General features: G+C 42.8%; 1 protein-coding gene across 1 annotated transcript; it reads right to left on the bottom strand.

The window, feature by feature from the left end:
- Positions 1-31,512: 31,512 nt before the first annotated feature.
- On the bottom strand, positions 31,513-133,727 carry LOC141139566 (claudin-19-like). The gene is made up of 6 exons (XM_073625829.1): positions 133,575-133,727; positions 129,873-130,115; positions 53,183-53,347; positions 34,452-34,533; positions 32,530-32,640; positions 31,513-32,222 (listed from the first exon to the last, which is right to left on the bottom strand). Exons 2-6 carry the CDS (start codon positions 130,090-130,092, stop codon positions 32,114-32,116), a joined length of 687 nt encoding a protein of 228 aa, XP_073481930.1. The 5' UTR covers positions 130,093-130,115; positions 133,575-133,727; the 3' UTR covers positions 31,513-32,113.
- Between the last annotated feature and the right edge of the window lie 5,278 nt (positions 133,728-139,005).

The raw sequence follows: 139,005 nt of genomic DNA, 5'->3' as shown, positions 1-139,005 counted from the left end.
ACGTCACATACACAGCCCATCCCCTAGTAATCACTCCCAGTACTGATATAACCCCTCCCTAGTGGTTAACCCCTTCACTGCCAGTGTCATTTATACAGGAATCAATGTATTTTTATAGCACTGATTGCTGTATAAATGACAATGGTCCCAAAAATGTGTCAAAAATGTCCGACATGTCCGCCATAACGTCGCAGTCACCATAAAAATCGCTGATCGCCACCATTACTAGTAAAAAAAAAATTTTTAATAAAAATGCCATAAAACTATCCCCTATTTTGTAAACGCTATAACTTTTGCGCAAACAAATCAATAAACGCTTATTGCGATTTTTTTTTTTTTTTTACCAAAAATATGTAGAAGAATACGTATCGGCCTAAACTGAGGGAAAAAAATGTTTTTTTATATATTTTTTGGGGGATATTTATTATAGCAAAATGTAAAAAATAATGCGATTTTTCTTTCTTGTGAAAAAAAAAAATAATGCGATTTTTTCAAAATTGTCACTATTTTTTTGTTTATAGAGCAAAAAATAAAAATCGCAGAGATTATCAAATACCACCAAAAGAAAGCTCTATTTGTGGGAAAAAAAGGACGTCAATTTTGTTTTGGAGCCATGTCACACGACCGCGCAATTGTCAGTTAAAGCGATGCAGTGCCGAATCGCAAAAAGTGCTCTAGTCAGGAAGGGGGTAAATCCTTTCCGGGGCTGAAGTGGTTAAATAACCTTTCTTCCCCATTCTGATGCTCAATTTGAACTTCAGTAAGTCGTCTTCACCACATCTAGATGCCTAAATGCATTGAGTTGTTGCCATGTGATTGGCTGATTAGCAATTTGTGTTACCAAGCAATTGAACAGGTGTACCTAATAAAATGGCCGGTGAGTGTATACACGCCCCTTGTATCTGTACAGCTGCAGTAGGGCATGCCTCAGCCACTTATGATTGGCAGTCCACATTTCAAAACATGTTTCCAGGAACACTTTTTTTTCCCCTGTGCTTTTGACAAGCCATTGAACTCAGAGAATGTACTGTACACCCCCCCCCTCCCCCTGTCACACTGACACCAAGCAGTTTTTTTTTTTTCTGATTACTGCATTGGTGTCAGTTTGTGACAGTTAGTGTGGTAGGGCAGTTAGTGTTAGCCCCCTTTAGGTCTAGGATACCCCCCTAGCCCCCCTAATAAAGTTTTAACCCCTTGATCACCCCCCCGTCACCAGTGTCGCTAAGCGATAATTTTTCTGATCGCTGTATTAGTGTCACTGGTGACGCTAGTTAGGGAGGTAAATATTTAGGTTCGCCATCAGCGTTTTATAGCGTCAGGGACCCCCATATACTACCTAATAAAAGTTTTAACCCCTTGATGCCCCCTAGTTAACCCCTTCACCAGTGATCACCGTATAAGTGTTACGGGTGACGCTAGTTAGTTTATTTTTTATAGTGTCAGGGCACCCACCGTTTATTACCGAATAAAGGGTTACCCCCCTGATCGCCCGGCGGTGATATAAGTTAGGTTTTAGGGTCAGATAGGGTCTGCGTCGCCCCAGGCAGCGTCAGGTTAGCGCCAGTACCGCTAACACCCACGCACGCACCGTACACCTCTCTTAGTGGTATAGTATCTGAACGGATCAATATCTGATCCGATCAGATCTATACTAGCGTCCCCAGCAGTTTAGGGTTCCCAAAAACGCAGTGTTAGCGGGATCAGCCCAGATACCTGGTAGCACCTGCGTTTTGCCCCTCCGCCCAGCCCAGCCCACCCAAGTGCAGTGTCAATCGATCACTGTCACTTACAAAACACTAAACGCATAACTGCAGCGTTCGAGTCAGGCCTGATCCCTGCGATCGCTAACAGGTTTTTTTGGTAGCGTTTTGGTGAACTGGCAAGCACCAGCGGAACCGGTTACAGTTACAACAAAAAGTGTAAAAAAAAAAAAAAAACACAAAAAAAATATAAAATAAAAAAAAAATAGTTGTTGTTTTATTGTTCTCTCTCTCTCTCTATTCTCTCTCTATTGTTCTGCTCTTTTTTACTGTATTCTATTCTGTAATGTTTTATTGTTATCATGTTTTATCATGTTTGCTTTTCAGGTATGCAATTTTTTATACTTTACTGTTTACTGTGTTTTATTGTTAACCATTTTTTTGTCTTCAGGTACGCCATTCAGCTGCAGCGCTGATTTATTTATCTTGACAGCAACAGCGTTTGCTCCCACGATATATAAAGCTGTGACTCCAGCGCTGTCAGAGGTGATATATGCCGAAGCATGGGGCAGCAGGGGAGGAGGAGCGATTTGCTCCTAACTTTTGGGGCGGATGCCCCCATGCTTCGGCATATATAAATGGTGCATGTATGCCCATCATTAGAAGTGGGTGGATGAAGGGAGGTATTCTAATGGTGGGCATACCCACCGATCAATCTCTTTTTTTCGTTCAGCCCACAGGCTGCATGAAAAAAAAAAGATTACAATATATGCCCAACAAGGACCAGCAATGTACTGGTATGTTGCTGGACTTTGAGTGGTTATACCAGAATGATGCCTGCAGGTTTAGGTATCATCTTGGTATCATTCTTTTCAGCCAGCGGTCGGCTTTCATGTAAAAGCAATCCTAGCGGCTAATTAGCCTCTTGACTGCTTTTATAAGCAGTGGGAGGGAATGTCCCCCCCCCCCCACCGTCTTCCATGTTTTTCTCTGGCTCTCCTGTCCCAACAGGGAACCTGAGAATGCAGCCGGTGATTCAGCCAGCTGACCATAGAGCTGATCAGAGACCAGAGTGGCTCCAAACATCTCTATGGCCTAAGAAACCGGAAGCTACGAGCATTTCATGACTTAGATTTCGCCGGATGTAAACAGCGCCATTGGGAAATTGGGAAAGCATTTTATCACACTAATCTTGGTGTGGTCAGATGCTTTGAGGGCAGAGAAGAGATCTAGGGTCTAATAGACCCCATTTTTTTCAAAAAAGAGTACCTGTCACTACCTATTGCTATCATAGGGGATATTTACATTCCCTGAGATAACAATAAAAATGATTAAAAAAAAATGAAAGGAACAGTTTAAAAATAAGATAAAAAAGCAAAAAAATAATAAAGAAAAAAAAAAAGCACCCCTGTCCCCCCCCCTGCTCTCGCGCAAAGGCGAGCGCAAGCGTCGGTCTGGCGTCAAATGTAAACAGCAATTGCACCATGCATGTGAGGTGTCACCGTGAAGGTCAGATAGAGGGCAGTAATTTTAGCAGTAGACCTTCTCTGTAAATCTAAAGTGGTAACCTGTAAAGGCTTTTAAAGGCTTTTAAAAATGGATTTAGTTTGTCGCCACTGCACGTTTGTGTGCAATTTTAAAGCATGTCATGTTTGGTATCCATGTACTCGGCCTAAGATCATCTTTTTTATTTCATCAAACATTTGGGCAATATAGTGTGTTTTAATGCATTAAAATTTTAAAAAGTGTGTTTTTTCCCCAAAAAATGCGTTTGAAAAATCGCTGCGCAAATACTGTGTGAAAAAAAAAAATGAAACACCCACCATTTTAATCTGTAGGGCATTTGGTTTAAACATATATATAATGTTTGGGGGTTCAAAGTCATTTTCTTGCAAAAAAAAATAATTTTTTCATGTAAACAAAAAGTGTTAGAAAGGGCTTTGTCTTCTAGTGGTTAGAAGAGTGGGTGATGTGTGATATAAGCTTCTAAATGTTGTGCATAAAATGCCAGGACAGTTCAAACCCCCCCCAAATTACCCCATTTTGGAAAGTAGACACCCCAAGCTATTTGCTGAGAGGCATGTCGAGTCCATGGAATATTTTATATTGTGACACAAGTTGCGGGAAAAAGACAAATTTTTTCTTTTTTTTTTTTTCACAAAGTTGTCACTAAATTATATATTGCTCAAACATGCCATTGGAGTATGTGACATTACACCCCAAAATACATTCTGTTGCTTCTTCTGAGTATGGGGATACCACATGTGTGAGACTTTTTGGGAGCCTAGCCGCGTACGGGATCCCGAAAACCAATCACCGCCTTCAGGATTTCTAAGGGCGTAAATTTTTGATTTCACTCTTCACTGCCTATCACAGTTTCGGAGGCCATGGAATGCCCAGGTGGCACAAAACCCCCCCAAATGACCCTATTTTGGAAAGTAGACACCCCAAGCTATTTGCTGAGAGGTGTAGTGAGTATTTTGCAGACCTCACTTTTTGTCACAAAGTTTTGAAAATTGAAAAAAGAAAAAAAAAAAAAAAAAAAAAAAATTTTCTTGTCTTTCTTCATTTTCAAAAACAAATGAGAGCTGCAAAATACTCACCATGCCTCTCAGCAAATAGCTTGGGGTGTCTACTTTACAAAATGGGGTCATTTGGGGGGGGGGGTTGTGCCATCTGGGCATTCCATGGCCTCTGAAACTGTGATAGGCAGTGAGGAGGGAAATCAAAAATTTACGCCCTTAGAAATCCTGAAGGCAGTGATTGGTTTTCGGAGCCCCGTACGCGGCTAAGCTCCCAAAAAGTCCCACACATGTGGTATCCCCTTACTCAGGAGAAGCGGCTAAATGTATTTTGGGATGCAATTCCACATATGCCCATGGCCTGTGTGAGCAATATATCATTTAGTGACAACTTTGGGAAAAAAAAATTTGTCACTTTCCTGAAAAGAAAATTTTCGGTCTTTTTCCGTTTATAGCGCAAAAAATAAAAACGGCAGAGGTGATCAAATACCATCAAAAGAAAGCTCTATTTGTGGGAAGAAAAGGATGCAAATTTCGTTTAGGTACAGCATTGCATGACTGCGCAATTAGCAGTTAAAGCGACGCAGTGCCAAATTGTAAAAAGTGCTCTGGTCAGGAAGGGGGTAAATCCTTCCGGGGCTGAAGTGGTTAGCCACTCCAGCCCCAGAAGGATTTTCCCCCTTAATAACCAGGCCATTTTTTGCGATATGGAACTGCGTCGCTTTAACTGACCATTGCGCAGTCGTGCAACATTGTACCCAAACAAAATTGACGTTCTTTTTTCCCCCACAAATAGAGTTTTCTATTGGTGGTATTTGATCACCTCTGCGATTTTTATTTTTTGTGCTATAAACAAAAAAAGATTGACAATTTTGAAAAATTAAAAATATTTTTTACTTTCTGCTATAATACATACCCAAAAAATATTAAAAATAAAACAAATGTATTCATCAGTTTAGGCCAATATGTATTCTGCTACATATTTTTGGTAAAAAAATTGCAAAGTGTATATTGATTGGTTTGCGCAAAAGTTATCGTGTCTACAACAAACTATGGAAAAGATTTATGGACTTTTATTTTTAATTTTTTTTTACTGGTAATGGTGACAATCTGCGATTTTTAGCGGGATTGCGGCAGACATATCTGACTCTAAGTGACACTTTTTGGGGACCAGTGATATTATTACATCGATCAGTGCTAAAAAAAATGCACTGATCAATGTATAAATGACACTGGCAGGGAAGGGGTTAACACTAGGGGGCGATCAAGGGGTTAACTGTGTTCCCTGGTTGTGTTCTAACTGTGTGGGGGCTTGGTTTACTGGAACACCACAGAGATCGCTGTTCCCGATCACTGGGAACAGCAGATCTCCATGATGTCTCCTGTCAGAACGGGGATCCGCCTTATTTACATAGGCAGATCCCTGTTCTGCTTCTGTGTACCGCGATCGTGGATCGCCAGCAGACCCGCGGGCGAGTTACTGTGTTGTGCAGCAGGCGCGCGCCCACAGTGTCACATGCACAGACCGCCGTAGGGGTATGGAGGCTTGTGCAGTTGAGCCGACCTGCCGCCATATATATACAGTGGCTGTTCGGCAAGTGGTTAAAGCGAAACTTTATCCATAGTAATTTGATCAAAAATAATGTTCTTTAGCAAGGAACATACATTCCACATTAATAATGATGCTACAAAAATTAGTGTGTGCTGTAAATTGCCTCCAGCATTGCTCCTGGAACTAAACCCATTGATTTAACAGTTTAAAAAACTTTCATTCCTGGAATCCTGGGGTTTCTACCATTTACTTGTGTCCTCAAACAAACTGTCAAACCATTAAATGGCCGGTGTCATAACTGAACACGTGGGCAGCACCATGGCAGTTGCAGATCAAACCGAAGCAGCTTCCTGGGCTGTAAAGGATAGGAGGGTTTAATTCTGCTTTAAGACTGTCAGCAGATCGGCCTCTACAAATTCAGCAGTGCCTAAAAGTGCCTAAAATTGAAGAGCAACTGAGCATGTGCAGAGCTGGGTGAAACAGTGTATTGCTGAATTTGAAACAGTATAGGCACTTACTTTTAATGTTTTACATAGCTATACCTGCAAAAGGGGCCAGCCTGAAGTCAGGACTTCATTTTCTGACTAAAGCTCCACTTTAAAATTGAATTTAACCCTCCTATCCTTTACAGCCAGGGAAACTGCTTCTGTTTGATCTGCAACTGCCATGAAGCTGCACATATGATCAGTTATGACATCAGACACATAGTTGCCAACATCTGAAAAAAAAATTTCGGGACACTTTTTTTGGCTGTAGGCGGAGTCAGCCTATAATTAGGGCGGCGGGGGCATGCGTTAGTAGGCGTGACATAAAATAGGAAAAAATGCAGTGCGCAAAGTGCAAAGTGCGCCGCGCAAACAATGGGCATGGTTTACGTGAAATAGTGGTCGTGGCTTACATGGGCGTGGCTAAAATGGGGTGTGGTTAGAGTCTGAGATGAATGAGGTATGCAGAGGGAAAGGGGGGTAGAGGGAGAGGGATGGAGGGACAGCAGACCCAGATCCTACGCCACAATAGCAATGTGTATTCCAGAGTTTAACCATCAGCAGATAAATATACTCCAAACACCTGGTGTTGGCGCTTTAATCATCCTGGCACCATGGTTGTTATGGTTTTATCAGGATGATTGAAGCGCATTATTTCTATTATTACATTGTAATATAAAATGAAATCATTCAACTCACCATAATGCAGAATCAGTGGGACCACTAAGTGTGTCACCTGCTACGTCGCCTGCCACCAGATGCCATCAGGGGTTCCCCCAGCAGAGTCTGTCTTTACATCAGGTGCCCCCAGCAGAGTTCATCCTTACATCAGGTGCCCCCAGCAGAGTCTGTCCTTGCATTAGGTGCCCCAGCAGAGTGCCTCCTTCCATCAGGCATTCCCAGTGGAGTACCTCTTACATCAGGTGTCCCCAGTACAGTACCTCTTACATCAGGTGTCCCCAGCAGAGTGCATCTTACATCAGGTGTCCCCAGTGGAGTGTTGGCTGCAGATGGAGTGTTGGCTACAGTCTAGCTACATCTCTTCAAGAGTGGTGACAAGGGGAGAGAGTTGTGTGGGTGGAGGCATGGTGACTTGGGGTGTTACAGGCTGACTTGGGAAAGGGTGGAGACAGGGTGGTGATTTGGGGGTGCAGGCATGATGGTGACCAGGGGGGTGCAGGCATGGTGGTGACTAGGCCGGAGGGGGTGCAGGCATGGTGGTGACTAGGCCGGAGGGGGTGCAGGCATGGTGGTGACTAGGCCGGAGGGGGTGCAGGCATGGGGGGAGGGGGGTGCAGGCATGGTGTTGTCATGGGGGGAGGCGGGTGCAGGCATGGTGTTGACATGGGGGAGAGGGTGCACGTATGGTGGTGACATGAGGGGGAACAGGTATGGTGATGACATGCGGGGAGGGAGGCAGGTATAGTGGTGACATGGGGGGAGGGGGCTGCAGGTATGGTGGTGATATGGGGGGAGGGGGCGCAGGTATAGTGGCGACATGGGGGGAACAGGTATGGTGATAACATGGGGGAGGGGGGCAGGTATGGTGGTGATATGGGGGGAGGGGGCCAGGGCTGGACTGGGACAAAAATGTGGCCCTCGACTTCATCCAGACCGGCCCAGGGCACAACACATCAGGGTACGGTACATCAGGGCACAGCACATCAGGCTACATCAGGGCACAAGGCACATCAGAATACAAGGCACATCAGTGCACAGCATATCAGGGTACAGCACACCAGGCCACATCAGGGTACAGGGCACAACACATCAGGGTACAGAGTCCAGCACATCAGCGTATAGGGCACATCAGGGCACAACACATCAGGGTACAGAGCCCAGCACATCAGCGTACAGGGCACAGCACATCAGGACACAGCACATCAGGTTACAGCCAGTGGCGGAATTACCGCACTTGCGACGGGGCCCGGCATTCCGCCACTGTGGGGGGGGCCCAGCGGGGTTGCTCTTCACAGCGCCCTGAGCGTGTCTCTCATCTAACAGCAGCAGAGACACCGGCATCATTTGTTTTATTTCCCTCTCCGTGTGTCCTCTCTCGCACGGCATGACAGAGGACACACAGCTGATCTTCTCCCCCCTCCCCTCTCCTGTGTGCTCCATGGGAAATGTGAGCTCCTTAGCTTCACACTTGACTGCCCGTGGAGCACACAGGAGAGGGGAGAAGATCAGCTGTGTGTCCTCTGTCATGCCATGCGAGAGGGGACACACGGAGAGGGAAATAAAACAAACGATGCCGGTGTCTGCATTGATGGAGGGAGGGGGGTCTGCACTGAGTGGGGTCTGCATTGATGGAGGGAGGGGGTCTGCACTGAGGGGGGTCTGCATTGATGGAGGGAGGGGAGTCTGCACTGAGTGGGGTCTGCATTGATGGGGGGGTCTGCACCATGGGGGGTCTGCACTGAGGGGGGGTGTGCTGATGGAGGGGGACGGTCTGCAATGAGGGGGGTCTGCACTGATGGAGGGGGGGTGGTCAGCATTGTGGGGTGGTCTGCACTGAGTGGGGTCTGCATTGATGGAGGGAGGGGGGTCTGCACTGAGGGGGGGTCTGCATTGATGGAGGGAGGGGGGTCTGCACTGAGTGGGGTCTGCATTGATGGAGGGAGGGGGTCTGCACTGAGGGGGGTCTGCATTGATGGAGGGAGGGGGGTCTGCACTGAGTGGGGTCTGCATTGATGGAGGGAGGGGGGTCTGCACTGAGTGGGGTCTGCATTGATGGAGGGAGGGGTGTCTGCACTGAGTGGGGTCTGCATTGATGGAGGGAGGGAGGTCTGCACTGAGTGGGGTCTGCATTGATGGGGGTCTGCACCATGGGGGGTCTGCACTGAGGGGGGGTGTGCTGATGGAGGGGGATGGTCTGCAATGAGGGGGGTCTGCACTGATGGAGGGGGGGTGGTCTGCATTGTGAGCAGGCCTGCACTGATGGGGGGGTCTGAACTGAGGGGGTGTGAACTGATGGAGGGGGGTCTGCAATGAGGGAGGGGAGGTCTGCACTGATGGAGGGGGGTCTGTACTGAGGGGGGGTGTGAACTGATGGAGGGGTGGTCTGCAATGATGGAGGGGAGGTCTGCACTGATCGAGGGGGGTCTACACTGGGGTCTATAGTGATAGAGGGGGGTCTATACTGATAGATGAGGGTCTGCACTGAGGGGGGTCTATACTGATAGATGGGGGTCTGCACTAAGGGGGTCTACACTGATAGATGTGAGTCTATGCTGATAGAGGGGGGCTATACTGATAGATGGGGGGTCTACAATGAGGGGGGCTATAATGATGGATGGGGTCTGTGCTTAGGAGGATCTATACTGCGAGAGGGGGGTCTGTACTTAGTGGGGGGTCTATACTGAGAGGGGGTCTGCAGTTAGTGGGGGGGGGGGGTCTGTACTGAGGGGGGCTATAGTTGGTGGAGGGGGGTGACACCAATTTTTTCCTCACCGGGTGACACCAACCCTGGTAATGCCACTGGAGAGACACGCTCTGCGCTCAGAGCCGTGCTGTCCTGAGAAGACAGAGGACTCTGATAGAGGACACTGATGGGCACTGATAGGGGGCACTGATAAGATTTACTGATGAGCACTGAAGGGGAGGCACTGATAGGAGACACCAATGGGAGGCGCTGATAGGGGACACTGATGGGAGGCACTGATAGGGGACACCGATAAGAGGCGCCGATAGGATTTACTGATGGGCACTGAAGGGAGGCACTGATAGGGGGCACTGATAGGGGGCACTGATGGGAGGCAGTGGTGGGCAATGATAGGAGGCACTGATGGGGGGCACTGATAGGGGGCAACGATGGGAGGCACTGATAGGGGGCACCGATGGGAGGCACAAATGGGATTTGCTGATGAGCACTGAAGGGAGGCACTGATAGGGGGCACTGAGAATGCACTAGGGGGCACTGATAGGGGGCACTAAGAAGGCACTGATAGGGGCACTGATAGGAGGCACTGATGAGCACTGAAAGGGGGCACTGATAGGCTGCACTGATAGGAGGCATTGATGGGCATTGATGAGCACTGATAGGCAGAACTCATAGGCTGCATGGATGGGCACTGAGGAACATTGATAGGCAGAACTAAGGCAGTATTGATGGGCACTGATGGGCAGTATTGAAGAGTACCGATAGGTGGCACGGATGGACGCTGCAATAATGAGCATTGATAGGTGGTGCTGATAGGCAGATTTGATGGGCACTAATAGGCAGCATTAATGAGCACTGATAGTTAACACTTGTAGGCGGCATTGATGGGCACTGATAGGCGGCATTGATGGACACTGATTATCAGTGTAAACAATTTACGGACATTCTTGACAGTTAATGGCAGTCCTTTCCTCACACAGACACAGCGCTGGAGGAAAGGGCTGCGGATAACCGGCAAGTCTGTTTACATGTGATCAGCTGACATCACATGGTAAAGGGCCACTGTGATTGCGCTGGATGCACGTCCCAGGGGGCATGTGGGAAGCACGGTTTTGGGAGGATGTCCATGGATACCCTCCCAAAATTGGAAGCTCGGAGCTCGGATGGAAGGGGGGGGGCACATCAGGGCACATGGCACGTCAGGGCACATGGCACGTCAGGGCACGGGGGACGTCAGGGCACAGGGGATGTCAGGGCACATTATGGGGCACATCAGGGCACATTATGGGGCACTTTGGGGCACATAGCACATCAGGGCATGGGGCACATCAGGGCACATAGCACATCAGGGCACATTATGGCACATTATGGGGCTCATCGGGGCACATGCCACATCAGGGCACATAGCACATTGCACATGGCACATTAGGGCACAGGGCACATCAGGGCACATAGCACATCAGGGCACAGGGCACATTAGGGCATGGGGCACCTCAGGGGGCACATGATCGGGGCACATTATAGGGCACATCAGGGACACATCACCAGCATCTTACTAGCCAGTATGCAGAGTAGCGCAGGAAGCGTGTGTAGTAAGTTCTCTCTCTCATGTCACGCAGCGCTGTTCACTCCCCGGCGGCCCCTCCTCTCTTCTCGTCTATCCCAGATGATCTTACAAGCCAATGGGGATAGACGAGAAGAAAGGAGGGGCCGCCGGGGAGCGAACAGCGATGCATGACATGAGAGAGAGAACTTACTACACACGCTTCCTGCGCTACTCTGCATACTGGCTTACGATCTACCCGTCAGGCGACAGCTGTCGGCGGTTGACGGGTAGATCGCCGCGCACCGCAGATGCGGCAGAGACTGGCCCACACTGAGCCATTGGCCCACCGGGAATCTCCCGGTAGTCCCGATGGCCAGTCCATCCCTGGAGGGGGCTGCAGGTATGGTGGTGATATGAGGGGAGGGGGCTGCAGGTATGGTGGTGATATGAGGGGAGGGGGCTGCAGGTATGGTGGTGATATGGGGGGGTGCAGGTATGGTGGTGACACAGGGGGGAGGGGGAAGCAGGTATGATGGTGACACGGGGGGAGGGGGGAAGCAGGTATGGTGGTGACACGGGGGGAGGGGGGAAACAGGTATGGTGGTGACACGGGGGAAACAGGTATGGTGGTGACACGGGGGAGAGGGGGGTGCAGGTATGGTGGTGACAGGGGGGGAGGGGGAAGCAGGTATGGTGGTGACACGGGGGGAGGGGGAAGCAGGTATGGTGGTGACAGGGGGGAGAGGGGGGTGCAGGTATGGTGGTGACACAGGGGGGAGAGGAGGGTGCAGGTATGGTAGTGACACAGGGGGTGAGGGGGGTGCAGGTATGGTGGTGACACAGGGGGAGAGGGGGTGCAGGTATGGTGGTGACACGGGGGGGAGAGGGGGGTGCAGGCATGGTGGTGACACAGGGGGGAGAGGGGGGTGCAGGTATGGTGGTGACACGGGGGGAGAGGGGGGTGCAGGTATGGTGGTGACAAGGGGGGGAGAGGGGGGTGCAGGTATGGTGGTGACAAAGGGGGAGGGGGGAATCAGGTAAGGTGGTAACATGGGGGGAGGGGGGTGCAGGTATGGAGGTGACACAGGGGGAGGGGGGAATCAGGTATGGTGGTGACACAGGGTGAGGGGGGAATCAGGTAGGGGGGTGACACAGGGGAAGAGGGGAATCAGGTAGGGGGGTGCAGGTATGGTGGTGACACAGGGGGAGGGGGGAATCAGGTATGGTGGTAACACGGGGGGGGGGTATCAGGTAGGGGGGTGCAGGTATGGTGGTGACACAGGGGGAGGGGGGAATCAGGTATGGTGATGACATGGGGGGACAGGGTGCAAGGGGGAGCCAGGACCATCAGTGCACTGTCCCCAGCCAGCGGAGCCCCAGTCCTTCCATCAGTGACTGTATGCCTTGTCATTGTCAGAGGGGAGCCAGGACCATTAGTGTACTGTCCTTAGCCAGCGAGCCCCGCTCCTTCCATCAGTGCCGCTCTGTCACATTAATAGATAGGTTTAGTTCCGCTTTATAATTTACTGCTGGGGCTCTGGGCTTCAGCAAAATGGCAACCTCCAGCAAGAAGAAAAAGGAACAATGTTGGAGGCATTTTACAGCACACACTAAGCAGCTGCTCCTGTAGACAACTGATTGGCTGGGGGAAACGCGTTGGATGGGACTTCCAGTGATGTCACTTCCAGCCGGTGGAGCGCACGCAGCATGGTGCTTCAGGGTTTACATGTGATTCTTTGCAATACCTATGTAAGTGTGATTGCAAATTTATTTTTTAATTAATAAAAGATACTATGCTGTGGTGGTTCCCCCTTTGTTCCCCTGTTGTCTATTTGAGAGGTATAAAGCTCCTAGGAGGATTGATCGCACTGTGGTGGCTGGAGCAGAGGAGTAGAGTGAGTGACATTTGGTGACCAGCACAGGCCATTACCCAGGAGGGTGAAATTTACAAGTGCAGTTTAACTGATTGCTGTACAGCATAGGGTCAATTGCTTTCTGGTGAGCGTGGAAAAAAGGGCATGTTGTTTTTCATGGAGCACAAAAAAGATTGAATGTAATATCACACAGCACTTATGAACTATTTTGGCAAGAGCACTTTGCATCTGATTAATGGTACTTGTTATTCACCAGAGGACTGAGTTGTATTATTTTGAGCACTTTCTTTAAGTTACTAATGAGATTGAACACATTTTTTATTAGAGATATTGTACATATGAGGTGACATCTCTGTGTATTAGTAATAGTCAGCAGATTTCAATACCGAATACAGATGATTGATGCAGAAATGGACGAAGTGATCTGGATAGCCGCACACTGGACAAGATAACGTGCCTTTATTGATAAAAAACTGGATCATAGAATGTACAAGACACTACAGCAGGAACGTACAGGAATCAACTGACGCGTTTCGCACTCATGACGAGTGCTTACTCATCACAGGTGATTGATGAACAGCAGCAGTCACAGATACACACTGAGAATATTTAGAAATTGAAGTAAAAGATACACACAGTGCCTAAAAATGCCTAAAGATGGAGAGCAACTGAGCATGTATGTGCAGGATGAGACAGTGGGGTTGATTTACTAAATCTGGGGAGTGCAAAATCTGCTGCAGCTCTGCATGGTAGCCAATCGGCTTCTATCTTCAGCTTGTTCAATTAATCTTTGACAATAAAACCTGGAAGCTGCTTGGTTTCTATGCAGAGCTGCACCAGATTTTACACTCTCCAGTTATAGTAAATCAACCCCAATGTATTACTGGATTTTAAACAGTATAGGCACTTATTTTTAATGTTTTACATGGCTATACCTGCAAAAGGGGCGAGTCTGTGATCTACCAGGACTAAATTTTATGACTTTAATCACTTGCCGACCTGCTCATGCCGATATAAGTCAGCAGAATGGCTCTGCTGGGCGAAACTCAGAATGGGTATGTTGTCCCCTTTAAGCGCTGCCAGGGGGTGCGTGCGCGTGCCGGCTGCACAGTGGAGGACCCAATGTACATGGCTGGCCGGCTGCTTGCAATTGTGTGCACGAGAGCCAGCACGTGGATTTGTATGTGTAAACACACAAATCCCTGTTCTGTCAGGGGAGAGGAGACATATAATTTGTTCATACTAAGTAGGAAACCAGGGCTGGTGCAAGGATTTTTGACACCCTATCAAAACCTCATTTTGCCGCCCCCCCTGACTCCACCCCCTTTGCCCTGCCCATGTGTACACCACCTTTTTAATGAAGCGCCCATCAAATGCAGCCTCATCAGCGCCCATCAATGCAGCCTACCAGTGCCCATCAATAAATGTTTTCTTGCTTTCATTAATTCGGGAGTTGGGACACAGACACAGTGCTCCGCCACCGCTGCGCCTCTGACACTATGTGCGAACGGAGCGGCGGCTGCCTGCTGATGCTGACACATTTGTGGGGAAAAAAAGGACGCAAATTTCGTTTGGGTACAGTATTGCATGACCACGCAATTGTCAGTTAAAGCGACGCAGTGCCAAATTGTAAAAAATGCTCTGGTCAGGAAGGGGGTAAAATCTTCTGGGGCTGAAGTGGTTAATTCACCAATTTGAAACACCAGGATAAAGATCCTTATTTTGAAATAGTGACAGTTCTTTTCATCTGAGTTCAAAAGGATTTGAAAATTCGAGTCACATTATCTTGTGTAAAGCTTTGTGACTTGAGCCTATGACTATTTTTATAGCTAACAAGGAATGCTTTCCTCGCAGCAGGGATATCTTGTCAGAGGCTCGGATCTTAAAATAACCATGAAAGATCTGGCCAGGACAGAGCTCCGGCTTCTAGGACAACCTAGCTGAAGGTGTCAGGAAGGGATGAATTTCATGTTGGAAGTTCCCGTGCTGCCCCATGCAATTAACTTGTTACTTGTAGAGTGTAGGTGATATGTCTAAACTGTATACAATTACAGATTCCTTATTGATAAGCAATGCTAGAGCTGCCTGCAAAAAGGAGCTTCTCATATCAGAGGGAGTGACGTGTTGCATCAACATTTCCAGGAAGCAGCCATTCCCAGACTATAATCTTCATACTCTTCGGATTCCTGTGTTTGATCACCCACTGCAAAACCTGTCTGAACATTTTGACCAATGTGTGGATCTGATAGACAGCACTGTTCGCAGTGGGGGGAAGTGCCTGGTCTATTGTAAGCACGGACGTAGTCGATCAGCTACAATCTGTATTGCGTACCTGATGAGATGTAAAAACATGACCCTGTTGGAAGCCTTCCAGGTATAACAGTCTCATGTATTTGTCTTTAGTTTGTATGTATTTCCATCATTTGTAGTCAATTAACTATGCAGCCTGTGTTTGCAGTCATTTCAGTATATATGTTAGTCCTCCGGTTGTATACACGTTGTCTTTTGGAATGACAGGGACACTTTTTGGATCCAAATCCCTCTATCGCATTTCCCTCTCAGTTATTCCCCTTTTAGATCTGATGTATAAATTGCTATAACTAAGCATACTTTAAAATACTAAAAGTGTACAGTGCCTTGAAAAAGTATTCACACCCCTTGAAATTTTCCACATTTTGTCATGTTATAACCAAAAACGTAAATTTATTTTATTGGGATTTTATGTGATAGACCAACACAAAGTGGCACATAATTGTGAAGTTGAAGGAAAATGATAAATTGTTTTCATTTTTTTTACAAAAAAAAATATGTGAAAAGTGTGGGTGCATTTGTATTCAGCCTCCCTGAGGCAATACTTTGTAGAACCACCTTACACTGCAATTACAGCTACAAGTCTTTTTGGGGATGTCTCTACCAGCTTTGCACATCTAAAGAGTGACATTTTTGCCCTTTTTTTTAATGCAAAATAGCTCAAGCTCTGTCAGATTGGATGGAGAGTGTCTGTGAACAGCAATTTTCAAGTCTTGCCACAGATTCTCAATAGGATTTAGGTCTGGACTGGGCCATTCTAACACATGTTTGATATAAACCATTCCATTGTAGCTCTGGCTGTATGTTTAGGGTCGTTGTCCTGCTAGAAGGTGCACCTCCGCCCCAGTCTCAAGTCTTTTACAGACTCTAACAGGTTTGTATTTGCCCATCCATCTTCCCATCAACACTGACCAGCTTCCTTGCCCCTGCTGAAGAAAAACATCCCCACAACATGATGCTGCCACCACCATGTTTCACGATGGGGATGGAGTGTTTAGGGTGATGTGCAGTGTTAATTTTCCACCACACATTGGGGTTGGTTTACTAAACCTGGAGAGTGCAAAATCTGGTGCAGCTCTGTATAGAAACCAATCAGCTTCCAGGTTTTTTTGTGACAGCTTAATTGAACAAGCTGAAGTTAAAAGCGGATTGGCTACCATGTGCAGTTGCACCAGATTTTGCACTCTTCCGTTTTAGTAAATCAACCCCATAGCGTTTTGCTTTTAGGCCAAAAGTTCAATTTTGGTTTCATCTGACCAGAGCACCTTCTTTTCTTCTTCCACATGTTTGCTGTGTCCCCCACATGGCTTCTCGCAAACTGCAAACGGGACCTCTTATGGCTTTTCTTCTTGCCACTCTTCTATAAAGGCTAGGTTTGTGGAGTGCACAACTAATAGTTGTCCTGTGGACAGATTCTCCCACCTGAGCTGTGAATCTCTGCAGCTCCTCCAGAGATACCATGGGCCTCTTGGCTGCTTCTCTGATTAATGCGTTCCTCGCCCAGCCCGTCAGTTTAGGTGGCTGGTCATGTCTTGGTAGGTTTGCAGTTGTGCCATACTCTTTGTATTTTCAAATGATGGATTGAACAGTGCTCCATGAGATGTTCAAAGCTTGGGATATTTTTTTATAACCTAACCCTGCTTTAAACTTCTCCACAACTTTATCCCTGACCTGTCTGGTGTGTTCCTTGGCCTTAATTTTCTGTTTGTTCACTAAGGTTCTCTAACAAACCTCTGAGGGCTTCACAAAACATCTGTATTTATACTGAGATTAAATTACACACAGGTGGACTCAATTTACTAATTAGGTGATTTCTGAAGGCAGTTGGTTCCACTAGGTTTTAGTTAGGGGTATCGGAGTAAAGGGTGTATTGGACACGCAATTATACAGTTATGGAAAATTGTTGCATATGCAGCATTAAGGCTAATCCTTGTTTAACTTACTACTGGCCATTAGTTAATTAAATCTTTTATCTTTATAGGGAATGTGACCCATAAAGCTTGTGGACTTATTTTGCAACTCCATTGTACTATTTTACATTTGAAGTAAATGTGTACTTGAGCTTTATGACTGGACTTAAGTTAAAGTGGTAGTAAAGTCCATTTTTTGAACTTGTACCTACAGGTAAGATTATAATAAGGCTTACCTGTAGGTACAGTGAATATCCATTAAACCTGCACTGTTTAGGAGATATTCACACGAGATGCAGCCTGTGATATCACTGGCACATGCGCTCTGAAGGGATGGCATACCTGTGCCGTACCTTCAGAGCTCCATGCCGGGGCCAAGACTCCCACGTGCAGGAGTGACGTCACCGCGACTCAGCCATTCATACAGCCGGAGCCAGGTGACAACGCGCCACTGAAGGCTTCATTCTATGGTAAGTATTTCATAATGTGCTAGCATGCGATGCATGCTAGCACATTACGTATTTGCCTTGCAGGGGAGTTTTTTTTTTAAATGCCCAAGTTTACTACCGCTTTAAAACGTAAGCTCAATATAAATAAATATGGTAAGAATCTTCTACACAAAATGTGTTTTCGTATTAAAGTAGTGCTACCGTAAAGTAAACTTTTTTTGGTATTTCCAAGACCAATGATAAGTCCCTTGAATAGCACTGGATATAGGGAGCATTGGGAGAATTTTGTGAAATAAGTCTCATGTGAATAAATATGTTCTTTTTTTCAGATGGTTAAAACAATAAGACCATCGGTAGAGCCCAATGCTGGATTCTGGTCCCAGTTGGAATCATATGAAAAATCTCTTCAAAAGAACAAGTGAATGCAGAATTACTGTGTGGGCCAAGCTGCCATATTGTGTATTAATATGCTTTAGAATCTCACTTTCAACACAGTAATACTCCCATGCTACCGAGTGATTAAAGATATCACATGTAGGTCTCCTCTTGAACATCATGTCTCCTGAACAGACAAGTACTGGGATGGGAGCTCCTGAGATTACAGGATGTTTTTTTATAAGTTTGGTCAACCAAGAGTTCCATCTGAGATGTAAAAATAATTTCACAATTTTCTGTATTAAGTAAGATGTAAACCTAACCGGATGACATTTAGTTTGCTGAATCATTGAGCATAGTAAACAATGTCATGTTCTTTCTTTTCAAATATACTTAAATTTTTTCATTTATTAGCATCTCAATGCTGCTGGTCTACTTCTCTTCTTTTGCCAATTCCTATTTACATGCATGTGCTTCAATGAGAGCAGCATGTAATTATTCAGAGCAGGTTTCGCATTGGTGGCAATGACATGGCAATATGTGTCAGCATAGCATTAACAGTCTCCACCAGTTCTTGGCTTTTTCATCAAAGGTGCATATGACAAAGTGACAACACAGGAGAACAATTGGAAGATAGGGACATTGTCATCCTGTAACAGAAAATGGCTAACCTAGGACCTTCACAGCAGTATTTGCAGGCAATATTTTATTAAAATCTGTAGATTTTAAAGATTTCAAGAGATTAAAAACTATTTTTGAAAGGTAACTCAAGAAGCCAAGAACAAAGCGGATAGCAGGGGCTCTGGCGAGGACTACAGTTGAAATGGCATCCACAACAGAAAGCCCCTGTCACTAAGACACCAGCCAAATCTGAGAGTAACCAAGAAGACAACTTATCCCTCGACCAAGCCCAGATCTTTGCTTCACAAAGCTCTGCAGACCACATCTAAACAGACAACAAGTAGACTCCTGTGTGAAAATAGGGAGCTGGGGCAACAGACATCATTACTGTGGTTGATGGCCATGAGAAAGACCTGGAATCCCTCCACAATGAAAATGCCCTGCTCCACTCTAAGATAGAAGTTGGTGAGCTCAAATCTGTTGCCCACTTTGTCAGTCCTCCTCCAGGAGCTTGCTCATAATATCCCAGTCAAGCACATAGAGATCAAAAGAGTCCATAGAATTCCCACCAAAAAGCAGCCAGTGAAATCTTAGAGTATTGTTTTAGTTAATTTACTATTATACCACTCGAAGGACTACCTCCTGCTAGCCACTAGAAAGACTGATCAGCTCTTATTTCAAGATCATCAGTATCAGCTTTTTACAGATATCGAAACTTTCACAATCACCAAGAGGAGAGCCATAACACTCTCTCTGGAAACATAGAATAAATTATATCTCGTGGTTTTCATTTAGGCTCCTTTTCACTGTTAATGGCAGACAACAGTATGCCTGCACTATCCCAAAAGATGTACAAGTCCGCCTGACAAGTTCATAACCTACACACCCTAACATTTAGGGACCAGGAGCCCCACTGTGAAGACTTCACCTCCTAAGCCACAACAGGAACTCCAAGAAGAGTGCAGATCATGGCACCTTCATCAGTCCAAACCCAAAGCCACCATTTTTTAGATCTCATTCAGCTGGATGATCTGTGCCTCTTCAGTCCTGCCGGCTTCTCCAGTTTCTCCTCTGCACCTGTGATCCTGCGTTCAGCAAAATATTTGCCTCATTGACATGTTAGACTACTAGTTTTGGAGAAACATGTTCTTGGACACTGATTTTCAACGTGCCACTGCTAAGGTTCTGCATTTTTAACAGCCCTGGCTTACCAAGCATTTCAGTTCATGTACCTGTGGCTGCATTGCAAAAAGCCTACCTTTGATTTCATGAAACTGGTGGACATCCCCACCCCCTATTCCACTGGGCCCCCATTTGGTCTGCCTGGTAACTCCTTTGTGATACCCAACTCTCCCTTAGAATAATAGACTGTGTAATTTGTCTCTGCTCTGCGCCACCTAATCCTATGTTCATCCTGCTCTGCTTAGGTCATTTGCATTGTTAGGTAATTGTACTATATCTCTATACCTCTTGGGTATTCTGGAAAGTGAAGTTTTGCCTGGCAGTGTTTGCAGGGAGGAAAATGTGTTCGGGATTTGTAGCTTTTTATCTTTACCTCCTCCTGGTGTCTCTCCCAGTCTTGATTCCTGGTGGTCATCCCATGTATGCTTTTTTGCCCTCTCCCCCTGCCAGGAGATCCAGCTGTCAACTTTTTTCTGATAACAGAGCTGATGTTATTGTTGGCAATATAAGCATTCAGACCTAGACATGTATCCAGTAAACTTTTGATATTTGAAGTATAATGCTATTTCAAATAACACATAATATAATTTTGTTTGTGCTTGTTACTGCATAGCCTTCTGTAATTGAAGTGTGTTTCCATTAATATGAAGTATGAAGTATACATTTTCTCATCAATCTATGTATTGCTTCTTATATGAAATAAAGCAGGAACTGATGTCTTGAGGAAGCGGATATGACCATGAAATGCATTAATAAGGGTTTCTGTATAGTAATGTTGTATTTGTACATGTTACTGTTCAATTTACTGCAAAACATTGACTACAATATAGGACAACGTTTGATACTGATTTTACTGTTCTAGTTGGGTTAACAATCTTTTCTCTGTACCACACACATTCTCAGCTGGACTTCCTTCACAAACGGTACTGTCAATCCATCCTTATTTTTTCCAATTTCCAATACTTCTTTTTACCTCCTTAGCTATTACATGTTCTATCCACACTTCTGTGTCTTACACCTAACTGTCTGCTCCCTTTTTCTCAGATGGCTGGGGTTCCATAGTGCACCATTTCTTACTTATACTCTTGAGGAGCCTTACATATATAATTAAGTTATATATCAATGATGCTAAACATTCTAAAAACTGCAAAGCCTAAATTAGACCAACAAGAGCACTTAAACTTTCTTTTAGTTTTGATCTTTGCGGGCAGATAGTAAATGTTTACTTTAGGGCCTCCTATACTCAAGTCTTTACATCCTCTGATCTCACCAAAAGAAGAGGGGACTTGATTAGATTCAAATGATTAGCACCATTTGTTTGCCTATCAGAAATCAATGCCTCCGCAGGCCAATATATGCTGCTAATGGGACTCCTTCAAGACCAGGAAATAGCTATAATTTCATACTATACACCCAATATGGACCAAATCCCTTTCTCTCATATTTCCTCCTGATGATCACTGCCCATCAATGGGAAACACTTACAGTCTTATGAAAAAATACACCCATGGAAATTGAACACATTTTTTTTTTTTTTTTTCGTACCCCTGCTCAACTGGAACCACTCTGAGCACTGACCGTTAATTTTAACCTTGGCCCTCGGGCAATTATTTAATAAACTTAACCATTGGACAAACCCAGAGCCAAACTAATATTCCGCTAGCACCTTCCACATATAATGCCATTCCAGGGAGTCGAAGGCCCTGGCTGCGTCCAATGAAAGAGCCGCTCTCTTACCACTATTTTCTACAGGTATTTGCATGTTCAGGTACACTCGTGTTATGTTCGTGCTTGTAGATCTGTCCAGGATGAACCCGGTCTGATCCGTATGTATTAGTTTGGAAATGATCTTGTTCAGCCTTGCGGCCAACACTTTTGCCAAGATCTTCACGTCCGAACACAAAAGCGAGATGGGCCTATATGAGGTCATGTCTATTGGGTTCTTCCCTTCTTTCAACAAAGTTATTACAATAGCTTCTGACATAGACGAAGGCAGGACCTTATCCTCCCTGGCTCCATTAAACACCTCCAAGAGTAGGGGTAGTAGTACCTCCCCGTATTTTTTAAATATTTCTATGGGCAGACCATCGGGGCCCGGTGACTTTTGGCCCGCCATGTCTCCCACTGCCCTCTGCAATTCTGTGAGAGTCAATGGGGCGTCCAACATTTCCCTGTCCTCATTTGTTAATGGAGTTATCCTCAACCCCTCAAAGAAACCCTGCATTTCCCCCTCCACATTTGTTTTAGAAGAACTGTATAACTTCTCAAAGTATGTCCTAAATTCACCTAATATATCGGGGGTGGTTTTTTTAATTACTCCCTCCCTCCCCTTAATTGCTGGTACAGTACTCGAGGGACCATTTGCCTTGATTATCAGAGACAGAGCCTTCCCAACTCGCTCTCCTTCTCCAAAAAAGCTCCGCCTCTGAAATAATCTCTTCTTTTCCAACCTCTCCCGGAGTACCCTACTGTACTCATCCTGCCTCCCCACCCAGAACTCATAGCTAGCTTGGGATGGTGTCTCTACGTACTGCGCCTCCGCCATTCTTGCACTCTCTTTGGCTCCTAGTTCTTCTGCTTGCGACTGTTTTTTAGTAAATGCAATTTTCTGAATTAGTACTCCCCGAAGATATGCCTTCAGGGAGTCCCATACTACCCCCACTGAGGCCGATTCTAGGGTTATTTTGATAAACTCCGACAGGCCCTCCATCATTTTCTCCTCTTCTCCTATAAGTTCGAGCCAGAAGGGATTAACCCTCCAACCCCCCCTATTACAGTGCTCCCCTACCTTCACAACAGTGATAACTGGCGTGTGATCCGAAATACCCCTTGGCTCATAAACTATTTCCTCCACTGCGTTTAATGCTTCCTCGTTTCCCAAAACAAGATCGATTCTGGATAAGGTGGCATGAGTCCTGGAGTGGCATGAATATTGCCTCTCCCCAGGGTGCCTCCTCCTCCAGATATCCACCAGCCCTATTTCGTCGCAATATTGCAAGAGGGGGCTCTTGGGGGCCCCTCCAGTTCTATTTTTCGGGGGGAACCTATCTATGCTATTATTCATCGTCATGTTAAAATCGCCCACCACTATAACTGGGGTCCCGGGGAAGTCCATTATAAAACTAGCTAAGTCATCCAGTATTGCCATGCTAAATGGGGGAGGGATATAAACGTTGGCCAGAACGAATCTTTTATTTCTATTAAGCAGGAGAGAAAAATATACCGCCCATATTCGTCCACCTTACTCTGACTGCAGGAGAAGGCCAGGCCTGTACTTATCAATACACTCACCCCTCTTGAGTAGGAGGAGTGAGTAGAGTGATACTGTACCTGGAATTGCATGTTATCTAGAGTTTTAATTGTATCATTTACCAGATGAGTCTCCTGCAGGCAGAGTATTTTAACTTTCTTCTTCTCGGCTATTGAAAAAATTACCTGTTTTTTAAGATTGTCCCCTATCCCCTTTACATTCCATGAGCATATATTAACCTTTTTTTTCAGGTCCGGGGTTTTATTACACCTTCTTTCAATGCTCATGAGCCTTTGGGCCTAATGTCTTTGCAACACTCTGGTCTCCTATTAATCCAAGCCACCTCCTTTTGTGAATATTATATATCACCCTACCTTTTATTGAATCCCTTTGCTGTAACAGGCTGAACCAACACACATCCTTCTGTATCCACACTTCCCACCTTTCTACCCTCAATGTGCACCCCCACATCCCAAATCGCCCTCCCACCCCCCCCCTCCCTCCACCCCCCCCCCCCAATCTACTCAGTGCCCCTGTGCCCAATTTTGGGCCTACCCCTCGAGCTTCTATTGTGACCTTCAAAACCATTTAAGGCTAAGAAAAAAGCCGTGCGCCAAACCTAGTAGGAGGGGAGCTATCCCCTAAGTATTGTGCTTATTAATGTGCAAGTGATTTATGCTAATACCTCTACTGGTATATTTATATTTATATTTGATCCCCTCCATCCCCCTCCCCCCCGCTCCACTCCCAAATTACATCATATAAACAGCAAATAGGAAAATGAGGAAAAAAAAAAAAAAAAGGGAAAATGAGAAGAACGCAAAAAAGAAGAAAGAAGACCCAGCAAACAAAAAGTCCCAAAGTGCCTAAATTCCTTCTCCCCGTTTTAGTCTCTCTTCATTCTTCTCTAGCCAGGTTGACACTTCATTAGGGGTGGAAAAAAACCTGACCTCCCCCAGAGCTGAGATACGCAGCCGTGCCGGATACACTAGCGCATAATTAATTCTTAATTGTTGAAGCTTTCGTTTACACTCTCCAAATTTAGCTCTTTGTCTCTGCAGCTCGGGGGAGTAGTCTGGATATATTGAAATCCTGGCACCATTGTGTTGAATGTTTTTTAACTCTCTTGCCTTCTGCAGGATAGTAACCTTGTCCCGGAAACATAAAAGTTTAAAAATAAGGGGCCTGGGATGACCCCCTAGAGCTGGAGTCCTGGGGGCTATCCTATGTGCGCGCTCTATAACGAAAGTGTTTGAGAATGAGTCCTTGCCAAATTTCTCCCTCAGCCAGTCTTCCATAAATTGAATGGGGTTGTTACCCTCACAGCCCTCTGGGAGCCCGAGCACCCTCAAATTTTCCCTGAGCAACCTGTTTTCCATACTGTCCATTTTCTGCAAACAGTCCTTCAATTGGATTTTCATGAGTGCTACTTCTTGTTTTAATGGATACACATCATCTTCTATTTGACTAAACCTTTCCTCCAGAGCTGTTGTCCGGGTACAAACTGCGCGCACCTCCCCCTTGACGGCAAGCAATTCATCCCTAATGCCCTTGAGTTGCTCGGACAGTTCATTGATTGATTGTTTGCAATTATTGACAGCCAGGAAAATGTCATTCAGGGATGGCTCCTTCTCATTTACCAGGCCACACTGACCTCCCCCTACTGCCCTCTCCGCGCCCAAGACCTGTTGTTTTTCCGGGCCTCCTCCTACTGCCGGGCCCGCTGATGGTATAGCTGCCAAAGCCCCATTTTCTTGGGTCTGACTTCTCCTCCCAGGGTGGCCAATTTGATGCTGACCTCCACCTGTGCTGCTGGCCTTTTTAGGGGTTTGATTTGGGGTATGCGCAAAGCACTCCAACTTGGCTGCCACTTGGTTCCCCTTCTCCTTGGTGCCGCGAGATCCGGAGGCCCCTAACCCCTCCTGAGCTGGCCCGTCCTCCATCCCCTTCCTCCTCGTCATGCCGACAGGGTACTGTTGTTCTCAACACAGTGCTAGATTCCGCTCTGTCCTGGATCTGTATGCCTTTTTCCCCCACCGGTTTATCAGCTGTGACTGCTTTTTCCTAATGGACCTTTGCGCTATGGTGTACTGCGGGTGAGTATGCAAACAACCGCCTACTCACCCCTCCAGCGCTGCGGACAGAATCCTCTGCTGCCTAGTTCTGCCAGGGGCTCTCCAGCACCGCTGCTCAATCCCAGGAGTCGGCACCCCCCTCTCTCACTGGGCTAGGCGCCGCTGATGCCACTCTCGGGAGAGCTCCGTACGAGTAGCCCAACCCAGCTCTGTGTAAGGCGGCGTATCACAACCGCGGCGGCTTCCAGGCACTCCGGGCGTTCCCCCTCTTCAGCGTCTCCTTCGGGCCGCGCTGTATCCTCATGTCAGGAGCGGGAATAGGAGCGAGGGGCGAAGGCTAGGTCCGGCTACAGCGCCCTCCCTCACCTCAGCATCAAAAATTGAACACATTTAAACATAGTTTAACATATTTGAACAAGCAAATATTAGACCTTCATTCAAAAAGTGCTTACAGATATAAATGATCACTTCTCTATGCAAAGTTTCTTCAGTGGCACAATGCTTGTGGGTTTCCTTGCATGTACTGCCCCTTTCAATACCCCCCAAATAATTTCAATAGTATTCAAATCAGGGCTTTGACTAGGCCAGTCCATAACCTCTTGTTTTTTTTTTTAGCCATTTCTTATGAGGATTTTCTAGTGTGCTTCATATTAATATTGTGTTAAAAGATCAGTTTTTGGTTTAACCTCAACTTTCTGATAAATATCCTCATATACTCATTAAGCACACTTTGATATGATATAGAGTTAATAGTTGACTTGATGACTGCAAGCTTCCCAAGCCCTGAGTCAGCAAAGTATCACTAAGCCACAGTTGGCAGAAAGTATGAGAAAACACTGCTCTTAAAGTGATTGTAAAGTCTTGTTTTTTTTTTTTTTTTTAAAAAGAAAAAATAACAAATATGTCATACTTACCTGCGCTGTGCAGTGAATTTGCACAGGGCAGCCTGGATCATCCTTTTCTCGGGTCCCGCTTTGGCTCTCTAGGCCTCTCCCTCCTGACGAGTGCCCCCACAGCAAGCAGCTGGCTTTAGAGCCACCCGAGCTGAGCTGCAGCTGTGTATGTCCATTCAGACATGGAGCTGTGGTTTGGCCACACCCCCTCTCTCTCCTGATTGGCTAACTGACTTTGATTGACAGCAGTGGGAGCCAATGGCACCGCTTCTGTGTCTCAGTCAATCAGGAGAGAGAGTCCCAGATGTCCGAGGGACTCGTGGACATCGCTGGATAGAGATAGAGCTCAGATAAGTATTAGCGGGGCTGCTGCACACAGAAGGCTTTTCATCTTATTGCATAGAATGCATTAAGATAAAAAAACCTTCTACATTTACAACCCCTTTAAGTGCACACATCCTCCCCACGGTGCTAAGACCAAGCTCCAGGTGCTTAGCCACAAGCGCGCCCCTGATTCATGCACTGAACCTCCTAAGGATATTACTTTGCGCTTTCACTCCAAAAGGGGCTTTATCGTAGAGAGTCTACCCAATATTCAGAGCTTTTAATTATCAAGAACTCATTACAAATTCAGCATTGTTGCTGATAATGCCCTACATTTTATCACCCATCCCATGACATCTATACCTCACTTTCTAGATTTATTGCCACAAATTAGGTAAGATATCTGGACTCATATTATTGTCTAATCAAAATCCCATAATCTTACTTTACCCTGTGATACAGTCCATCCCATACTTCAATGGTAAAAATACCCTTATCTACTGTAGGCATTCACTTTACAAACTCACATGACACCTTATTTACAGATAATTTTCCCTCCTTTATTCAGAAGTTGAAAACACTCCTATCAACCTTGAATAATTTCCACTTATGCTGATTCGGTCAAGTGGCAGCAATGAAAATGTCCCTACTCCCTAAGCTACTATATTTTTTTAGAGTTCTCCCAGTCCAGATCTCTTGCATATCCTACAAAGCACTTGGATGTACAACCAAAGACCAAGACTACCTTGCCATACCATGTTCCTAAATTATTTGGGGGCCCCAAGCATAATAAATCACTACCCCCCCCCCCCCCCCCGCTGCACAATTCAAAATATAATGCCACTACAGAGACGCCTCTCTGAGTAGGGTTTTAATATAAATGTTACAGTGTATTATCTAAGAAACAATGCTTTACAAAATATTGTATATTGGCTGCACAGCATGTAGGCAGCTTGGTTAGGCTGCAATTTAAGAGGGAGAAATGGGGTACATTTTATCTTGAACTACAAATTAGAGTGCATCATCTGAGAGACATTAACCAAAAATATTTCATAGTATCTGGAAAGCAAGTGAGCAGTTTGGTTAGGCCACAATTTAAGAAGGATGGATGAGGCAGTTTGCATTATGAAATAAACATTAGGGTTTATTATCTAAAAGACAATAGCCATGAATATTGTATAGTGGCTGGACAGTATGTAAGCAGGTTGATAAGGCCACAATTTAAGAGGAAGAGATACGGCAGGTTTTATTTTGAAATAAAACTTAGAGTGTATTTTCTAAAAGATAATAGGTACAAATATTTTATAGTTGCTAGAAAGTATGTAAACATCTTGGTCCATCTCTGTCATCATGATCTGGCTAAGTCTTCTGGGTTCAGGCAGCTGGAGCATGCCAATTCGACCCACTGTCTGGAGAGGTTTAATTATGGAGAAACAAATCCACCTAACCCCTTACAGTGTTGACTGGCTCACTCTTATTAAAATGTCATGATTTACCAATCACTACTAAACTCCTACTGCTGATGCCACAGATTAAACTTTTAAATGTCACTCAGCCAACCCCCACACACACACACACAAAAGAAAACAAATTGATGCTTGCCATCACATACTTGCTTACCTGTGTTGTGCCTCAGATGCACCGTAAACCCTTTGTGTGGCAAACCAGAACCCCATCCCTACTGGTAGCTACACAGCTACCCAAGGGAACACAATTTGTGGAGTTTAGTAGGCAATGTGTGTTATCGCATGATTAACTCTTATTGATAAATATACCAAAAGGAGTATTGTTTTAAATTTGCATACAGATATGGCTGCAGTAAAGTTTGTTCTCTGTATAGATTAAATTGTGCAAAATTTCCTTATCTGAAAAATTTTAGGCTTTGATAGTTACGGAAGTCCAGGAAGATAAATGAACCATGAGAGTGCTCGCGAATGCCCTCGCAGTTAATTGAGAACTACAAGCCATCTGTTGTGGTGGAAGACAGTACTTGTAGTTTATTCATTCACAGAACTATGTGGGCCGAGCCCCGCACAGCCGTGTTGTTTCTGAATTCTGACAGCAGGTGCGGGCGGAAGATCCCCTGTCCACTGTCACAATAGGGGATCAGGTCTGGGTGCGGGCAGGTAATTTAGTAACATGTTACATATTACACCCTGAATTTGGCTGTAACATGTAACATGTTATTAAAGGTAAACTTATCCTTTAAAGTGTAACTAAAGTTAAAACTTTATTTTTTAGTTTTGGATAGAGTGGAGATGGATTAAAATCTGTCAGGTTTAATTTTTTCCTGTGCCCTGTTGGGGAGAATCACCCTCTCTATTTGTTCTGTTTACCGTTATCATTGAAAGTGAAAGTAAAAGAAAATCCCAAATTTTTAGTTGACATAAGAACACTAATAGAGGGGGAAATTTTCCATTAGTTAGTTCTGATGACTCTTGTGACACAAACACCGGAATTCCTTCACTTTGGAGGTATTTTCTCTCCCTTCTTGTTTTGACTATGGGACAGGAAGTGAAGGGAGATCTCCTCACTTGGACACAGATGGCAAAAATCAAAACTGACGTGGGCTTTAACTCTCCCTTAAAGTGGATGTAAACCCAATGTCATCTTTTCTAAACTACTGCCATAGGGGTTATCTATAAGGATATACATGCCCCCTGCATGTATCCTTACCTGTCAAATGTCTCCCCTCTGTCTGTTATTAGACCCGAAAAACTGCATATTCTGTGGGTGGGTCTGTTGTCTGGAGCTCGGTGGGTGGAGTCGTGATGTCAGTAGACTCCCCGCCCACCTCTACACTCCCCTGTGTATTTCTAACACTGAACTTCTGCTATGATCTCTAACATCCAGCGAAAAGACAGGAAAGTAAACCATGCTGAGGTGTGGAACAGCCAATCCTTGCAGAGCTGCTGAAGAAAGCAGTGGGGGAGGGAATTAAAAAATACTGCATGTGTCTTAGGCTGTCACTCACAGCAAGGGGGAGTATTTGACAAAGTTTTTCTCAGTTTGTCAAGAATTATCTCACTGAACAATAAAAGAGGATTGCTCAGAGATGGATTAACTCTGTGTGGCAAGACTGGGCTCAAATGATAGGGAATCTTATACTCTACAGTATGATATCAAAAAAAAAAAATTTTTTTTTTTTTTGGGTTTACATCCACTTTAAGCCCCGTATTTACAGGCTGAATGTCAGGAGATATCAGGTGGTTCAAAAAACACCGTCCGACATTCGGCCAATGTGTATGCCACCCTGTCGACAGAAGCCAGTCATTTGGCCAGCTTCTGTCAGACGAGCATGCTGGAAAACCAGCAGTCGACTTACTCCCAATCAGCGCTCTCAGCCAATGTCAGAGAGCACTAATCAGAGTGTTCTGAAGGGGGGCTTTCCCCCTGTCAGAACACAACAGCTCAACAGGATAGATCTGACCGGAGCTGACAGTTTTTTTCGTTCAGCCTGCTGGGTTGAACGAAAAAAACTCATAATGTGTACCAGGCTTTACTCTATCCAAAATGAGAAAAAAAGTTTTGCCTTTAGCTACACATTTTGTGTTCCTTTGTCCCTTAACACCACACCTTTAGCATAAAAGAAAATATAGGACAGGTCCTGGAACATGCTATGTGTGTATATTTCTTAATAATAAACCATTGTTCAAGGACTCACTCTATCGGTAGTTATATACCAATTTACTGCAATAAAATAAACTGTAAGATGTAACAGATAAATCCTTTGGGACAGTTTCTATATTACACAATAGTGCTGTGTTGTAATATAGTTCTGAACAGCATTCAGGGTGTTCCGGTAAAAGGAAAATTTCTAGTTACTTGCAAAGTAGCATTTGCAGGATAGAATTTTTCTATTTTCTTTCTAACCTCTTCAAGTAAACCTTTCACTATAAAAGGCAACATCAACTTAACCAAAATTGGGCCTCCGATGTAAATGTAAAATATGTATTTTACTAGATTGGGGATGCAGTCATAAGTAGTATAGGATGTGTTTTATAAATGTAAATCATAAAATTTCTTCTTCTATCCATATAATTATCTTGTTTTGCCTAGGTAAGAGGTACAGAGGTAGTTTATTAGCATATAATAAAAAGTTTAGGAGCCATTGAGCTCCTTACAGAGGTCTTGAAACATAATTTCCATTGTCAACTGTAGGAAAAACTAAAATAGCTAAGCACCAGTTGAAATTGTGTTACCTCATAGACTACTTAGCTTCTAGGATTTGGCTAGCCCTGGCACAATGTAATAGCACAGTCATGTTTCACTCACAACTCCATTATATCAGAGATAAAGGAAATGACTTACTACATCATATGGGTGGTAAGCTACCACACATTGAATTTTTATTTTTGTATTTTGGCATGTATTACATTTTGAACTTAAGCTAGCCATACACTAGTAGAATTTAATTTGAAATTTATCATTTTCAAAACACTTGTTCAACTTTCTAATTTTAAGTGGAGTCAAAACGAAGTTTGGTTTTGACTTTGTTGACAAAAATTAGAAGGCGGAGGATGTAAAATTTTTCTTGATCAAGCAAATTTTTATCAATGTAAGTTATTTTCATTCAGGAAAGTCCGGTCATTTTTTTGTTAAAAGCAAAACAAATTTTTGAAATACTTTTAAACAGCATTTGTCAAATTATTGAAAGTACTGAGAACTTTCGTATAAATGATCATGTGAATAAACATTTGTTTGACAATCTACTAGTATATGGTCAGCTGCAGGATAATAAATAGTGTTAGATTTTTAGAGGTGAAAATTGTATTTTCTGTTTGTGATCAATTCGATATTTGTGTGTGATTAAATATTTTTGGGTAAATCAAATAGTAATATTGTGCCCAAAACTACCACTTTATTACTGAATGTGAAGTGTCTTCCAGTTTTCCTATCAAACTAAGGGTTTTTTTTTGGTCTCTAAATACACATCCATAAAAGGCTATCAACTTCCTCAACACCTCATGGAGGGAGGTCCTGAGCATGGCTGGGGGCAGCTACACACATTAAGCCCAAAGAGGTTATAATGCTGTTCTTGGTTATCTCTCAATTGAACATATACATTTTAAAGAAAATTTATTAGGAACGAATATTCTTAAAACAATATCATTCATTTTCACCAATGCTTTTAGTGGTCCCAAATATGTTACATTGTACTAAACACAAAAGGGCTGGTTCACAGACAAGACAATTTGCTTTATGTCTAATTGCTTCAGTTTACACCAATGCACTGCATTGGTGTGTGCTGAAAAAAAGTAAGGCATGTTGAATTTTTGCACAGCTTGTTAAGACATGCTATAACACATCACAATGGTCTGCTGAGTATAGATTTGAACTGTCACATTTAATAAAGTTTTTTTAAAAATGGAAAAAAAAGCAAGCATTGTGATACATTGCACACCAGTGAGTGCGCATTAATGCACACCTTAATGTGCCCCATTGTTGTTAAAGAGCCCTTAAGTCAGCAAAGACAATTTATACAAAAGCCTAATTGTAGTATATACTGCATTCCTTGTCAATGCTTCTTATTTCTGCCTATTTTATGTACACAGAACAAATTCTAATATCCATGGTGCTTAACAAATAGAACCATACAATAAAAAGTGTGAACTACATATAAAATTATGAAACTGAACACAATTTTGAGTCTGGTTAGCAGGTTAAACATAAGCTCTGTCCATTGAAGCAACTTCTTTCCTCTCTTTCCTCTCTTTGAATTGGGTAAATTCAGTGTCTGGTGCTCCTCCTGGATAGTTGTATTTGTAGATTCTGAACAAAGAAAGCAATGAAATAGTTATAATGTTCAAGTAAAACATAACCATCATCACTAAAGTGATAACTTCCTGCTGGTGATTTTGTAACAAGGACTGCTACTATGTACAGTTCTCTGAAGTCTGACAACCCTCATAGTCAGTACCCCCAGTCTCGACCAAAAAACTGCAATCAGGCCCACAGTTCTGGGCATCTCTGTTTGGACCTTCTGAGTGCTACCAAATGTTTGCTTAATTTATACACTGTTCTAGATTTCTAACCACTGAGATCCCCTCCATACGTATCCATGATAAATGATACATACCCTTTTTTGGCAGTTTCTTTCTTCTTGCATGAGCAGCACAGGAAAGAACCTCCAAGAATTGACAGAAGAGATCCAGCCCATCCAATATACAGAGCAGAGCCAAGCTCATACCTGAGATGGTAGAATATACATACAGTGGTGAATATATCAGACTTGTTAGAAATTGGCATTGATTAGTGTAATGCAAGCAATATATGTTAACAGTTTATGTACCTGCATATGTATTGCCAAAACATTCTAAGCCCCTGTCATTGTTTTTTTTTATTTGTTTTTGCTGTCTGTTTCCATTGTTGATTGGGTAGATTTCCCTTCACTTTCACTTTTTATTAAAAATTTTAAAAGGGTTATAAAACAAATCAAGTTTACATTTCAGTAATGAATTGCAAACAATATAAAGAAATCAGATCAAGATCTCGTTAGTTGCTCCCCAGAGTCTGAGCTTGTTAAGGCCGTATTGCCTATAAAATGGAAACAAATATATGGAGGAGCTAAGCGCCAAGCTAGATTGACAGAGTAATAGATATTTTGAATCATGAATACCATTAAAGTGTGATTTTCCTTCACTTTCTGGCTTGGAGACACTAAGGAAAGACTTTACGAAGTGAAAGGAATTTTTTGCTTAAATAGGTGTCCTCATTGGAAGACTTCCCCTCTATTCCTGTTACAGTGACAACTGTAAAATTTTGGATATACCATCTGTACCTGAGATAATGATCATCAGGACAAATAGAGAGGATAAATCTCTCCATTGGAGACACAGATGCGCTAACTGAAACAAGAAAACAAAGCCTTTTCTTTAGCTATACCTTCAATAGGAATTTCATGTATTGATTAGAATAGTCTACCAACCTAATAAAATGCTGATCTGTTGTGGATTAATGTAAAGTTGTCATGGGAGAGACAGGAAGGCTGCATTGCTGGTCCCTCTTTCAAAAAATGTTATATGCTGACTGCTTTGTTGACTTCCATGCTTCAGTACTTTTGGGCACTGACCAATGTTCGCTCTTGAAGCTCTCTCATTTACTTTGAAATATATGTAAATGCATTTTTCTTTTATTTTAATATTGACAAGAATAGGGAAGGGCTAGATCCTTTATCAGGTTTTAATTGATGACTATATCCCAGATGAAAGTACCCCCCCCCCCCCCCTCACCTATTTGTCCTGGTGACAAAATGATTAGAAATCCAAAAATGTTGAGTTGGCATCAGAGCAGTGAGGGAAAATTTGGGGGCACCTGTTCTTGTGATAATAATTTAAGGTGAAAATTCTCTTCACTTTGGAAAAATCTCCTCTCATTTCCTGTGGTGTTTCTAGGACAGGAAGTGAGTTGAAATCTACCAAATGGGACATAGATGAAAAAAAAAAAGATTGAGAAAGGTTTTTACCCTTCCCTACTCTATTAAAAACTAAAAAAAAAAAGTTTTGGCTGGATATAAACATTTAAATGTGCATCAGTGATATATGATAACTCATCAGGGATATATTATAACCCACATAAGTATATATGGGGCAGCATAGATTGTAAGTCCTTGCTAGCAGTGCCTTTGTCCTTTTTTTGACAGACATGTAGTGTATTGTGTCCCTGTATTGTAATGTGATTACCAGTTCAATGTATAACAGTGCTTTACGTATTAGATAATGAATAACACATGGGAACTTCCTAGGTGATAAACCAGCATAGGTTTTTAATTGATTTCTGTATACAGTAGGTAGTGCCCTATATCTCTTTCCTGACATATACATTGACCGTTCATTTATTCCCACCCCTGAAGGAGTGTAATAATCCAATGTCTGTCACTTTAGAAAAATTCTATTTTTTGCAACACATGCAATATATCTTTTTTACCCAATGCAAATTGGATAATCACTTGGTATATTTCTAGAGAGAGGATAAATATAATGTAAAATAGAAATCACTTACTTCATTCCAATGTAGCGAGGATCAAAGAACTCTTGGGTGATATTGGCTGCATACCAAGACACTGCCACTAAGCAGGAGAGCCCTATGTGTGCAAAAACATATTGTTACATATCTGGATTTAATATATGCACAGATTTATAACTATTTTATCTGTACTATACTGTATATAATGTAATACTGTAAATCTATATGTATAATATCCAGCTGTGAGACCAATGTCCACTAAACATCTATTTTTAGCCTTGCCCTTCAATCATAAATGAGCTGAACTTGCTGCCGCGATCTGATTTAAAAGAGACATGTGCCTAGTGACTTGATCAGTTGGTTCTAGGAATCTAAAAGCAAGGAGTTTTACCTCATTTTACTGTACAGCTTGTAATTATATATGTACAAATACTCAGCCATATTATACAGCTCCTGGCAGATCCTACTTTGAAGGCAACGTAGGTAGAGCGGACAGCCAGATAGTCCGAGACTCTGTAAGAGCAGTCACGGTCTGTGTAGCAACCTCTGGTGTCCAACTCTCAAAGCACAGGCACACCCGGAGCTCTAGGCAAGGTCCTACTCACAATGTCCAGTGACAGCTTCCCAACCAGCTACCCTGTGACATTCTTGAGTGAAAAGAGTCCTTCCCCAGCCCAGCTGTCTAAGGTAGTGTCCTCCAGCAAATTCTCTTTAATCCAGGCTTCTTTAGGCCCTCAGCCAAGAATATGCTGAGGTCTAACAGCAACAGTTCTTTAGTAACACAGACTGCCACCCAGGGGGAGACTCCTGGAGAGAAAGACTCTGATCAGGCCTTCCCAAACATTTATCTTCTCCCCAGCCACACCTTCTGAGGCTACCTCCCAGGGATTTTCTACAATCTGATAAAAGTTCATAACCCAGGAACTAATCTCCCCACACTATTTCTGGAAGCTTCTATCAGAAACAGGCAGGAGCAATCAACCCCCAGGCTTAGCGAGAGCTTGAACAGACCTCAGCTGGTCAGCTGGGTACAGCAGAGCCAAAAACAGAATTTATCCAGCTTATGGCAGGGGCTCTACATACATATGAAGAATGACTGTGAATATATCATAGACATGTGTTCTGTCCTAAATGTTGGTGGTAAGTGCTGTCTTAAAAAGTTGGAAGGTACATTGGCTCATGAAATATGCAGGTCAGGCTTCTTTCTTAGTTGTTATGCATAGTGATTGTGTTTTATCATTCCTGTCTCTCGCTGAAAGCCTACTAGTCTGGTCACACTGTAGACCAGCCAATCTATACCAAGGTTCTGTGCAATCTCTAATGCCTCGTACACATGATCGGATTGTTGGCCAACAAATCCGTGGAATTTTGTCAGAAGGGCGTTGGCTCAAACTTGTCTTGCATACACACGGTCACACAAATGTTGGCCAACAATTACTAACGTAATGACGTCCTAGACGTACTACATTGTTTTTCAGCTCTTTGCGCCACCCTTTGGGCCCCTTCTGCTAATTTTGTGTTAGTAGAAGTTTGGTGAGTGTTGATTCTCACTTTTCTTTTCCTGTTTTTCATTTAGCGCTTTTCAGTTCGCGCTTTTCATCTCGTGCTTTTCAGTTCCTTTCTGAACGGCCGCTCGTCAACGAGGCATGTTGCGGAATCGGAGGAGATAACGTGTTATTTATTATTGGCCTTGGAGCTATTGTTTTGACATTATTTTTTTGGTTGAATAATGATTTGGTATATTTTCTATCTTTTTGGATGCAAAGAATGCACTTTTTGGTTAAATTATATTGACAGATCGCATGTCTAATTTTATTTGTTTTCCTTTTTTAATGCACAATAAAAAAAATTGTGTAGAATAATACTTGGCTATGTGTTTTACTGGTAGTTGGCAGTAGGCAGTTACATTTAAAAAAATACGATGTAAAATTGACAAGGGACACCAACATAGTTGTATCTTTGATCTTAAAAACTATGGGATAATGGTGTTGTGGTAACTTGCCCAAATAAAAAAAAAACATAATAATATTATTCTTGATATCACTAAAATAAAAAAGGCATTTGAAAATTAGTTTGCAATAACTCCATCAGTATCACCAGCAAAGCAGCTTCATTATTATCCCAATAAAGAAGAAGAGAATGGTGCGCTGCATTTGGAGATTTCATAATTTGCCACGTCACGAATGTTAATTCTCCATTACAAACGCTAGTTTACAAGACTGACCACTTCTGCTTCTGAGCATGCGTGTTTGTACTGTGGACTTTTGTCCAACGGACTTGTGTACACACACTCGGAAAACCCAACAACCCAACCCGCAGAAAATCTGAAAACCTGCTAGCCAACATTTGTTGGCGGAAAGTCTGACAACAATTGTCCGATGGAGCATACACACGGTCGGATTTACCGACAACAGCCTGTCATCGAACATTTCCCATCGGAAAGTCCGATTGTGTGTACGGGGCTTTAGGTTCCATCAGAGGTTGCCAGGGGTTCCTTAAATTGTGGCTGATTGACCTTCCATCTGCATAGTTCTGTGTCCACTGGCACTTGGCAGATCAAGCAACATGACACCAATTATCTTTTTAGCTGTTAGGAAGGGTAATATTCTAATCACCAATGTAAGGGGGACATCCTTCCTGTTGACCCCAGTAGAGTTTACTTCAGCAGGAGTTCCCTGAGATCTAAAAAATATTTTAAGGTTTCCTCAGTGGTAGAAAGGTTGAGAAAGGCTTCTGTAGACATTATCTCAGTAATCCTTCAGTAGGCATGCTACTCACATCTCTTTAATCAAATAGCCATTAGAGGGAACATCTTTCAGGGATACCTATCACAATTTGTCCTTTTTCTGTTGATTGTAATTGCCTTCCATTTTTTTAAGCCAACATCACTGGCACAATCATACACTGAAACGGCAAGTAGCATGTAAGAGTAACATAACTGCACTGATTCTGTATGCAGCAACTCTAATCAGCTAAGCACACACTACAAAGAAAAAAGTAGGTTTTAGCAGATAAGATTATACTGAACTGGGGGAGACTGGGGGTGGGGGAATCTAGAGTGCCCTGTACCTTGAAGTACCATTTTTTTTCTTGGTGCTTGGGTGGTGGATCTGGCCAAGGAGGGAGTGTGGTAAATAAAAGGGCAAACACATTAAGGTTAGCACCAATCTTTTTTGACCAAAATAATTGCACAATAAGTTGCAATGTAAGAGAAATTTATTCTCTTACAAGTCTACAAATCTTCATGTCAAAGCGGATTTCCACCCACTTTTGAAAGGTGGTCTTAAACTAAATTCTCCCCCCCCCCTGCCTTTTTCCTGCGGCCTGCCAGGTTGCATGCTCGGATAAGGGTCTGGTATGGATTTTGGGCGGACCCCCACGCCATTTAAAAAAAAAATTTGGCTTGGAGTTCCCCTTACTATCCATACCAGACCCAAAGGGCCTGGTAATGGACTGGGGGGGAACCCATGCTATTTTTTCAATGATTTTTTATGTATATTGCCAGGATCCAACAATAAATTACAGCCACCAGCAATTTTAAATGACATTACTTTTCTTTCGAAATGTCATTTTGCTGCAGTACTGTTATAAACATGGGAAAGATGCGCTATTTTACAGGCAGAATAAGGGGACACCCCCCCCCCGGCACGATATTTAAAGGAATATTTCATTTTTATTGTTTCACTTTAAGCATTAATTAAATGACTGCTCCTGAAAAAACTGACGTTTTAAAAACTTTTTTTTTGCATTGATACATGTTCCCTGGAGCAGTACCCAACTCCCCAAACACTTTTTATGGCAATAGCTTGCATATAAGTCTTTAAAATAAACACTTTTGATTTTTCATGTTCGTGTCCCATAGACTTTAACGGTGTTTGCATGTTCGCACAAATTTTTTGTCTGATCGTGTGTTCTGTTGCGAACTGAACCGGGGGGGTGTTCAGCTCATCCCTACTGGAAAAATCATTCCTGGTGTAGCACCTGGTGTAGCACTTTAATCTCAGATTCATTCAGACCCAAGTCAAAGAAAGTCAAAGAAAATGTGAAGATCTTTTGGCATAAAAAAGCTGCCAATTCCCAAATCTAGCAATATTGTTTTGTTGGATTTGGGAATTCAGGAAGATTGGCACTGGAAGCCTAGGGTTATTCTACATATATGGGAATGTGAAGTGGTGTTCAGACAGAGTATTTGGATTCTCAGTAGCTTTTTTGCTGGACAGAATGTTTAGCTGAAAAAGTAATCCAGCTATTTCTGTGGACCCTTCCTCCAGTTAGTGTTATAGGTGATATCTAAAAATATGGGGTGGATTAACTAAAGGCAAATATTCTGTGCACTTTGCACTAATTTTCCCCAGAGCTTAGAATACCCAAATGAGTGCAAGGAGAGTTAAAAAAAAACAGCATTTTTGCTTGCACATGATTGGATCATGGAAACTAGCAGAACTTTACCACATTTACTAAGCTCTGGGGAAAAATCTGTGCAACTGCACTTGCAAAGTAGGAAGACTAGTAAATCTACCCCTATGTCTTACAGTCCCAGACAAACGGAGGTTAGGAGATACACAGAGCCCAAGGAAAATTCTGAGATACTGACCAAGTTAAAACAACATAGAAATTCTCAGTTTTAGTAACCATATGGACAAGAAAACTTTAGACTGGGGCCCTGTGGGTCATACCGGTCTCTCTACATATATATATATATATATATATATATATATATATATATACTCCAAAAAGTGAGTACACCCCTCACATTTTTGTAAATATTTTATCTTTTCATGTAACACTGAAGAAATGGCACTTTGCTACAGTGCAAAGTAGTGAGTGCACAACTTGTATAACAGTGTAAATTTGCTATCCCCTCAAAATAACTCAACACACAGCCATTAATGTCTAAACAGCTGGCAACAAAAGTGAGTACACCCCTAAGTGAAAATGTCCAAATTGGGCCCAAAGTGTCAATATTTTTTGTGGCCACCATTATTTTCCAGCACTGTCTTAACCGTCTTGGGCATGGAGTTCACCAGAGCTTCACAGGTTGCCACTGGAGTTCTCTTCCACTTCTCAATGACAACATCACGGAGCAGGTGGATGTTACCACCTTCCGTAGGAGGATGCCCGACAGATGCTCAACAGGGTTTAGGTCTGGAGACATGCTTGGCCAGTCCATCAATTTTACCCTCAGCTTCTTTAGCAAGGCAGTGGTCATCTTGGAGGTGTGTTTGGGGTCGTTATCATGTTGGAATACTGCCCTGCGGCCCAGTCTCCGAAGGCATTCATGGTTCTCTCAGTGAACTGTAGCTCCCTAGTGCCGGCAGCACTCATGCAGCCTTAGACCATGACACTCCCACCCCAATGCTTGACTGTAGGAAAAACACACTTGTCTTTGTACTTCTCACATGGTTGCCGCCACACACGCTTGACACCATCTGAACCAAATAAGTTTATCTTGGTCTCGTCAGACCACAGGACATGGTTCCAGTAATCCATGTCCTTAGTCTGCTTGTCTTCAGCAAACTGTTTGCAGGCTTTCTTGTTCCCAAAGACAAGCTTTGGATATGATGCTGAGCATGTGCACTCAACTTCTTTGGTTGACCATGGTGAGGCCTGTTCTGAGTGGAACTTGTCCTGTTAAACTTCTGTACGGTCTTGGCCACCATGCTGCAGCTTAGTTTTAGGGTCTTGGCAATCTTCTCAGAGCCTAGGCCATCTCTATATAGAGCAACAATTCTTTTTTCAGATCCTCAGAGAGTTCTTTGCCATGAGGTGCCATGTTGAACTTCCAGTAACCAGTATGAGAGAGTGAAAGTGATAACACCAAATTTAACACATCTACTCCACACTCATACCTGAGACCTTGTAAAACTAACAAGTCACATGACACCAGGAGGGAAAATGGCTAATTGGGCCCAATTTGGACATTTTCAATTAGGGGTGTACTCACTTTTGTTGCCAGCGGTTTAGACATTAATGGCTGTGTGTTGAATTATTTTGAGGGGACAGCAAATTTACACTGTTATACAAGCTGTACACTCACTACTTTACATTGTAGCAAAGTGTCATTTCTTCAGTGTTGTCACATGAAAAGATATAATAAAATATTTACAAAAATGTGAGGGGTGTACTCACTTTTGTCAGATACTGTGTGTGTGTGTGTGTGTGTGTGTGTATATATATATATATATATATATATATATATATACACAAAAGCAGTATATATAGAGATATATATAATTCTAATCTCTGGAATATTTTTCCATTAGAGTTAAGTGCAGCTATTAGTAACAGTATCTCAGCTCCCTATGCATTTATCCAATTTGATGCATGCAGCACTTCATTTCATTACCTGAGGAAATAAAAATAACTAAGAAGGATTAAACACTCTAAACACTTTTGTGCATACTGAAGTTTTATACTTTCAAATTTTCTTCTGAAAGTTTAGTTTCCTCTAAAACTAACTTTCTGTTATTGCTGTGGAGAAATCCATTCCTAGGTTTGTGAGAAAAGCATATTAAAGTAATGGTGATTTATGGTTGTTGTAGGTCTGTCCATCACTCAGCAGCAGTAGACGGTCCTCCTAGATGTGTGTCTGCTGTTTGTTGTATGCAGGTCTCACAATTTATTCTTCCCTGAATCTGGTCTCATGGCAATAAATTGCAGAACACACAAAAAGGCAATGTAGGAAAGCAGAGGCATTGCTGATGTTTTGCATGATTTTAGGTAGTGCACTGTAATCTATGCCAGATAGACAGATATGAGTAATGTTTAATGAATAAATCTTTTCCATATTGGAAAGAATATGCATTGATTTGCAGGCTTCCTGTCAATATTAGTTTCAGTAAATGTTTGTGCTACAAACACAAACAGTTTTTTTTCCAAAAGATTGCAGATGTACCAGTGAAGGTAGACAGCCTTACATTAGAGGTACACAGAAAGTTTTTGGCATTGTGCAGAACAACTCTGTAGCAAAATATACTTAGCTTTTGTAGCACTGGTAGATTTACAATCTACCACAGATTAGGTACATTTAGTAAATTGTGTGTTAGGAAGGTTAAAAGTTCGCCTCTGTTCCAGCTTGGCTGACTTTGTGTGTGCTTCCGTGCTGACTGGTGGGTGTCGCTGTTACCATTAGTCAGTGTTGGAAGGGCAACGTGTCGAAGTGTATAGATGCTCCTCTGTCTCTGAGACAAGCTCCCCCTGAAGAAGTCACGTGATCGGTGATGACACGCGTAGGGACGGAATAGGCTGTTTCACATTGCTAGACACAGAACGAGTTCGCTGCTCGTAGGAGAGAGGTTTGCTCTGCATTGTTTTTATGTGAGTACATCTACTTAAAGATTTTTAATAAAGCATTACCTGGTTAATACATACTTCACTATCAAGTACCTTTGTCCTGCATATTCCTGTACATACATACCTGAGATGTGGAGGCTGAGCTAGGATCCGCGATGGTCCAGGACCCCTGATAGGACCATAGCCACTTGTAATCAGCTGCCATTAGGATAACCCAACACCGGCAAGCGTGGATATAAGGACGCGATTGAGGCTCAGGACCTGGCGTTTTAGCTACAATTCATGCGGTTGACCTAGCACCGCTAGGTAAGGGGCCGCTGCTTACATTAGTGTTTTATGCACGAAGAGGACACTGAGTGAATTGCATCCCAGACACCCCACTGTTGTTTTATTGAATACACCAGAACTTGCTTTTGCACCTTCAATGACTTTTACACTGGCACTTTAAGTTTGCTGCACTTACTGGCATGTCATTGGTCATTTGTTTCGCAGGCCAGCACAATATATTTTATATCACTATTATTGGGACATTTATTTATATTATTTATTATCCATATTGCGTTGGATTGATGTGTTTTATTTGCGATATCTAGATCACCTTTAAGCACTGGCACTTTGTACATTTTGCACCATTTATAAGGATATGTTTTTGATGGTTATTTCTGATTTATTCTATGTATTTTTATTTAGAATTATTCACATGAAGTAGTGTTTATGTCCCTTTGTGCACCAACACATGATTATCTAGATTTATATGTTTTTAGTGTCAACACTTATTTATGCGATTTAACATGCAATTTTTTTGTTATTTAACCAGTTGCCGACCGCCGCACGACGATGTACGTCGACAGAGCGGCACGGGCAGGCAAAAGGACTTACATGTACGTCCTTGCCTGCCCGCGGGTGGGGGGTCCGATCGGACCCCCCCCCGGTGCCTGCGGCGGTCGGCAAATCTCCCCCGGCGATCGGTGGTGAGGGGGAGGCCATCCATTCGTGGCCCCCCCTCGCGATCGCTCTCAGCCAATGGGATCATTTCCCTGCCTCTGTATTGTACACAGAGGCAGAGGAAATGATGTCATCTCTCCTCGGCTCGGTATTTTCCGTTCCGGGCCGAGGAGAGAAGACTGTAATGTGAGTGCACCAAACACACACACACAGTAGAACATGCCAGGCACACAAAACACCCCGATCCCCCCCCCCGATCGCCCCCGATCCCCCCCCAATCACCCCCCCCATCACAAACTGACACCAAGCAGGTTTTTTTTTTTTTTTCCGATTACTGTATTGGTGTCAGTTTGTGACAGTTACAGTGTTAGGGCAGTGAGTGGTAGCCCCCTTTAGGTCTAGGATACCCCCCCAACCCCCCCCTAATAAAGTTTTAACCCCTTGATCACCCCCCGTCACCAGTGTCGCTAAGCGATCATTTTTCTGATCGCTGTATTAGTGTCGCTGGTGACGCTAGTTAGGGACGTAAATATTTAGGTTCGCCGTCAGCGTTTTATAGCGACAGGAACCCCCATATACTACCTAATAAATGTTTTAACCCCTTGATTGCCCCCTAGTTAACCCTTTCACCACTGATCACCGTATAACTGTTACGGGTGACGCTGGTTAGTTCGTTTATTTTTTATAGTGTCAGGGCACCCGCCGTTTATTACCGAATAAAGGTTTAGCCCCCTGATCGCCCGGGCGGTGATATGCGTCGCCCCAGGCAGCGTCAGATTAGCGCCAGTACCGCTAACACCCACGCACGCAGCATACGCCTCCCTTAGTGGTATAGTATCTGAACGGATCAATATCTGATTCGATCAGATCTATACTAGCGTCCCCAGCAGTTTAGGGTTCCCAAAAACGCAGTGTTAGCGGGATCAGCCCAGATACCTGCTATCACCTGCGTTTTGCCCCTCCGCCCGGCCCAGCCCAGCCCACCCAAGTGCAGTATCGATCGATCACTGTCACTTACAAAACACTAAACACATAACTGCAGCGTTCGCAGAGTCAGGCCTGATCCCTGCGATCGCTAACAGTTTTTTTGGTAGCGTTTTGGTGAACTGGCAAGCACCAGCCCCAGGCAGCGTCAGGTTAGTGCCAGTAGCGCTAACACCCACGCACGCACCGTACACCTCCCTTAGTGGTATAGTATCTGAACTGATCAATATCTGATCTGATCCGACCAGATCTATATTGGCGTCCCCAGCAGTTTAGGGTTCCCAAAAACGCAGTGTTAGTGGGATCAGCCCAGATACCTGCTAGCACCTGCGTTTTGCCCCTCCACCCGGCCCAGCCCAGCCCACCCAAGTGCAGTATCGATCGATCACTGTCACTTACAAAACACTAAACGCATAACTGCAGCGTTCTCAGAGTCAGGCCTGATCCCTGCGATCGTTAACAGTTTTTTTGGTAGCGTTTTGGTGAACTGGCAAGCGCCAGCGGCCTAGTACACCCCGGTCGTAGTCAAACCAGCACTGCAGTAACACTTGGTGACGTGGTGAGTCCCATAAGTGCAGTTCAAGCTGGTGAGGTGGCAAGCACAAATAGTGTCCCGCTGCCACCAAAAAGGAAGACAAACACAGGCCCGTCGTGCCCATAATGCCCTTCCTGCTGCATTCGCCAATCCTAATTGGGAACCCACCACTTCTGCAGCGCCCGTACTTCCCCCATTCACATCCCCAACCAAATGCAGTCGGCTGCATGAGAGGCATTTTTATGTCCTCCCGAGTACCCCTACCCAACGAACCCCCCCAAAAAAGATGTTGTGTCTGCAGCAAGCGCGGATATAGGCGTGACACCCGCTATTATTGTCCCTCCTGTCCTGACAATCCTGGTCTTTGCATTGGTGAATGTTTTGAACGCTACCATTCACTAGTTGAGTATTAGCGTAGGGTACAGCATTGCACAGACTAGGCACACTTTCACAGGGTCTCCCAAGATGCCCTGCATTTTGAGAGACCCGAACCTGGAACCGGTTACAGTTATAAAAGTTACAGTTACAAAAAAAGTGTAAAAAAAAAAACACAAACAAAAATATAAAATAAAAAATAATAGTTGTCGTTTTATTGTTCTCTCTCTATTCTCTCTCTCTATTGTTCTGCTCTTTTTTACTGTATTCTATTCTGCAATGTTTTATTGTTATTATGTTTTATCATGTTTGCTTTTCAGGTATGCAATTTTTTATACTTTACCGTTTACTGTGCTTTATTGTTGACCATTTTTTTGTCTTCAGGTACACCATTCACGACTTTGAGTGGTTATACCAGAATGATGCTTGCAGGTTTAGGTATCATCTTGGTATCATTCTTTTCAGCCAGCGGTCGGCTTTCATGTAAAAGCAATCCTAGTGGCTAATTAGCCTCTAGACTGCTTTTACAAGCAGTGGGAGAGAATGCCCCCCCCCCACCGTCTTCCGTGTTTTTCTCTGGCTCTCCTGTCTCAACAGGGAACCTGAGAATGCAGCCGGTGATTCAGCCAGCTGACCATAGAGCTGATCAGAGACCAGAGTGGCTCCAAACATCTCTATGGCCTAAGAAACCGGAAGCTACGAGCATTTTATGACTTAGATTTCGCCGGATGTAAATAGCGCCATTGGGAAATTGGGGAAGCATTTTATCACACCGATCTTGGTGTGGTCAGATGCTTTGAGGGCAGAGGAGAAATCTAGGGTCTAATAGACCCCAATTTTTTCAAAAAAGAGTACCTGTCACTACCTATTGCTGTCATAGGGGATATTTACATTCCCTGAGATAACAATAAAAATGATTAAAAAAAAAAAAAAAATGAAAGGAACAGTTTTAAAATAAGATAAAAAAGCAAAAAAATAATAAAGAAAAAAAAAAAAAGCACCCCTGTCCCCCCTGCTCTCGCGCTAAGGCGAACGCAAGCGTCGGTCTGGCGTCAAATGTAAACAGCAATTGCACCATGCATGTGAGGTATCACCGCGACAGTCAGATTGAGGGCAGTAATTTTAGCAGTAGACCTCCTCTGTGAATCTAAAGTGGTAACCTGTAAAGGCTTTTAAAGGCTTTTAAAAATGTATTTATTTTGTTGCCACTGCACGTTTGTGCGCAATTGTAAAGCATGTCATGTTTGGTATCCATGTACTCGGCCTAAGATCATCTTTTTTATTTCATCAAACATTTGGGCAATATAGTGTGTTTTAGTGCATTAAAATGTAAAAAAGTGTGTTTTTTCCCCAAAAAATGCGTTTGAAAAATCGCTGCGCAAATACTGTGTGAAAAAAAAAAAAATGAAACACCCACCATTTTAATCTGTAGGGCATTTGCTTTAAAAAAAATATATAATGTGTGGGGGTTCAAAGTAATTTTCTTGCAAAAAAAAATAATTTTTTCATGTAATCAAAAAGTGTCAGAAAGGGCTTTGTCTTCAAGTGGTTAGAAGAGTGGGTGATGTGTGACATAAGCTTCTAAATGTTGTGCATAAAATGCCAGGACAGTTCAAACCCCCCCAAATGACCCCATTTTGGAAAGTAGACACCCCAAGCTATTTGCTGAGAGGCATGTTGAGTCCATGGAATATTTTATATTGTGACACAAGTTGCGGGAAAGAGACAATTTTTTTTTTTTTTTTGCACAAAGTTGTCACTAAATGATATATTGCTCAAACATGCCATGGGAATATGTGAAATTACACCCCAAAATACATTCTGTTGCTTCTCCTGAGTACGGGGATACCACATGTGTGAGACTTTTTGGGAGCCTAGCCGCGTATGGGACCCCGAAAACCAAGCACCGCCTTCAGGCTTTCTAAGGGCGTAAATTTTTGATTTCACTCTTCACTGCCTATCACAGTCTCGGAGGCCATGGAATGCCCAGGTGGCACAAAACCCCCCCAAATGACCCCATTTTGGAAAGTAGACACCCAAAGCTATTTGCTGAGCGGTATAGTGAGTATTTTGCAGACCTCACTTTTTGTCACAAAGTTTTGAAAATTAAAAAAAGAAAAAAAAAAAATTTTTTTTGTCTTTCTTCATTTTCAAAAACAAATGAGAGCTGCAAAATACTCACCATGCCTCTCAGCAAATAGCTTGGGGTGTCTACTTTCCAAAATGGGGTCATTTGGGGGGGTTTGTGCCACCTGGGCATTCCATGACCTCCGAAACTGTGATAGGCAGTGAAGAGTGAAATCAAAAATGTACACCCTTAGAAATCCTGAAGGCGGTGATTGGTTTTCGGCGCCCCGTACGCGGCTAGGCTCCTAAAAAGTCCCACACATGTGGTATCCCCGTACTCAAGAGAAGCAGCAGAATGTATTTTGGGGTGCAATTCCACATATGCCCATGACCTGTGTGAGCAATATATCATTTAGTGACAACTTTGTGCAAAATAAATAAATAAATAAATTGTCACTTTCCCGCAACTTGTGTCAAAATATAAAATATTCCATGGACTCAACATGCCTCTCAGCAAATAGCTTGGGGTGTCTACTTTCAAAAATGGGGTCATTTGGGGGGGGGGGGTTTATGCAATCTGGGCATTTTATGGCCTTCAAAACTGTGATAGGTAGTGAGGAGTAAAATCAAAAATGTACGCCCTTAGAAATCCTGAAGGCAGTGATTGGTTTTCGGGGCCCCGTATGCGGCTAGACTCCCAAAAAGTCCCATACATGTGGTATCCCCATACTCAGGAGAAGCAGCTAAATGTATTTTGGGGTGCAATTCCACATATGCCCATGGCCTGTGTGAGCAATATATCATTTAGTGACAACTTTTTGTAATATTTTTTTTTTTGTCATTATTCAATCACTTGGGACAAAAAAAATGAATATTCAATGGGCTCAACATGCCTCTCAGCAATTTCCTTGGGGTGTCTACTTTCCAAAATGGGGTCATTTGTGGGGGTTTTGTACTGCCCTGCCATTTTAGCACCTCAAGAAACGACATAGCCAGTCATAAATTAAAGGCTGTGTAAATTCCAGAAAATGTACCCTAGTTTGTAGGCGCTATAACTTTTGCGCAAACCAATAAATATACACTTATTGACATTTTTTTTACCAAAGACATGTGGCCAAATACATTTTGGCCTAAATGTATGACTACAATTGAGTTTATTGGATTTTTTTTAGAACAAAAAGTAGAAAATATCATTTTTTTTCAAAATTTTCGGTCTTTTTCCGTGTATAGTGCAAAAAAGAAAAACGGCAGAGGTGATCAAATACCATCAAAAGAAAGCTCTATTTGTGGGAAGAAAAGGACGCAAATTTAGTTTGGGTACAGCATTGCATGACCGCGCAATTAGCAGTTAAAGCGACGCAGTGCCAAATTGGAAAAAGTGCTCTGGTCAGGAAGGGGGTAAATCCTTCCGGGGCTGAAGTGGTTAATATATACCAATTGAAAAGGATTTTTTATGCACTTTTTTTCACATACACATGATGCTGATTATTAAGACTTGAATGTTTTTTAGTGTCAACACTTATTTATGCGATTTATTATGCGATTTTATGTCATTTTATTAATTGACCACAGACAGAGATTTACAGCTTTCTTCTGGTTAGCGCAGCACCTCCCCCCCATACCTTAATTTAAAATCATATATTTACACTCATATGTTAATTTTCACATTGTTTTTCAATTATTTCTATTCTAGTTCTATTATTCTGAACAATCTTGATGAGAGCCGCTTTCCATGGGGGACACCCATGCGAGCGTGCTCCCAAGTCCTGCTGCTACATCCATTGACACAGACAGCAGGGACTTGGCCCCGACCCCAGCTCCCGTGAAACTGGATTTGATTTACAGCAGCGGGAGCCAATGGCTCCTGCTGTTATCAATCTATCCAATGAGGACAGAGACAGTGGTTGGAGCTGCTGGGCTCGTGCTCGTCGCTGGAACGATGGGGTTCAGGTAAGAAAAAGGGGGGCTCTGGGGGGCAGCTGCAGCGCAGAGGGTTTTTTGCCTTAATGCATGAATGTATAAAGGTGAAAAACCTTGAGGGTTTACATCTCTTTAAGCAATGACATGTAATTACTATGCCCTGTAAATATGCATAGCTTTTGTCACACATTTCATGGAGCCTGCCACCTGAATTACAGGAGGCACAGTCAATACAGGTGCCGTGGAATATATAATCTTTAGAAATGGAAAGTGAACCAGAGGAACAAGGAAAGGAGAAGCCACAAAATCTGCAGTGAATCCCAGATATTGTGGGAATAGAAGGCCAGCAAAGAGGCAGCAATTATAAAATAAAAGGATATAACTAAGCTTATATTGTATAGTCAAACGTGGCTACTGTTTAAATTGTTGTTACAATGCCAATGTTATAAAGCGTATTTTATAGTGTGAAACACCTGTGCTGCTACCTCAGTATATAACCTCTATAGACAAACACCAATAGCCAGTTAACACTAACATGCACTTCACACAATAAAAATCAATAATAAAAAATAACAGTTCAGCACTACTCTTATTTAAAACAATACACCATAAATAAAATGTGTTGTGCAAGAACATGAAAAAAAAAATGAAAATCCAAATAGACATGTGCACAATGAAAAACATGTTTTGTTTATTTTTCATTGATTGAATTGATTCGTATTTCTGTTATTCTTTCGTTATTTCGGAAGATTGGCTATATTCATTTTAACATGTTAAAAGTGTACTAGACCCAGAACCCTGCATGCACTGTATCTGGTCTCCCACAGTACATAGAACATGCAAATGCAATTATTTTAGTAAATATAAACTGCTAAATATCTTTTCTCATCAGCAGTATATAGCATTCTTGTGACCTCTATCAGTGTCTTGTTAAAGCTTGTAAGAGGGGTTTTCATTCTACTCTTACTGTCCTATGAGGCTGCATGGACAGTTCTGATTGGCCCCGTGTCGATCATATGCACCTCCCAAAAAATAAATAAAATCTCTAGCAATACACACCAGACTGAGCATGTGCAGAGTGACTCCAAGGCTCTGTCCTATCAGCAGATGGATTGGGGACAGTGGAAGAAGGAGAGAATCAGAGAAGACAGGATCAAATAGCCTTTTTACACAATGCAGAGGATTAACCCCTTAGGTTCTACAGTGAGTATAACAAGCTTGCTTTACTGCATTAACAGACTGATTTTACTGTTGTGGTTTTAGTAACACTTTAATTTAGTATTTCAGGAGAATACTTATGCCTTCTGATTATTCCCTGCTAGTCCAACCCTCAAAGAGAAATGGAATGAGCTGTTTGGATGATATTGACAGAAGTTGCATGCATCCAAAAGTAAGGAATGGAACAAAATACATTTTGGATTAATTTCTTATGGTATGATTAGAAGAGTCTGATGGATCCACCTCCATCCAGCCCAAACACAATAAGTAGGAATCATCTTATTTCACTTTAATACCTTACTGTATTTATTGCAATATGTTTCCACTTCATATGTAGAGCATTGTTTATAATAATAAAAAATGTTAATGCAAAAAGAATCGTCTGATTATCCAAGAGTCAAAGACTAATGTGCTGTACTCTCCGAATAAAAAAAATCAATCCGAATTAATACATATTCTTTCGTTATGTTATTAGGTTAAATTCATTTCACCCTTGACAACTTACTTTGTTTGTTGGGCCAGGCACATACAAATTAAACAAATGGTCTCTCAAGTTCAACCCCAATACAAAAAGAATCTTATTTGAATATTCATGCTACACTAGCATAAAAATGAATGTATCCGAATCAATTCGGATTATTCGTTGTGTTGTTACATTATTTTGGATGCTTCAAACATTAACAAAAGGCCCAAACTATCGCATCATGTCATCTGAATGAATACATATGAATTTATTGTTTTCATTAGCTGAATGAATTAGCTGAAAAGTAACTAATTTCAGATTAGCTGAAATTCGTTACTTTTGTGATTCGGAGATACTTCCAAAACTCAGAATCACGCAAATTTCGTTCGAATTTCGATTTTGTAACGCACATGTCTAAAATCCAATAGTGTTATCCAAAGAACGCTCAATCCCATGTGTTAACATAAATCTTTATAATCCTACAGTGTTGTCCAAAAAATAAATCAACCCCAGATGTTGTAGATCTTCTATTCACTCTGTGTAGTATTTCCAGTGATTCACTCCACTCCTCCACCACAAGTGTAGATGTGCTCGCACCTTGAAAGAGTGACCTGTACTGTATATTAAAGAGGTCATATACAACTTTTTTCTCCTTCCTGGGGTCCAGACTCTGTAGGCACCAATCTGCTCCACTCTCATTCAAGGCAAACAAAAACATACCGCATATCATGTGTAGTACCCTCCTCGATAGATTGCTAAGTGATAGGAAAAATGTGTTTTTGGCTGGGTGGTAGCCAGTCCAGTTTTTTGATTTGTATAGTTGTGCATTTGGTTTCTCCCTAAACTCAGTGAAATTGTGGTTTCTCCCTATTGTCAGTAAGTGCCATTAGCACCACTGGCTATAGTATGAGGTTTCCCTGCCATGAGGTTTCCTTGCTATGAGTATTCATATTTTCTTCAGCCATCCCAGTATGAGGTTCAGACCACTGGGGCATTATGGGAGAGAGTATAAATATTTGGGGAGGCCGTGTGCTTGCAGAGGTCTAAGGAGTTGCTGCTGGACTGTCTATAATGCTGGGCCCAGATGCTTGATTTGGGCCTAGCATATGCTGGGTGAACTGCCCTATACACTTAGGCCCCTTTCACACTGGGGCGGTAGGGGGCGTCGGCGGTAAAACAGCGCTATTTTTAGCGCTGTTTTACCGCGGTATTCGGCCGCTAGCGGTGCGGTTTTAACCCCCCGCTGGTGGCCGAAAAAGGGTTAAAACCCCTCGTATAGCGCGGCTATAGCCGCGGTATTACCGCAGTATAGCCGCGCTGTCCCATTGATTTCAATGGGCAGGAGCGGTTTAGGAGCGGTGAATACACCGCTCCTTCACCACTCCAAAGATGCAGCTGACAGGAGATTTTTTTCTTCTCCTGCCAGCGCACCGCTTCAGTGTGAAAGCCCTCGGGCTTTCACACTGAACAAACAGCGGAGGCTGTTTAGGGGCGGTTTGCAGGCGCTATTCTTAGCGCAATAACGCCTGCAAACCGCCCCAGTGTGAAAGGGGTCTTAGCCATGGAGATTCACCATCTGTTAAAGCTTCAATGCTGATCTATATTGATGCTCATCAGGGTCCTGGTTGTAGCAAAGCTGGGGGGCCCTTACTTATAACTACAGAGACATCACTGAGACTTCACCCTTGAGGAACCAGTCTACTAATACTTCACTAGAAGGCAACAGGATGTTAAATCTGGACAGCTATTCCCTGACCTTGTGAGTAAAAGACTGCTCATCAGTAGGGGATGTTTGGTGCTTTAGGGATATAAGAGCCAGTATAGTTTTATAGGTTACAACTCCCAAGGTGTCCCTGATTTGGCCATTCCATCCAGTCTCAAAGGTCAAGAAATGCTATTTACAGGACAATGAAGTTAGTGTCCACTTCTTTGGACCTAGCATGGTCGGAGTATCCTATGCTCTACACCCCTCCCCAGTTACAAGTTTCTCAGCATTAAAAATTCAAAAGACATTCCCTATACTAGTTACTGGGTCAGTGCATGGAGTCATTATTGGGTGTGTGCTGGCAGCCTCTACATAATCAGGAAAATAACCCTGGTCATCATCATTTGTGCTGCCATTTTTAGGAAATGCACAGTGACTGTTTTTACTACAATCAATCATCACCAATCAGTGGCCCTTTTGGGGGTACCACTACATGTGTCCTGCCTAAAACCACATTTATTAAGAGCTTTAAAGTGGTATTAAACCCTAGAATTTTATTTTTACCTACAGGTAAGCTTATACTAAAGCTTACCTGTAGGTAAAATGAATATCTCCTAAACATGCACCATTTAGGAGATATTCCTGCGAAGAGCAGCTGGTGATGTCACCGGCACATGGGCTCTGAAGAAACGACATTCAGGGGAGTGACATCATCGTGGCTCAACCAATTAGATGCCCAAAGTCCCCGAACCCAGAAGGAAGATTGGGTGAAGATGGAAGCCTCTGCAGCGGTGACAGCGCACCACTGGAGGGCTTTGTTTTAAGGTAAGTCTTTCATAATGTGCATTATGATATTGCCTTGCAGATGGAAACTTTTTTTTTTTTACTAGTTTACTACCACTTGTTAAACCACACTTATATTAAAATGTGCACCTATTCCTCAATGCACACAGGTAAACAACATCAATATTATGCCACAGGTGCATCATACAGCCTCTAGTAGCATGAAAACCTGTAATTCTGGTCACTTCCTAGTTAATGCACGATGTGGTCAAAAAGCCCCGCCCAACATGTTTAGTCACAGGTCACATTAAATGTAACAGAGTGGATACTACCACAGTGATGATGCCACTTCAGAACATTGGTTGATTCCATAAAATGACAAAAAAAAATGTTATTTCAATAGACCCCTTGACTGTACAGGAAAAACTGGACTTATTTCAGCGTGTATTGCAATATGTTTGAGATATAAAGTCAGGTACCTGCTACGATGAAAAGCAGTCCTCCAGACAGAGCAATCTTTCCTTTGGTGTGTTCATCTTTGCTACCAAATTTGGTGCACTTCAGTCCAAACAAGGAGATTAAACAAGCGAGGAGGCCAAGGATGAGAGAGATGATCATCAAAGCACGACAAGCCTGGATATGAGCTGAAGACACAGACACAAAATGGTTAATTCAGCCTGTACATGTTGTAGAAATAATAAGATATTGATCCTTACATTAAACCTGAACTCCAGGCAAAGTTCTACCACACTGCGCAGCTCTATCTAGCAGAGGAAGGGTTGTGATCTTTCTTCTTTAATTTCACTTTGACATGCAGGTCTTCTTCCAACCCTCACCCAGTGACTGGACAGTGAAAGCATAAGCAGTACACTGCTAAGTTTTCTTTCTCTCTGCTTTCTCCTCCTGTCAGCATTCCTCTCTGCACTGCAGAACACATCAATAGCTTCTTGTTCTGCCTCCCCCTGTCTTAGCACTGTATAGTAGACTGCAAGAGGCTGATATTAAGTCAAACTTACATACCTACACTGCCTGCATTTAAAAATATACTGTATATACAGGTGTATCTCATTAATTCATTCATTCATGAACTAGTTGCCGCCCGTCCACCATCAAATGATGGCGGGGTGGTGCGGCTCTCATTCTAGGACGACGTCATATGACAGCGTCCCAGAACGGCAGCTCTCGCGCACCCGCGGGGGTGAACATTGCGGCTGCGCCGTATTGCCAGAACACGGCGAGACACCGTTCTCTATAAAGAGCATCGTCTGCGGCTCTTTAACCATGTGATCGGCTGTGTTCAATCACAGCCAGTCACATGCAAACACGGAGATGCCGGTAATCAGCGCTCCTTGCCTCACACTGACAGAGTGTGTGGCGAGGAGAGCCGATCAGCAGGATCTCCATGCAAGGGGGCATCTACACATGTAATCAGGGAACTGATCATCAGTGCCCTAATTACAATATAGCGCCAACTGTGTCACCAATCAGTGCCCACCAGTGCCAGCAATCAGTGCCCACCAGTGCCAGCAATCAGTGCCCACCACTGCCCACTAGGGTTGCCACCTCATCCCTTTAAAACCGAACACATATTAATTACACAGGTTCTGTGGCTGATTAAGGTAGTAATTAAACTCATTTGGTGTCTTATCTAAATTAAATTAGCCTCAGAATTTGTGAAATTAATATGTGTTCGGGTTTAAAGGGATGAGGTGGCAACCCTACTGCCCACAAGTGCCACCAATCAGTGCCCATTAGCGATGCCAGTCAGTGCTGGCTATCAGTGCAGCCTATCAGTGCTGCCCATCAATGCTCATCACTGCTGTCGATCAATGCTCATCAGTGTCGCCCATCAGTGCCACCCATCAATGCCCATCAGTGCCCATCAGTACCACCTATCCATGCCGCCTATCAGTACCCACCAGTGCAGCCTATCAGTGGCCACCAGTGCCGCCTATCAGTGCCCACCAGTGCCGCCTATTAGTGCCCATAGTGCCACCTAACAGTGCCCATCAGTGCCGCCTATCAGTGCTCATCAGTGCCACATATCAGTGGCCATAAGTGCAGCATATTAGTGCCTCCTCATCAGTGCCACCTAATCAGTGCCCATAAGTGCCATCTCATCAATGCCCACCAGTTCAGCCTATCAGTGCCCATTAGTGCCGCCTCATCAGCGCACATCAGTGAAGGAGAAAAATTACTTAGTTACAAAACAGACCAACAGAAACGAAGTAAAAACATATTTTTTTCAAAATTTTTGGTCTTTTTTTTGTGTAAAAAAAATAAAAAAACCCAGCAGTGATTAAATACCACCAAAAGAAAGCTCTATTTGTGTGAAGAAAATGATAAAAAAATTATTTGGGTACAGTGTAGCATGACCGCGCAATTGTCATTCAAAGTGCGACAGTGCTGAAAGCTGAAAAATGGCTTGGGCAGGAGGGCGTGTAAGTGCCCTGTAGGCAAGTGGTTAAGGTATACCTTATATATCTGCCTGGAGTTCAGCTTTAGGTCAATGTTAACATACATTATTTAACTCAAAGAATATAAGCTCATATGTTCAACGTTCATCATAGGCAGCAACAACTGACATAGTCTAACAAACAAAACCTATAGTAAAGCAAATTATATTGCAGTTCCCAAGTGATTATAGCAGTGTTCAATACTTAAATGAGCAAAGAACAAACATTTTTTTTATCTTTTAAGGCCTTGTTGAGATGTATGGCAGGGTTTACCACCCTTCTGAAAAGCGATCTATGGTGGATTGCTTTTCAGAAACATCTGACAGGCAGCTCAGGAGTGATACATCACTTCCTGAATGCCTGTTTTATCCGGTGTCTGTTGACAAAAGTATGTCAGTGGTACAACACTGGATCTGCTGGGTGGGTGATTATCCAAACTGTGCAGACAACACCTCCCTGTAAGGCCGGCCATACATGGAGTAAAATTCTTTCCTGCAGCCACGGGTTGCAGGAAAGAAATTTTCCTGATTCCCCCATCAAAGCAGACAGCATTGAAGCAGGAAATTCCTCCTGCAGGGCGATTATCTTCTGTTCTCTCAGCGGGGAGACAAGGAAAGCCATCCCCACTGGGAGAAGACAGTGATTATTACTAGTGGCAATAGCAGCCACTAGCGATAATTGCAGGTAAAACCTGAATGTTGGTTGTACCCAAGCTGATTGATCGATCAACTTGGTACATTCAGCATGCCTATTAACGTGTCCAAAAAAAAAAAAATGGGGGGGTTGGTGGTGAATGTTCTCTCTAAAGCTGATCTCCAGGTTTACACCAAGCTGGTCAAAATGACCAATTTTCTTCACTAACAGATGCAGCAGCTGTGTGTGCTGTATAAACTGTGTGTAGCCTGTTCTTACAGCCCCTCGGCTGCCCATGTATATGAGGCCTAAATTTACATGTGATGATTGTAGAGTATATGTATTCTTTTTTTTTTTTTTTTTTTTCGCTTGTCTTTATTTATATTGTATTTACTTTTTGCATGCAGACCAAGCTGTCCAGAAAAAGCACAGTTGATGATATTTGCCTGTTTTACCACGTACTTGTGTTTAAAAGTATCCTGTTCTATTTGTATTACTTAATTTGTGTAAAATACCTGGTAACCCTGCCAGTCCCCCTGCTTTCCTATTTCAAACTGACCATGCTGGCATGAGAGCACATCCATCCCAGTATGGTCAGTTTTGTGGCTGTGCTGGGTGCACAGCCTACCTGTCTTCCAATGGTCAGACTTGTGCTGACATGCCCTTCCTGCAAAGCCATTCACTGGGAAGTCCAGTGTGCTGCTGTTTCTCCTCCCCACCTCTCCAAGTCCCTTATACAGCTAAGAACAGAGATTATGTGATCATTTATAAAAAAAGAAAAAGAAAAAAGGCATATATATATATATATATATATATATATATATATATATATATATATATATATATATAAACCGAATGGGTTGTTTTACAAAGTAAGGGTTCACAAAATCATTTTTCACAAAAAAAAAAAAAAAAAAAAGTTTCTGTAACTGTTTGAACAGTATTATCTGGAGTTAGGTTTTAATATGTTTTTCTTTTACTTGAAGTATATCTAAAACTACAAATCAATTTAAGACTATGCTGTCCACAGAATGACAAGGCCGCATGATTTCAGATGCAGAATGAACAGTGTTTTACCCTTGTAAACAATGTTGAAAATCAATCTTCTGGTAGTAACTGGTATCAAAATGATGTTACAGGTGGGACTAATGCCACAGACTTTTCGACCACACGATCACACCAAAGTCTGACGGATTCGTACATGATGACATACGACCGGACTAAAACAAGGAAGTTGATAGCCAGTAGCCAATAGCTGCCCTTGCGTCGGTTTTCGTCCGTCGGACTAGCATACAGACGAGCGGACTTTTCGATAGGAACTGGGTCCGGGGGATTTCCGACGTAAAGATTTGAAACATGTTCCAAATCTAAAGTCTGTCAGATTTTCGACCAAAAGAGTCCACTGCAGGTCCGATGAAGCCCACACATGGTCGAATTGTCCGCCGGACTCGGTCTGTCGGACCAGTCCGGTCGAAAAGTCATATATAAGTACCTGAAATAAATAAATAATAAATAAATAAAAGTCCACTCATGTGTACGCGGCATAAGAAATATAAAAATGCTAACGTTCATGCTAGTGACCAACTGCATCATATATGTTTGGCTTTTTTGCCCATAATTCAACTTTAACCCTTTTGCTGGCAGAGCTATTTTTTCATTTTGTACATGAAAATGCACTTAAAACATTATATATTTTCCGGAAGCAGAGACCTTATAGCATAAAACTTTCTTTGTTGCAATTTTTTATGTCACACATTTCACACATTTATCAAATCTATATTTTCAGTATAAAATACACTCAAATTCATGCATTCCTCTCAAATGGAAATCCCCGCATCCCCCAACTGTAGGGATGTGGCTTCGAAAAATAGGGGAAATAAATAAACTGGAGGACCTCGTTCTTTCAGCACACCACCAACAGGAACATTACTCCAAGACCTGGTCAATCTGGAATGTGTTTTCTCTGACGAAGGTAGAGCCCTCCTTGACTGTGACCCTACAGACTAAATACGCGGTATCTGGACATTGACACTGTTGAGTACATTGGTGCTCTGGAAGTGTCGCTCAGGTGGTCTCGTCAATCAACCCTGCATTCTGGGAGGTCACGCTGAAAACCGCTCCATCCCTCAAATTCATGCATTCCTCTCAAATGGAAATCCCTGCATCCCCCAACTGTAGGAATGTGGCTTCGAAAAGTAGGGGAAATAAATAAACTGGAGGACCTCATTCTTTCAGCACACCACCAACAGGAACATTACTCCAAGACCTGGTCACTCTGGAATGTGTTTTCTCTGACGAAGGTAGAGCCCTCCTTGACTGCGACCCTACAGACTAAATACGCGGTATCTGGACATTGACACTGTTGAGTACATTGGTGCTCTGGAAGTGTCGCTCAGGCGGTCTCGTCGATCAACCCTGCATTCTGGGAGGTCACGCTGAAAACCGCTCCATCCCTTCCCTAACAACCCCCCCCCCCCCTTACCCTGTTCGGCGCTCTTATCCCTCTATAACCTAATACTCTTTTTTCTTCTTCTATGCTATCTTCTGTCCTCTCTCTCTTCTGTTTTTAATATTATGTTGATTTAATTTCTTAGGACAAGTTGTCCTTCAAACTTTAATACTATTTTCTATTTTTTGTTTATAATATAATATAAATTGATTTGGGCTGGTTGTGGGGGCGCACCCTAGCAGAGTGTATTTGGGATTTGGGCAATGTCTCACATGTATAATCTGAAGTTGATATGACTTTTCAGGTAGCCACTATGCGTATTGCCATTTTGGATGTATGATGCCTCTTTCCATGTAATACTTGTTTATGTTGTTGTATGGTGTGCCAAGATTGTTTCCTGTTGTGTGTCCCTGTACCATGCCCTTTGACTAAATAAAAAAATTTGTAAAAAAAAACAAAAAAACACTCAAATTAATTTTATTGCACACAAAGACAATATACTGTAATCCCCAGTGTTTTTAGTAGACGATAAAATAAGAGGTTGTGTCAAGTAAATAGATACAAAATATGTCAATCTTCAAAATTGTGTATACTTGCAAAAAAACTATGGTATCCTAAATCGTTCATAGGCATTGCTTTAACGTTTACATCTCTCTAAAGTTAACCATCAATGTTGGCCGTAGTGTTTGAGGTGAGCTGCTAAGATCTAAGCCACCAGAAGGCTACAAGAGTACTAATCATGGGATCCATGCCACACCATGGTAGTGCGGATTTTGCCTGTGCTTCTACTTTCCCTTATGAACAAAGAAGACCTCTTTTGTCTGTTAGTTCTACAGTACGAGGCTCAGCTGTAAAGTACCTAACAATCCACACAATGAAAACTGGTTAAAGTAGTCAATATGCTAAAAAAGTGCCAAGAAAAAAAAAATTGTGAAAAACATCTTCTATCCCAGGATAAAGAGTCGTTGGCTGTTTGGTCTGCCTAGAACCACCAGGTAGATTTTTTTTTTAGCTGGCAGCACATTACATTTATGCGAGCCAGGTAACCAGAAACCTGACATGAGTTAGCATGTCACACCTTGTGACCCTACTCACAGCCATTTAGAAAATAAAGCCATTATATACGAAGGGATAAATTAGACCTCTTTGATCCCTAGACCGATCCATCACAAAACCCTATGCCTAGGAAAATGGATACAAGTAAGATAGAAGAACTGGGCTGAATACAATATTTTTTATTATTATGTTATGAGATTTATATAACAGTTTGCACTGTGAATTTAGGATACAGTCAGACCTGTGCATTTTCATGTGATTTCAAGTATAACTAAAGGAAACACTTTTTTTTTTATAGTTTTGGATAGATTAGAGAGGGATTAGAACTCTTGTCAGATTTTTCCTTGTCAAAAGAAGTTTATTGAGTATACAATGTTATAAAGATACATAAAGATACATAAAGTAAGTTTACAAGGATCTATAAAGTAAGCTCATTGTTTTACAGTAGGGTTTATATAGGTAAATATCATGAAATTTCAAATATTAAACATTGGGTTCACGTAAACCTAAATTAAAGATATATATCATTTCCTTAGTTACTTTTGTAGGTATTTAAATGATTTATACCTACTATACATATTGTTTACAAGTAGAGTGTATATAGGTCAAATAAATTCTGATAATGAGCTTTAATCGTAAGGTGGAGAAAAGGAAAGAGAAAGAAGAAAAAGGGTTGAAAGGTAGAGGTATGGTCCACAAGGTTGTCCCGCTTGTCAGTTTATTATTCTTTTTAGTTCTCTTTGAAGCCTTAGAATGGGTGTCTCTGTAAGTCATTTAATCTGTTACCATGGCAACAGGACAGAGTCATTGAAATTTGACAGGAACTGTTGTTTTATCCAAGGATGCCAAAGTTTTTCAAATTTTGGAATTTGATTTTGATCGATGGCTACCATCTTAGCATGGGACATTGTATTATTCATTCTGTGAATTGTTTCTGCTAGTACCAATGTAGGAGATTTCCATGCCTTGGCCACTGTTTGTTTTGCAGCCGTTATTAGTTGGATCATAAGTTTGAATTGAGAGAGTGTTAACCATTCCGGTTTAGATTAAGTAAAGTTAAATATGGATCTGGTTGTATTATTTTTTAAATATTTTAGATGCAATCACGAAGACTTCCTTCCAGAAGGTTTGGATTACTGGGCACGTCCACCATATGTGTAAATATGTGCCTATTTCTGGGCATCCTCGAAAACAAAGAGCTGAGGTATTAGGTGAATATTTTGCCACTCTAGCGGGTACAAGGTACCAGCGAGTTAGGACTTTATAATTTGTCTCCAGTGCTAAGATGTTGGGTGAAGATGACTTAGATGTGAGCCATATGTTAGACCAGTCCGTGTCTTCTAAAGTTCGTCCCAGGTCCTCCTCCCACCTCTGAACGTAAGAGGGTCTATTAAGATTTGGTACTCCATATAATTGATTATAAAGTGATGAAATTGTACCTTTAGCAAATGGATCTTTTGTACAGATTGATTCAAAAATGGATAATTGGGATAATGGTGTATCCCCCTTTAGGAATGGTGTATAGAAATTTTTGATTTGGAGATATCTAAATATCTCAGAGTTTGGTAGATCATATTTTTCTCTAAGCGATGGGAATGAAAGGAATGATTTAGATGCTATGAAGTCATTTAGTGTCTGAATGCCTGATGTTGTCCAAGCTTTAAAAGAATTTGGGTAGATCCATGCCGGATAAAAGTCTTGTCAGATTTTTATCTCCATTAGGGAGGTTCACCCTCTTTATTTTTCCTGTTTACTGCTATCATCGAAAGTGAAAGTAAAAGAAAAAGAAAATTACAAATGTTGTGTTGTACCCAAATCGGTAATAGAGGGGAAATCTTCCAAAGGGGACACTAGTTCTAGTGATCCTGGTGACAACTAGGGATTCCCTCGCTTTGGAGGAATTTACTATCACTTCCTTGTTTGGCCATGTGACAGGAAGTGAAGGGAAATCTCCCCTATGAGACACAAAAAAAAAAAAGAAGACAGGGGTTATAATCCTGCTTTATTCTATCTAAAAAATGTTTTGCTTCAAGTTCTACTTCAACACGTGTTTAACATGCATGTGAAATGCATGAAGACAGATATACTATTTTTTTGTAACAAAACCAAAACCAGGCTAAGTTCACCTTTTTTTTTTCTAAATTCCAGTTCCCCTATGCACCAATATAGCATTCATGTACTTTTTTTGCAAAAATATCAAAGCTTTCCATAAAATCTACAGACACGTACCTTACTGTCCTACATCCATGATTCAAAACGTATCTATTGCTTCTGTCTTATGTCCTTACAGACTAGAGGTCATGACACAGGAAGGAGTTGACCAGCTGACCTCACTAGCACACACCCTGCATCATCCATCCACCCACCCACTCCCAGCTGCACATTTTTAAAATGAAATGCAATCAATCAGTGATCACCCTTCTCACTAAATATACAATCAGATTGCATAGTGTATGGCCATCTTTATACAAGTATATATAAGGGAGAGGACAGAAACACTCAGCTGTCAAGCCCTGTTCACATCTTTGCATAGCGGGAACTCGCATTCCCACATACGTTTTTGTTTTTTTTGTTTTTTCAGCGAGGGGGGCGTTTTGGAACATTTTCACTCATCACACATAGGGCAGCCCATCCACCTGAATGTGCCGCCCTACTCACAGCAATCGCCCCAAAGAAGCTGCAGAACTTTTTTTTAAAGCGGAGCTTGGTGCGTTTTTTTACTGCAGTTTTTGGTGCAGTGCATTTCTGAAGTGCAAGGAAACGCACAGATGTGAATGGAGCCTCATTGTTCTTCTGTTAAAGCAGCAATTTCACCTTCAGTTCCCATCTACATCTAGCATAGTGGGAGTGAACATTTTGTGTCTCGTTTTTCCTGTGACATGCATAGGGAAGCCCATTGATTTCAATGGGTTGTGCTATATGTGGCTTATGGGACATGTTGGCATTTTGTGGGTTGTGGGTTTTTTACTGTGCGTTTACAGCATTTGCCACTCGTTTTTTCACAAAATCGTGTGTTTTCTTCTGTGTTTGGTGTGCCGTTACCAATTAATGGCACTGAAAGCGCAACTAGTAATTTTAGGTGTATAAAGGTGGCCATACACTATACAATCTGATTGCACAATCTCCTTTAGATTTACCAAATTTATATAATAGGAGGAAACACCTATCTAGCCAATCACTCTGTATCCATCCAATCAGGCAGGCCCTTGCACTACATAATTGATGGCAGATCTAAAGGAGATTGTACAATCATATTGTATAGAGTATGGCCACCTTTATACACCTAAAATTACTAGTTGCGCTTTCAGTGCCATTAATTGTTAACAACACACAAACACACAAGCAAACACACATTTGCCATGTGAAAAAACGAATGGCAAATGCTGCAAAACGCACAGTAAAAACACGCAACCCACAAAACGCCAACATGTCCCATAAGCCACATATAGCACAGCCAATTTAAAATCAACAGGCTGCCCTATGCGTGTCACAGGAAAAACGAGACACAAAATGTGCGCTCCCACTATGCTAGATGTGAATGGGTCCTGAATGTGAAATTGGTGCGATAACACAAGAACAATGAGGCTCCATTCACATCTGTGCGTTTCCTTGCATTTCAGAAATGCCCTGCACCAAAAATCGCAGTAAAAAACGCACCAAGCTCCACTCTAAAAAAGTTCTGAAGCTTCTTTTGGGCGATTGCTGTGTGTAGGGCAGCACATTCAGGTGGATGGGCTGCCCTATGTGTGATGAGTGAAAAGGCTCCAATACACCTCCCCACCTCGCTAAAAAAAAAAACGTACGTGTACTTGTATGAATATGGCCATACACTATGCAATCTAATTGTATATTGTGTATTTAGTGAGAAGGGTGATCACTGATTGCATTTCATTAAAAAAAACGTGCACCTGGGAATAGGAGGGTGGATGATGCAGGGTGTGTGCTAATGAGGTCAGCTGGTCAACTCCTTCTTGTGTCATGACCTACAGTCTGTAAGGACATAAGACAGAAGCAATAGATACGTTTAGGATCATGGATGGAGGACAGTAAGGTTCGTGTCTGTAGATTTTATGGAAAGCTTTGATATTTTTGCAAAAAAAGGACATGAATGCTATATTGGTGCATAGGGGAGCTGGAATTTAGAAGAAAAAAAAAAAAGGTGGACTTATGCCGCGTACACACGGGCGGACTTTTCGACCGGACTGGTCCGACAAACTTTCCAGCGGACTTTCGACGGACTTTTGACGGACTTCCGACGGACTTTTGACGGACTTCCGACGGACTCTCTAACGAACGGACTTGCCTACACACGATCACACCAAATTCCGACGGATTCGTATGTGATGAAGTACACTGGACTAAAATAAGGAAGTTGATAGCCGGTAGCCAATAGCTGTCCTAGCGTCGGTTTTTGTCCTTCGGACTAGCATACAGATGAGCGGATTTCTGGGTCCGGCGGAGTTACGACGTAAAGATTTGAAGCAAGTTCCAAATCTAAAGTCCGTCAGATTTGCGACTGGAAAAGTCCACTGAAGGTCCTGTGAAGCCCACACACGATCGGATTGTTCACCGGATTTGGTCCGTCGGCGTCCGTCAGACCAGTCCGGTCGAAAAGTCTGACCGTGTGTACGCCCCATTAGCCTTTAAATCCCCAATCTATTCAAATCTACAAAATTGTTTGGTTTGGAGGGTTGGATTCCCTATAGTCAGAATTCCACACCTTAGAAAGTGATGTCCTCTGTCACTCAAACGATTTGGCCTGGAGATGTTTTTGGAAAAAGCGCAGTAAGCAAAATGGGTGTATGAGAAATAGATAAACGTCCTATCTAGCAACATATAGTGCAGTTCTACCTTTGGAAAATCACCCAGTAAAATTAGACTGCTTGTTTTGTAAGATAACTATATTATAAATTATTCCATTGCAATTGGGGCTCCCCCCATTCTTTGCCTACAAGATGTTCTTTGCAACCCCACCCTACTGTTTGACATGCAATAGTTACGAACCCATCAATAACATATCATTTTGCTATCCCCTGGGGGTTTTATTCATACAGATAAGCCTGTGTAAATCCTCAACTGGCCCATAGAGGTTTATCTTGGAACCAATAACTTTCTTTATCAGTGGAATAGGGACTTCCTGCATGTTTACCACATACATGATAGTGGACCCATTCATAAAGACCAATGTTGCTGGTTGCACTGATACCCAATGACCTATCCAAACCTTGCCAGCTATACAGTCTGTAATCTCTGGCTAACAGAAATGTACAATCTAGTATTGCCTGCTCTGGAAGATAGGGTTGCCACCTTTTCTTCAAGCCAAACCCGAACCTTTTAGCGGCACACGGCATTTATTTTAGTTTTTTAGATCAGCAGTCAGCACCCCCCTTTAGAGACCCCCATTAGTTCAGAGTCCCCTAATATCAGTGACCCCCTCCCAATAGAGACCTACATTAGAGAGAGACCCCCCTCCCTTATAGTATCCCATTCTGTTGTATTGTCTATACCTTACCGGCAGGAGGGACAGTCACTGGAGCCGCTGTGTGAGTGGTAACCGGACAGAGTTAGGGAGGGAACCGGCTAACTGTGTCTGAACCGGCTGAAGTTAGGGGGTGGAGCTGAATGAGAGGTGGAGCGGCTCTAAGGCCCCTTTCAAAGTGGGGCGGGAGGTGCATCGGCAGTAAAGCGCCACTATTTTTAGCCACTATGCCTTACCGTCGGATTTTCGCAGCTATTCAGCCACTAGCGGGGAGGTTTTACCCCCCAATAGCGGCGGAGAAAGGGTTAAAAAACACCGCAAAGCGCCTCAGTATAGCCGCAGTGCCCCATTGATTTCAATGGGCAGGAGCGGTGAAGGAGAGGAATACACACCGCTCCTTCACCGCTCCAAAGATGCTGCTAGCAGGATTTTTTTTACCGTCCTGCTAGCGCACCGCTCCAGTGTGAAAGCCCTCGGGGCTTTCACACTGGAGACACAGCAGCGGCTGTTTCAGGTAGGTTTGCAGGAACTATTTTTAGCGCAATAGCGCCTGCAAAACGACCCAGTGTGAAAGGGGTGTGTACAGTGGCAAAAATGTCATTGGTTGCTAGGAGACCGGCAGTCCTAACAACCAATGACTGCAAAGCAAAGCATTCACAGGCCCCACTGAGTTCGCGCACTGGCTCCATCCCCAGGACAGATACCTGTACCTGATGGCAGTGCTGGGACAAGGTCATCCAGCTCCCTGGGCAAAGATGACATACTGTGCCCCCCCCCATATATACTCACAGTTCACATCTCGGTCCCAGTGTGGTTCCTGCTGAAAATGAAGGCAGCTTCTCTGTCTTCCCCTCTCCAGTCATATGATATGTTACATGACAAGGAGAAGGCAGTCTGCCTTCACTCTCCGGTGGCACTGCATTGAGACTGAGGTCTGTTTTCAGCAGGCATCCTCTTTCTTCTGCCCACAGTAGGTATATGTAGGCAATATGCTGCCTCCTCACCACCTGTTTTAAACCCCCCAATCTGCACTACAACTGTGTGCATTGCATGCAGTTGCGGGGAGGTTGCAGTGTGGCCCCATTCACATGGTAGTGTGTGCTGAAAGGGATGGGGGGGGGTATAATTCCTGCCACAACTGCAAATCCAAATATTGCAGCGGTGTCATCTGTACACCTCCAGTTGTTGCCTCTTCAGCTCAAAACTGTGTTTTCCTGAAGGTGCAGGGATTTTTTCTGTGTTTCCTGCAGGTACAGCAGCCCATTTAAATGTATGGGCTGCTGTACCCACACAAATGCGAGTCACAGCAAACGCATTGGTGTGAACCTGACATAATAGTCAGCTAAAAAGAAATACCTATAGCACAGTGCCTCCAAACATCATTTACCTAATAGCACAAAGTCACTTTAAAAAATATTTCCACTGAGTATTCTCCTAATTAGCAAACTTATCCACAGTTCTCATCTGAAATAAGCAGAACATAGTTGCATTGTAACTGTAATTCTTCTGTGTTCTTGGGTCTAGTCTCTGCATCTTCTGTCCCAGTCTGTCAGCCCACCCACCACATGCATTGCTTTAGATTTCTTTGCTCTGTTGGGGATGCAGTTCTGACATTTTCTGCATCTTTTGCCGTCTTCTATCCCCGCCCACTGGCCCGCCCACCACCTGTAGCACTTCCATAGACCGAATGTTCTACAGGTCTGATAGGAGGTGGGCGGGCCAGTGGGCGGGGACAGAAGATGCCGAAAATGCCGGGACTCAAACTGGACAGAGCTAAGAATTTTAAAGCAATGCAAATGGTGGGCGGGCTGATAGACGGCGACGAAAGCAGACAGAAGATGCAGGACTCAACCCAAGCAGATCTAAGCATTCTAAAGCCTTGCTGGTGGTGGGCGGGGACAGCAGCCGACAGTTTCGATCATGTCACTAAGATGCAGGAGGAACTGAAGCGGCCACTGCGCCCCCCCCTTAACACTGCGCCCGGGGCGGGCAGGTGACCCTTTGGCTTCTCCCCTTTTACCGGCTCTGCCTGACGGATTGGGACTAACTGTGTTCTGGTATCAGGAGGACAAAAACCCGAGCACAAGTGTCAAAACCCAGGCTGTCCGGGTCATTGCAGTACAGGTGGCAACCCTACTGGAAGATCTTTACTTTTTTTTAGAAAATGTCTGTCCCACTGAATGAGGATGCCACTAGCAGCCCTGTACAATGAAAGGGTGTTCCTCAGATCCAGACCCATCAGTCCTCAGGATTTCTCATAGTCTGGAGGACTGGACATGCCTTTATTTTGTTTTGTTAAGTTCTGCATGTACAGTAATATGTGCTTTATGAGTGTACTTACCCAATATTTTAAGATGCAATACCCTAAATTGTTATTTTTGTTCATACCTGGGTTTAGTTAGGGTGAATCTAGGTTTCCATTTCTAATATTGAAGATGATTGTCTTTGTTTTGCTCCCCACTCACATTTATCCTCCTACTGAAAGCAAACCCCTTTAAACAAATCTATCCACTCATTCAGTCTCTCCTAAACAACCTCTTATTCTTTCTTCAGTTCCTTGTCTTTTGCTTAGGTTCTTTACTTCTTATCTCCTTTCCTTTCTTTCTACCTCTTCCCTAAATAAATTTCCTTTACCCTATTTTTTATCTCCCCCCCTCTTGATTGCACTCATCCTGCCCCACCTTCCCATAAAAGTCTCTTTTCTTAAATCAGATGGGTTCGTAACCCTGAGATCTCCTGTTGATTTCTGCCGTGCCTCCAAAAGCTATGGATACATTCTAATTATGAAATCTCTTGTGTCTTGGGCGTTGATGTTGGGAGGGTATCTCAATTGGACACTTAACCTATTACCTGACATGTCAAATGGAAATTCATCACTTCCATATAAAGCCTTGAAAAGAATTAAAAAACAGATACATGCTATGTGCCTATCCGAAATTTAGTGCACTTTTCACCCTGGCACACAGGACTATATGTTTGTTACTTTCCCTCATGAACAAGATATGTTTATTACATTCTTATTCCTCAGTATGCCCTTCCGTAGCTCAAAAAAGCAGACCTAAAAACAAACTTTGCTCCTATAACTGTGTCCTTCTCAATGGGAGAATGAATAAGCAATGGAACTAGAGGCTTAACTCCTCAATAATTTCCAATTAATTTTATACTCTCTAAATTATTGTATTGAAAACTTTTTTTAAAGAAAACAGATCTGACTGAATTTTACCACTAACCATCTGGGAGGCCCACAAATGTACGCAGAGAGGTGAGGTAATTGCTTTAGGCAGTAAGACTTAAACGCTCAGAAACCAAGAAATAGATAATATGGTCCAAAAAGGTTTCCTTACAACATCTACACAAACTTTCTAATTTATGGAAAGAATTGCTTAATATGTCTTGAGCTAAAACCATATGCAATATGTTTTTATGCTCTAAAGTGTTCTATGAGCATAGCAACAAACCTAGCAAATTTCTGTTTAGAGCTTTAAATGAAGAAACCTAACACCAACATGTATGAATAATCAATTCCCAACACAACTCACAATGAAATCGCACTGAGACTGCAAAACAAGTCAGGAAGTATTATGTCTAGCTTTATAATATATCTACCAACATTCACCCCCATAAGTCAGAAGTTGAACAGTCATCCTTTATTCAAGCCTATCTACAAAATACTTGCTAATCCCTTGTAATTCCACTTTTTTTCATTTTCCAAACAAAGTTTTATTTTTTTAATCAGATTGCATACAAGTTGTGTTAATTGCATATACGCGTACATGTATACATTACACAGTACTTGCACAATAATTAAAGATGTTTACATATATCAATGTTCAGTTGTGAGTTTCTTCTGATGTTCTCCATTGTTTTATCACTTAATGTAAGATGTGGATACAATACTCTCAGTAAGGTAAGGTGTACTTCTGGTGTAAAAGGGATGCATATCAATCAAGTGCAAGTTTCTGAGTCCTGTAGCCATCGGTCCCATATTTTATTGAATTTGTCCGGGCATCCTCTATTAATGTGTATAACCCGTTTATAGGGGAGTGTCCCGTTTATATCTGCTCTCCATTCTTTAGTCTCTGGTGGTGAGGGACGCATCCATTTCCTAGCTATCGTCTTCCTGCATGAGAAAAGAGCCTCCTGTAAAAATATCTTAGTGTATTTGTCCACTGGGTCTGGAAATACACCCAGCAGACATTGCTTAGGGTCCAGTGTCACAAGTGAACCCATGTTATCGTGCAGGAAGTTTACTATCTGTTTCCAGAGGCCCTGTATTTGTGGACATGACCAAAGGAGGTGCAAGAATGAACAGCTTGAGGACTTACACATTGGGCATAAAGCTGAGTAATCTTGTTTGTATCTGGCCACCCTAAGCGGGGTTAGGTATGCACAGTGTATTATGTACAACTGTGTCAACCTGTCTGACAGTTTAGGTGATACTTCTTTACATGTGTCTAATGCTTCTTCCCATTGCTCATCTTCTAGGAAGCCCAGATCTCTTTCCCAGCGAGATTTGAGACTGTATGCTATTTTTGTGGCTACTGGAGTAGTGAGCATGTTGTGGAAGCATGAGATCATTTTTTTTTGGGTCTGTGTCTTTTATGATTGCTATTAAAGGATTAGGAGATGAGTGTGGTGGGGGTTGTAAGAATTGTGCCTGTGTTGCGTGTCTCAATTGGAGGAATCTAAATAACATATTGCCAGGTAGATTGAATTCTGCTTTAAGGGTATTAAAACTTTTGAGGGTTCCGTTTGACCATATATGGTGTAGGTAGAATATACCCCTCTCTATCCAAAGCTCAGGGTTTTGGATGCGGTGGAGTTCTGATAGGTCTTTGTTGTACCAAAGGGGAGTAAAGTCATTATGTCTAGGTATGCTAAGTTTATTGTTGGCAAGCTGCCAGATGCATCTATATTGGTACATCAGGGTAGGGATGAGCCGAACACCCCCCCGGTTCGGTTCGCACCAGAACCTGCGAACGGACCGAAAGTTCGCACAAACGTTAGAACCCCATTGACGTCTATGGGACTCGAACGTTCGAAATCAAAAGTGCTCATTTTAAAAACTAATTTGCATGGTATTGTCCTAAAAAGGGTTTGGGGACCCGGGTCCTACCCCAGGGGACATGTATCAATGCAAAAAAAACTTTTAAAAACGGCCGTTTTTTCAGGAGCAGTGATTTTAATGATGCTTAAAGTAAAAAAAAAAAAGTGAAATATTCCTTTAAATATCGTACCTGAGGGGTGTCTATAGTATGCCTGTAAAGTGACGCGTGTTTCCAGTGTTTAGAACAGTCCCTGCACCAAATGTCATTTTTAAAGGAAAAAATTTCATTTAAAACTGCTTGCGGGTTTAATGTAATGTCGGGTCCTGGCAATATGGATGAAAATCAGTGAGACAAACGGCATGGGTACCCCCCAGTCCATTACCAGGCCCTTTGGGTCTTGTATGGATATTAAGGGGAACCCCACACCCAAATTAAAATAAGAAAAGGTGTGGGGCCTATACAGGCGGTGCAAACAAGACAGGGACTGTAGGTTTGTTGTTAAGTAGAATCTCTTTGTAATTTTGAACGGGTACATTTTTAACGTGTTTAGCTCCAGCCAAAAAATCTTTTTTAAGCTTTTTGGAAAACATAGGGAAGGGTTATCACCCCTGTGACATTTGTTTTGCTGTCTTTCCTCCTCTTCAGAAGATTTCACCTCACTTTTTGTCCCAATGGATTGGAAAGCATCAGTGGAAAGGAGAAATGTTTTTCCCATATTAACTCTTACAGGAGAGAATTTCCCTTCCTAGGGGTAGATTTCATCTCACTTCCTGTTGTCTCCTTCCGTTTGCAAGTAGGAGTCTTTTGTAAGTTAGTTGTTTGAAAGTAGGGTCCTGCCCTATATACTCAGCAGAAATTTGGGCCTTAGGTGTTGCTGTGGCCACAACACTGTAAGCCCTCACAGGGCCCTGCTGTGAAATATTAGATCAAGAATTGTAATTACATGCCCCTGTTGAACAGGAGCTGAAAAATTAGGCCTTAGGCACTGGTGCTGGTGCCACAACACTGCAACCCCTCACAGACACTCTAGTTGGAACGCAGGAACGAGCCCTGCTGCAAAGTATTGCATCAAAAATTGTAATTACACGCCCCTGTTAAACAAGGGCTGAAAAATTGGGCCTTAGGCACTGGTGCTGGTGCCACAACACTGCAACCCCTCACAGACACTCTAGTTGGAACGCAGGAACGAGCCCTGCTGCAAAGTATTGCATCAAAAATTGTAATTACACACCCCTGTTAAACAGGGGCAGAAAAAATGGGCCTTAGGCACTGGTGCTGGTGCCACAACACTGCAACCCCTCACAGACACTCTAGTTGGAATGCAGGAATGAGCCCTGCTGCAAAGTATTACATCAAAAATTGTAATTACACACCCCTGTTAAACAGGGGCTGAAAAATTGTGCCTTAGGCACTGGTGGTGGCGCCCAGAACCAAAAATGTTCTTACAAGCTATCAGCGTGATGATTGAGGAGGAAGAGGATAATTACTCAGGGATAGTCACTCAGCATCAGCATAGGCAGTCTTTGAAGGGATCTGAGATTTCAAAAAAATTATTCGGTTACATCAGCATCAGGTGCTTGGTAGCTGGTGGTGATCCAAGACTGATTCATTTTTATGAAGGTCAGTCGATCGACCGAGTCAGTGGACAGACGCACCCTGTGATCGGTTACCACGCCTCCAGCAGCACTGAATGTGCGTTCCGAAAGAACGCTGGATGCAGGACAGGCCAGTAGCTCAATTGCATACTGTGCAAGCTCTGGCCAGTGATCCATCCTCAAGACCCAGTAACCCAGAGGATTTTCGGTGGGAAAGGTGTCCAAGTCTGATCTTGCCCCTAGGTATTCCTGCACCATGTAAAACAGACGCTGGCGATGGTTGCTGGAACCGATCATACCTTGGGGCTGCAGACCAAAAAATTGTCTGAACGCATCGGTCAGACGGCCACCTTCTCCACCGCTCCTTCTTTGACTGACCGAAGCCTCAGCAACATGTTGTCCAGAAACAGGAGTTTGTAACCTCCCAGTCTCTGGGAACGCGTTGCACAGACCTTTCTGCAAGGCCTCCCGAAGATGTTTCATCCTCTGCTCCCTCTGCGATGGCAAGATAAGGTCCGCAACCTTACCCTTGTAACGTGGATCAAGGAGGGTTGCCAGCCAGTATTGGTCCTTCTCCTTGATACCACGAATACGAGGATCCTTACGCAGGCTTTGCAGGATCAGGGAGGCCATGCAGCGTAGGTTTGCTGAGGCATTCGGTCCGGAGTCCTCTGGGTCACTAAGGACGACATGGTCCGCAGCCACCTCCTCCCAGCCACGTACAAGTCCATGTGTTTCTTGGGACTGATCCCTTAAAGACTGCTGCTGATGCTGAGTGCCAGGCTCCACCTCCATACTGACACAATCTTCCTCCTCCTCCTCCTCCTCGTCCTCTTCCTGTGTGATCGGCGGGCATGCAGGAACACTGTCTGGATAAAGGGGGCCTTGAGAGCTAAGGAAGTCCTCCTCTTCCTGCCTCTGTTCTGCCTCAAGTGCCCTGTCCATTATTCCACGCAGCGTGTGCTCCAACAGGTGGACAAGGGGGACAGTGTCACTGATGCATGCACTGTCACTGCTCACCATCCTCGTGGCCTCCTCAAATGGTGACAGGACAGTGCATGCATCCCTGATCATGGCCCACTGGCGTGGGGAAAAAAAACCAAGCTCCCCTGACCCTGTCCTGGTGCCATAGTCGCACAGGTACTCATTGATGGCCCTCTGCTGCGTGTGCAGCCGCTGCAGCATGGCCAACGTTGAGTTCCACCTGGTGGGCATGTCACAGATTAGGCGGTTCTTGGGCAGGTTAAACTCCTTTTGGAGGTCCGTCAGCCGAGCACTGGCATTATATGACCGGCGGAAATGCACACAGACTTTCCTGGCTTGCCTCAGGACATCCTGTAAGCCCGAGTACCTGCCCAAGAACCGCTGCACCACCAAGTTAAGGACGTGAGCCAAACAGGGCACATGGGTCATTTGTCCCTGTCGGAGGGCAGAGAGGAGGTTGGTGCCATTGTCGCAAACCACCATTCCTGCCTTAAGTTGGCATGGCGTCAACCACCTCTGAACCTGCCCCTGCAGAGCTGACAGAACCTCTGCCCCAGTGTGGCTCCTGTCCCCCAAGCACACCAGCTCAAGCACCGCATGGCATCTTTTGGCCTGCGTACTTGCGTAGCCCCTTGAACGACTACGGAGCACCGCTGGTTCCGAGGAAGAGGCCATGGAGGAAGAAGAAGAGGAGGGGGTGGAGGAGAGAGGTGTGTCACAATCATTAGCATTTTGGAGGCGTGGTGGTGGAACAACCTCCAACACTACTGCACCTTGTCCTGCATCCTTCCCAGCTGCCAGCAGAGTCACCCAATGCGCCGTGAAACTTAGGTAACGTCCCTGTCCATGCCTGCTGGACCATGAGTCAGCGGTAATATGCACCTTACCGCTGACCGCCCTGTCCAGCGAGGCATGGACATTGCCTTCCACATGCTGGTAGAGAGCCGGAATCGCCTTCCGTGAGAAAAAGTGGCGTTTGGGTACCTGCCACTGAGGAACCGCACATTCCACAAACTCACGGAAGGGGGCAGAGTCTACCAACTGAAAAGGCAGCAGTTGAAGTGCTAGCAATTTTGCCAAGCTAGCATTCAACCGCTGGGCATGTGGATGGCTGGGAGCAAACTTCTTTCGGCGGTGCAGCAGCTGGGGCAGGGAAATTTGCCTGGTACAATCTGACGTCGGTGTACCAAAATCAGATTGCCCACAAGTACTTGGCTGTGACACACCTAATTCTACACCTTCATTCCTCTCAGTGCAGGTCTCAGAGAGGACTGAAGGTCTAGTGGGGTTGGAAATCTCAGCTGATGAGGAGCAAGGAGAGGTCCTCTTTGTTCTTTGGTGTGGGTCTTTTAGATACGCTTGCCAACGAACTGCATGGCAGGTCAACATATGTCTGGTCAAGCATGTGGTACCCAAGCGGGAGATGTTTTGGCCATGCGAGATACGCTTGAGACATATGATGCAAATAGCAGCGGTGCGATCTGATACACTCGTCTCAAAAAAGGCCCACACCAAAGAACTTTTTGAATAACGCGCAGAGACTGCAGCGCCCTGCACATGTGGAGCTTTGGGGTGTGATGCAGTCAATGTGCTGCCCTTAGGCTGGCCCCTGGAGGGCATCCTGCCTCGTTGGTGATGTGCCGCATCCTCCTCCTCCTCCCCTCTCCTATCAGGCACCCACGTTGAGTCAGTGACCTCATCATCCCCTCCCTCCTCATCACTGGAGCAAACCTGGCAGTATGCTGAGCATGACTGCCAGATTGCTGTCCTTCTTGGGCACCCCCTCTGTCCGTGCTCATGTTACTGCCTTCATCGAGCTCAGTATCATCATCAGAGCCTTCCAAACGCTGGGCATCCTCCTGGAGCATGTACCCAACACTGTGGTCAAACAGTTCGAGGGACTCCTCAGGAGGACATGGTGGGGCTAGGGAAGGAGTCACTGATGACATTGAGCCGAGGGAAGAGGCCGCTGCTTTGCCAGACAAAGTACCCTGGGCATGGGTGAGAGAGGATGAGGAGGATGAGGACGGCTTGGTCATCCACTCGACCAAGTCTTCCGCATGTTGCGGCTCAACATGGCCAGCTGCCGAAAAAAAGGCCAAGCGTGTCCCATGGCCACGTGCTGATGAGGATGCACCGTCTCCACGACCAGCACTAGACACAGAGCCTGCTTGCCCTCTCTTATTGGCTTGTGACTGTCTGCCTCTCCTTCTTGGCCTTCCAGACATACTAATGGCCTGTAGCTGCACTAAGCTGGGATATATATATATATATATATATATATATATATATATGTACTGATACTGCAGCTAGCAAAATCAACTACCTGCCTGTAGTATGGGAACACCACCAACCTTCTACAGGTAGCTTTAGCTGAACACTGTGAGGTGGACGCACCCCACTAACTTGTAGGTTTAGCTGAACACTGTGAGCAGGACGCACTGCACTAACTGTAAATAGTCTAGCTGCCTGACTGTGGTACTAATAGGATCAAAAGAACACCAGCAATTTTCTTCAGGTAGCTGTATTTACTGTAACAAGACAAGCCTGCCTGTCAGTAAGAAGATAACAGAAACGGATCTAGCTGAACACTGTGAGCAGGACGCACCCCACTAGCTTGTAGGTTTAGCTGAACACCGTGAGGTGGACGCACCCCACTAACTTGTAGGTTTAGCTGAACACTGTGAGCAGGACGCACCCCACTAACTTGTAGGTTTAGCAGAACACTGTGAGCAGGACGCACTGCACTAACTGTAAATAGTCTAGCTGCCTGACTGTGGTACTAATAGGATCAAAAGAACACCAGCAATTTTCTTCAGGTAGCTGTATTTACTGTAACAAGACAAGCCTGCCTGTCAGTAAGAAGATAACAGAAACGGATCTAGCTGAACACTGTGAGCAGGACGCACCCCACTAGCTTGTAGGTTTAGCTGAACACCGTGAGGTGGACGCACCCCACTAACTTGTAGGTTTAGCTGAACACTGTGAGCAGGACGCACCCCACTAACTTGTAGGTTTAGCAGAACACTGTGAGCAGGACGCACTGCACTAACTGTAAATAGTCTAGCTGCCTGACTGTGGTACTAATAGGATCAAAAGAACACCAGCAATTTTCTTCAGGTAGCTGTATTTACTGTAACAAGACAAGCCTGCCTGTCAGTAAGAAGATAACAGAAACGGATCTAGCTGAACACTGTGAGCAGGACGCACCCCACTAGCTTGTAGGTTTAGCTGAACACTGTGAGGTGGACGCACCCCACTAACTTGTAGGTTTAGCTGAACACTGTGAGCAGGACCCACCCCACTAACTTGTAGGTTTAGCAGAACACTGTGAGCAGGACGCACTGCACTAACTGTAAATAGTCTAGCTGCCTGACTGTGGTACTAATAGGATCAAAAGAACACCAGCAATTTTCTTCAGGTAGCTGTATTTACTGTAACAAGACAAGCCTGCCTGTCAGTAAGAAGATAACAGAAACGGATCTAGCTGAACACTGTGAGCAGGACGCACCCCACTAGCTTGTAGGTTTAGCTGAACACTGTGAGGTGGACGCACCCCACTAACTTGTAGGTTTAGCTGAACACTGTGAGCAGGACGCACCCCACTAACTTGTAGGTTTAGCAGAACACTGTGAGCAGGACGCACTGCACTAACTGTAAATAGTCTAGCTGCCTGACTGTGGTACTAATAGGATCAAAAGAACACCAGCAATTTTCTTCAGGTAGCTGTATTTACTGTAACAAGACAAGCCTGCCTGTCAGTAAGAAGATAACAGAAACGGATCTAGCTGAACACTGTGAGCAGGACGCACCCCACTAGCTTGTAGGTTTAGCTGAACACTGTGAGGTGGACGCACCCCACTAACTTGTAGGTTTAGCTGAACACTGTGAGCAGGACGCACCCCACTAACTTGTAGGTTTAGCAGAACACTGTGAGCAGGACGCACTGCACTAACTGTAAATAGTCTAGCTGCCTGACTGTGGTACTAATAGGATCAAAAGAACACAAGCAATTTTCTTCAGGTAGCTGTATTTACTGTAACAAGACAAGCCTGCCTGTCAGTAAGAAGATAACAGAAACGGATCTAGCTGAACACTGTGAGCAGGACGCACCCCACTAGCTTGTAGGTTTAGCTGAACACTGTGAGGTGGACGCACCCCACTAACTTGTAGGTTTAGCTGAACACTGTGAGCAGGACGCACCCCACTAACTTGTAGGTTTAGCAGAACACTGTGAGCAGGACGCACTGCACTAACTGTAAATAGTCTAGCTGCCTGACTGTGGTACTAATAGGATCAAAAGAACACAAGCAATTTTCTTCAGGTAGCTGTATTTACTGTAACAAGACAAGCCTGCCTGTCAGTAAGAAGATAACAGAAACGGATCTAGCTGAACACTGTGAGCAGGACGCACCCCACTAGCTTGTAGGTTTAGCTGAACACTGTGAGGTGGACGCACCCCACTAACTTGTAGGTTTAGCTGAACACTGTGAGCAGGATGCACCCCACTAACTTGTAGGTTTAGCAGAACACTGTGAGCAGGACGCACTGCACTAACTGTAAATAGTCTAGCTGCCTGACTGTGGTACTAATAGGATCAAAAGAACACCAGCAATTTTCTTCAGGTAGCTGTATTTACTGTAACAAGACAAGCCTGCCTGTCAGTAAGAAGATAACAGAAACGGATCTAGCTGAACACTGTGAGCAGGACGCACCCCACTAGCTTGTAGGTTTAGCTGAACACTGTGAGGTGGACGCACCCCACTAACTTGTAGGTTTAGCTGAACACTGTGAGCAGGACCCACCCCACTAACTTGTAGGTTTAGCAGAACACTGTGAGCAGGACGCACTGCACTAACTGTAAATAGTCTAGCTGCCTGACTGTGGTACTAATAGGATCAAAAGAACACCAGCAATTTTCTTCAGGTAGCTGTATTTACTGTAACAAGACAAGCCTGCCTGTCAGTAAGAAGATAACAGAAACGGATCTAGCTGAACACTGTGAGCAGGACGCACCCCACTAGCTTGTAGGTTTAGCTGAACACTGTGAGGTGGACGCACCCCACTAACTTGTAGGTTTAGCTGAACACTGTGAGCAGGACGCACCCCACTAACTTGTAGGTTTAGCAGAACACTGTGAGCAGGACGCACTGCACTAACTGTAAATAGTCTAGCTGCCTGACTGTGGTACCAATAGGATCAAAAGAACACCAGCAATTTTCTTCAGGTAGCTGTATTTACTGTAACAAGACAAGCCTGCCTGTCAGTAAGAAGATAACAGAAATGGATCTAGCTGAACACTGTGAGCAGGACGCACCCCACTAGCTTGTAGGTTTAGCTGAACACTGTGAGGTGGACGCACCCCACTAACTTGTAGGTTTAGCTGAACACTGTGAGCAGGACGCACCCCACTAACTTGTAGGTTTAGCAGAACACTGTGAGCAGGACGCACTGCACTAACTGTAAATAGTCTAGCTGCCTGACTGTGGTACTAATAGGATCAAAAGAACACCAGCAATTTTCTTCAGGTAGCTGTATTTACTGTAACAAGACAAGCCTGCCTGTCAGTAAGAAGATAACAGAAACGGATCTAGCTGAACACTGTGAGCAGGACGCACCCCACTAGCTTGTAGGTTTAGCTGAACACTGTGAGGTGGACGCACCCCACTAACTTGTAGGTTTAGCTGAACACTGTGAGCAGGACGCACCCCACTAACTTGTAGGTTTAGCAGAACACTGTGAGCAGGACGCACTGCACTAACTGTAAATAGTCTAGCTGCCTGACTGTGGTACTAATAGGATCAAAAGAACACAAGCAATTTTCTTCAGGTAGCTGTATTTACTGTAACAAGACAAGCCTGCCTGTCAGTAAGAAGATAACAGAAACGGATCTAGCTGAACACTGTGAGCAGGACGCACCCCACTAGCTTGTAGGTTTAGCTGAACACTGTGAGGTGGACGCACCCCACTAACTTGTAGGTTTAGCTGAACACTGTGAGCAGGACGCACCCCACTAACTTGTAGGTTTAGCAGAACACTGTGAGCAGGACGCACTGCACTAACTGTAAATAGTCTAGCTGCCTGACTGTGGTACTAATAGGATCAAAAGAACACAAGCAATTTTCTTCAGGTAGCTGTATTTACTGTAACAAGACAAGCCTGCCTGTCAGTAAGAAGATAACAGAAACGGATCTAGCTGAACACTGTGAGCAGGACGCACCCCACTAACTTGTAGGTTTAGCAGAACACTGTGAGCAGGACGCTCTGCACTAAATGTAAATAGTCTAGCTGCCTGACTGTGGTACTAATAGGATCAAAAGAACACCAGTAATTTTCTTCAGGTAGCTTTATATACTGTAACAAGACAAGCCTGCCTGTCAGTAAGAAGAGAACAGGAACGGATCTAGCTGAACACTGTGAGCAGGACGCACTGCACTAAATGTAAATAGTCTAGCTGCCTGACTGTGGTACTAATAGGATCAAAAGAACACCAGTAATTTTCTTCAAAATACTGTAACAAGACAAGCCTGCCTGTCAGTAAGAAGATAACAGGAACGGATCTAGCTGAACACTGTGAGCAGGACGCACTGCACTAAATGTAAATAGTCTAGAAGATAACAGGAACGGATCTAGCTAAACTGAATACAGTGTATATATATATATATGCAACACCTGGGATGCATATATATAGACAATACACTTTAAGTGCAGCTAACTGACTGACTGTCCTGCCTAATCTAGCTAACTCAAATGAAATGACACTGTCTCTCTCTCTCTCTATTTCTCAGCACACCGGAACACACTGCACAGGGCCGCCGTGCAGGCGGCCTTATATAGTGTGGGGCGTGTACTAAATCCCCTGAACCATAATTGGCCAAAGCCTCCTTGGCTTTGGCCAATTACGGCTCTCTGTTAAGGCGGCGCTGTGATTGGCCAAGCATGCGGGTCATAGTGCATGCTTGGCCAATCATCAGCAAGCAATGCACTGCGATGCCGCAGTGAATTATGGGCCGTGACGCGCCACACGAATTTGGCGCGAACGGCCCATATCGTTCGCAATTCGACGAACGATCGAACAGCCGATGTTCGAGTCGAACATGGGTTCGACTCGAACACGAAGCTCATCCCTACATCAGGGACGTCTTATGTATGTTTCTGTCTTGTAATTCCACTTTTTGACAGTCTTTGATGCTGTGCATCCAAAATACGCCTTTATTCCTATTTTTTTTTGGAAGCCCATGTAGTGGAAATTCCAAAAGAGGCAAAAGATGAAGAATGAAAAAAAAAAAAAACTATAGACCAATTTCTATTCCAAATGTTCATACAAAAAGTTTTGCAAAAATAATAGCTAACCACTTATTATGCTACATCCTGGCTTTGATAGGACTAGACCAAAGTGGATTTCACTCCAGGTAAAGAAGCATAGAATAACATAGTAATAACCCTTATATCATTAGTTATATGAGGGTGCAGGATGTTGGGAGCCTTCTCCTGTAGAGACAGGAGAAGGCTAGGACACAATAGGATTTCAGGTAGGATTTCACTTAGGTGTGATTTTGCTTTATTTTTTCAGTTCAAAGGCAGGTTTGAAAAGTTCAGTTGCTGGACTGGCAGACACACAGGAGACTGGTGCACGTCACAAGGACAGCTTGATGACTGCATCAGAGGTGGAGAACTACATGTGTCTCATTATTTGCCATCCCTGGAAGAATAAGCGAGGCTAATGCATTAGGCTGCTGCAGATAGTATCCTAGCCTCGAAGGCAGTTTTTTTCTTGTGTTTTATACCATTAGCGCAGATTTATTTGTTTCATTGTACTCTTAAATCTACACATACCCCAGTGGTCCTTTTCTTTGGCAATCCATTATTTCCACCAGGCTTACAACCCTAGCAATTTCAAGGGCGGATAGACAAAGGCCTATACTGCACTGGACACTTTCTAATCCATAGGGGCATTTAATACTGAGAACAATTTTTTCATAATTTATAACAGCTTCAAATGCTTCCCTATGAAATGTTCTGTCTATATCAAATTCTATATTTTTTCCATACAGCGAAAAAAAAAAACATCACAAAGAGAACAGTTTTTTAAAAAGTTGCGCGCGGGCTATGATTTAGAAGGGTAGCTATGACTTAGAGGGGTAGCTATGACTCAGAGGGGTAGCTATGACTTAGAGGGGTAGCTATGACTTAGAGGGGTAGCTATGACTCAGAGGGGTAGCTATGACTTAGAGGGGTAGCTATGACTTAGAGGGGTAGCTATGACTCAGAGGGGTAGCTATGACTTAGAGGGGTAGCTATGACTCAGAGGGGTAGCTATGATTTAGAGGGGTAGCATTTTCAGCGATCTCTATCAAACTGCCCCACAGACTTGCCTGGGAGGCAGACTTGGGCTCGGAGATTGATGGGGAGGATTCAAAATCCTGTACGGTTTAAGAAAGTCTGGGATCCATGGATACACTATATACAATGTTCCACCTAGTCTGCCAACTAGGACATAGATGGTTTGGGAACCAGGCTGGGTTTTAAGTGTTTTCTCTTCTCCACTTATTTTTTCCTTTTCCTTTATTTCTTTGTTTAATTTGAAAAGGCTGATTATTATGCTCTACCTTGTAAATGCCAATAGAACTTTAAGACTGAATTAATATTTCACAACTGAAGCAAATATGCATTGAGCTTAGGCAGTCATTGCTTTTATATAGGGAAATATTTTGCACTCTCTTTTTCTATACTTGCTACCTACTTTACAATACAGTCTTTGTTACTCAGATATATACTGTACAGTATGTAATTAATGTTTTTCATGCAATGACTTGTGTATATTCTTCTGTAACTTACTTTCAATACCTTCTTTGCTGAAATTGTATAATGACAGGAGAAATGCTTCTATATAGGCTTGTGTTTCATCTTTTTGGTAAACATTAAAAACTATAACAAAACTATAAAGAAAATTACTTTTGCTAAGTCAAAGGCTCTCAAAAATATAATTAAAAAAAATCTGGGTAGCAGTGACCATAACATGATTTAATTTAATGTAAGCTGTAAACAATAAACACATACACTTTGAGAGTCAAAGGCTCTCAAAATATAATTAAAAAAAAAAATCTGGGTAGCAGTGACCATAACATGATTTTATTTAATGTGAGCTGTAAATAATAAACAAATACAGTAAAGATAAAAACACTTTATTTTAAGGACCCTTTCAGACGGGGCGGACTCTGTCAAGTGAATCCGCCTGCTCAGCGGAGGATCTCTCCACTATATACAGAGCGGACAAGGACACAGCCCATTGTTCTCTATGAGGCAGTCGGATGAAAACAGACTGCTTGTCCGTTTCCATCCGACTGTCATCCGATCCAATCTGCCAGACAGTTTCTGTTTATAGTGGATCGAATCTGGTGCCGAGGGTTGTCAGCAGGCACGTCAGGTGACATCCGCTGCTCCATAGAGAACAATAGGTGGTCCGTTTGAGTCCGCCTGAAAAATGGACAGGCGGACTGTTTGGTCCACTGGTGTGAAAGGAGCCTAAGAGAGCAAACTTTCCAAGACTGAGGCTGCTTTCCAAGATTTAGACTGGGAGAAAATGCATGTAGGCCATCTACTAGATCGTTTTCAGTTGGTTACTGGGACATAGAGAAGATACCATCTTCAGCTCTATGTATACAAAAGAAAATAGGGAAGCTCAAGTCCTTAATGGGGATAGTATTGACATAGCCCCAAGTGATCCACAATGGCTCAAAATTGACTTGGTCCGGAAAAATTTTGACAAATTAAAGGTGAATAAAGCACCTGGACCAGATAGCATACGTCCAAGGGTCCTCAATGAGCTGAATTCTATTATCTAAGCCATTTTTTCTAATTTTTTTTTTTTTTTATATAAAACAGTATTACATGAAAGAACCAAAAACAACTTCACATGGTACAATGCAAGTATAAAATACAAAGACTACATAGTCCAGCAGACATAGCAGCATCAATATAGATCCAGCTAAGAATATGGAGCTATATTGCTCCATATTCTTAGCTGGATCTATATTGATGCTGCTATGTCTGCTGGACTATGTATGTTTGAATCTAGTCTTCGTTTTTTGAGATTAGTGCTAAGGCTCAAAAAACATACCAGAATAAGAAAAATCCAGCATGGGGAGGGGGAGAAGAAAGGAGAGGCAGAGAAAGGTGGGGGAGGGAGAGAGTTGCAGAGCGGTTGGGAGAAATAAAGGATTAGTGGTGAGGACAAGGGAAAGCCAGAAGTAGGCGATGGGCATCCAACAAATGACCCTAGGTCTTTCAAATCTATCATAGAGAAGCTCAAACACTGCACCTCCCTACTATCCAAGGGAGCAAAACCTTGTCAAATCTTCAGGGAAACTCACAGTTTATGTATTTCAATTTTTATAAAGGTAAGGCAGCATCAATCATGGCTCCCCATGGTGACACTGCAGGGAGAACAGTGGGGGACCACTTGCATAAAATTTCCTTTTTAGCATAGTAGAGCAGATAGGAGACCAGCAATTTGGTATGATGTGGTCTCTGGTCATCATCATGAATCCCCAACAGAGCAAGCTCTGGGGAGAGGGAGGGACAAATGTAGTTGAAGATTAATACGTTTGAAAACGTCAGACCAAAAAGTCACTATCTTACGACAATCCCAAAACATATGAAGGCCAATGTGGTGCCTATACTTAAAAAATGATCAGTCTTTACTAAGTAACTACAGAAGATACTGGAGAATTTAGTAAACAAACACATAGAAGAGTCTTTGCTAGAAAATAAAATTTTAAGCAATATTCAGCACGGATTCGTGAAAGTTGTCAAACAAATTTGATTTCTTTTTATGAGGAAGTAAGCAAAAAGTTAGACAAAGCAGTGGCTGTAGACATTATATTTGCTTGGATTTTGCCAAAGCATGTTCCACACATGTGGCTAATGTGTAAAATAAAGTCTACAGGCTTAGAAAATACAGTGTGTAAATGGATAGAAAACTGGTAAAAGACCGTATTTGGAGAGTAGTTATTAATGAGTTATGCTCTGAATGGTCTAAGGTTATTAAAGGTGTACCCCAAGGTTCAGTTTTGAGACCCTTATATTCTAACATATTTATAAATGATATAGGGTCTGGGATTAAAAGTACAATTTCAGTGTTTCTAGATGACACCAAACTATGCAGTCGAATTACATACTTACACGATGCCTCCAACTTTCAAGCCAACCTTAATGCACTATTTAATGGGGCAACTATGTGGCAAATAAGGTTAAATGTTGATAAATGTAAAGTTATGCACTTCGGGGCTTAAAAATATGCATGCATTGTACATACTAGGGGGAGAACAGCAGGAAAAAGTCAATGGTGGAGAAGGATCTGGGTGTTCTGGTAGATCACAGAATTAATAATAGCATGCAAAATACTTCTTATTAAAAGAGGTATAGACTCCAGAGAGAGAGACTGGATTCTGCCCCTGTACAAATCATAAGACCTCATCTGGAATATGTAGTTCAGTTTTGGGCACCAGTTCACAAAAAGGATATCAGAGAACTGGAGAGAAGGGAAACCAAACTGATAAGAGGCATAGAGGAGCTCAGCTATGATGATCGATTAGAGGAACTGAATTTATTCTCTCTTGAGAAGAGGCAATTAAGGGGGGATATGATCAACATGTAGAAATACATAAGTGGTCCATATAGTTAACTTGGTGTAGAATTATTCACCTGTAGGTTATTATAGAGGACAAAGGGGCACTCTTTATGTCTGGAGGAAAAGAGATTTAACCTTCACATACAGGAAGGCTTCTTCACAATAAGAGCTGTGAAAATGTGGAATAGCCTTCCTCATGAATTAGTTCTGGTCAGCTCAGCAGATTGTTTTATGAAAAGAACTGGATGCATTCCTAAATGCACACAATATAACTGGGTACTATTTTTTTAGAGGTAATAATGCTGGAAGTAGTTGATCCAGGGAATATCCAATTGCCTCATGGGGGATAAGGAAATAATTTTTCTCCCCATTCCTCTGGATTAACTATGGGTATAGAATAGGGAACACAGAGGTTTTCTATTTGTGTGTGTTTTTCTTTTTTTCTAATTGGTTGAACTAGATGGACTAGTGTCTTTTTGCAATGGGAACAAAAATGCATCAAGTATTTAGGGATTTATATACCAGCAGAACTACCGTATGTGCTATTTTTCTGTTAAGTTCCCTCTATTCCTCCAACATATCCTTTTGGTCCTCCAAAAAATGGGATTTAATATTTTTTTTCTTGGCTTGGCCATATGAATGTCTTGCCTAGAATATTATACGCAATCCAAACAGTCCCTATCGCCCTATCCTGCATCCCTAAATTCATCTGGCAAAAAGGCAGGCCAAGAATCACACATATGCATATAAACCTTCATAAAAGAATGTAAGATAAATGGGTCTACCTAATTAGACAGTCTGCTAACCCATGTAATAGACTTGTAGGCATGTAGTCTACTGTGTATCTAGTTAGCATCCAGCTGCCCAGGTCAGAGGGAAGGGATTAATGCTTTTCCGGCTTTTCCCAGTGTGGGCGTATGCTTTCGCTGGATCCTAATGGGACTCTGGGGAGCACTTTTGGAAATGCATAAGGAACTTACGCTAAAAACTTGCTGGGACCTATGGTCTGCTTTGGAACGCCAATTCGCCGGAAGGACCCTGGAACATGGACTTCTCTGTTAGAGCACTGTCAAGCATGGACTTTTCTCTAAGAGACTCCACCTGTGCAGGTAACCTGGGGCAGCCACAGTCAGGTTCAGTTAGGAAGGGAATGTTGTTACATATTATACATGTTTTGCACAGTTAACAGTAAACATTGATTCAACTGCTCAGAGCCTGGTCTGAAGTTATTCAAGGGGTGTTTGTGAAGATTTGGCATATCATCAAATAACTTAGGTCCTTAACCACAATATGGCATATGAGCAACATCACTATGGTAGAGGTTAATGAATAACTGCAAGGAGAAATAGCAGCCAGTCGTTGGCATGGTACCTGGTTAAGTGACAAATTCTCTGGTAGCGAGAGATCAGTGCCTTGACTCCTTCCCTAGCTGTCAGTCCCCATTGTTCACCAAGAGTGGAACAGCGTTATGGAGATCTATGGCCTCGTCACTTGGTACAGAAAGAGAAGGGTTAAGTGAGAGCACGTATGAGGTCCAAGCTATGTGCTCGGTGGGACCCCATTCTGAGGAGTGAGATAACAGAGGTACGCTGGCTGGTGGAGTGGGCAGAGGCTTGGCCTCTCCTTCCAAATGCAACACATACATCAGTACATGTGTGTGGGAAACAGGACAGGGAAACTTAAGGTGGAACTCTGTACCTTGATTATCGCACGCATGTGGCTCATCTCTAAGTTGGGGGACCACCTTAATGTTTGACTTACATAGGATGAATGCTCCTGCCTGATCCCTGAGCATTGGCGAGTACGCCTTCAGGTGAAGTAATACCCCATGTGCAAGGGTTAGAGACCACACTGAGGGGGAGCTTCTCGTGTGACCCTCACGTGGCGCCAAATGAGAGAGGGAAACATAGAGGATGTGAAGGACAACCTGTCAACCCCCCCCCCCCTTACAGAGTGACATTGCCACCTGAGCTAAATTTAACTCTCCCACACAGAAACCATAGTAGCTTAGAAAACTTTATACTGGTGGGGGAATTTCAAGACAAATTGGATCTAGACCACCTAATGCCGTGTACACACGGTCGGACTTTTCAGCAACAAAAGTCTGACGGCCTGTCCGACAGACTTTCGAAGGACTTTTGACGGGCTTCTGACAGACTTTCTAACAAACGGACTTGCCTACAAACGATCACACAAAAGTCCAACGGATTCGTACGTGATGACGTACACCGGACTAAAATAAGGAAGTTGATAGCCAGTAGCCAATAGCTGCCCTAGCGTCGTTTTTTGTCTGTCGGACTAGCATACTGACTAGCGGATTTCTGGGTCCGGCGGAGTTACGACATAAAGATTTGAAGCATGTTCCAAATCTAAAGTCCATCAGATTTGCGACTGGAAAAGTCCGCTGAAGGTCCGGTGAAGCCCACACACGATCGGATTGTCCGCCGGATTTGGTCCGTCGGCGTCCATCGGACCAGTCCGGTCGAAAAGTCTGACCGTGTGTACGCTGCATAAGACTCACTACCCCTCCCTCTCTGTTTGTATTTCCAAATATATTGTAAGACATTACATGACTAAGCACAAATGAAAGTGTCATTTTTGCAGACCTTTGCTACCATTGGAGTACATCTGCATGCATCTCATTCTTTTATTCACTTTTAACCTAGGAACAATTTGTCAACTCCCCTTACTTTAAATGGTACTGGCAAATGGCACTTTAACTGGAAAAGACCTATAAACATGCTTTGATGAGGATCAATGAGAACAAATGTGTACTCTAACCTACAAAAACTCCATTAGAGCTAGTTATTAGGAATCCTTCTACAAATTACTCTCAAGATAGTACAGAACTCCACAAAAATAACACAAAAGCTTTTCTTTGGGTTTCTAACCAATATTAGAGAGGGTGTAGAATTATAGGCTCTATCTTGCACATCTGGTGAGAATGTCTGAATATCAAACCCTATTGGAGACATGTTTACAACTTATTGGGAAAATCTCAGGTCAAATGCCCCCCTCCCATTTCCAATATTACTTTTTACACATGCCAAGACCTCACTCACTGTATACCAAAAAAAAAAAATCACTGTCAGTATACCTACTCAATGCAGCCAAAGCCCTCATCACTTGCTACTGGAGAAATGTATCTCCTCCCAAGGTTGCAGAGGTGAGAGGCACCATCAACTAGATTCCGTAGGTGGAAAAGGCCCAAGTTTTCGCACATTACAATCTTAACAATTACAGTGCTACATGTGATTTAAGTCAAATCACAAACCTGAAAATTGTTTTTTAGGACCCGTTCCCAATACTTGAGACCTCCGATCTGATCTTAATGAGGGCCTATACTTAGTAATACTTCTACCCCAACAAAAAATTCTATGCCCCTCTTTTGAGAATATTTTGTTATATCCTTACTGTTTCTGGCATCTACTGGCATTACTATCAAAAAATAGGACATGACCACAGTAGCCTTCACTGATGACACATAATATTTGCTTACCTGTAACAACTGAAACTACTTACCAGCTGCAAACAGTCTTTCCCCATGAACCGGCGCGGTTTACACTTGTGCAATGCGAGAACCCTGCAAATCAACTGCGAGTTCCTGCATCGCACCGGACTTGCAAGGCAGTTCACACTGCCATATGGGAACTGCTGGGAGTGTCAATACATTGTTAATGACACCCCATTTCAGCTCGCATATCGCACTGCAAACTGACAGTTTGAACATGAATCGGATCGTATGGGTGTAAACACCCATGCGACCTGATTCTGGTGCAGACCAAAAAAAGGGTCCTGTGCAAGTTTGGTCCGAATGCGATGCGATATCAGCCATATTATCTGTATGGCTGAAATCGCATCGCACGGACATCGCATGTGATTTGCACTGCAGTGCAGTGCGAATCACATGCGATATCGCAGAGCACACAAGTGTGAACCGGCACTCTGCTACTTCACTTTCAGAAAATAATTATATAGACAATATTATCATTGATCACACTGGGTGTGTAGCTCATAATAAAGCTGAACAGTCAAATGTGGGGCTGTTTTAGTTACGTACAGTGCTCTTATCACTATTTGCTAACACACCTCAATTAGATGGCAACATTGGACCCATCTGTATACTGTAAAAAACAGTCACTGCATATCTCATCAATGTTCTGGCAATGTAAGGCCTACTGCGTAATGTAAGAGCCGATAATGATAATCATGCAAATGCTTTTGGTGGTTGCTGAGAAATGATATTCATCTGCCAGCTCCCTGTTGAATAACAATATGAAAATTTATTCCTCCGAGCCTCCTTTATTTCACGAAGATGGTCTCATCATCATCCATCAAACAAACTGTAGATAAAAATCTTTGGGTTCCAGTTAATACATTGTCTGATCAATAAGAATTGTCCAGTAAATGCAGCCCCAACTTTATAAGAAGTTGATAAGAGATATGGAAAATTGTTCAGCCTCTTTGGTTATAAATAATGAGCTTCAGATTGTGATGTAGTAGTTTGGTAGTGGAACCATGTTTGGTTCCCAGTATGGGCTTCCCCTGTCATGGGTTTCATTACACCTGACACTATCTGCTAACCTGAAGGGGACAATATCTTAAAGATTATATACAACTAGAAAAGGTACAATTTCTGGGGAAATTGTGAAAGTGTTCTTGCCTCTACAACTGGAGTGGGCGGAGTAACTGGGTGGGGTGGAGTGGCTTGAGTAACTGTGAAAAGTGTTAAAAAGCTTAATATTTTAAAAAGTATAAATAGTAGTAAAAAAGTTCCATCATTCGCTGAAAGAGCTGAACATTTTTTTCAAAAGTAATTTTTTTTTTCAAAAATGAATTTTTTTTAATCAAAAATGATTTTTTTTTCTTCAAAAATGATTTTTTTTTTCAAAAGTAATTTTTTTTTTCAAAGGTAATTTTTTTTTTCAAAAATGAATTTTTTTATTTCAAAAATAATTTTTTTTTCGAAATTATTATTTTTTTTAAAGTAATTTTTTTTTCAAAAATAATTTTTTTTTTTCAAAAATATTTTTTTTTTTCAAATATATTTTTTTTTCAAAAATAATTTTTTTTTTAAAAGAAATTTTTTTTTCAAAAATATTTTTTTTTTCAAAAATAATTTTTTTTTTCAAAAATATTTTTTTTTTTTTTCAAAAATGATTTTTTTTTTTTCAAAAATTATTTTTTTACTTTTTTCAAAAATTTTTTTTTTTTTTCAAAAATATTTTTTTTTTTACATGGGGCGGTCATAATGTTTTGGCTGATCATGGGGTGGTCATAATGTTTTGGCTGATCATGGGGTTGTCAGCTTTTGTCACTTCCCACTCTAGTTTTGAACATTTCGCCATTCATTCCTATGGGACCAATTTCGCCGCAAAAACGTCATTTCGTGGACCATTCGGCAAAACATTCCACAAAGTAATAACACACCAATCGGGAACAATCCGCTCGTTTCGGTATATTATTTGTCCCTGTAGTGTGAAAACTGTGGGAGGAGTCTACAAGCATTATCAAGTCTAGCAGATGAAGTCACATGCATTTGGGGTGTCTCAGCATCTTGTGTTTACAACCACTGTTTCCTAGCAACGCTCATGCCCTGTTTATGCTTCCCAAATACTGCTTCATCAAAACTGCCCCATCAGAATTACCCCATCAAAACTGCCCCATCATATTCCTCTATTATAAATCAGTACATGGTGTGTCTGTCCCCTCCCCCGGGCTCTGTAATCAGCTGAGATGCTCCAGCCACCTTCCCCCCTGTGTATAACAGAAGCTTTGGTAACCATGGCAACAAAACAAACACTAACAGTACACTCTGATTAATGGCTAAAATTTCCTGAAATGACCTCTAAACAAATGGTCGTATTTTAAAAACTATACATCCTACAGCGAAGATCTTTATATTGTGAGAATCACAAGACCCAGACCTAGATTTTGATGTATAGTATGTCTCTGAAATATTAAAAATGAAGGCACGGTCGCAGTTTAGAAATTGCCCTTCAAATTTGGAGGGGGCTAGAGTGTAGTTTCAATGAATGTCAATGGACGGCGTGAGTTGCAAACAAATGGTCATATTGTGAAAACTATCAGGACTATGGCTTAGCCGTGGACATGTTTAGTGGCAGCAGGGATAGCTGAACGTTTTGATATAAGATTTGTGTAGGTGGGCTTGAAAATGAGGGAGTGGCGGCAGTTTAGAAATCATGTTCTGATTTTCCAGCTTTTGTCATCTCCCACTCTAGTTTTGCCATTCATTCCTATGGGACCAATTTCGCCGCAAAAACGACGATATTTCGTGAACCATTCGGCGAAACGTTCCACAAAGTAATAGCACACCATTCGGGAACAATCCGCACGTTTCGGTATATTACTTGTCTATGTAGTGTAAAAACTGTGGGAGGAGTTAGGGTGGTAAATTTGGCTATAATAATAATAATATATATGTGAGATAACAGTAAGTGGTCTTGCTATGCAAGAACACTTAATAAATTGGTGAAAAATCCACACTCTATCCTGATAAAAGATACATTTACAACTACAATAATACTTGCAGTTGTTTTACAAAACAATCTCCACCACACTTTCAGTTAAAAAATGTTCAAACATTAAAGTCCAATAAAGTGCAAAATTCTCCAGTCTTAGTTCAATAAGTAGTTCTTGACTGAACAGAACAATCAGTGCTAGGTGGACCAGGGAGAAGACTTATAGTGCGGTTTTTAAACCCACCATCCGTACACACAAAATAGGCAACTAGAATTTTCAAAAGAAGAAGACAGCAATGGCAGAACCCATATTGTTCTCAGCATATGTTTCCTTTAAAAAAAAAAAAAAAAGCTATAGCTGAACAGTGAAATGTAGTTTACAGGACAACCCTGTGAACTTTCAGGAATTTGAAATTCGTAAGCCATGAGGCCCCATTTAGTGACATCAAGCCCCCTGGGACTTCAAAGTCTCTTCGTCTCTACTTCTTCCTGGATACATTGCTGAGGGTCCTGTAGATGTAAGTGTTGTCCTCTGCATTTTACAAGTATTACCCTTACATTATTGGTTTCTAGATAAATTGTTATTATCGAGCAACACAGGAAAATAAAAAATATCCACCCTTGCATTGGGGCCGTCTTGCACTGCAAGAGTTAAATACTCATTTAGTCTAACAGGCAGAGGATTAAGGTTTAAATACTTAGGCCTCATGCACATGAGACGCTGGTGCAAACTCTGCTGAACACATGTTTTTAAAAGCTGAAACCGGCGTTTAGAAATGCCAGTTTTGCCGCGTTTGCATGCCATTTTTAGTCGCGTTTTACCGCGTTTGCGTCTAGAAGCGTCTGCTGAGCAGAGTATGACATTTTGAGACCCAACTTTGGGGCTCCATATCTCAGGGCCACTTGGTGCTAGGAACCCCAAATTCGGTGTGCAAACACAGTGGACCTAACACTACAACATATCCAAATTCCTAGCACCAAGTGGCCCTGAGATACGGGGCCTCAAAGTCGGGTCGCAAAATGTCAAGCACTTCTGCAGCAGAGAATGACATTTTCCGACCTGACTTTGGGGCCCAATATCTCGGGGCCACTTGCTTCTAGGAATATGGATATGGTGTAGTGCTAGGTCTACTGTGTTTGCACACCAAATTTGGGGTTCCTAGCACCAAGTGGCCCCGAGATATGGGGCCCCAAAGTCGGGTTGTAAAATGTTCCTTTAAAAACTCATAAACGCAAACGCGGTACCCGCGTTTAACCGCGTTTAGCTGCGTTTGGAGTCTGAACCGTGGAAAACTTTTGCGTCTGAACCCATTTTTTTGCTTCTGGAAAAACGAGGTTAATCGCAACTGCCTAAAAACGCCAAAAAAGGAGACTGCGTACATGGACACATAGGATAACATTGAATGGGTTCAGAGGCAGTTGAAAAAAGTGTCCAACTGCCTCTGAACAGCGGCTCGTGTGCATGAGGCCTTATTTTTTTCATACTCCTGCAGGCTACCTCCAGCTCTACAACCAGTCCCCCACAGCTGCTCTGTAAGTTGTGACTGGCTCTGATTGCACTCCAGCATCCCCAGTGTAACAAATATAGGATTAATATCCTTGTATGGTAAGTGATGACGCTGAGGTTCAGTCCTTAGACTGGAACTTCAGGCACAGGACGTGAGCACTGGAACCAGGCCAGAGCGAAGAATTAGGTAAGTGAAAGAGGCTCTTCTACAATCCTCTAGACATAACAAGCAAATAACGCTGGCAGTGGGTGGGACCTCACTGCAAGGGTTGATTTTTTTTTATTTTCCTGGAGCTGGGCTTTATCCTTATTTAAAAGATATTTTATTTTGTTATGGGCTAACTTTTAAGTTAACCAGAACAAGAAATCTAAATTCACTCTGTTAAAGTGAGACCAGTGCAAGATGAATTCTAAACGCCTGCTATGGGTCTGCATGATAACCAAGCAACTATCGTTTTCAGTAGAGATAAGCAATGGTAGCTTTCATATTACTTTCATGACATTTTCTCCTAATTGTTATCAGGTAAAGTGGAAATTCACCTAAAACAGGCAATTCTACTCATTCTCCTTTTCCCCCACCTCACCTTTCTCATCATTGCAATATTTCTTCTTTTTTTTTCTGGGAGCTGGTACGGCTACTATTTCTGCTCCCCTTGCCTAGGCAAGAAGATCGGAAGTTCATTCCCCTTCCCCACAGGAAATTTCCTGGGACATTTTACATGTCCCATAAACCTGCGAGACCAGTCTGAAATCAGAGCACGTTTCGTGCATGTGCCATGGTGAGCTGGCTGTGAAGTAGCAGGAAGTCCCTGCTGGCCTACCACAAGCAAGATGGTGGGACCTGAAGACCACCCACGAACCGGCCCGGGTGATGACAGCACTGGACTCCTGGACTGCTAAGTGTCTGTTTAATAAACGTCAGCAGCCATAGTATTTGTAGCTGCTGGCTTTTAATTTTTGTACAAATTAATGTAGATCCTCTTTAAATTGAAGAGTTAGGGTAGAAGGTTAAAGCGAAGGTTTAGAGCAAAACTCCACTTTTGCTAAAACAGTAACATAACTTACACAAGACATTTTGTAATTTAAAGTGGTGTTTCGTCCACTGCTGCAAAAATTAAAAGCCAACAGCTACACATACTGCAGCTGCTGGCTTTTAATAATAGGATACTAACCTGTCCTGGGGTCCAGCAATGTTGGCACCGCAGCTGGTGTTTCCATCAGCTGCCGGGTGCATGCCGCCGCCATTGCAGGTAAGGGAACCCAGATTTGTAGCCTTACGGCTTCACACCGGAAACCCTACTGCACATGCGTGAGGTTCCGCTCCTCTCTCCTACTGGGCCGGCGGCAGGGCGTGGAGGAGGGAGCCGAGCGGTGACGTCATGGACCGCGGCCTGGATTCCCGGAAGTTAGAACAGGATACCTGTCAATGACAGGTATACACTCCCCCCCCCCCCGAAAGGTGCCAAATGTGGCACCTGAGGGGGGATGAGACAAATCAGCGGAAGTTCAACTTTTGAGTGTAACTCCGCTTTAAGTTTTAAGTGATTGTAAAGGATCGTTTTTATTTTTTTTTAAATAACAAACATGTCATACCTCCACTGTGCAGCTGGTTTTGCAGAGTGGCCCCAAACATTTTCTTCTGGGGTCCCCTGGCGGCTCAGATAACTCCCTAGGAGAAGTGCTCTCCCAAGAGGGTTACCTTGCGTGCGCACTCCCGAGTCCAGCATTTGCGTACACAGACATGAATGCCGGACTCTGCCCCGTCCCTTGGCGCTGTGTCACTGGATTTGATTGACAGCAGCGGGAGCCAATGGCTGCACTTCTATTAAGCTATCCAATCAAGAGCCAAGACCCCGTGGAGAGAGGGACAGCGCGTCCCCGAAGAGAAGATGAAGGGGCTCAGGTAAGTAAAACGGGGGGGGGGGGCTGGGAAGCCAGTTACTGACAGGTGTTTTTTCACCTTCATACAGGATGCATGAAGGTGAAAAAACATGAGGGTTTACAACCCCTTTTATTAAAATTGACTTTCCATTTTAATCTGCAGATTAATATAGCTTCCTTGCAATGGCATCCTGGAGGGAAATACAGTAGGTGTATAGAATGCCTCCAAACTTAGCTTAGGGTTAGCACTGAAGAACAAGAACAGATTATTACCATGTAAAGCAGATTAAAACTATGTTTGTTAGGCTTCATGTACACTGCTGCTGGTAAACGGACATTTAGGAGCAGTTGGGCATTTTTCAACTGCCCCCAAACTCTCGTCTATGTTATCTTATCAGTACATGTACACAGGGTCGTTTATAGTCATTTCTAGGCAGTTGAGTTTAGAATCATTTTTTGGAAAGCAAAAAAAATTGTTCAGGATAGATGTTTAGAGGCATTTGAAATGCCAAATGCCTGTAACAGCTTGTAAATGCGTGTAAATGTGGTAACCCACGTTTAGCCGCGTTCTGTTTACAGGCGTTTTTAATTTTTGACTATTTAAAAAAAAAAACACTTCTGAACGCAAACGCGGCTAAACACGGCAAAACGGGCACTTTTAAATGTCGGTTACTATCTGTCAAGTTAAATCGTTCAGGAGAGGTTGTAAAACATCCCGTGTATATTAAGCCTTACACATGTCATTTTCTGTACTTTGTGCTAAATGCAGGTCATATTTCCCAACCTCTTGAAATCCTTGTGTTAGAACACCTCTCGGACATCAATCATCTCTACAATACCTCTAAACATTCCACACATACTGTACATCACATACTAATGATGAGCTGATCGTACCTGGGTTCAGTTTGGAGCGGTTCCCCAAAAATTACCAATGTTCAGGTGCCCAATCCAAACCCCACTAAGCCCTGGTTCACATCGGTACGATTTGACATGTCAAATCGCATGTCAAATCGGCAGCAATTGCCGGCAATGGCATTGTCCTAATCAGTGCGACGCTGCATTTCTGGCGCCGCACTGATTTCAAAAAGTAGTTTCTGTTTTCGGGCTGCGATTTACATTAACATCTGTGCAGGAACTTGCACAGATGTCTCTGAAATCGAGGCCGAAATCGGGACTGACTGACATGCCGGAGTGAAATCGTGCGAGTTCGGCTGAACTCGCACTACTTCATCCCCGCAGCTCAGTGTGAACCTGGGCTTAAGTTGAGTTGAGCTTTTAAGAACAGTGATGGACATTTTTTAGGCTAATTATATTAAAAGGGCAACAAAAAATCTGCACAAATCCTTTAGAGGGGTTGTAAAGCTCTGAACTGAAAAGTGAACACAGTATTTCCTTCTATCATGTGTGCTTGCCTCTATCCAGAGTGTGATTTCTGTCTCCCCTCTCATTCCTCTGCTATCTGCACGAGTCATTTCTGACATGTTATGCAGACACCAGACAATCCTGGGAGAAGGCCCCACCACCCCCTTCCTCAGTACATAGCAGGTGATTGACAGCCTCAGCTGTGCATGTTTCCCTGTAGAGGAGGTTTGTCCATTCCCTCCACCCAGGTTTCAGATTACACTCAGCTCTATACTGTGCAGTGTGTCACATCAGATCCCCAATCACTGCCTCTTGAAGCTCAGAAAAGCTGTGTTAACTCTGGACTTTGAAGTGATGTAGAAGAGAGAGGGCTGCAGATAAACAGGTACAACTTATGTAGGAGGATTTGTTTCATCCCTGTGTATTACCTGAGGCTAGTCACTTCACTAGGCATATGCATATGCACTTTAAATAATGTGCCTGGGGGTAGCCCTTACCTTGCCTTTAAAGTGGTGCATCTCTACAATGTACACAACCAACTACAACACAACACATAAACAAATCAAGCAGGATTCCCTTCCTTTATTCTAGACTCTTATCCTAGATGAGGGTCTGGTATAGATGTTAATGGGGGACCCCAAAAAAACAAAACAAAAAATACATACCAGACCTTTTATCCTTAATGTAAAGCATGGCATACAGATTGAGGCATTGAGGTATAGAGCAGCATGGCACATGGAGTAAGACAGTAGGGAATAGAGAATGTACATCATGGCATTCGGTATAAGGTATTGCAGAATAGGGAACATACAGTATGGCATTTTGGGTGGGTTCCAACACCCTTTTTTGTGGTTTTTGCATGGAGTCTCCCCCCAATTGCCATGCTGTATGTTCCCTGTATGTACAACACCTTATACCAGCCCTCAAAATTTCCACTTGCCTGCTCGCCTGCTGGTCAGTGTCAGATCCACTGGGCTTGGGCAGGGGGTGGAGCCGCTCAGCTCGGGCAGGGGCAGATCCAGTCGGCTCGGGCGGGGCCGCTTAGCTCAGGCCAATGTCAGGTACACGCGGCTCGGACGGGGAGGCGGGACGGCTTTGGCTGGGCACTAATGTACTTTTAAATACCCCCATCTCCTTTTGCAATAGTGCAAATTATTTTTCTGTTTGCATGGGAGGGGGCTGTCAAATCAGGGAATTTAAACTTATTAGCAGTGGCTCACGTGGGGCCGCCCACTCTCTCTGCAGGGTTCAGAATGCTAAGCATTAGGATGCTTCAAGAGTATGTTTAGTAGGTACATTCTTTGCTTTCTGTGATTTTGGATGCCCAGGTCTTGGGAGTACACAGCACATCCCTCAGCCCTGCACTCGTTACGTAGTGCACCCTTCAACTCTGAACTCAGTACATAATGCACCCCTCAACCCTAAACTTGGTACATAACGCACCCCTCAACCCTAAACTTGGTACATAACGAACCCCTCAACACTGAACTCAGTATATAACGCACCCCTCAACCCTCAACTCGGTACATAGCACACCCCTCAACTCTGCACTCAGTACGTAGCACACCCCTCAACCCTGCACTCTGTAGGTAGCACATATTTACTTAACAAGGCAGTAATGATGTGTGCAGTGCCTATAGTAGCCAATCATATTTTATCCTTATTTTATGTATCACAGTCAGATCATTGAAATATGCTTTATGTCAATATTGTTAACGTTGTTAACATTTATTTTTGTAACTTAATTCTGCATAAAACGGTGTAATTTCATGAGATAATTTACGAGGGCATGTTTAGGGGCAGAATTAGGGGCGGGGTACAGGGTAGGGGTTGGCTTGGGCAACTGGTGGTGAGTAAATCTTAAGGCCTGGCTAGTATCTCAAGAGTTGAAATTTTGAGCCCTGCCTTATACCATAGGCCATGCTGTGCATTCCCTATTCTGCGAAACCTTATGCCAAATGCCATGCTGCACATTCCCTATTCCTCAATGCCTCATTCTGTATGCCATGATATAATTGCCTAACTACACAGCCTCATTCCATAAACCATGCTGTATGTTTCTTATTCTGCACTACTTTATTTCATATGCCATGCAGTACATTCAGTACTTCACGCTGGCTTATTCTATAGGTTTTGTTGTACATACCACACCACCTCATTTGGTACGCTATACTGTATACTCCTTATTCTACACCATCTTACTTGGTTTGCCATGTTATGCCCCATTTCAAACTTCCAAATTCTGTACACTGTACTGTACCTTCAATATCCCATGATGAACCAATCTGGACTGTACATTTTATACTAAAATTGAATTCAGTGCTGTGATTCCCCCCCTTCCCCGATTCCCGATTATGCTGACAGCTCTATTGTTACCTGTTCTTGGTTATGACATACTTTCTACTGTCATTGATTTCAACATAAAGTATGTCAATGGACCCCTATAAAATTTTCATATGGGGCCCCATGACCTGTAGAAACCCCCTGATATTGACTACAATTACTCACATCCTTCTGATAGTGCTAGTCACATGGTTATCTCCAACTTTCTGAATCACGGAACCCGAAACAAAATTGCAAATCAGGAAAGTCAAAGAAAAATCAGGCCTCCCGATATACATACTTATTCCGGTATACTGTATGCAATCCAAGCAAATAGCATTTACAGAAGGCAAGGGCCATGAATGGCAACCTTATTAATCAAACTGTCTGCAAGAAGAACTGCAAGTCCTAGAAACCAATCAAATTCTTCTCCTTATATTCAAATCTGCAGGGGAATAAATGCAGTGATTTTAATGGTAGCTATAGATAAACAGGTATTTTGACTACCAGGACTTTTCACCAAAGTAAAAACCTAGAATGACATTCGAAAAAAAAACAAACAAACCTAAACTCAGAAATACAGGTAACCCATAAGAACTGTTACAGAAAAGTGGTTAAGTAGACTTTCCTTCTCGGTATACGAATTAACTTACAAGACAGGGCCAGCAGTGAATCAAAGGTCTTGCAGTTGCTCACACCGGTACTCTGCGTAGCACAGGTCTTCCATAGATTCTCGTAATAATATATTGCAGTGACCACATTGCCGCTCGCCGTGGAGACTTTCCATTTCTCGCTTGCTAAAACAACTCCAGAAAGTAAACTTCCAGCCATCGCCATTAAAAATCCAGACAGTTCCAAAGCAGTAGACATTGTAGCAATTGATTTACTTAATCCAGAGTAAAATAAAAAATGAAAAACTTAGAGTAACAAATGCGTTATGGTTGTCCCAAATGAAAGAAAAGACTTCCCATCGCGGATTTCCCGGTTAGATAAAACATAAAACCTTTGCTCTTTGCTCTGACACTATAGTGTATGATAAGGATTGCCATGCAGATCATTAATATGACACAATTTCTCACACATGCTCAAGGATGGCCCATCCTAAATGCCTCTCCCATTGTGGAGTTTATTGCTTTGGATGGTGATAGCTGGAAGGTTAAAGAACATGTAAACCCAACATTTCATATTCCTGATATGTGCTTGTACTTGTATGAGAAAGAATCCTGTTCTCTGTATTACTTCCTTTGTGTGAAATCCCTGGTGTTCCTGTCAGACCCTCTGCCTCCCTATTAAAAAAGAACCACACTCAGCATCAGAGCACAGCGTGGTCAGTCCTCTAGCCTCTTTCAGCCTCTCTCCTCCAATGATCGGACTTGTTCTGACACCCCCCCCCCCACACCGCCGCACAAGCCTTTCACTGGGAAGCTCAGTGTGCTACTGTTTCTCCTCCCCCCAGCTCTTATGCAGCTGAGAACAGAAGGAATGTGATCACTTATAAAAAAAAGGGGAGAAGGGTATTTATAATGTTATGCCTTTCATTTCTATTTTAAACTAAATGGGTTGTTTTTCAAGGTGAGAGTTTACAATCCTTTTAATGTTATCTTTCCAACTTGAGCTGTAAGTTATACATGGTGGATAGATTTTCTTGATCACAGTAACTGGCTTTCCCTTTTCACAAAGGCCTCCTTGTGGGACTGTCCAAAAATGTTTAAAATAAATTTGCTATATAAACCATAATCCACTGCCTGGCTTGTGAACTTAAACCCAGACCCTGCATTCACCATATCTGATCTCCCACAGTACACAGAACATGGAAATGCAATTATTTTAGTAAATATAAACTGCTAAATACCTTTTCTTACCAGCAGTATTTAGCAGTCTTATGACTTCTATCAGTGTCCGGCCGAGCACTGGTTAAAGCTTGTTGGAGGAGTTTTCATTTTACTTTGACTGTCCTATGAGCCTGCATGACCCCTGACCCTCTGTCTGGACAGTGCTGACTGGCCCTGTGCCAATCACTCTCCCCCCCCAAAAAAAACTCTAGCAATACACACCAAACTTAGCATATGCAGAGTGTCCCTAATGCTCTGTTCTATGAGGAGATGGATTGGGGACTGTGGAAGAAGGGGAGGATCAGAGAAGACAAGATCAAACAGCCTTTTTACACAATGCAGAGGATTGACCCCTTAGGTTCCACAGTGAGTATAACAAGCATGCTTTACTGCATATACAGACTGATTTTACTGTTGTGGGTTTAGTAACACTTTAAGTCAGCTGGCTTAGAAGGGCCACTGCCTTACTATGAACAGATGGGTTTCTAGCAGCCATATTCAAAATGTTCTTTAGTTGTGAGTGATTGGGACAGCATAGGGAGAGATTCATATAAAGCTTGTAGGCACTGGCAGATCTCTTAAAGTATTTTAATTATTTTTATTTATAGTCTTCTATCAGGAACTGACATGGTGACACATTACCTCACATTAAGAGCCCTTTCACACTGGGGCGGGGGGCGGCGTCGGCGGTAAAACGCCGCTATTATTAGTGGCGTTTTACCGTCGGTATGCGGCCGCTAGCGGAGCAGTTTTACCCCCCGCTAGTGGCCGAGAAAGGGTTAAATACCACCGCAAAGCACCTCTGCAGAGGCGCTTTGCCGGCGGTATAGCCGCGCCGTCCCATTGATTTCAATGAGCAGGAGCGGTATACACACCGCTCTTTCACCGCTCCGAAGATGCTGCTGGCAGGACTTTTTTTACCGTCCTGCCAGCGCATCGCTCCAGTGTGAAAGCCCTCGGGGCTTTCACACTGAAATGCAAGCAGCGGCACTTTCGGGTCGGTTTGCAGGCGCTATTATTTGCGCAATAGCGCCTACAAACCGCCCCAGTGTGAAAGGGCTCTTAGACAATCAGTGACAGTATATAAAGTCATAGTCAAAAAATAAAACTTAGGTTGACATGCATTGCACTACAGTATGTAAAGCGTGAATTGAGGTTGAAGGGGTATTCCAACAGTCATCAAGTCCGTTGTTCCCCAGATTTTCCAGATTTTCAGTATTTTTTGTAGGTGTAGTTAAGAGAAAAAGACAGAGGAAAGGATAAAGGAAGAAAGAAGGAGAGGTAAAAAGGGAATGAGGGGGAAATGAAAAGGACCAGGGGCCAGAGAGGGTGGCTGAGGGGACATCTCCTGCCATAAAAAAGTGTACTATAAAAGAGAGCCATTTAGTATTGAAGGTATTTATCAGAGAATTGAAATATATCCCAGTAGAACCTTCTAGCTCTGCGTTCCTCAGATTTATCCTGTAGGGCAGAAGTAAGTTGCTCCATGTGTTGTATGTTGTTCACACTGGCAAACCATTGCGTGACAGTAGATGGGGCCTGCTATTCCACATAGTAGGGATACAGGCTCTAGCAGCATTTAGGAGATGTTTAAGGAGTTGGTATCCTTTCCTGGATGAAGCAGTCAAATTCAAAAGGACAGCGGCTGGGTTGTCAGAAAGAGAAATACCTGTCGTTGAATTATTCCAAGGGCCTGCTGCCAAGAAGATATAAACCCTTACTGAACGTCCTACTAGAAGCAAAATGCTGTATATATAGAAAACTTGAGAGTGGGGGAGGGAAATATTTTTATCTTTATAATGCTTTGTTACATCTTAATGTTGTTGATCTCTTACTGCCCCTTTACAATCCCTTCCCTGTCCACATATGCTACGTACCTTACAACTTTGGAACTTGAGACTAAGCAGACATGTGGCAACATTTCACTATGAAAATGGGAATGGCTAAATTGTACTGAATATGGTTTAATTTTATTGGTTTATTTTACATGGTTTATTCCAGGAAAGACTTATTTTTGCAAAAAGTTACCTCTAAGACCCCTTTTACACCAAAGGCGCTTTTCAGGCATTTTAGCGCTAAAAATAACACCTGTGAAGCGCCTGAAAAGCACCTCTCAAGCCTCCCCAGTGTGAAAGTCCAAGTGCTTTCACACTGGGGCGGTGTGCTTGCAAGACGCTTTTAACCCCTTGTTAACCCCTTCTTTGTGGTTTAAAAAAAGCTCCTGCCTGCACGGCGCCAATAAAGCACCGCTAAAACTAGTGGCGCTTTACTGCTAACGCTCAGGCGGTCTGAGTGTGAAAGTAGTCTGCCAGTAATTTCAAACAACCAATATATTTTAATTAATACATAAACCGTTCAAAATATTTGCTACATATAGAATGGTACATATTTCTCCTATCATGTGACCACTTTCCTTATTCTGGAATACATTTGAGTACAGATGTTTGAAGTCCTATTAATCTGATGTTCCAGTGGTGGAAGGGAGCAGAATCTCAACGTGTTAGAATTCTTTTCTAAGAATCTCAACGTGTTTCACAGCTTTGCTTTCTCAGGAGACAGAGGGAAATGAACTAGGGTGATATCAACCCCAAACTAGCCACACCGGAACAGAGACCAACCCAGCGCCTCACACTGTAAAGAAGGGCCGCTTAGGATATTTCAGATAGCCAGGGTCCAGGAACATTATTACCAGGTGTATTCATCCTCTGTGCACTATGTATTATTTGCTAGCTTTAGGACTGGTTTGAGTAAATTGTTGGCAAAGTTTAACAGGGCTAGTACTTGCACCAAACTTTGTAATACTCATATTAGAAGGAACCAATCTGTGTTCAGGGAAGCAGATCTATCCATGTGTTTAGATATGGAGTACAGAAAGCAAAAGGGGGATATGATGTAATGTCTAGCCTTACAGAAAGAAGTGAATTAGCTACTGTAATTCATCCACTAAATGAGTGTTGATCACATTCATATCTCTAAAAGATAATCCTGCACAGTTGCTGTGATCCATTTTCAGTTGGTGGGAAAGAGTCGAGCCTGCCTCTCTCATATGTTTGACTGCTGAAGGTAGATTTGAGGAAGGGTGGGCAGCCTATGAGTATGGGATTCCACATTTAACTTTTACTGATGCCTTCCCTTACCCTGGCTTTACAGTTGCCCCTTTTCATTTGCTACTGCCTGCCTGTCCCTCTGCTCGCCTGTCCCTCTGCTCGCCTGTCCCTCTGCAAGGACTAGCAACCTACAGCCGTAGGTTTTCCCTTTGTAGCTATTTATTTAATGCGTTGACTATAATGAAATAAATATGTTTATGAAGCATGCCCCATTTTCTCATCCTCTTCATCAGCAAAAGTACCCTAACCCTCCTACTCCTTTTATTCCTCCTCCTGCTGCCTTAGTGCATTCCATATGCTAGTGGAAGGCAGGGATGGTCCGCTGAGCAAAATAATGTTGGCTAGGGAATAGCCTTCTGCGCAAAATAATTGCAGCTGTGTACCTACCACTGTGCTGTAGCACAGGCCAAAAACTCTCAAAAAGGGGTGATTCCACAAGCAGGAATTGGAGAGACTGCAAAGCCAGCAGTTTGGACTAAAGAAACACTAAAAAACTGGGCATGGAGGTGATATGTGAACATTTATTTATTCCATTCCAGCAGCAGATAGGTTTAAGAGGCCCACACTGCATAGCTCTGTGGATTGGCTCTGGTGATAGCTGTGGCCTGTAATTTCGCCAACTCCTCATAGCCAGTTTGTGGGGCTATGGCAGGATTAGCAGAAAATGAGAAGGAAAAGGGTGCATTAGCAACACTTTCAGGCAAGTGACTGATCTGCACCTGGGAGTAGTAAGAAGAGAAAGGCTTTGTCAGTTACTTCACTTACGTCTGCACAATAAGCAACTGGCGGGGTGAAAGAAACAAAGCTCTTCAGAGCCTCTTCTCTTGTCATAGTCAAATTGGAGAAGGAAGGGGAGGGGTAGAGAGGGGGTGAGGTGGAAGGGATGGTAGCACCTCTATCTTTCATTTTAGGTTTTTAGGTTTTTTCTTTTTTTGGATAGCTCTTTGTGGGCAGCGGGCTTGACATTAAATTTTTGATGCTGCCTGCCCCTTTCTGGCCATATTCCCGCCGCCACGCCATTTGCTGCTGTTACGTTTCCCCCCTGCAGCTTAGGCTCCAGTGCTCTGACTATAATGAAATATATATATATATATATATATATATATATATATATATATATATATATATAATAAAAAAGATACATATGAAAATAAAAATAAATATGTTAAAAAGCATAAACATTAAAAATTGCATATGGGAATCTGCCACTTTGGTGCAATTTAGGCCAGGAATTTCCACTTGATTATATAGGATAGGTATTACAGCACCATAAGCTTGGACAAAATGGGTCTCAGACTGGGATGGCTATCATATAGCTCCAAATACTAGCTGATGTCCAGCCACTGTAGAATTTTTGTGGCTACTTTCTCTCAAATAATGCTTGAAATAATCCATTTCAAGATAAATCCTGTATTGCCTCTACCTTTACATTCTGGCCTAACCAAGCTGCTTACACACTCTCCAGCCGCTGAACAATATTTGTGGCTATTGTCTTTCATAAAATATAGCCTGATTTTATTGACTTGTATCATTCTCTTTACTACCTATTCATGTGCTGGTGTACTGTCCTCACATACACATACCTAAAGTCTATATTTAGAATATTTTCAAATAATTTGGAGTACATGGGTTGGAAGGGAGTTTGAGAAATCTTTGGTTGTAGTTTTGAAGTGTTCTTGTGCACTGATTTGATATTTTATTATATGATGAATGCCCCCCATGGTAGTGCCCAGCTCATCATGTCCTTTTGTGACTATATATTGCATGTTAGCCTTAAGGGCTGGTTCCCACTGGTCCAACATGTGCTCCGACTTCCAGAGCACAAGTCACATGACATGTCAAAATGAATGGTTCCCTATGAGAGCCATCTGGTCCGACTTTGAAAATCCCCCCTGCACTACTTTGGTCCAGCTTGGGAATGATTTCAGCCCATTGATTTGAAAGATTAGTCACATCCAAATCAGATCATCATCTTAACTGATCTGACTTGTGGCAAGCGATCTTGAAGGGGAACCCCACGCCAAAATTTGAAAAAAAAAAAAGCGGCGTGGCGTCCTCCCCCAAGACCATACCAGACTCTTAGGATCTGGTATGGATTTTAAGGGGAACCCCCATGCCAAAGTTTAAAAATAAAAACGGCGTGGGGTCCCCCCTGGAATCCCTACCAGACCCTTATCAGAGTATGCAGTCCTGCAGGTCAGGAAAGGGGGGGTGGGACAAGTGACCACCCCCCCTCCTGGACCATACCAGGCCACATGCCCTCAACATGGGGGGGTGTGAGTGCTTTGGGGCAGGGGGGCTCTGCACCCCAAAACACCTTGTTCCCATGTTATTAGGGACAAGGGACTCTTCCCAACAACATTTGGCGGTGGTTGTGGGGGTCTACGGGTGGGGGCTTATCGGAATCTGGAATCGTACATCGTACCCCTACCCATTCACCCAAAAATTTTTTTGAAAAAAAGTTTTCTAAAGCCGCGTACACACAGATTTTCTGACGGGAAATGTGTGATGACAGGCTGTTGGTGGCAAATCCGACCGTTTGTATTCTCCATCGGACAATTGTTGTCGGATTTTCCGCGGACAAATGTTGGATGGCAGGCTTTAACATTTTGCGCAGACAAATGTCTGTTGTCGGATTTTCCGAGCGTGTGTACACAAGTTTGTCGGACAAAAGTCCAAAGTACAAACACGCATGCCCGTAAGCAAGGACGAGCCAGAAGCAGTCGGTCTTGTAAACTAGCATTCGTAATGGAGAATTAACATTCGTGATGCAGCAAATTACGAAATCTCAAAATGCAGCGCACAATTCTCTTCTTCTTTAATGGGATAATAATAAAGCTGCTTTGCTGGTGATACTGATGGAGTTATTTTTTTTTGGGGGGGGGGGGGCAAGTTACCACAACACCATTATCCCGTAGTTTTTAAGATCAAAGATACAACTATGTTGGTGTCCCTTGTCAATTTTACATTGTATTTTTTTAAATGTAACTGCCTAACTGTTATTTGAAGTAAAACATAGCCAAGTATTATTCTCCACAACTTTTTTATTGTGCATTAAAAAAAATATAGGGGGTCAGCAATGCCAAGAGTTGGTGAAAGCAGGGGTCCGTCATACGGAGATAATTCCGAAAATCATCTGGATTATTCTCCCGGAGCTCCCACAGCAAAGGCATATGACATAATTGGTCACGATTAATAAAGCAACTAATTTTTGGTCCAAGAAATCCTCCTCCTGTTCCTGGACTGGACTTGGGTCAAAGCAATAACACCAAGGCCAATAATAAATAACACGCTATCGCCTCTGATTCCGCAACATGTCCGGTTGACGAACGGCCGCTCAGAAACGAACTGAAAAGCGCAAAAAAAAAGTGCGAACTGAAAAGCACTAAATGAAAAGCGCGAATCAACACTCACCAAACGTCTACTAAAACAAAATTAGCAGAAGGAGCCCAAAGGGTGGCGCTAAAGAGCTGAAAAACCATGTGGTACATCACTACGTTCATGTTTGTTGCCCGACAATTCCTTGCCGTCTGTATGCAAGACAAAATCCAGGCAGACGCTTTCAGACAAAAGTCAGAGGTTTTGTCTGCGGAAAATCCGATCATGTGTATGAGGCTTTAGTTTCTGTAATAACATTTTGTAAATAAGTAATTTTTCTCCTTAACTGATGTGCGTTGATGAGGCTGCACTGATGGACACTGATATGCTGCACTGGTAGGCACTGATGGGGCGGCACTGATGGGCACTGATGAGGAGGCACTGAAGAGGCTGCACTGATATGTGACACTGAAGGACACTGACAAGCGGTACTGATAGGCAGCAATGATGGGCACTGATAGGCAGCACTTATAGGTGGCACTGATGGGCACTTATAGGGAGCAATGGTAGGCGACACTAATAGGCATCACTGATTAGCACTGACAGGCATCACCAGGGCCGTCTTTAAGGCAGGGCAAAAGGGACAGCTGCCCTGGGCCCCATCATTGTTGTGGGGCCCAAAGCAGCTGCCTCATTCTTGCCAACTTTCCCAGTTAAAATTCCCTTGACCCTTGAACTTTTAGTCCTGTGCTGTGTCCCAATATCTCAGTGTGAAGTTTGGTTACTAATGCTGCCCAGCTCTGCCCTATTTCCGTGTACAGATGACTAACCTACAGACCCTGTGTTTACATGTAAATAACCTGCATTCATATATATATCATGCCCCCCTGAGGTCATATCCACCATCACTTCTGTTGAATGCTACCCACTGGGGAGGTAAAGGGGCATGCTTGAAAGACCTGCCTACAACTGTGGTCATTAAGCCTAACATCAGCCTGTTCTGCAAAAGGTAAGCAAATTGGAGGTGAAACCCTTTTTCAAAATACAATGGTGCCACAGCACAGTGAAGTTTGGTGCATATGCATACGCAAATCTCAGCAGATGCGTGAGGGTGTCATTAACAATTAATGCCACTGCTGTGTATGTGCTAAAGAGCAGCATGTTTCTGTGGTGTCAGGAAAGCGATTTTGCATGCGTTCCCGACACACACAAATGTCTCAGTTACATTGGTGGTCAGTGTAAATCTTCTTATTACATTGGCACTTGGTGTACAATCCTTTCATTCATACTAGTGGCCAGTGTGAAGGTCTCCCTTACATTATTGGTCAGTGTAAATCCCTCCTTACATTGGAGGTTACTGTGAATGGTCCTATTACATTGGTGGTCAGTGTAGAAACTCCTCTTTATATTGGTAAAACAAATCCAACCTTGCATTTGTTATCAGTTTCAAATTCTTCATTACATTGGTGGTCCAAGTAGAAGCCCCATTTAAATTGGTGGTGAGTGTAAACCCCCACTAAGATTGTTGGTCAGTGTAAAAGTGTCACCTTACATTGGTGGTCAGTACAAATCTCCTCGACAATTGTTGTCAGTGTAAATTCCCCTTTACATGAAGGTCATTGTATATACCCCCTTAGTCTGGTGTTTACATCGTTAGTCAGGTTGAAAATAGACACAAGTCCATCTAGTTAAAAAAAAACTGGTTGGTGTAAATGCTCTTATTACATTGGTGTCTGTAGAAATCCCTCTTTATATTGGTGGGGGATGTAAAATTCCCTGTTACATTAGTGGTCAGTGCAAATTCCCCCTCACATTGGTGGTCAGTGCAGAATCCCTCACTATATACTTGCCAAAAGATTTCCAATTTTTTTGCGCTACATGATTCAGAATTTGCCACAATGTACTACCCCTTAACTAATCCCAGAAAGAGGAAGTTTATTTCTGAAGCGCCACCCTTTGGGCCCCTTCTGCAAATTTTGTGTTAGTAGAAGTTTGGTGAGCATTGATTTGCGATTTTCAGATTGTACAAAACAAATGCCTTTTAAAATCCGTTTTGCATAACTACATCAGTAACACCAGCAAAGCAGCTTCATTACTATCCCATTAAAGAAGATGAGAATGTGCTCTGCATTTCAACATTTCATCATCGCGAAATGTTAATTCTCGATTAGGAACTATAGTTTACAAGACCAAACTCTTCCGGCTCGTTCCTTGGTTCTGAGCATGCGTGTTTGTACTTTCGACTTTTGTGTGACAATTCATTCATTCATTCATTCATTCATTCAATGTCTGTACTGACTATATGAAAATCAGACATTGAATTCACGTGGGAAAAAAATTTTATAGCCTGCACATCCAGCTTTTGTCTGACGAAAAAATCAAATCGGCTGTCGAAAGCACCGTACTAACGATCCGAAAATCCGCAGACAGCTTGTCTGATTTTCAGATTGTGTGTACGAGGCCTTACATTGGAAGCCTTAGTGGCTTGTTGACAATTGTCCTATTTTCAGGGTGTGATCAAGAAATCATCCACAACAAGGCATTTACCTCATGCAACTAAACAATTAAAAGAAACTAGTCAAATGAGAAATGTATGGTGGCTACCATTTCTGACCTCCTTCAGCTAACCACCTGGCTGTCTCAGGCTTTCTGAATCACTGAACCAGAATCAAATTTGCAGGTCAGGAGAATCAGAGAAGAATCAGAACTCCTAACCTAAGTATCGAAGCCTTAGGATCAATATGACATCTACTCAAATAGCACTTTCAGAAGGAGGGGTCAGGAATGGCAAACTTCATATTTTATTTCAGTTAAAATCCCATCTGTGTTTTACCACTAAAACAAGAAAGACCTCATTATTCAATTGTCTGCAAGAAGAACTGTTGAATCCTAGAAACCTATTAGATTCTTCCCTTTATTTTCAACCCCCCAGTGTAATGACTGCAGGGATTTGATTGGTTGCTGTGGATAAACAGGCAGTTCAACCTTCTGATATTTTATTTAATTCCCAAAGTCCCAAAGTGAAAATCTAGAATGACCTTTGAAAAAACAGCAAACCTACACTCAGAATTACAAAGAGCCCATAAGAACTGTTAGAGGAAAGTGGTTAAGTGTACTGACTTTCCTCATCGATATACTAAAGAACTTACAAGGCAGGGCCAGTTGTGAATTAAAGCTGTCACAGTTGATCATACCAGTTCTCACTGTAGCACAGCTCTTCCATAGATTCTCATACAAGATGGACGTGGTAAACACTGTCGCTCACCATAGAGACTTTTCTTCTCTCTCTTGCTAAAGCAACTCCAGAAACTAGACACCCAGCTATCCCCATTAAAAACCCAACCAGGTCCAAGGCGGTAAACATTGTAGCAATTGATTTAAATGATTAAGAGGAAAACACTGACACTACAGGATTGGCCAGCAGGGGATGGACTGCTGAGCCAGAGGACCACATTGACACCAGAGTTGGGAGGGATGCCCAGGGCATTGCTGACTACCTCTTGCCTGATTAGAACAGAATATGTGCGATTGATCACCATCAGGAAGTCATCTACAGCAGTGATGCGGTGAGAGGCCTTCAGCCACCCTTATTTGTTTCATACTTGTTTGCTGTCACCGGGATTTACTGCCAGTAAAGTTCTGCCTTAAGGGGACTGCATAGACTAGACCGTATATGACATACACTAGACCCCTGCACGACTTATGCCATATTGTACAACAGATACAGGTTGCTCAACCGCCACTGTTAATGAAACTCTTTTTCTAGGTAGGTTGTGTTCAAAAAAGCATCTGAAATGGTAGATTTTCATGTTTTACAAATTAACACCTTCCTGCCTGGCCTATAGCAGAATGACAGCCGGGCGGTGGCTTTACCGTTCTGAGTGGACGTCATATGACCTCCTCTCAAAAAGTGGTACTCGCGGAGCCGCACAATGGCGTGATCTGTCACCGGACTGATCAGTGTACCGGCTTATTGCCAGTACTATGTCACCACTGTGACTAATCACAGCAGGTCACATGACAGTTGTAAACAATGGATGGCTTCCTTTCATGTCATCCATTGTGTACAACTGTGTTGCTAGCTGTGATTGGTCAATGTGATCACATGGTACAGATGGGGCCAATCACAGCCCATCTGTACACTGTGATTAGCTTTGACCAAGCACAGCTAATCACTACAAAACAAACTGAATGAATTAGTTTCATTCAGTAAAATGCTTGCTTATAGCAATGTAATTCACTGCTATAAGAAATCATAATGTGTAAAAAAAAAATAATCTTGATCACTTCCCCAGAGTAGTTAAATGTTACTATGGTAATATTATATTAAATATCAAAAAATAATAATAATGCGCCAACCCAAGGTGTACGAAGCAGCCGACACAACAATCAGACAAATTGTGAATAAATAATGCAAATAAAGTGTGGCGCTAGAAAAAACTTGTACCTTATTGTGCAAAACTTGACCCCCAGATTGCCATTTTGGTGGGTCTTGCCCAATAATGAACAAGTTTTTTCTAGCGCCACACTTTATTTGCATAATATTATATTAAATTGCTCAGGTCCCAGTGTGTTAAAAAAAAAATCGTAAAAATAAAGAAAAAAAAATGTAATAAAAATAAAAACATTTTAAAAAATTTTTACAAATTATTTTCCTTTTCTTTTTTTTTTTTTCACACTGTCATTAGTCAGTATCCCTAGTTATAGCCAAACCAGTTACATGATGATGCTGTACTGCACTGGTGACAGTATGTAGCAGAGTAATGAAATCATATTTTCTGGGTAAAAGGACTGTGGCATATGTTACCGTGTACACAGTAAGTGTGATAAAGTTTTAAACGCCACCCGCTGTTAGCGCAATTTTGCCACATCCACAATTTGTCACAACGTGGCAGACGCACTGCCTTACTGTTCTTCTCTGAGTGTTTAAGGCTAAACCTCCCCCCCCCAGGAGAAAAAAATATCTACGGCCCTGTCCTAGGTTACAGGTGGTGTCAATCACAGCTGCTGTGCCATATGTGGTGCATACCACTTCCATAAAGCCAGTTTCATCTGGACAAGAAGGGGTCAGCTGCAGAACCAGCTCCCTCCCTATACACACCGAATCCCAGAACCCAGAAATTCCTTAGCAGCAGCTGGTATGTTGATTGGACTGGTGGCCAGGCCCGGACTGGCCATAGGGCAGACCGGGCATTTGCCCGGTGGGCCGGGGCCGCCGGGCCGCTGGGCTGCATGTCTGGGACATGCAAAGTTGGCCGCGGGTTCTGACATGCAGGACCGGTGTTCTAACACCGGCCGCTGATGTTCCATCAGTGGTGTACTAAGTGGGGGGCGGGACGCCAGTGACAGGCGCTTTGTGAACTGTAGTTGCGCTGTGTAGTGGGGGTGGGTGCGTGCGAGCCTCGGAGCCGCAATCGAGTGACACCCGTCAGCACATCAGGGGACCGGGACCTGCAACAATCCCCTTCTCTCTGGCCTGGTGGCCGCGGCTCTGATCAGTCTCGGCTCAGCTGTCTCACACAGCCGAGCAGAGTGAAGCCGCCTGCCCCTACTCCTTTATGTCTACACAGGGGGAGGGGACCCGACATGCAGTCCTGCGCTGATCTGAGGTACATTATGTCTGAAGGGGGGGTCTGTATTGTAGGAGGGATTTGTATTGTAGGGGGGTTCTGTATTGTAGGGGGGTCTGTATTGTAGGGGGTTCTGTATTGTAGGGGGGTCTGTATTGTAGGGAGGGGGTCTGTATTGTAGGGAGGGGGTCTGTATTGTAGGGAGGGGGTCTGTACTGTAGGGAGGGGGTCTGTATTGTAAGGAGGGGGTCTGTATTGTAGGGAGGGGGTCTGTCTGTATTGTAGGGAGGGGGTCTGTACTGTAGGGAGGGGGTCTGTACTCTGTTTTGTAGGGAGGGGGTCTGTACTGTAGGGAGGGGGTCTGTACTGTAGGGAGGGGGTCTGTATTGTAGGGAGGGGGTCTGTACTGTAGGGAGGGGGTCTGTATTGTAGGGAGGGGGTCTGCACTGTAGAGAGGGGGTCTACACTGTAGAGAGGGGGTCTGTACTGTAGGGAGGGGGTCTGTATTGTAGGGAGTGGGTCTGCACTGTAGGGAGGGTGTCTGTATTGTAGTTAGGGGGTCTGTACTATAGGGAGGGGGTCTGTATTGTAGGGAGGGGATCTGTATTGTAGGGAGGGGGTTTGCACTGTAGGGAGGGGGTCTGAACTGTAGGGAGGGGGTCTGCACTGTAGAGAGGGGGTCTGTATTGTAGGGAGGGGATCTGCACTGTAGGGAGGGGGTCTGTACTGTAGGTAGGGGGTCTGCACTGTAGGGAGGGGGTCTGTACTGTAGGGAGGGGGTCTGCACTGTAGGGAGGGAGTCTGGACTGTAGGGAGGGGGTCTGCACTGTAGGGGGTCTGTGTAACATGCAGGGGGTCCAGAACTGTTAGGGGGGTGTCTGTGTAACAAACAGGGGTCCAGAGCTGTGGGGGGCTGTGTAATGTAAAGGTGTCTAGAGGTACAAGGTGCTGTGTAATGTAAAGGGGTCCAGAGGTACAAGGTGCTGTGTAATGTAAAGGGGTTCAGAGGTGCAGGGTGCTGTGTGATATAAAGGGGTCCAGAGGTACAAGGTGTTGGAACCCCACATCCCATCATCAACCGCCACCGCGAAGCGCCGCCGCCGCCCCCCCCCCCCCCCCCCCCCCCGGGCTGCTCAGTCTAAAATGCCCGGGCCTATTTTTTGTCCCAGTCCGGGCCTGCTGGTGGCTGTGCTGTTTGATCATCTGGATGACAGTTATCTGCAGAGTCCCCACCCTTCTACCTGTGTACACCAAAATTCTCCTACTGTGTACAGTGTACTGTATGTTATTCTGTTACTCTCTGTGTGTAAATGCAGTGTTATTTCTCAGTGAGTAGATGTTACTTGCTGTGTTCCTTAGCATATTGGGTAATATTGTGCATTGTTTATCCACTTTATGGAATGAAAGGGGAGCTCAGACTACTGTCCAACACTGTGGGGTGTAATATGGACTGCAAATACATGTAACACACTTACATGTGTGCAGGCTATTGCATTTGGGTGTGCACCGCAAAGCTCAAACACACATGACTGTTTCAATCTATGCAGCATCGGCATAGCCTCTGTTGCCTGTGCTAAGCAGCTTCCTGTTCATTCATAATCTGAAGCATAGTAAACACAGTTTACTGTGCTTCAGTTATGAATGAACACAGTGAGTGAGTGTGTTCACTGTGTTCATTTAGAAAAGGAAGGGGCTGGTAAATTCCATTTTACCAGCCCCTTCCCCCACTCCTTATCCTGAAGAATCCCCTCCAGCAGCTGGGAGGAGAGGAGGGAAGCCAGCAGCTCTGTGGGGCAGGTAGGGGCAACACGGGGAGTGGGATGGTAGCTCGGGCAGTAAGGGGAATCTGCACCACATGCAGAGATTAGGATATACCCGGGCACACCTGGCACAACACCTGCACATGCCTATGGTAACACACAGCATTTGGTTTACTGGCTTCCACATATAGCCTACGTTCACACTGATGCCATTTGGCATGTGAATTGACATATCAAATCGCATGCCAAATCTGCGGCTATTGCTGGCAATGGCACCGTCCAAATTTTCTGTACTATGTTTCTGTACTACTTTTGGCGACTTTGGGTGAGATTTCAATAGACATCTGTGCATGAACCCGCACAGATGTCTCTGAAATCACTCCAGAAGTCGGATTGACATGCGGGAATGAACTAGTGCAAGTTCAGCGTAACTCTCACGATTCCAATCCCGCAGCAGTGTGAACCTAGGCTTAAGCCGAGTACACACTACAAGTTTTTTTTTCATAAAACCCAGTGGGATAAAGATACAAAGTAACATATCAGTACATTTAAATCTTTCTGTTCATTCATCTTTCTCTCTTCAGCTATTTTTTCTGCTGATTTTTTGGTTTGTTTCTATTTTTTTAACTATTAAAGTGGTTGTAAACCCACTAAAATAAATAAATAAATAAAAACCTGCAAGACAAAGGCATAATAAGCTAGTATGCATAGCATACTAGCTCATACTGAAATACTCACCTTAGATCGTAGCACCCGCAGCAGTCCCAGTACACAGCTCCAGCCGGCGACATCGCTCCCGGAGTTACTTCGGGAGCGATGTGATTGGCTGGAGCCGCAATGATGTCACTCCTGTGCATGTGCGCGGGAGCCACTGGTAACGGCACACTAGCTGAAGCAATGGCACAAACATGTCATTGCTTCAGTGCGCATATGCGCATGTGCCAATACAGGGGATATCTCCTAAAACAGTACAGGTTTAAGAGATATCCTGGGTAGCTACAGGTAAGCCTTATTATAGGCTTACCTGTAGTCAAAAGTGGCTTGTAAGGGTTTACAACCACTTTAATATTTACTTTTTTGTTTTAGTTTTGTTAGTTAATATTTTTACACATTTAACATATATATTAACCACTCGCCTACTGGGCACTTAAACCCCCCTCGTAACCAGACCAATTTTCAGCTTTCAGTGCTCTCACACTTTGAATGACAATTACTCAGTCATGTAATACTGTACCCAATTTTGTTCCTTTTTCATACAAATAGAGCTTTCTTTTGGTGGTATTTGATCACCTCTGGGTTTTTTATTTTTTGCGCTGTAAATGAAAAAAGACCGAAAATTTTGAAAAAAAAAAACGCATTTTTCTTTGTTTCTGTGAAAACATTTAGCAAATTATTAACTTTTCTTCATACATTATGGCCACAATTTATACTGCTACATATCTTTGGTAAAAATAACTCAAATTAGTGGATATTATTTGGTCTGTGTGAAAGTTATAGAGTCTACAAGCTATGGTGCAAATCATAAAAAATTGATCACACCTGATGTACTGGTGGTCTCAGTTCTTGCGACCCGAAAAAGCCAGTAAAGTACAAATACCCCCCAAATGACCCCTTTTTTGAAAGTAGACATTCCAAGGTATTTAGTAAGATGCATGGTGAGGTTTTGATGTTATCATTTTTTCCCACAATTCTTTGCAAAATGAAGACTCCCCCCCCCCCCCCCCCACACACACAAAATTGTCATTGTAATAGGTTATTTCTCTCATATGGCATGTGTATACCACAAATTACTCCCCAAAATACATTCTGCCACTCCTCCTAAGTATGACGATATCACATGTGTGGGACTTTTTCACAGCCTAGCCACATAGAGAGGCCCAACATGCAGGGAGCACCATCAGGTGGGAGCATAAATGACACATTTAAATTGTTGATTACCTATTACACTTTTGAAGGCCCTAGAGCACCAGGACAATGGAAACGCCCACAAAATGACCCCATTTTGGAAAGCTAACACCCCAACCTATAATCTGTGAGGCATAACGAGTCTTTTGAACAGTTCATTTTTTTCTAGAAGTCTTTAGAAAATGTGCGAAAAAAACGAAAACGCATTTTTTTTACACAAAGTTGTCCATTTATAATATATTTCCAACACATAGCATGTACATAGCAAAAATTACACCCCAAGATACATTCTGCTATTCCTCCTGAGTATAGCAATACCACATGTGTGAGACTTTTACACAGCCTGGCCACATTTCTCAACCACCTATTACAATTTTGAAGGCCCTGGAGCACCAGAACAATAAAAACGGCCACAAAATGACCCCATTTTGGAAAGAAAAAACCCCAACGTATAATCTATGAGGCATGTCGAGTCTTTTGAATGGTATTTTTTTTTCCAGAAGTTTTTGGAAAATGTGGAAAAAAAATGAAAACGCATTTTTTTTACACAAAGTTGTCCATTTATAAGATATTTCCAACACATAGCATGTACACAACCTGGCCACATACAGAGGCCCAAGTTGAAATAGCACCTTCAGGCACTCTAGGAGCATAAATTACACATCTTATTTCTCAACCACCTATTACACTTTTGAAGGCCCTGGAGCACCAGGACAATGGAAACACCCACAAAATGACCCCATTTTGTAAAGCTAACACCCCAACGTATAATCTATGAGGCGTAATAAGTCTTTTGAACGGTTCATTTTTTCCAGAAGTTTTTGGAAGATGTGCAAAAAAAATGAAAACGCATTTATTTTACACGAAGTTGTCCATTTATAATATATTTCCAACACATAGCATGTACATAGCAAAAATTACACCCCAAAATACATTCTGCTACACCTCCTGAGTATAGCGATACCACATGTGTGAGACTTTTACACACCCTGGCCACATACAAGGAATGCTGTCAAGTGTTCTAGGGACACATAGCATGCACATACCAAGAATTACACCCCAAAATACATTCTGCTGAGTAAAAGGTAAACAAAAGATTACCTGTGGTTTTAGTAGCGCAGTTGTCCACAGGAGGATAGCACTGGTCCAGGCAGCAGGCAGGGACTTGGTCAGCAAAAGCGAACGCAATTGTTCAGGCAACAGGCAGGAATACTGTCCATAGTCAGTACAGGCAGCAGGCAGGGATACTGTCCATATACAGTCCAGGGTCAGAGCAGCCAGAGATTGTCAGCAGTGCCAAAATATTGGTCTTGGTAGTAGGCAGGAACATGGTCCATGTGGTGTGGTCAGTTCATGCGACAGGCAGAGGCATGATGGCATAGGTCCTACAGGTAGCAGGCAGAAGTAGGGCCTTGTTCAGGACAGAATGGGGACAGGGGTAGAGGCTTCTCCCTCCCAAATCTCTTTGAAGCCTCTGAGTCTCCAGACCCTAATCTAGGAACTACAAAACAAAAAAAAAGTTTTCTTCATCCAGAAAAACAATTCTGGAGCCCCTCACATATGTGAGACCTCTGTGTTATGAATCCCACTAGTCCAGTGGCAGGGTACAAGATCAGTCCAAGAGGCAGGCAAAAAGCATGGTCGAACAGTCCAGGGTCAGTTCCAGATCAGGCAGAGGTATGTACAGAATCAGTAGGCAGAAGCATTGTCGAATAACAAGCCAGGGTCAGTTCCAGATCAGGCAGAGGTATGAACAGAATCGGTAGGCAGAAGCGTGGTCGATTAACAAGCCAGGGTCAGTTACAGAGCAAGTAGAGGCATAAGGGGTGTGAAGGTAAATGGCAGGAAGTGAGGGTTATGTTTACCATACTTCACTAATAATCTAGTGACGTATGGTAACGGCAGAAACAGTCAACAATGATAAGTGGTGTCTCTTCTCACTCCTCCTTTGGCGCACACCCGGCATTTTTTCTGACTTTTTTGGCCTGTTGGTCTGGGAGGGATTTTTTCGGAAAAGTAGTCTGCTAATCACATCAGATCGCATGGTTTCTGCTGGGCCGTTCGGGAATATAAGGGATCTGGTGATTTCCTCATGGTAGCCAAGGAAGGATTTGGGGCTTTCAGTGGATTTCTGATAGATAACGTAGCTGTTGTATATGGCCAAATTAAACAAATAAATTGAAACTTTTTATACCATTGGTATGTTCGTCTTGTGGCAAGGTAGGGTTCGAGCATTTGGTCGTTGAAGTCGACATCCCCCATGAACATATTGTATTCATGGATACATGTTGGTTTTTGGTTTGGGCCATTCCTCCTTGTGATCTCAACGAATGTATTGTTGTGGATCGATGAAAGCATAGACATCCCTTCTGTCCCTTCACTTCACAGCCAGAATTCCCTCATTCCGTAAACTCGCCGTCTCCCCTCTTCTTAGCTTCTTGTTGACGAGGCTTTGAGGAAAGCCCTTCCGGTTCTTCCTTACGGTACCACATGCTGTAGTGTTCTTTCTGTGAAGATTGCGGAACAGGGGCAAACTAGTATAAAAGTTGTCCACATACAAATGGTAGCCTTTCTCCAGGGGTGGGTTTATGAGTTCCCAAACGACTTTCCCGCTTGATCCGATGTAGTCTGGGCAATTAGGGGGATGTAGCTGGATGTCCTTCCCTTCATATACCATGAAGGGATATGTATAACCTGTGGCTCAGTCGCACAAGTTATAAAGCTTCACCCCATAGTGGGCCCTTTTGGTGGGAATAAATTGTTTCATGCCCAGCCTGCCAGAAAATTTGACAAGGGACTAATCCACGCATAAGTGTTGGTCTGGGGTAAACAACTGGGGGAAGATTTCAGAAAAATAATTTAGTAGTGGCCGAATTTTATAAAGCTTGTCAAAATTTGGGTAATTTCGGGGAGGGCACTGGGTATTGTCATTGTAGTGTAGGAATCTCATAATCATGAGATATCTGGTTCTGGGCATTACTGAGGAAAAGATGGGTATGTGGTGGATGGGGAGGGTTGACCAATATGAACGTAATACTTTTTTTTGCTTAGTCCCATACAGAATGTGAGGCCCAAAAAAATTTCAAACTCCTCCACTGTTAGGGCTCTCCACTCGTAGAGACGGGCATAATAGGACGTTAGGTTACATCAAAAACATCAATCGGGGAAAAATTTTCTGTGTCCACCTGGACTCCTGGCTGGGCAGTGAAAGGGGGAATGATAGCTTCTCCTGAATTAGGAGAAAGCCACAAGGGGTTCTGAAGAGAATCGGGAAGGCTGGCATGGGACCTAACCCTTTGGGACTGAGGTGACACCCCATTGGTACATGGCCTTTGTCGAGGTACTGCGGTGCTGGTGGATGGCACTGCGGTGCTGGTGGATGGCACTGCCTCCTCACCAGAATGCCTTCATCTGGCGGGCGGACTTTCATCCTCCTCTGAGGCTGTCAGTGTTCCACTGCTTAGGACAGGGTCGTAGTCCACGTCAGACTCAGAATCAGAATATGAGGAGGAATCCGAAGTGGAGAGCTCCCCGTTGCTCTCGTCGGCCGCAAGAATATTGTACGCCTCCTCGGCTGAAAATAATCTTTTAGACATTCTTGGTGGTGACAAATGGCACTGATATGTGGCACTGATGGCATGTGACACTGATGTGGCACTGGTGACAGATGGCACTGATGTGGTGCTGATGAAACGTGGCACTGATGTCATAGGTGACAGTGACAGGTGGCACTGATGTGGCAGGTGACACTGACAGGTGGCACTGACGACAGATGGCACTGATACGTGGCACCGATGACACGTGACACTGGCAGATGGCACTGATATGTGGCACTGATGACACGTGGCACTGATGTGGCACTAATGACACATGGCACTGATGTGGCAGGTGATACTGACAGGTGGCACTGATGTGGCAGGTGACACTGACAGGTGGCACTGATGACAGATGGCACTGACGACAGATGGCACTGTTACGTGGCACCGATGACACGTGACACTGGCAGATGGCACTGATATGTGGCACTGATGACACATGGCACTGATGACACGTGGCACTGATGTGGCAGGTGATACTGACAGGTGGCACTGATGTGGCAGGTGACACTGACAGGTGGCACTGATGACTGATGGCACTGACAGATGGCACTGATGACAGATGGCACTGATGATTGATGGCACTGATAGATGGCACTGATGACAGATGGCACTGTGACACTAACAGTAATGAGCACTGTAGCACCAATGGCACTGATGTGGCACTGTATGGGCACTATTTGGGCTGATTTATACTGTGTTTTCACTGTAAACAGTAGGCACTCACTGACGCTGCAGCACAGGTCACTTTCCCTCCTCACACGTGGTCGCTGTGTGAGGAGGGAGAGCCGGCAATGAGAGGTGATCTCATATGTTTACACTTGAGATCATCTCCCATTGGAAGCTCTGATCGAGTGCTAAATGGCCGGTGTGATTGGCCATTTAACACGATCTGTGATTGGCTGTGTCCAAGGGACACGGCCAACACAGAATTTCCCCGATGCGCACCCATGGCGGCGTGCAGAGGGGAAGTAAACAGGAGGACGTCCAGGGACGCCCTCCCGGCAATTGAGCGCAGTGCTGTAGCCGTCTTTCGGCTATAGCACGGGCGCAAAGTGGTTAAACATTTACCATTAAAAAAAAGTGCAAAATGAAAAAAAACAACACTTTATTTAAGTTGCGTTTTATTTTTAGTTGCATTTTATTGTCTGAGGATTGTGAAAAAAAAAATCATTGATGCAAAATAATATAAAAAAAAAAGAAAGCCTTGATTTTCCTTAATAAAATAATATATGTTTTACCTTGTTATCTTTAGTAATGACAAAGTCATTGCTGAATAAACAGGTCCATAGTGTAAAAATTGCTCTGGTCCAAAGGGAGTGAACGTGTGTGAGAGACGACATTGTTAACTGACAATTACACTGTCTTAGAACACTGCACTAAAATTAATTTTGTGTAATTTTTGAGAGAGATATAGCTTTTTTGGTGCAATTTAATAACCACAGGGTTTTTTTATTTTTTAATATTAAGTAACATTTTTAAGAAAAAACTTGCCTTTTTTTTCTGTTACGCTGTATAAAGCATATCTGATAAAAATGCTAGCACACTACAAACACCCCCAAAATGACACTTTTTAGAAAATAGAAACCGCAAAGTGATCACATTTTTGGGCACAATTTTTCTTGGAAAAGAAGAAACATGCTGGTATTGAGATATTGAGGTGGTTATAACATGGAAATTGGTCATTGTGCACTAGCACACTAGTACATCATTATTGTACAGGTCATATACAGTGGGAGGAGGAGGTGAAAGGGGTTTATGTACAGGTCACTTACCTTGGGAGGATGGAGATGAAAGTTCAATGGGTAGGACAAGGGAGGTGAAGTATGAAAAGCAAAACATTTGTGTGTGTTTGTGTGTGTATGTATGTGTACACAGCGGATATCAAAAGTCTACACACCCCTGTTAAAATGTCAAGTTTCTGTGATGTAAAAAAATGTGACAAAGATAAATCATTTCAGAACTTTTTCCACCTTTAATGTGACCTATAAACTGTACAACTCAATTGATAAGCAAACTGAAAACTTTTAAGGGGGGGGTAAAAATAAAACATTAAATAATGTGGATGCATAAGTGTGCACACCCTCTTGTAACTAGGGATGTAGCTGTGTTCAAAACTAAGCAATCACATTCAAACCCATGTTAAATAGGAGTCAGTACACACCTGCCATCATTTAAAGTGCCTCTGATTAACCTCAAATAAAGTTCAGCTGTTCTAGAAGGTCTTTCCTGACATTTTCTTAGTCACATCCTACAGCAAAAGCCATGGTCTGCAGAGAGCTTCCAAAGTATCAGAGGGATCTCATTGTTAAAATGTATCAGTCAAGAGAAGGGTACAAAATAAATTCCAAGGCATTAGATATACCATGGAACACAGTGAAGACAGTCATCATCAAGTGGAGAAAATATGGCACAACAGTCGCATTACCAAGAATTGGACGTGCCTCCAAAATTGATGAAAAGACGAGAAGAAAAGTCAGGGAGGTTGCTGCGAGGCCTACAGCAACATTAAAGGGGCTACATGAATATCTGGCAAGTATTGGCTGTGTGGTACATGTGACAACAATCTTCAGTATTCTTCATATGTCTGGGCTATAGGGTAAAGTGGCAAGGCATAAGCCTTTTTCTTACGAAGAAAAACATCCAAGCCAGGCAAAATTTTGCAAAAACATATCTGAAGTCTCCCAAAAGCATGTGGGAAAATGGGTTATGGTCTGATGAAACCAAGGTTGAACTTTTTGCCCATAATTCCAAAAGATATGTTTGTCACAAAAGCAACATTGCACATCACCAAAAGAACACCATACCCACAGTAAAGCATGGTGGTGGCAGTATCATGCTTTGGGGCTGTTTTTCTTCAGCTGGACCGGGGACCTTAGTCAAGGTAGAGGGAATTATGAACAGCTCCAAATACCAGTCAATATTGGCACAAAACCTTCAGGCTTCTGCTAGAAAGATGAACATGAAGAGGAACTTCATCTTTCAGCATGACAACGACCCAAAGCATACATCCGAATCAACAAAGGAATGGCTTCACCAGAAGAAGAATAATGTTTTGGAATGGCCCAGCCAGAGCCCAGAGCTGAATCGGATTGAAAATTTATGGAGTGATCTGAGGAGGGCTGTGCACAGGAGATGCCCTCGCAATCTGAAAGATTTGGAGTGTTTTTGCAAAGAAGAGTGGGCAAATATTGCCAAGTCAAGATGTGCCATGCTGATAGACTCATACCCAAAAAGACTGAGTGCTGTAATGATATCAAAAGGTGCTTCAACAAAGTATTAGTTTAAGGTTGTGCACACTTATGCAACCAACGGCCTGTGAGTCCACCACGTCTGGTAAGGGCATTTTACATTATCTTTCTGCCTGGTTGAGCATTGGAAGAATCCATTGGGGATAGGAATAGATGTTATTTTGAGACTTACATCTATGTTCCATGATTTCTCTACCTGATTTAATGAACTGTCTAATCCCCCAGGGACTTGCTATTTATCCCTACCCCATTTCACGTTATACATGTTTGTATTTGGATTGAGGGTTTTGGATTATTATTTTTATGATATACACATAATTCACATTGTTTATTACATATTGTTTATTACACATGATTTATTGCCAACAATATCTTCTTTAAAATATTGGATCTTTTAATTGGTCCACTGTTTTTTGTCTTGTGAGGTCTAACAGGACCTAACATTTGAAATACATAAAGGTGTGCTAAATGATATATGATATATGGTTGCTGATCGGCACACCACAGCGCTACACTTTTTTTCTTCTTTTCTATTGATGTTTACAATTGGTCTAATTGGTGGTGTTGGCTGCTTGTTGTTTATTTGGTTGGCGCAGCAGACCCTTTTTATTTTTTGTTATTTTTTATTTTATGCAACCATATTATTTTAGCTTTTTATTTTTACTTCCCTCCATCTAAAAGATTTCAGTTTGCTTTTTCAATTGAGTTGTACAGTTTATAGGTCATATTAAAGGTGGAAAAAGTTCTGAAATTATTTATCTTTTTTTACATTTTTTTACATCACAGAAACCTGACATTTTAACAGGGGTGTGTAGACTTTTTATGTCCACTCTATACACACAATATAAATACCTTTTTTTTCTTTTTTAAAAGTGATCACATAATCTCTGTTCTCAGCTGCATAAATGGCTTAGAGAGCTAGAGGTGGAGAAACAGCAGGACACTAATGCCCTGTACACACGGTCGGACATTGATCAGACATTCCGACATCAAAATCCATGGATTTTTTTCCGACAGATGTTGGCTCAAACTTGTCTTGCATACACACAAAGTTGTTGGAAAATCCGATCAATCTGAACGCAGTGACATAAAACACGTATGTCGGGACTATAAACGGGGCAGTAGCCAATAGCTTTCATCTATTAATTTATTCTGAGCATGCGTGGCACTTTGTGCTTTGGATTTGTGTACACACGATCGGAATTTCCAACAACGGATTTTGTTGTCGGAAAATTTTATAGCAAGCTCTCAAACTTTGTGTGTCAGAAATTCCTATGGAAAATGTGTGATGGAGCCTACACACGGTTGAAATTTCCGACAACAAAGTCCTATCACACATTTTCTGTCAGAAAATCTGACCGTGTGTACAGGACATAATCTTCTCAATGGATGGCTGTGCAGGGGGGGGGGGGGGGGCTGGGGCTTGTCGGCACATGTCTGACCATTCGAGGACAGGCAAACTAAGCTCCTAGCATGGCCAAGTACATGGTACAACAGACCCATATCAGGAATTTAAAATGTTGTGGTAACATATTCTTTAAAAACAGGTCTGGGACAGGATGAAGATAAGATGTATAGCTCGCACTCAGAGAAGAGAAGGGAGTAAGGGTGAAAGGGCAAAGAAATCCCATAATAAACTTAATTGAAACCCCCCCACTTTAAATCTGCTGCTGCTGCCTACAATCCCTTCATTTATTTTATCCTCCTGGTCATCACAGCGATCACAAGATACAAAGCCACTGTGGTTGGCTCTGTGCATTTTACCTGTGATCTGGCATGTCTAAAGACAGCTCCTGGGTGTTTTTTGCATGCCTGATGCACCTAAGTAGTGAACAGAGAGCCCATTTTAACATGGTGCTCCAGAAAAAAACGTCCACCTCTCCAACCTTTATGAACGTATGGGGGAGTATAAAAAAATAAGGGCAGTAATCTGCACAATAGACAAGGGGGAGTATAAAAAATAAGGGCAGCAATCTGCACAATAGGCAAGGGGGAGTATAAAAAAATAAGGGTAGTAGTTTGCACAATAGAGAAGGGGGAATATAAAAAATAAGGGCAGTAATCTGCACAATAGAGAAGGGGGGGTATAAAAAATAAGGGCAGTAATCTGCACAATAGAGAAGGGGGGGTATAAAAAATAAGGGCAGTAATCTGCACAATAGAGAAGGGGGAGTATAAAAAATAAGGGCAGTAATCTGCACAATAGAGAAGGGGGGGTATAAAAAATAAGGGCAGTAATCTGCACAATAGAGAAGGGGGAGTATAAAAAATAAGGGCAGTAATCTGCACAATAGAGAAGGGGGGGGTATAAAAAATAAGGGCAGTAATCTGCACAATAGAGAAGGGGGGGTATAAAAAATAAGGGCAGTAATCTGCACAATAGAGAAGGGGGGGTATAAAAAATAAGGGCAGTAATCTGCACAATAGAGAAGGGGGAGTATAAAAAATAAGGGTAGTAGTTTGCACAATAGAGAAGGGGGAATGTAAAAAATAAGGGCAGTAATCTGCACAATAGGCAAGGGGGAGTATAAAAATAATTGATTGCTGAGCTCTGCTCTAACAACTACTGAGAATATATTAGATATTGTTTATAATAGGTTGGCCCACTCATTAACTGGTAAAGAGAGCAGTCAAGTATAACAATTGTGTAGCACTGTAAAACAGAACCTATATATGTAATGAGAAAATGTGGCTGCTCCCAAGTAAGTGTAATTATAAAATTCACACAAAACAATGTTTTTTATCTCTAACATAAAATTTCCGGGAAAAAAAGTTACCCAACATTCCCTAAGAGCTTCCCACAAACTATATCAGGAGAACTTTAGTTAGGTCACTTTGTAAAGCACCATGGTATTGCAAACCTGTAGGTGTGCAGCCCATAGGTTATTTAGATTTGGCATAATTCATAGTGGGAAGCTATATGAGTCACTTCTCCTTCCACTATGGCATTTTCATAAACTTACAATGTCACTAAACCCACATCATAAAAAAACTATTAATAAATGGTGTATTACATGCTGTTCATATTCACTCAGTCACTTTGAAATTTGTTTTCTGTATTCTGCAATAAACCTGGTTGATCTTGCTGCTCTCTATCTCCACCTTCTATTCATGTCTCCAATTCAGCTAGAGATCTTGCAGCTGTTGAGGCAACTCTGCTTGGTTTTCAGTGAATTTCTATGCTGAGCATTTCCTCCCTATCACATCTGAGCAGCCCATGTGATTATACACAGTGGCAAATGTCAGCCCACTCCCTCCCCCCTTCTCCTCCATGCCCACTAACCAGCTAAAAATAATGTTTATGTGGGATATTACCTGTAGATTGATGGAGGCTTCACCTCCCACTTATTCTAAAACACAGGCTGGAAGGGCGTGACACAACCTGTGACTGGCAGAAATCCACCCACACCATATTTTTATTAAATATATATTTGTATGACAATTTAAAACAGTTTATTGATATTAATTATTTATGTTAACTCTGTATTTCAATTATTTTTTTTTTTTGAACATGTGACCAGCAGCAGAGGACTAGAAGCTCCTCCTGCTTATGTTTCCCTGCAGACAGTCTGGGAAGGAGCTGGATCACATGACAGCTGTATATCACATCGGAAAAAGGTACGGATGTTTTGTTTTATTAAAATAATTACAGTGCCATCATCCATATACAGAAATGGAAAGGGACAATGTAAATTAAACAGTGTGTGTTTAGTATCACTTTAATCAACGTGAATGAGCAAAAACCTTTTTACATGTATATCTAAGTTGAAAATACAACAGTAAAAAAAGAGAACAAAATCTGAAGACTTTCGTTATATCAGGTTTGAAATAACTGCACCTGCTTTGATCGGTAAACGGTAATCCTCCTAATCTCTTAGAACAAACAGCACAAAAAAGCAATTAATGTTTGACAGAATATTGATATGTAGTAGGACGGATCTAATCCCTGAGTAAATAGTCTCTGTCACAGTTTATTTTATCATCAGGTCACGTGACTTATAATGCCTGGAAATTGACCAAAGGTTCACTAGAAGGATTAATTATCTGAGCCACAGAGACAATGACACACCGATACTGCACCCACTCCACTATGGCTGAGACAACAACACCTCCTCTCTCTCATAATGACGTATAGTGGGATGACACATCACACCATGTATTTAAAAACTGTTTGCAGTACTCAAAATTGTATTTTTTTTAAATTTGCCAAATTCTTATTTGTAACAAAAACAGACACGAGACAAGTTCATCATGTTTATTCTGTGAATGATGCTTGCTTCCATGTCACAGACATGTTTTATACTGTACGAACGGCTAATTGGCCAATACACCATTACATTAAAAAAATAAATGAATCCTCCTTTTTCAGGAGTTATTTAGAACTAAATGTATTTGCTATAATCCTGTAACTGGTGGAAAGAACAAATACTTTGCACACAGTGTTGAAAGGGTTTTCCTCTTTCAGCTGTGATGTTAAAACCCCCCTACTTGCTTAGCCATAATGAGCAGAGTGGGCTACAGACCCTCCTACATGACCCAATGCAGCAGGTACAAAACACTCTACTCCCCTGACCATCTATCTTCTTTTTTGATTTTGTAAGATAGGGCATAAACGTGGCCTGTTGTAGTTCCACTGTCTATTCACTAGATTTCCCCATAGGTGGAGTGTGAACTGTGACTTTAGGATTTAGTGGGGTTAAGTGGCACCCCTGCCCAGGTAGAGTGGCACCATGGGAAGGAGTTTAGAGATATATACTTAGCTTGGTGGTAAGCAAGTAGGGGTAGTAGCCATTACTGGGAGAAGTGGTCACCTGTATCTTCTGTGGTTTGACCACTAAGGCTTATTATTTAGTCACAAGGTTTTTACCTTGGTGCTTCCTCCTCAGAGGGGTAGCTAAGTGGTGTAAGAGGACTTTGCATATGGAATTATCTCACATACCCCTTCTTGGGCATGCTGGACTCTGGGACGCCCCTCTTGTAGGTAAATGCCTCTCCTCTTGCCTATACTTACTCTCAACTCTAATATGGACTGTTTGCAACCTTAAAGCTGTGTACCATTAACCCTTCTGGGAGGCTGATCTGTGCTATATCTTATTATTGAAGCTTTTCTTTCTCTGATTGGCTTGAGCGCCGATCAGATAGACTGTACTGTGTTCTGGGTATGAGACAGAAAATCTCATTTCAAAATCAGAACACAGTGCGGTATGTTGTATGTAGCCTCAACTACATACAGTTTATACAGCACATCCAGCGGCCTCACATGTTAGTGAGGGACAATTTGAATATATATATATATATAAACTGTATATTAGAAAATTCAAATGTTGTACTTAACCACTTCCCGCCCATCATATAACAAAATGATGGCCATAAAGTGGTTTCATTATCCTGACTGGGCATCATATGACATCCAGCAGGATAAGCCACTAGCGCGCGCAGCGCCGCGGTTGATGGTGTGGTGTGTCAGTCTGACACACCGCATCTCCGATCTAGGTAAAGAGCCTATGACATAGGCTGTTTACCATGTGATCAGCTGTGTCCAATCACAGCTGATCACAGTGTAAACAGGAAGAGCCGTTTATTGGCTTTCCTTCATTCACACTGACAGGTGCGAGTAGAGGATAGCTGATCGGCTGCTCTCCTGATGGGGGTGTCTGCGCTCATAATCAGCGCATTGATTATCAGTGCAGACCCATTGAGGATGCCCACTTCCAACCACCAGGAATGCCCACTTCAGACCACCAGGGATGCCCACTTCAGACCACCAGGTGAGCCCACCAGGGGTGCCAATCAGTGCCCATTAGGATGGCACTCTGTACCCATCAATGATGCCTGCCAGTGCCTCCTGATCAGTGCTGCCTATCAGTGCCACCCATCAGTGCCCATCAGTGCAACCTATCAGTGCCCACCAGTGCCACCTATCAGTGCCACCTATGATTGCCCACTAGTGCCACCCTATGAGTGCCCATAAGTGCCTCCTATCAGTGCCCATCAGTGCTGCATATCAGTGCTACCTGTCAGTGCCCATCAGTGCTGCTTATCAGTACCGCCTATCAGTGCCCATCAGTGCTGCATATAAGTGCCTCATCATCAGTGCCCATCAGTGCTACCTTATTAGTGCCATCTCATCAGTGCCAATCAGTACTGCCTCATCAGTGCCTGTCAGTGCAGTCTCATCAGTGAAGGAGAAAACTTACTTATCTACAAAGTTTTGTAACAGAAACAATGAAAAACTTTTTTTTCAAAATTTTCTGTCTTTTTTATTTGTAGCACAAAAAATAAAAAAAATTGTTTGGGGTACAATGTTGCATGACCACGCAATTGTCATTCAAAGTGTGACAGCACTAAAAGCTGAAAATTGGACTGGGCAGGGGGGAAAGTGCCTGGTATTAGTGGCTAAGCTGGGTACGCACTGTCTGTTTTTGTCATTAAGCCAGTGGGCTGAAAAAAACCAGACTGATTCCTGCATCCACACAAGCGATGTGCATGCAGGAATTCCCCCTGTCAGAACACATTGATCAGCGCTGCAGCTGATTGGCTGCAAGTGGCTGATAGAATACATTTTTTCTAGCAGTCCCATTCGACAAAAGTTGATTTAACAATCGGCTTCTGTCAAACCAGGAGGGCTACACATGGATTGAAATTTGGCCGGTCCCTGCTGAACCGATGGAATTTTGATCCCTGTGTACCAGGCTTTAGTGGCATATTTATAAAGTAATGGGGTTGATTTACTAAAACTGAAGAGTACAAAATATGGAGGAAGATTTACTTGCAGTAAATGTTTGGTGGATACCAGGTTCACTGCTTAGTAGGCTCTGTGCAATTGCTATTCAAGCCTATAGCAATTTATGTATAATAAAAATTACTACAATGACTTTCTAAAATCAGATTACAGGGCTCCTGTCCTGCACTTGAATTACAGGTTGGGTTCACCCTTATGCGAATTGGATGCGGTCTTTTCCGCATCCAATTCGCATGTCAGGAGATTGTGACCGGCTCTCAATGGAGAAAATCGTTGTTGAAATTGACTGGTCTGGCAACAGGATCGATGTAGGTACAAGAGATTTACTATTCAATAAAGTATCAAATAATGCAATACATATGGCTTTGGTTCACCCTTTGCAATTCACTGACAATGTTGTTTGAAAATGTGATCTATCATTTATTCATGAAAACAAACAATTAAAAACCGTAATTTATTTGATCTGAACTATAATAGGTTTTCTGAGGCAAAGGTAGATTTTTGATTGAGTCAGAAGCTAGTGGTTTGCACAACATATTGAATTCAATCAGTTTACATATTTACATAGTTACATAGTTAGTCAGGTTGAAAAAAGACACAAGTCCATCCAGTTCAACCATAAAAAAAACCAAAAAAAAACGTACAATCCAAGATACCCAATTCTATACCCACAGTTGATCCAGAGGAAGGCAAAAAACCCCAGCAGAGCATGATCCAATTTGCTACAGCAGGGGAAAAAATTCCTTCCTGATCCCAGAGAGGCAATCGGATTTTCCCTGGATCAAATTTACCTATAAATGCTAGTACCCAGTTATATTATGTACATTTAGGAAAGTATCCAGGCCTTTCTTAAAGCAATCTACTGAGCTGGCCAGAACCACCTCTGGGAGTCTATTTCACATTTTCACAGCTCTTACTGTGAAGAAACCTTTCTGTATTTGGAGATGAAATCTCTTTTCCTCCAGTCGTAAAGAGTGCCCCCTTGTCCTCTGTGTTGACCGTAAAGTGAATAACTCAAGTTTAGTTGCGATGAATGATCCATTGTATGATCAAATCGATATCTTCTATTTTCAGGCCTTTGGTTTCAACTTAGTTTGACTGTTGACCTGCCTTTATGTTTTAGAATGATTCTAGCATAGTTGCAGTACAGTAATGCAGTAAACACGTATAATATTTCTGGTACAACTAATAAAAATACTTACTGGAAAGACTGAAAAGTGACGAGAACTTCTTACACTGCACAGAGCCCACAGAGGTGCCCACACAGTTCATCCAGAGCCCTTCGAATACGGCAGTGGAAGTGATGATGTTAGTGGAAGGGCTGGAGGTTTTCCATTTAGTGGATACTGTGCATACAAGGACACAGGTCATCCCTCCCAAAGCAAGCAACAAGGCACAGACCTGGAAGGGGGTTCTGTCCATGATGAGCTGTATGTAGCTTGTGCCTACGTAAACATATAGACATCAGGATCCAATTCTAAATTCAAGGTATATTTCCAGCAAAAATACAGTTATCCACCTTATTCAACACACACAACATTTTAACGCCTGAACAAATTGTAAACTATCTATTAGACAACAACTTATAATCTTAACTTGGGGAAAAGTTGATTGTTTGTCTTACTGTAACTTTGCATTTATATGTTACATCCCCAATGTTTAAATGTAACCCTGTAATAATAAAAATATATATTTAACATATAAAAATATATATTTTTTTGTGTTTGAGAGATTCCTCAAACTGTGGTGAACACCCAGTGTTTGATTACTTAGCCAATATGCTATTGTTTCCCATAAAGAGCAGAGCTTCAAATAGCGTGTTTTATACATAAATATATAACCTAAGTGTGCACATACAGTATATGGGCATAACTGTTCAAGGAAAATGTTCAGTTTGGATTATTTGTGATCACCTGTTGTCTAAAGGTACAAAGGTGCCTACAGACATAGGAAAACATCCATCCAATCCAACTGAAAGAGATGTAACAAAAATGAAGAAGAAAAAGGGTAGAAAGGAAGAAAGAACAGGAAAGACCACTAGTGTAGAAAGAGAATTTGCCCTTCAGGAGATGTTTTTTGTCTAATTGGTTATTCTGTTAGGATTCTATTTACACTGGTAGCATCACTTGTATAATAAATCTAATGCAAGACAGGATTCATAAATAGTAATAAGCAAATTGGGCAAAGTTTGGTTTGCTGCACATTATCCAAACTTATTGGGAACATTGAAGTCTATGGAAGTCGAATCTTGTTAATTTTGCCCCTTATCAAGACTACTGCACAAGCTTTTATTAAAAAAATAAAAATAAATAAAAGGATAACTGGGCGCTGCTATGGGGGATGTGTACCAATGTAAAATAAAATTTTTAAAAATAGCTGTATCCTTTAGATAACAAGCTTTGGGGATGCTGTAAACCTGCACATAAAGTTGCGGATGTAGTAAGGCTCCATTGGAGTCCACCTGCTTAGCGGGGAATCTGTCCACTGATCCCCATTGAGCAGGCGGATGGCTGGTCCGTGTCTGCTCCACTTATGCAGAGCAGACACAGCGGACCGCCTGTTCTTTTACACCAAACTGCTATCCGATACGCCAGATGGATGGGGAACGGATTCCCATCCGCCCGTTGTTTGGGGATAGGATTGGATCAGATGTAAGCAGGTGTCAACGAACACATGTCCATTGACTCCAGCCACTCCCTATTGTATTGTACCTTTACAAACATAATTCAGGGATTTTTATTTATCAGCAGTTTCATTATCACCACTAGATGACAGATCCCAAGCTGGTGTTTGTTTGTAAACAAACTAGGGGATCTGTCATTCAGCAGCAGTTGCCCTACTAATTGACAGATCCCCACAGGCTTTTGTTTGTAAAATATGTTCATGATCATAAAGACATGTTGGTAGAATCAATAGCCCCTGTCTAAAATTGGCCCTAGTAAGTGTATTTATGCATGTTTGACAGGGACCTTAGATTGTAAGCTCCTAGATGGCAGATATTTATGTGAATATACACATTGTAAAGTGTTGCCTAAATTGTTGGCACTGTATAAAAACCTTGAATAAATAAAAAATAATTAGATAAATATTTAATCAATGATGCCACCCAGGATCCCTGATACAGTTGTTTACATTCCAGCAGCACCAGAGATGTCACTTGCAATAGGAGTTGCAGTAGTGCAGCATCATTTGATAATGGGTTGTTGTGGCAGCCGGTCAACATCGGCAGATGGTGCTCATGGTAATTGACATGGTCTACATTGCTGGACGATGTGCATAACATTTGGAGTCACACTTAGTGTGCCTCTCCCCACCCCCACCAGGCCCCATGTCCTCAATATTGGGAGGGTACCTTACAAGGGGATGTGGCATCCCCACATACTGTGCCCCAAACAGATGTGAGAGACTGCATGGAGAGTTTATTGGATCCTGGAAACTCCTTTAAAACAAGGGGCTCAAAGATATCTGGGCCTTCGATGTCTTTACATAACATTGTTAGTCATACACAGTAGCAGGAAAGTAGCAGAGGCATTTTATCCACAAAGGGATGTTCGTTTTGTAAAGTGTATTTTAGTAAGTAAGATGAACCTGTCTTCACTTTGAATTCTTAACTATGTGTGAGGAAAATCTAAAAAAAAAAAAAAAAAAAAAAAAAACAACAGAATATGTGCTAGCTCATGATTGGGTATTTAAAATGAACACTGTGCTACCTTATAGCGGATATTCACCCTCAATCGAATGTGACCCCTCCTTCCCACTGCTGTGTAAAAAGGTCTCTCTCGTTTTCTTATGTACTGTTTTTTAAAATTTATTTTTTATATCATTTTTTAGGAAAAACCTCCAGTCCGCTCCCCCATGCACATCATTCGCCTAGGCTATTGGTAATCGCCGAGATGTCTTTTCAGTTGCTAAAGTATTTCAATACATAACATGATTTATCAGATTAATTTTTTTAAATCATCCGAACAACATCAGGAACATTTTTGTTATACTATTTTTCCATATCTATAGCCCTAAAAATACGGAGTATATAGATTGTTCAAATGAGTCGAATTATCAGACAAGTTGTTAGCATGAAAGATCCGCTGGGTGGGCGAGTACTTTAAATAAACAGGACCTGCAACCAGGTAAGGATGGGTTAACAAAGGGGGGGGGGGGCTTTGAGGCTGAAGATCTGCTTTATTTGCACATATTTACCATTACTACTGTTTAAAATGAACCCCCAATATATTTTAGTACTTTCAGCCTTTTTCAGTTATCTTCAGCAAGCATGATGTCAAATGTATTTCTCTATACAGTATAACCACATACAGTATACATATGCAAATTATTTAAAAGGAAATCATTTTCTTTTACATCTTTCATCTATTGAATATGTTCCTACTGGACAAATAGCAGAAATAATTTGTTGTCAGAACAAACTTAACTACCACTCTTGTATTTTGTCTATAGAACAGGATGAAACTTATCTTTCAGAAAATGTCAGCACATAAGCAGTGCGGACAGGAAGGGGTGAAGCTTTGGTGGTCATAAATCTTTCAGACTAACAACATGTCTGATACCAACAATCTATTTGCTCTGTATTTGTTGTGGCTATAGATATGGATAAATAGTACAACAAAAATGTTGTTTTTAATTAAAATTATTCTGATGATTAAAAAAAAAAAAAAATCTGCAAAATCACAATATATATTGGAATCCTTTTGCAACTGAAAAGACAACTCAGCCATTACTAATAGCTTTCTAAAAGACAACATAATTCCATCCCTAACTGGAACATAGATTTAAATTCCTTTTATTCCCCACGGTTTTGTGATATCATCCTTTTTTGAAAAAAAAAAAAAAAATACATTAAGAATTGTAGATCCTGTATAATAATATACGTAAATGAAAACTCGATTTACCTATTCCAGGTTTAAGATCCTTTCTTTCGAATGGCCTGACCAGGACTTTGCTACTATCCAACAGTTACAGACTGTCTGTTGTACAAACTTTGGTTTACATCAGAGAGGTCCAGGGTTAAACATCGGAGACCTTGATGTCAGTTTACTTTTATAGTTTCACTACGCAGCTGAAACACAACACACATCTTTATCGCAACAACATTTAGCTTACTTTAGGATATGTCTACCCATCATTTCGAGGTTGGCAAGATTTAAAAATATTCCTACTTTTAAATAGGAGTTGAGCTTGAGGTTTAAGAGGTCATTGGCTCAAAAAAAAAAATTATATTAGCAAGTATGTATAGAACTATTAAACAAACTTCTCTGATAACTTTTATAATTCTGTAATTTTTGTTCAGATCCCCTTGGGCAGCATCTACCTAACTTATTTAATCAATAGGCCTCTTTATGGTGTTGCACCCATAACCAGTTGTAAGTTCCATGTACTTTGTCTACACAGCAGATAGGCAAGATCCAAAAATAAGTCAGTTTTGTGACTATGAAGCATAGATAGGTGAAATATGCAATAAAGAAAAAAACAAATATCCTTTCTCACTGATTTTCACACATTCTACCATTTTTGTATACAGGTGACAGATTAAAAAGAAAATGTGTCATATACTTTTTTCCTTAAAGTGCTATACTAAAAAGCCAAATGATTGACAATTTGTAGTGGAAAAACTCCCATGTTCCCTGTATAGTAAGTAACTGAGGGAAAATAAAGAGGCCCTGTCATTTCATTTTCCTTCTCCCTTTAGTGTGTAGATTTACAGAACGTGGCAACTGTAAAATATGTAGGCATTTAGAGCCCAAAACCTTTTGTAAGAACCCTCTGAGGTTGACCTTCTAAAGGCAAATAGGCTGTACTTTGCACGGGAAGTTGCAATTTGCAATTGAATTTTCCTCATAGCTTAGTGAATAAGGTGAATCTCTGCTAACTTCCATACAGAGGTAAAAGAGTTGGGGGTAACTATTTTAGATTACTGCAAAATGAGCAAACAGTGTGGCCAGGCAGTGTGAAAAGCAAAAGAATTATAGGATGCATCATTAGAAGGGTCGACGGCTGTAGGAAGGAGGTCCTGATTCCCTTATATAGATCTTTAGTTAGACCTCATTTAGAATACTGTGTCCAGTTCTGGATACCTCACTTACAAAAAGATATTGATAAGATTAATCCATAGACGGGCAACAAAAAAGGTAAAAGTTCTGAGGGATAAAACATATCAGGACAGACTGGGGGAACTTAATATGCACAGTTTGGAGGAAAGAAGGGAAAGGGGAGACATGATTGAAACTTTTAAATACATTTAGGAGGGCAATATTTTCTACTTATATATATTACATTATGGTAATGGGTAGGAACAACCAAAGGGAAAATCTGCCTGTAAAATATGTAACAGATGGAAAGCTAGTGCCTGTCTTTCACTAAGTTCAACCTATGACTAAAATATAATGATTGGAGGTATTACATATCAGTTTGTTTTCCACCTATTGATTGCAAGCCTTCTCCAGGGAGTGCATTCTTGGTACTTCTTTAGGTCATCTGGTGCATACTATTAAATCAATACCAATTTGGCAATACATTGACCTCAGGAAATATTGTTCATTAGAAGAGAGTTTTCTGAAGGTTTGTCTAAAGCTGCCCATGGACATTAGATGACAGTTTCCCAATCTGACATTTTTTGAATAGATTAATCCAATGTCTATGGAGTAGTCTACAACAGCCCCATATGTGCATATTTGGGAACAAAGTGAGCAAGCAGATTAAAAAAGGTTAGTGGATCAATACTAATTTCCCCAACATTGGGATTGTCTGTTTCCCCTTCCTCCTCCATTACATTAAGCTGGAGCGCAAGTGTACCACTGACTTCTTAGAGGTTGTGAAATAAATTTTAAACGCTGTATATACAGTACATGTATTTCATTCTGTATGTTTTGTCCACTGCAACCAACGTCCTTGGCAATATATTGACTCTTGTGCCAAGTACTCAAATTCCTAAGTCCCTGAGAAGAAACCAGCCTGCCTATGTGCTGCTTACAGTTTTAATATTTTTTTTGTATAATCATGTTTTATTGAGTTAAAGACAGTAAAAAAGGAACAAACCAGATAAGTACAATTGCAAGCCTTCTCTAAAAACGTACAGTGCATCATTACATATATATAACAAGTGAAGAAAGCTTAGGAAACAAAGTGCTTCTTTAGCTACATCTAGCTCCAAAGCACATATTAATATTGTGAAGAGAAAAGAAACACAACAGGCGCAAACAACCAGTACACTGTCATGGTAGCTCAAGCTCACTATCTGTAATTCACCAAAGAAGTGCAAGAAAGGGAGGGGAGAAGGCGGGGGGGGGGGTAAAAGAGATGGAAGAGGGAGATAAAGAAGAAGAAATTAGAAAAAGCGAAGGCATTACCTACTATTGCCCGGGTATTGTAAAGTTCAATAAGCAAGAGTAAGTCATAACGCTATGTGGTCCAAAACATACAAAAGGTTACCTTAAGTTATAAAAAAAAAAGTATATTCAATCATCTGGTATCGCTGTCGAATTGTACATCCACCCCGTCCAAACATCTCTAAATTTCTCTTGATTTTTTTTTCTCCATTTTTTTTATTTAGATAAGGCATACGGTAATACAGAACCCTCAACACTGGTGTACATATAGTGGAACACTTCCATGAACAAGACCCTAGTAACAACACCAGATTTTAGTAAAGGATAAATAAATAATTGAAGACCAGATAGAGGACCTCAGGGTCTAGGAAGTCTCTGCATTCCGCACAACATTTTTGACGGTATACACCTTTTTATTAAAAGTGTAGAAAGAGGGATTTTGACCCTGAGGGCCGAACAGCAAGGAAGAGCAATAGAAAAAGTAAAGAAAGAGGAGGGGGGGCAAACCACCAGCCAATCTCACCATCCCGGCCTGGGAAGCTGTCACATTTACCTCCACACCCAGGGGAGTTAAGTCACCAGCTCCACATTCTCCTCAGAATAAATAAACTCGTGCCAATAAAACCATTTTTTAGGCATTTTTCATGAAGGCCCTTTTCCGAGGCCACCAAGTCCTCCGTTGCATTCATTTTGGCTACCTTTTTCAACCAAACGGCCACTGACAGCCATTCCCTAATGTAATAATAAACAGTCATTGAATAAGTTCTTAATACCATCTTATACATTTGGGATAACAGATGTCTGGAATCAGGGATTTGTCTACACATTGATTCAAACAGTGTGAGGTCATTTCTAGAGCTCTAGGTTATTTCTAGAGTTTATGCTCTAATTTTGCTATAAAGTCAGTCAGTTGGCAGTACCGCCAGGGCAGAAGGGGAAAGGTTCCAAATGAGGACTACAAAATCTGGAGGGGTAAAATTCCTAAGGGGCCAGTTTCGCACGGGTAGTATCTTCCTCCATTCCTCAGGAGCACCAAAATCCACCTATTACACCCGGTGAAAACCAAAAATATCCCCCTAGGGGTGCAAGTGGGGGCGTCGGAGAAGCATAGTGGCCATTTCCGTTTAACCTGTCCCAAACTGTCAGGGTAGACCGAGTAAGGGGAGAGGTCCAATCAGAAAGACCTCTGGATACAGATGGATTCTAGGGTGCAGCTGCCAGTTTCCTACCTGCCATCGTTTTTTCCAAGGGGAGCCACAGCTTGAACAACGCGTCTTGGCAGCAGTTTCATATGCAAATGAGAGCCATAGCCTTATAATAAAGGGCGATAACTGGGAGCGATCATAGCCTTATGATAAAGGGCGATAGCTGTCAATGTGACTGGGGATTGGTCTGAAATCATTATAGACTCAATGGAGGTGGAAAGGACATTGCTCAAATAAAACTGATCAATGAAAAAGAGATCAAGGCGGGAATATGTATCAAACGTTTTAAAATAGTAACTATAGTTCTTGTCCTGGACATGCATCACCACTGACTATCCACCAAGTGGAAGCACAAAGAAGTTGAGTGCTCTGTAAGTATGGATATCCCTTAAGCCACACATTGAAGCAAGCCCACTTGTGATGGTATGTGGAAACCTCAGCCTGGGCTCCTGCCAGGCCATGCCCCCAATGCATTCTACTCCGCCCCTTGGAGCTTAATCATGGGGATACAAATATTCTGCTTCCTGTTCTTGTTTTCATAGGCATCAAGTTGGTTTAGTAAAGAGTTAAGGACATCCTCATGGTGCGTGGCATGCATGACAGTGATAGTCTGCAGCATCTCATCCTGACTAGTCTCCATAGCCTCTACTCTGTGCCCCAGAGCTGCAGTGTCCTCCTTAATCCTCTCTATAGCCTGTTTGCATGAGAGCTACACTGCTGCTATCAGTTGTTGAATATCAGCTTAGGTATGGCTCTTATGTGTTCCCTGAGGTCCCATGCAGCATCAGCAGGATCAGGCTCTGACGGAGGGGAAAATCTGCACACTGAATGGGAGGATGGTGATGGGCTAGAGCACAGTACCTGTGGTGAAGCCGATGGAGCCAGGGTGCCACAGCTGTGTGCCGGAGAGGAGTACTTAGAAGTCTTGTGGTGGGGCACTATCTTGGCTGCATCCCAGGAGCCAGCTGTGCATAGATAGAAGAAGAAAGCCTACAGTGCATTCGTTCGTGAGCCGCTGCCACTAGGAGATGGTGAAGAGGTGCAGCATTTAGGTGGCATAATACGGGCAGGAGAGGAGACAGGAGGCCACTGCTGAAGGTTGGTTTGCCCAAGGGAAAGCGAGAGCTCAGTGCCCTAGCGTCCTCACACCATGGCAGTCAGGCCACTCCCCCACTTACAGTTTTAATACTAATATGATACCTACATAAGCATGTTTATAAAAAAAAAATCAAATGTGCCAAATAAACAGCACAGTTTCTAGAAAGATAGTGAATGTATCTTTTTGTGTCTATTCCAAGTAAGTATTAATAATTTGCAACCACTGATCATATTAGGATAAGAGTTGCCTATTTAAAAAATTCTAAGGCAAGGTCATCTCATGTTGGTAGAAATAATAAAAGCAACAAAAAAAAATGTATTGTAAATTCTAATGTTAATTGTATATGTAATGAACACGTCATTTGTATGTAATACAATGTCATTTGTTTTGTAGATATGTTTTTGTTTGCACAATTTTTCATGGAGTTATGTTAAAAAACAAAAATTATTTAACTCATGTGACGCTGCGTTTATTCATTATTCATTCATTAGGTAATGAATAAGTGCAGCGTCACTGTGTGAAACGCGTCAACCTGTACCTACTTTCTTGTCCTGTGGTGTCATTTATGTTACGGATTTTACATTAAAGAGACTTATCACTTACCTCGGAGTGCAGCCATCCATTTCTTCTTATCCTATTGCTCGGAGCCAAGGCTAGCACCCTTAGGTGGAGTCTATTCATCAGCTTACTTGGT

The sequence above is a fragment of the Aquarana catesbeiana genome, linkage group LG04 (assembly GCF_042186555.1).
Source record: "Aquarana catesbeiana isolate 2022-GZ linkage group LG04, ASM4218655v1, whole genome shotgun sequence".
In the NCBI taxonomy this organism is placed as follows: Eukaryota; Metazoa; Chordata; class Amphibia; order Anura; family Ranidae; genus Aquarana; species Aquarana catesbeiana.
The sequence above is the reverse complement of the archived record's forward strand: the minus strand, read 5'-3'. Positions and strand labels throughout refer to the sequence as shown.

What these genes read in the sequence shown, in the direction of transcription:
- LOC141139566 (XM_073625829.1), bottom strand. Translation starts at nt 130,092, where the DNA reads ATGGACAGAACCCCCTTCCAGGTCTGTGCCTTGTTGCTTGCTTTGGGA. An exon ending in GTCACTTTTCAGTCTTTCCA is followed by an intron (nt 53,348 to 129,872) that starts GTAAGTATTTTT and finishes CTGTGTCTTCAG; the next exon opens with CTCATATCCAGGCTTGTCGT. An exon ending in AAAGAAACTGCCAAAAAAGG is followed by an intron (nt 32,223 to 32,529) that starts GTATGTATCATT and finishes TTCTTTGTTCAG; the next exon opens with AATCTACAAATACAACTATC.